General features: G+C 43.2%; 1 protein-coding gene across 1 annotated transcript; it reads right to left on the reverse strand.

The window, feature by feature from the left end:
• Positions 1 to 695: 695 nt before the first annotated feature.
• LOC118077036 (guanine nucleotide-binding protein G(q) subunit alpha) lies at positions 696 to 90,747 on the reverse strand. The gene is made up of 7 exons (XM_035100329.2): positions 90,358 to 90,747; positions 58,297 to 58,481; positions 30,734 to 30,888; positions 18,838 to 18,966; positions 16,189 to 16,318; positions 6,760 to 6,913; positions 696 to 6,122 (listed from the first exon to the last, which is right to left on the reverse strand). The coding sequence occupies exons 1-7, from the start codon at positions 90,491 to 90,493 to the stop codon at positions 5,932 to 5,934; spliced, it is 1,080 nt and encodes a 359-aa protein (XP_034956220.1). The 5' UTR covers positions 90,494 to 90,747; the 3' UTR covers positions 696 to 5,931.
• Positions 90,748 to 119,591: the final 28,844 nt, after the last annotated feature.

Genomic DNA, 119,591 nt, shown 5'->3' on the forward strand with positions numbered 1-119,591 from the left:
TTCTAGCTACTCTGAAGACTGGAGAAGACACCAGGAGAAAGACCAGACCATGTGAAAAATGAGCATGTTTTAGCTGCAGTTCATTCATTTTCAGCAGGGTCCCCAAACTACGGCCCCCGGGCCGGATGCGGCCCAATCGGCCTTCCAATCCGGCCCGCGACGACCCCCGCCGCCCGCTGCCGCCGCCCGCTCTCACGGCGCGCGGCGCAGCGACGATCTAAAAAATCGCCAAAAAATCGCCAAAAATCCTTTGTGCGCATGCGTATGGGCCTCTCCTGACCCGGAAGAGGTCATTTCTGGTGCACTTCCGGGTCAGGGGAGGCCCATACGCATGCGCACAAGCGATTTTCGGCGATTTTTTTCCCGCACGGGCGCGTGTGCGCATGCGCACGGGCGCACACTCCCCTGCCCTCCGGCCCGCTGCGTGCGCACTCCCCTGCCCTCCGGCCCACCGCGCGGTCGGCGCGGCGGGCACCGGCCCGCCGCACGGTAAGTCTGGGGACCCCTGATTTTCAGCTTAGTATTCTAGTTATAAAAAAGTGCGCCTAGACATTCCATTGTTACGCTCATAACCTAGGTTTAAAGTGCCATTTAGCTCCTAGCTTTCATATCTCGGTTACTAACACTGCACATCATTATTTAAGGAAAAATACTTGTGGTTGGCATGAATATATATCAAGAAGAGCAACACATCATTATAACTGAAAATATATATATATATTTTTCAAGAAGAGCAACACATCATTATAATTTATTTGGGTACATTTTATTTTTTTCATGTGTGTTAACATTTGATTTTCTATCATTTCAGGCTTTTGTGAGAAATGCAAAACCAATGGGAAAAGTCAATCATTAAGTTAAAAGTAATTTGCATCTTACAACCAAAGGCTGGGAGATCCTAGAAGTCACTTAATATGCAACCCTTTCCCTCCCTGTGCGATTTTTGTTTGCAAATCATGCACTCAGTTCCAACTTGATATTCCCACATTTTGGTTTTTTTTTTAAAAAAAAGTCTGCTCCACTTTCAAACTTGGGGTTGGGGGAAAAACTATACTAATGTGATGGCATAACTAAAAACAAACAATTCCTATAATCTTGGCAAAGTAGTTTTGAAAAATAAAAAATGAAATGACCTTGTTCATGTGCTTATCCTTCATATATCTGGAGAGCACCAGCCATCTTGTGAGAAAAGCAAGTTTTACATGTTGGTGTTTTTAAGCTACCCATGAACATCTCATATATTAATACGTTTTATGTGCTAGGACACAATTCTGTTTCTTCTGCACAAGCCCCATTGAGTTGAATGGGAGCTGCACTTGCTCATCTTCTATGATCTCTAAAAGGGATTGTGCACAACTTTATAGCTAGAGGACAGTACTCCTAATGAGCATCAAGGACACACCCTTCCAAGCAGCTTCCTTTTGGTCCATTTATGATATGCCATGTTACAATGCTTTGGCAAATATACACATCTTTTGTTAGCTTTCTTCCAGCTCCCTGCTAAGAGGCACAAATGTCAGGGCTCAAAACCTGTAAGGCATAGCAGAAAATAACCAACCATTTATGAAAGAAAAATACATCTGAGCAGTATAACTTACAAGTGGGAAGAGCAGTGTCATTTCAAAAGGAAAAATAGTGGCTGTGAGGAACTGGCACATGGCAATGTTGTAATGGCAATTCAAGGGAAGCCTGCCTCAGCACACCCAAGTCTCCCTTCTTTCAACCAACAAGATGATCCAATGCTCTAAACATTTGTCACAAGTCTTAACTTTTCCTAGAAGATGCTAGTGGTACATCAATGAGGAGTACGTCAATGTAATACAATGAGGAGACATAAGTAAACTTTGATTCCTTGTTATACAAGTTTTAAAACTCCCCCCCACCAGACCCATAATAATAATTATAATAATAAAATACTGTCACCCCAAATAATCTTTTAGACTCCTCCATTCTTTCCTTTCTGTAGCTTATTTAAAGAAATTTATTCCCTGTTAAAGAGAAGGAATGTTGTCATGCGTTCTCACATTTAGTGGGAAGAGAAATCCAGGACTGAGCAGAAGCCACCAAAATTAATGCATCACAAACCCCAGTGAAGATCACAAGTGCCTGGTCAACCACATAAAGATCTGGTAGACCTAGCTTCAGATCCAACATTGCTATATGCAGATTTGTCACGTAGCAAGTCACTACTTCAAGGTGGCTTCAGATGAGACAGATAAGCACAGCTAGCCCAACGTGGGTCACTTCTGGGTCTGGCTGTCACGGCTTGTTCATCTTCTCCAAAAAGAATCTTGCGCAGCAAAGTTTCACAGTCTGGCTGAGCTTTTTTGTCTAATCCAATGCTATTTGGAGATTCAGTTCCCATGAACATCTTACTTTATTTAAATATTCTGAGGAGACCACAGTACAAACTGAAAATAAAATGCTATTATAAATGATAAATAATAGTGTGGGGACATACTTTAGCTTGATAGAAATGAATGGCAGTTGCATAAGCAACAGTTCCTGCTGTATTATATCCATTGTTTTATAGAAAAATTAGGACAAATTTCACAATGTTGTTAGTAAAGTCTTAAGTATCATTTCCTTCCCATTCCACCAATTTTTAGTGTCTTTTCACATTCTATGCCTCTCATTTATAGTTCTGTAACATAAATACTTTTTAGAGCTGTATAAGTGGTAATTTTGCTATATATTTAAAGAAAGGCAAAACCTTTCAAATGTTACACTGTTGGGTCTGACAAACTAAATTCTGGAATATGGCATATTTAGGGAAGTAGTAATGTATGCACAATAATTTTATTTGCATAATGAACTGAGGTGGGTATTAAAACCATCTCATAAGGGCCCCCTTACATACAACCATATCTGTATCTCAGCTTCTCATCATATGCACACAATGATATAGGCACACATTGCTCACCACACATGAAAGTATAATAGTAGTATATATATGTTTGTCCCTACACTGAAGAGATGTTCATGTAGGAAGGCTGGCATGTGTGAAGCAGCACAAGAGTGGAACCAAAACAGTCCTTCCTACTCACTTTGTTGCATTTGGAGATCTATGAGATCCACGCTTGTGAATGGGTTCAATATACTGTACTCCAAGTTGTCTCATCACCACACACACAAAAGACAAGGCCAAGAAAATAGCAAGTTTGCCAGTCACACAGTTTCTGAACAGCCAGAAGTGTGTTGAACTCACACAAGATTGGTACCATATAGATCTCAACTATATGGTGACTGTAGAGCAGGCATCCCCAAACTGCAGCCCTCCAGATGTTTTGGCCTATAACTCTCATGATCCCTAGCTAACAGGACCAGTGGTCGGGGAAGATGGGAATTGTAGTCCAAAACATCTGGAGGGCCAAAGTTTGGGTATGCCTGCTGTAGAGCATAACCTGGTGGTTAAAAGAAGAAGAAAAAAGTTTGCAAAGTCAGGGAGGTAAACCAACCTTCTTTTCATTTACCAAAGATCAATGCAGCCCAGCAGCACATTTTCTTCTAAGAAAGCTACCTCAAGAGTGAAACCTTCTGAAAACTTGTATAGAAACATCAATGACTTTGTGTGTGCGTGTGTGTTTTCAGTCCACTTCTTTTCAGGCTGTGCAAGTGATTTGACACAGCACGATGCTAGTACCGCTCTGCACTATAATCATTATTTTTGTAAATAAAAATAAAAAACCCTAGTCAGAAATAAACTGACAAAAATTACATTCTTCTCTCTTAAAAAAGTAAATAAAATAACATTATTTAAAATGTGAATTATCTATAAGACATACATTACAATTACATAGATACATATCAATACAGCACATTCAATCTGCCAAAAATTAATGATTACAAAGCCAATATGGATGCTGCCATATATATATATATATATGTATATGTTTTTTGTGTGTATGTATGTGTGTGTGTACAATGATTATAGCATTCATAATTGCACTATACCTACAACCATTTTTAAATTACAAGATGTTTCATTATGAGGGAACAAAAGCAGCTCAACTTTTCATTAATTTTAATGGGAAAAAGTTAAGTGTGAACAGCATCTCATTAAAAATCATTGAGAAGTATCCACCAAGCACGGGTGCACTAACACTCACACTCATTGTAAATGGGAATCTTGCACCAGTGCCACTGAAAATAATGCTTGGTAGATTGCAGCCACAGTTAAACCTTGGTACTAAATCAGTACACCATTCTCACTGCCCCTCTGCCACAAATGCTGCTGCTGAGCTACAGTTTCTACTAAAGGGCTGCAACATGGCATTTTAGAAAAAGTTAGTCAATTTCACATATGCTCTTTCTAACCTTCATACACAATTTTGCAATCTGACAGTAATCTTATTTACACAAAGCCTAACAATTATCTTTCAATCCATGATGTGAAAGAGATACTCATCAAGGCATATGCAGTCTTATCTCTCCACCCTTTATATTGTTAAAAATAGGTATACTTACAATCCCATACTTGTCTACTCAGAATAAATTGCGCTCAATGGGACATGCGCATAGGGCTGCAGCCTTCACCTTCCGACATGTTTTCCCCCAGTCATTTCACATACAGTAACAATTCTAAGGCCAGGTCCTATTTAGAAATCCCCAAATAAACCAATTAAGCAACCATATCAAGGATGTTTTACTTCCAATTTTGTGTTTTTCAATTAAGAAGAAGAAGAAAGAAATACTGTGGAATGCTATGTCACCTACACAAGAGTAAAACTGACTTTGAATTAGCAGGCCGTATGTATGTAGCACCAAATAAAATTTTCACTCACACTGCAGCAGTTTTTGGCATTGACAAAGGAATGCTTCCCAATACAAACAGGGAACAGAGAAGCTGAACTCTAGCTGCTTCAACATTTGGCTGTCATCTGGAACAGACAGATTCCCAATCAGTTAACTTGACCTTTAAAATCAGTAACTTACACTTTCATATATATTTTTAAAGCCAGATCTGGCAATGTAAAACCTGGTAGACAGTAAAAATAGGCTTGAAATGGTGAGAGAAATCGAGAAGGTCTGATTAATTAAAATAAAAAAACAAAAACTTCCAGGCTACTGTAGTGTCCATGACATCTGTTTGGCATCTGTGATTAGGAAGCAATAAAAATAAAAAAGTGGGAGGATAAATTTTGTTATGGCACATGGAAATTAAAAAAGCTATCCTATTTCCTTATTTGCTTTTGTGTCTTAGTTGTTTGTTATTGTGTTCTGCACAGTTTGCCAAGTTTCCATGAGAAAATTAAAGGCAAATTCTGTAACACTGCTACAATTCATGTTGCCACTGAACAACACTCCCTAGCCTTCAGTGCAAAGACAGTACCAAGAAGCAGATGTATTTGACATCTCTGCCAAAAAGTAAATGAAATACAAAAGAAAGTTAAGCGCATCAATACTTTTGATCCTTCCAAAAATAGTTACTGAAAAATCAGAACAACTGATGGCTTAAATTCTAGAGAGAGCTTTTCGCTGACCATATCGCTATAGAGGAAATGAAAGAATGAAACTTGGGTAAAAGGCCACTGTACCTCTTAAGACAAGAGGGGAGAGACACCAACTTAAGACATAGACCAAGAGGGAGGAGAGACCAACTTGATTTTGCTTCAGTAACAAACAAACAAAGATCATCCAAGTCCTATCCTTTGTGTGTGCACGACTGAGAATTTAACACACATCGAGTCACAAAGTTTTGACTTAAAAAATGAGGAAATGTGCTGTGAATGTAGTTCAGCATCTTTTGTTTTTCCTCCGCAATGTTTAAATAAAATCATATTTACTATAAACCCTGTGAACATTCACAGAGTCCAGGCCAGTAATAAATTAGTATTATGCAGATTGTTTTCACAGATAATACAGTCCCTCTTGAATATCTTCCATTGCCCAAAGGGGGAATAAGGGGTGGTAGAGACTTTAGAGGCACAGTTAGACCAAGTTGTACTCCTTCAGGTTCAACTGTAGGATAGTGTCTTTGACAGCAGCAAAGACAAACCGGATGTTCTCCGTGTCTGTGGCACACGTGAAGTGGGAGTAGATAATTTTTTCACTCTCTGGATTCAGGTCAACAAACATCTTCAGGATGAACTCCCTTGCCGCTTGTGCATCCCGCTGAGGTCCTGTTATAATAGAAACAACATCAACAGATGTTCAAATCAGAAAGTGATAAACATTGAAAATGTAAAGTGACAGTAGGAACATTCTACCATATGTGGTGGTCTTGTAGTGTTATTTAAGACTATTGGGAATTAATCCATAATGAATTGGGGGGAAATGTTTAAAAGATCCTTTCCTAAAAACCCAGGTATATCTTCCAGGTATAATAATGACAGCAATCCCCCCCCACCAAACAAGTGAGTCTACTGATGTATGCAACCACGAATGTGCGAATTTTATTTGCACAAAAGTGGAGAACAGATGCATTTCCAACAAAAGAGGAGTGGCATCATAAACTGTTGGAATGTGCAGAACTAGCGGGTATGACTAGTAGAATAAGAAACACAGATTTAAAGAAACATAAAGAGGATTTGATGCTATATATAGAATACATGAAAGATTATTATAACAGGACAATCAACTTGGCAGGGTGATATAATTCAGCAAATAAGTTATTACATGAGATAAGGAGAAGGAAAGAGAAAAATTTAGAACAAGATGAAGGGATAGGTTGGGAATAGAGAGGAAACCATGGAAGGAGTGGAACGGAAGTATATGAAAAGAGGTTTACTTGTCTTAGGAAGCTAGGTTCTCTCTTACCATCATACTCGGGGAAATAGTCAACTAGATGTGAGTACATTATTTTCTCTTCTAGAAGATCTTTCTTATTTAAGAACAGAATGACTGAAGAGTTCTGAAACCAGGGATATGTGATAATTGTCCTAAACAATGCTTTGCTTTCCTCCATTCGATTCTGAGAGGGAAAATATAGAATTAAATGAGAGAGTAACACAATTCACACATACACGTTAACTATAATAAATGTTCCAAGGGCATAATCTGTAAATTAAACATATTGTATTAGGTAAGTTTCTCAAAAAATGTAGCTCTGATTACATTATTAGACTCAATGCAATGAAAGAGCCTTTTTGGTGGTAGCACAGCAGCTGTGGAATGACCCCCCCCCCCTACTGAAGTGCATCTTGCCTAAACCTTTTGTCAGGCTTTCAAAGGGTTAAGATTATTATGCTTTTTAAAAATGTGTGTGTGTGTGTGTGTGTGTGTGTGATTTTTGTTGTAAATTGGACTTTGACAGTTTTTTGTGAAGAGCTGTATAGAAATATCTTAATAAATCAATCAATTCATAATCAATTAGAAACGAGCTGGGAGCTTGCATGCTCCCTCTTCCTCTCTTCTTGCACAGGGCTTCATTTTCTTGCTTAGGAGTATGTGAGGTTCTTGGTGCCTCAGCATATACTTTATCAATACAGTGAATTTGCTGAGTCCGGCTCACTTATTTCCCTCTGCCCCCTCCCTCGCTGGGATCCTGGAGGTAGGCCACTAGCCCAAACCAAAGAGATGATCAATACAACAGAGGTGCATGATCTGGCCCTATGTAGAGAAAGTATGAGCTTTTCTCCTGGATATTTTAAGTATAACTCCTTACACTAGCCAGTGGAGACTGCTAATTCTAGGGATGCCAAACTTAAGCAGATGTGAGATAAGTTGTTTTGATTCAACCACAGAACAATGAAGATAAAGAAACTGTCTTAAGATGAAAATGAAATATTCTCTTGGCTACAAACTACTGTATGCACACTATGCATGCCAAAGAACACTGAATTGTTCATCAGAGTAAACATTATACTTATTCTTCCATTTACTTATATACTGCCACATCTACATCCAAGGGCTTTTAGAATGGCATTCTGGAGTAAATGTTGCATTCAAATAATAGTCACCTAAAGTCTTAGAGCTCATCTCGACTAGGTCCTTGATTTCACATTTATAAAAAAATAAATCCCACAAGTGTTACGCTGCTTACGCACAGTGATATCACTGCTACTCATTATTCCAGGTATGGATGCTCGTCCTTGATAAATAAAGTAATTGTGATGCATAAGGAAATCATAGAAACAGTATTTTAAACTGTTTCACTTATACTCACATGTGCTATTACTAAGATGTCACAAAACTAAACTGGATCTGAAACATGGGCAACTTGAGAAGTGGTCTTGTATCAGAAACCATCAATTTCTGTATGCATATTTGTAATAAAAAAATGGTTTGCCCAGAATACTAACAGGTGGCTTTACGTGAGGAGGGCAGGATCTTAAAATCTTACCAACTCCTGGGGGGCTTGAAAGATAACACTGAAAGCAGCTGTGGAAAAAATGTCTGGTGTAGAAACAGATTTATTTCTTGTATCTAACTGTGAAAAATTTAACAGCTAAAAGAAATGTAGCAGACTCAGGCAGGGAGCCGACCAATAAAGAGGATGTCATTGCAAATTCAGAAAATCCACAGCAAAAATTATGAACAGCTGGCTGATGATCATGCAAAAAATGTGGAATGTGCACCCAGACCTGTCAACACACAGTCATCATCTTGATGGTTAGTCAACTGAATAAAGAAAAAGCCAGCCTGTTTTAAGTTGGGCTTATCTACACTGAATGAAATTTAGCTTGCCGTATCTAAATCAGAGGTTTTGTTCAATAGCTCCATCAGTAATGATTTTTACTAAAAAGTAACAATTAAAAGGGACGCGGGTGGCGCTGTGGTCTAAACCACTGAGCCTTGGGCTTGCTGATTGGAAGGTTGGCAGTTTGAATCCCCACAACGGGGTGAGCTCCCGTTGTTCGGTCCCAGCTCCTGCCTGCCAACCTAGCAGTTTGAAAGCACATCCAAGTGCAATGAGATTAATAGGTACCACTCTGGAGGGAAGGTAAATGGCGTTTTCGTGAGCTGCTCTGGTTTCGCCAGAAGCGGCTTAGTCATGCTGGCCACAGTACCTGGAAAAACTGCCTGTGGAGAAACGTTGGCTCCCTCGGCCAGTAAGGCGGGATGAGCGCCGGAACCCCAGAGTCGTTCGCGACTGGACTTAACTTTCAGGGGTCCTTTACCTTTACCTAACTTACTAGTACAAACACAGAACAAATTCTATATGTTCAAAAGTGCCAGTGGTATGGGGCGTGCACCCATTTTAAAATTTCTTATAAAGTTGAGTTTTATCCCCAGATAAAAATGCTAGTATTTACTACATGTGTCAGGACAACAGGCCTGAACCAAAGTCCTTTGAAGCAGTTACTCAACTAGAAAAAAAATTCTGAACAGGAAATGCTACAGCATGTGGGGAGTAGAGGAATCAGTCAATTTCACTTTCCAGGTCCAACAGTGCCCTTCTTTACCACCTCAACAGCAGATTCACACATTCAGGTGCATCACTAGTATCAAACAACTGAAATGCTTCTAGTGTTGTACTTGGGGTGGGGTGGAATGATCTGAAAGCTCCGTTTTTACACATGCAAATTACAGCTGGATTTTACAGTCACCATGGGAGAGGTTCACACGGGCTGGCAGCCCTCAAGCAGCGTGTGGTGCTGCAGGCAGACTGCTCTCCTGGCTATGTGCACGTGAACCTTCCTTTTGTCTGAAGCAGTACAAAAGCAGAGTAGGGTACACTGGAATGGCAGAGGCCTTAGAGGAATTCCAAGCTAGGACCTTATGGAATTTTCAAGAATGCAGACGCCTAGGAAGGCTACAGAGTGTGGGGGCCCCAGGCTATCCCAAGGGGGCCCCAGGTGAAAATTGCATGAATGGGGGGCCACGGCACAAGACTCAGAGGCCACAGAGGGAAGTGAAGAAAACAGAGAAGTGACCATGAAAAAAAGGAAAGGAAACAGAAAACAGAGAATTAGAGTAAACAGAGAAGTGACGCTGCTTCCCAGTGGATGGAGTGCCATGTGTGCTCTGCAGCAACTTGCTGCCACTTCCTTCTGCCTCCCACTTCCGCACTCCAACCCTCCCTGCACCAAGCTGCCCGCATCTCGATTGTCACAGGTAAGGTGTGTGACTGCAGCAGTATTAGCGTGGGGGACGCGGTTTCTTTGTGCAAGAATTACTGCGAAAGTATGTTACTGCATGCAAGAGGTACTCAGCCAAACCTGGAATCACCTTAACATACTGACAGAGGGGACCTTCGGTTATCCCTCACAGCAACAGAACCAGATATAAAAAAGATTGTTTCTGGTCATCAAGCACAAGGGTCACATTGATCGAGAAATACTTAAAGTATAAATTTTGAATTGTATTTTGTAAAAACTATAAAAATATAAGTAAAACATGTTCTATTTACAAACAAAACATTTAAATACAGTGGTAACTTGGGTTAAGAACTCAATTTGTTCTGGAGGTCTGTTCTCTCTATGATTCTATGATTCTATGATTCTTAACCTGAGATACCACTTTAGCTTTACCTCCTGCTGCCGCTGCATGATTTCTGTTCTCATCCTGAAGCAAAGTTCTTAACCCGAGGTACTATTTATGGGTTAGCGGAGTCTGTAACCTAAAGCGTCTATAACCCGAGGTACCTTTTTATCACTAGGACCGGGGAGGAGGGGCACAGGAAGGAAACAAGGTCGGAAGAGGGCCATAGTTGGGAAAAGGTTGAGAAATACTGCTGAGATGATTTGTAGAAAGAAAGAAAGAAAGAAAGAAAGAAAGAAAGAAAGAAAGAAAGAAAGAAAGAAAGAAAGAAAGAAAGAAAACTTACAAATAGCTTTTGGGTGCCTTGAAAGGAAAGAATGCACAACCATATCTGTTGCATCCTAAAGTTTCAATAAGAAAGCGCAACTAGCACGCAGCATTTCAGCTGTGAGACTGTCACAGAATTATTTGTCCCCTTGGATAATTTCTGAATGCATTTTCTTTTTTTGTTAACTGATGAGAGACTGATAAATCTTTTAATACAACACTAACCTGAATGGAGGTTAATCCAGAGATTTATACTACAATCCAGAGGATTATAGCACCATCTAGTGTTCAATTAACATAAATTAAATGCCACCCTTATTTGTAATCCACTATTAGGTGGATTACACAGAGCCTAGGGCTTGCTGATCAGAAGGTCGGTGGTTCAAATCCCCACGACAGGGTGAGCTCCCGTTGCTCGGTCCCAGCTCCTGCCAACCTAGCAGTTCGAAAGCACGTCAAAGTGCAAGCAGATAAATAGGTACCACTACAGCGGGAAGGTAAACAGCATTTCCGTGTGCTGCTCTGGTTCGCCAGAAGCGGCTTAGTCATGCTGGCCGCAGTACCTGGAAGCCATCGCAACCCCAGAGTCGGTCATGACTGGACCCAATGGTCAGGGGCCCCTTTACCTTTACTAGGTGGATACCTGCCCATCTGGTATCTGTTGCATACCAAAACTTCACTCAATACTGAAAGAAGAATTTGGGTTGTTTCGGGACCCATTTAGACAGACATTTACACATCAACATTTTCATACTACTGTTTTAGCTTTAGCTTGTCACGTTCATCACAACATAATGGTGTAAGCAAACACATTTATACCCAAACACTACACATTCTCCTGCCAACCTAGCAGTTCCAAAGCACGTCAAAGTGCAAGTAGATAAATAGGTACCACTACAGTGGGAAGGTAAACGGCATTTCCGTGTGCTGCTCTGGTTTGCCAGAAGCGGCTTTGTCATGCTGGCCACATGACCTGGAAGCTGTACGCCGGCTCCCTCGGCCAATAACGCAAGATGAGCGCCGCAACCCCAGAGTCAGTCATGACTAGACCTAATGGTCAGGGGTCCCTTTACCTTTTACACTACTCATTAGCTATAATATTTTGTTACAACTTATATCTGCCATGTGTTTATGTATCCTATATTATCCTAAAGGATATAAACTGAATCCTTGAGGAAATAAAAATAATTACTGTAAACTACTTTGTACAGTAGGTATTCACATGAATTCAGTTATTCTAACAGCTAAATTGCTTCTTGTACCTCGCATAAATATGTGAAATCTGAAATTTATGAACGAAAATGTCAAATTTCATTTGCACGCACACATACACACACAGAATTCTGCACCCACAAACATGCAAACCACACAATAGTTACATACACTTCTCACTACACTCCAATATTTCAGTTATCTTGCCTTTTCTGATCAGGGAAATTTTGGATTTGAATAAGCTTTAAATCACTCAGTGCAAAATGTCTGAATCCTTTACGTTTCTCTCTATTGTGAGGAATAATATACTATAAAATTGATGTAATTTTAGCTATTCCAAGTACCAGCAAAATTAATGAACTAAACACGCCTGGTATTCTGTCACTTAAGAATCATTCAGTTGTTCAAAATATGCCAAACATAAACCAGTAAAACCTTACTACTTTCATTCTTTGGCATTAAGCATTTTCACTGTACATATACATTGAACAAAAGTCTGCCCCATTAAGATTTGTGGAACTTACAACTAAGTTAATAGAGAACTGAATATTTCACCAAGAGTCATAGAGCAAAGAAAATTTTGGAGTGCATTATCAGGTTACAGGCAACAAGCAACGCGAAGTAATAACACAGTCTTGAGCCAGGAGGTAAAGCAGCTGATGCAGATTCTCAAAAAGTCAAAAATTCACTGATGGTCTTCCTTTATTAACAACTTTGAGATCCAAAGGACCAGGTGCACAGCCTGGGGGTCATTTTGGACTCACAGGTGTCCATGGAGACACAGGCTAATTCTGTGTCCAGTGAAGCTGTCTTCCAGCTCCACAAGGTACACCAGCTGAACCCTATCTGCTTGCACACTGTCTCACTAGAGTAGAGTGGTGCATGCTCTGGTTATCTCCCACTTAGATTACTTACTTCAATGGGCTCTCTGTGGGGCTACCTTTCAAGGTGACTCGGAAACTACAACTAATCCAGAATACAGCAGCTAGACTGGTGACTGTGAGCGCCCAGTGGGACCATATAACACCGGTCCTGAAGGATCAACGTTGGCTCCCGGTATGTTTCTGAGCACAATTCAAAGTGTTGGTGCTGAACTTTAAAGCCCTAAACGACCCAGGCCCTGAAGGAGCGTCTCCACCCTCATCATTCAGCCTGGACACTGAGGTCCAGTTCCGAGGGCCTTTTGACATGTGAAAAGTGAAGTTACAGCGAATCAGGCAGAGGGCCTTCTTGGTAGGAGGACTGGGCAATACCAGCTTTGCAACATCGTGGTGGGGTATCATCAGTCAAACATCACGGTTTGGTGATATACCATGATGTTGAAAAAACAAGATGCATTGGCCTCAGCCCGCGAGGCGCCAGGTGAAACTGCTTCAGCTCTCACTGCGGGACCTGAGGTGGTTTCACCCCAGTGCCTCACAGGCTGGGACAAAGCAGCTTGTTTGCACGGCACAACTGGGGCACGGAAGGGCTCCCAATCCCCAACTGAGCCAGCCCTGGTGCTCCTCCTGCTCACGTGCAAGCCTGTGCTGGGCTGGGGGCTCCTTTAATTGCTTGGTGTGCTCCCCTCAGCTGAGCAGTTTCACAGACCCTCAAGCTCTCCGCTGGCTTACGGGAGCCAGCGCTGGGCTGGGGTATCCTTTAACTCAAGGTTTCCCAAACTTGGGTTTCCAGCTGTTTTGGGACTACAACTCCCATCATCTCTTGCTAGCAGGACCAGTGGTCAGGGATAATGGGAACTGTTGTCCAAGAACAGCTGGAGCTCCAAGTTTGGGAACCCCGGCTTTAACTGCTCGGCTAAGGGAAGTGGCAACCGCGTACCCCACAGCCGAGCAGTTTAAATATGCAGAGGGAGGAACAAGCTATATCGGCACCTCAACGGTGTAGCTTGTTTTTCCCTCTGCGCCATATGAGGGCAGAGCAGGGTGGCAGTTTCACTCAACGGTGAAACTGCTGCCACTCCCGAGTCCCTCTGCGAGCAGCACCCACTAGAGGAAGTCAAGATTCCGGAGTCCCTCCAGCAGGAGCTGCTAGCAGAGGGACTCCAGAGCGGGGGCAGTTTCACCAGCGATACACCGCTGAGAGAAGCCGACATCGTGGTCTGCTCCTGGGTGAGATATTGATATATGATGGATAGGGCAATATAGCTAAGAGGTCCTCTTTTTATAAAGTATTTAAAATAAAGTATTGAAGAAGGAATGCAGCAGAGCAACAACGTATTGTTTAATCTAATAATTTAATTATGAGATTAAAAGATGAAACAGATGCAGAGTAGGATTATACTATATCATATGTTTCTCTTAGTGGTGATAAAGGATAAAGTGTCATCAATTTTCCTTTTGTGTTGAGATTTTCATAAAGGCTCTTGACTCAAAACTGATTCATGAGTATGGAAAATGAAGTCCACCCAGCCTTAAACAAATACTGTATGAAAAAACTGCCCTGAGACCTTTGAGTATAGGGTGGTATATAAATTCAATAAAGGAGGAGGAGGAAATGTTTTTTTTAAGCCAACCTTTGTTGTATTATACATGCCTCAAACTTGAAGTATGACTAATGTGTTTAAAATCATATCATAAATTAACAAGTTCCCTTACACATAATGACTTCCTTGGTAAGTGCTTTCCAGGCTATATTATCTCTGTGCACATTTGCATTTAAATGTGATTCAATCTTGCAGAAAGAAAAACTACATAGAAGAAAAAGGAAACACCCAGCTAATCAGAGATACATGTGTGCCTAAATGAGATGGTTCATTGCAGAAGTCCCTAGTTCAAAAAACATTGTGAGTTGGATACAGATTTCTTCCTGCTATCAGGAAGTTCCCCTCACCGTAGCTCTACTCAAGGAATGTGGCCCTGCTAGTGGAGACAAATGACCTTTACCTAATTTTCCGCTCTAGCTCCTCAACCCTGCGCCCCAAAAGCAGGGTCCTATGTAGTAAAATACAACCATCAGAAAACAGTAATTAATACATATAGAACTACATTACCTAAATCCCCCCAAAACACAGTCCAGCAGGAAGTGATACAAAAAAAATTGGGTTCCAAATCTATTTCCCCCCCCCCAAAGCCCAGATAAACAGATGTGTCTTTAGCCAATGGTGAAAAGGTTGTCAACATAGAGGACTAATACACTTTCCCAGCAAAGGAGCTCCACAATTGGAGCACTTCCACCAAGAAGGCTCTGTTTTGCGTTACTGTGCCACAAGCCACAATTCTTGATGAGACCACAAGGAGGGCCTCAAAACATCGGCTGGCAGCTATTGGCTGAGAAAGTGACTAGGATTACAAGCCCCAGCATCCCCTGGGCTACAGTAGGAATACAGAAGGAATAGTCTGGGAAGGGAGGCAGAAGTGTAGAAAGTGTGCACTGTGTGATGAACACACATGGGTCAAATTGCCCTAATGTGATATACATAAAATATTATTACCGGTATTTTCATCTTGTACTTCTGTGTTACTCCTCTTTACAGTTTGATAAACAAGAGTAATCTGAGCAAAGCTTGTTATAATATGCTGCTATAAAAGTATCAATTACATGAAACGAATAGACATTTATTTGAACAGAGCTATGCAAAGGACACGGGTGGCGCTGTGGGTTAAACCACAGAGCCAAGGGCTTGCCGATCAGAAGGTCGGCGGTTCGAATCTCTGCGACGGGTTGAGCTCCCGTTGCTCAGTCCCTGCTCCTGCCCACCTAGCAGTTTGAAAGCACGTCAAAGTGCAAGTAGATAAATAGGTACCGCTCTGGTGGGAAGGTAAACGGCGTTTCCGTGTGCTCCTCTTTTTCACCAGAAGTGGCTTAGTCATGCTGGCGACATGACCTGGAAGCTGTATGCCAGCTCCCTCGGCCAATAACGCGAGATGAGCGCTGCAACCCCAGAGTTGGTCACGACTGGACCTAATAATGGTCAGGGGTCCCTTTACCTTTATGCAAAGGATAAGATAGATATCCATCCTCTTCCTTGACTGAGGGAATTGTGAACAGGGATTTCATAAAGCCATAAAACGTCAAACAAAAACAACAAGAGACTCAACAACTCCTCAAAAGTCCAATGTAATAAAATGTCTCAGCCAATTTGCAAAAGACCATGGAAGAACCATCTTGACAAACTTCTTTGAGCAGGGTCTTCCACAATAGGGGTGATACCACAGAAAAGCCCCTGCTCGTAACTATCTGCATAGCCTCAGAATGCCATGGGAAAATGTCAGCACCTGGGCAAATTCATATGGGAGCCTTAAATTACTTCTCAAGTAATGGTGCATTTTAAAAATTACTTACCTCATTGTCTGATTCCACAAGTACTTGATCATATTCACTAAGGGCTACTAGAAACATGATAGAGGTGACATTTTCAAAGCAGTGTATCCATTTTCTTCGCTCTGATCGCTGCCCCCCCACATCCACCATTCTGTAATAATAGCAAAATACATGGGTCAAAAGGCAATATATAAAAAGCATGGTATTATTTACATAATTGCAATCAATTAGAAAGGCATTGGATCCAACCAAATATACACTGGCATTCCATCCACATTTAAATGGAAACAGGTGTGTGTTCTATATCATGAGTAAACTACAAGAGGAGGACCAGCTTGAGGAGTCAGCCAGTCTGTACCAGCCCAGTAATAACCAAACATACCTAAATAGAAGTTCAGTGAGATTATTCCACAATAAATTGAGTAAAGGTGCAGCCTTAAGAATTCTGATCATTAATGCCTCAAAGTACACCTTGAATAAAGTTATGGAAAATATCTGGCTTACAGGAAATGTTGCATCAAATCATAGCTGCCAAGTTATCCCTTTTTTAAGGGATTTTCCCTTATGCTGAATAGGCTTCCTCGCGAGAAAAGGGAAAACTTGGCAGCTATGTCAAATATTGACACCTGCTTTGCTTGAGCATGAGGTGTCCTTTAGAAGTAAAACTGGGATATAAAAGATTCTGACAACTACTGTGAATGTGTAAATCCTGGAAATGTGTGTGGAACAAAAGCCAGCATGTGGTCTATCTACTTCACTGTTGCATTTGTTTTATTTGAAGAGGATGACCCTGTGTGAGTCTGAAGCTTGTACCCCACCCCCACCCCCACCCCATTCTCATTCTGGTGCGGCTGCAGGAAAGAGATGGAACTTTCTCTTCATTTTTGATTAAAGTTTAGGATAACATCCAAACCCTAAACTGTGGTTAATCTTGGTTATGGTTCGTTTGGAACAAACTGGTTTAATAAACCACAATTTGAAGATGTCTTATTTTAGTAAACAATCATAGCTCTGTTCTTGCAATATGAAAGTTCAGTTTACTATTGTGTGAGAATGCAGCCTATATTTTACATTAAAGGTAAAGGTAAAGGACCCCTGACAGTTAAGTCCAGTCACGAACGACTCTGGGGTTGCGGCACTCATCTCACTTTACTGGCCGAGGGAGCCGACGTTTGTCCATAGACAGTTTTTCCGGGTCATGTGGCCAGCATGACTAAGCTGCTTTTGGCGCAACGAGACCAGAGCAGCACACTGAAACGCCGTTTACCTTCCCACCAGAGCGGTACCTATTTATCTACTTGCACTTTGACGTACTTTCGAACTGCTAGGTTGGCAGGAGCTGGGACTCAAAAACAGGAGCTCACCCCGTCGCGGGGATTTGAACTGCCAACCTTCCGACCGGTAAGCCCTAGGCTCAGTGGTTTACACCACAGCGCCACCCGTGTCCCATATTTTACATTAGTCTTTAACAAAATAGTATGCATATTATGAAATACTCTCTTTTTTTCAAGAGAAAGCTAGCATTCAAACACTTTATATAATTATATGGGGGGATCTAAAGCAGGAAAACTGAATAATGGAATAGAGATGATGGGGAATACTGCACAGATCTGACAAATAACCTTTGTTAGCTAGACTATAATTCCTAAAGATATTTAAGAATAAATTTAACAAAAAGTTATAATGTTTAGAATGCATAATGCACCCAAATCAGGATTTCAGCTTTTGTTGAGAGGCACTGGTACCCCAGACATCACGGTGCAGGAGACTATTCATTACTTTTAGTTCAAGTAAAAAAGTTTCTGTGCAAGTTGTTATAAACACATTATAGCTAATTATAATTGGCATTTTAAAAGATTCAAAATGAAACTTTCTGCTTGATATGGTAAACAGTCTGCTCCTTTAAAACAGATTATGATAATATTCTGAAATCTTTTAAACATGCACAGCTAATGTCAGCATAATAAGGTTGTAAAACGCATAAAATGTGGAAATTTCTGTTCACTAACAAGTTATTATTTTTAAAGTTTGTTTTTAAAAAACTAAAGATGAGGCAGAATTTGTAGTGAGGATTTTATACCAGCAACTGGTTAGTGGATGTAATATAATGATATAAATTTTCAGGTGCAGGGGCACTTCTTTTCATTTTAAAAAATGGGTGTTTGTTTGAAACTTATATTTAAATTGTACATTCAAGTGTATGTACCGTATACGACTGGGCGTATAAGACCACCCCCAACTTTTCCAGTTAAAATATAGAGTTTGAGATATACTCGCCATATAAGAAATACGACCCAGCGTATAAGACGACCCCCCGACTTTTGAGAAGATTATCCTGGGTTAAAAAGTAGTCTTATACGCAGGAATATACTGTATGTTACGTTAATGCAGTACGTTGATGCAAGTAAATCCCTTCTCTACCCCACATTCTTGAACAATGTAAAGTAAGACAATATTTATACTGTCCTGAGGTGGTGAAGATTGCAGGTTGACAATAGTTTCCCTGAATGTGTATCCAAATGAAAATTGGTGTTACCATTTTTAAAAAAACGAAAGGGAAGAAATTCTTCAAAATTAATATTTTCTCACAGTTGATTATACATGCTTTAAAAAAAACACCCAAAAATTAACGTATCAAGTAATAACAATTTTAAAAGCCTTTTTCTCTACCTGAAAATGACACTTTGCAAGTCAAATGGGTATTCAATGATTCCTGTAGTTGGAACTCGGACTCTAAGCACATCTTGTTGGGTAGGTAGATAGCCAGAATCAGCTATACGGTCCATATCATTAAGATAACTATAGACAGGAAAGAAACAACAGCAATGAAATATAGTGATACTGTAGTCCTTTTGAAGAAAGGCACAGTATGAATTTAAAGGACAAAGAAATGTTTGAGTGCATGTGGTAAAGTTTGTGTCATGGAAAATACCAGCTCTCGCCATGTGGAGGGGTATTTGAACACAAGATGCTCCATGTGGAACAGGCATAGCAGAATTAGCCTTCTAGGGCAGTAAATCAGAATTTGGACAGGGTACTTGACTGCAATCTATGGAGAGGGAGATAACCTTGTCTTGCAATCACTCTTCTCCCTTATTACACAAAGGTTTGATCTGCTACGTTTTAATAGGTGCATAAGTAGCAGTGAATTAAGAAACAATATCCAGCCATCTTCCTTTGAAAAATTATCTTAAAAACATAGAACTTAAATTTAAAAGCACCATAATTACTCCGCCCCCTGCAGATCCAGACAAAATGAAAGCCTTTCAGAAGAAACTGATGAAAGAAGAGGATACTTAAATTCCCCCCAAATGAACCGGTCATAATTTACAAAACTCAAAAGGACACACTAAATTACTCAGGGTAGAGGGTGAGAGTATATAGGTGTGTAACTCCAGTGATGTATTGCTTGGCATTTTCTAAATAAATAAAAAAAGAATCAAGAAAAAAGATATCATCTTCCCATTTTTACAAATAAAAATAGAACACTCTTATGATCAATTATGGAACCATTTTTCCCTCCCTGAATTTTAAGCCAACTAAAAATATGAAGATAACAGATAGCTTGTTGTAGAACAATATTTACTGCCCTTCCAAAATTACTTTCCCCTGACAGCTTAAAATAGAAATATAAGCTACAGTAATTCAAAACAACAACAACAAAAGAAATGCACGGAATAAATTTGTAAACACACATTTTGGGGATGGCTGACCACCCCTTTGGTGTCCCTAATCAAGTTGGCAAAAATACCATGGTTGGAAGATTAAGCAACATTCTTGTTACACTGAGACACAGAGAGTCTAAAATAAATTTCCTAGAAAACATTTAATCCTATACAGTATATCCTGCTGGTACAAGGGTGTAGCATGGGGAGGGTCAGAGAGCCAGTGGCCCTGGGCGCAGATTTTTGAAGGGGCATGAGGGGACACAACCAGGCACCCCCGATAGGCTCCCTTCCTCACCAAGTTGTGCCCAGACTGGGCCTTCAGGGCTGGGGCAGCGGCAGCACCTCCTTATTGTGGCCAGTGAAGGGACGCCCACCCCTGCACTGTCCGAGAGGGGGGAGGGGGGGAGGGTGCCACTGCCGCTACCCACCAAGGAGAGCCAAAAGGCTCTGGGCAGCCACCTCCTCCTTTGCGAATGGGGCACTACAGCCCTCTGGTCTGCCCTTTTCACGGGACAGCTTTGAGCCTCTTTCCCCCTCCTCTTGCCTTACTCGCCACTGGCTCAGATTGCCACAGCTTGCACAGCGGTGAGAGCTTGGGCTGGCGCAGCCACTCTCTGTGCCCCACCCCACCCTCAAGGTGCCCGGGCACTGAGAACCCATGCTATGCCCCTTCTGCCTGCAATTCAGGAACCCCTTTGCCACCACCCTCTTTGACACTACAGTATGAAATGTGATTCCTGCTCTGCCTACAATTGAATTCTTATGTGTCTCAAAAGAAGATTGTGTTATTCTTTTAGCTGATGTTTCAAAGTTTCATACAGTGGAAGCTCGGTTGTCGAATGCTTCGGAAGCCGAACAATTCGGAACCCAAATGCCGACAACCCAGAAGTGAATGCTTCCGTTTTCGAACGCGCCTCAGAAGTTGAATGGCTTCTGAGGCACCTTTCTCAATTTCCTCCATTCACTTTGCTGACAGCCCTTTGATCCTCAGTTGTCGAACATTTTGCAAGTTGAACGGTCTTCCAGAATGGATTACATTCGACAACCAAGGTTTCACTGTATAAGGCTTAAAGGTTAGTTTTGTCCCTACTTTCCAGTCACTTAGCTAATGCAGGTTCAAGGAACCTTTTTCAGTCCAAAGGCTGGCCAACCTGGAGCAAAAGGTAGGTGGAGAAATATATGTGTCTCTCAGCCTCTCTGCCATGCTAAAGTCAGATGTTTCTACACATATGCACGTTGTCTTTTCATCCAGGCAAGCAAGAGGCAAAAGCACATTCCAGCCAGGCAAGAGTATTAAAAGAGGCCAGAGAGAAGGGTGTGGAAAGAAGAGAGGGGTTGGTCTAGAGAAGACTAGGTAAATTTGGGCCCTGGGTCTGAGCTTCCCCACACCTGAGTTAGTGGCTGAAAACTTGAACGCTACTGTGCAAGGCTACACATGTTTGCTCGGAAGTAAGGCCCATGGATTCGATGGAACTTGCTCCTATGTAAATGAGTAACGGATTAAAGCAGGCACCCCCAACCTGATGTTTTGGCCTACAACTCTCATGTGTTGAAATGTTTTGCAGCTGTGGCGCAGTACAGCAGGTGATGTTAAGTTTATGTGAATTAAGCTGTGTCAGCAATTGGGTATAGTATGTAAAAGAGCATTGTGTACCTCTCTCAGTACCCTGGTGGGTGGGTCACTCTATGGGTCATGTTTTGTAGTGTTAATGTAACTTCTGCTATTTTCTATAATTAAAACCAAGCTGGAGATTTATTTTGCATTCTCTTAATTATGCGCAGAACCTGCAGTTTCCTCAGCATGCTTTCTGCAGCGCAGTTACTCAGTTTAAATTTCTTAACACCGTGATCCCTAGCTAACAGGACCAGTGGTCAGGGATGATGGGAATTGTAGTCCAAAACATCTGGAGGGCTGAAGGTTGGGGGTGCCTGGATTAAAGCCTTCAACAAATTTTAGAACCTACTAATGCAATCCCATACGTATTTACACACAATCCTACTTGCTTTCCTGGGAGTGTGCAGACTAACTCAACAGTTTGATGAGATGAGGTACACTGACATGTACACAAAAAAGATTAGGGTTTTAGGATGCAGTCCACAATTGTTTTTGGTACATAAGCATTTGAATATGGATGGCAAACATACATCACTAGACATGAACAGCTTGGCCTGCAAAGGAAGTATTTTGGGTTAGGAAACAACTGCCTGCCCAAGAAGACAGTATGTCTTAAGCCCATTAGATGCTGCCAGTCTATGCCCCTTCCCTTTTTGCACTGCACCCCCTGGGAAGCAGGCCCTCCACTTCAGAAACTCTTGATGTGACTCACTATGTTCACAGGTTAACATTCCTTTCCTGCATTTCACATCAACCTGTCTTGACTAATCAGAAGTTTTCATACAAGATCAAAGACGAGTTAGCAAGGCCTAATCAGGGGCTACTGCACAATGAGGAAGAAATAACAGTATATGACTTGCTTTGGGGGTTACATTCATGTTTCATTTCTACAGCGGAGCGCAATGTCAGGCACACATTTCTCATATTGGTGAGTCTACCATGAAAGGGCAGGTGTAGAACCCACCACATGATTTGGCACCCTGAAAAATAACAGCTTGCATTCTGATTTTTCACTCTTACCAAGGGGGGGGGGAACAGTAGAAGATGAAAACCAAGAACCAAAGCAGTTTTTCTCACCTTACCTAAGTATTATCAAAACTTCTCTGTTAGGAAAGTAGCAAGGTACGTATGTATTCTGTATGTGTATATATTCACCTGTTGTCTTAAACTGATCAATAACATATTTGTGCCTAGTTACAGGTAGGTAGCCATGTTGGTCTGGCGTAGTCAAAACAAAATAAAAAAATTCCTTCCAGTAGCACCTTAGAGACCAACTAAGTTTGTCATTGGTATGAGCTTTCGTGTGCATGCACACTTCTTCAGATACACTGAAAGAGAAGTCACCAGGTCCTTATACATAGTGAGAGCGTGCGGAGGGGTATTACTCAGAAGGGTGGTGGGAAAGGATGATTGACTGATAGGTGTGGAAACCTGACTGTTTACGACTGCAATTGGTCTTACAGGAAAAATTACGACTGTTTACGACTACAGGAAAAAGCATGGGGTGAGATGGCTAAAGATAGCTTTATCATGTATAATGAGATAAGAATCCAATGTCTTTATTCAGACATTTATTCAGATATTTGTGCCTGTTGAAAGTCATTCAAGTCAGGAAAGCTCACACAATTATTTTCGGAAAAAACACTACAAGACACCACTGTCCTTTGTCTCTCTGCTGTTGAACTGGTTTGTTAATCAATTGTATTATCTCAGAACAAGTGGAATCTATCCAGCTGTGCTATAAGGCTGCCCAGACAAAGTGAATTCTGTCGAGAATGTAAAAAAAGATGCTAACTGCCCCACCAAATTCTGTTTCTTCCCCGTATGCAAGAAGAGAAGAGATGGACTCTCCCACAGTGGTAATGCGCGCAACCACGCGGGGTGATTTGTGCTATGGGGGAGAAGTGGAGATCAGCCTATTTAAGCCCCCTCCACCCCATACTCTCCCCTCTTTTCATTGAGGCTCCCTTTGGCAGTGTGGGCTCTGCTAGTTGCTTTCATTGAAGTGACCAAGTAGGAAGTTTTTGGGTGACACTAATTGGCCCATGTCACATCTTTTTTGCCTGCTTCACACTGTTGGGTGTGGTCTGTGTGACTGGAGTGGTGTTTTGTTTGAATCTGGCTAATTGGCATTTGGTCCGGGTGGGTGAATAGATTTTGGGAAATATCTGACAGAGTGGTGCTTGGGCCTGTCTGGCGCACTGGGGTGAACAATGATCAACGGGGTCACGGTGTGCATGTCAGGTTCATATATCCAAGGACTATGCAGTGAGGGGGAAGAAATATCATTGGACCTCTATGGGGGAATCACAGTGTGCAGCTGGATCAGGAGATGGGAGATAAATGTACCTCACCACCCAGATCTCATTGGTTTTGGCTACTTTTGGCTGAATTATTCCGATTGCCAGATTCTATAGTTGTTATATTTTAATATACGGTAACTTGCTGCCCATCTTTCTTGTCTCGAGTCTTCTTGAGTGTGTTGGCAATTTCTTATTGTCAGGCAGCCTTTGAATCTCCTCTTTGAAATTTACATTTCTTTCCCACCTCATCCAAAGAACTGTAATGTAATATTATCTAGACTCTCCATGAAATGGTTATCTGCCTGATAACTGTGACCAATATTCCTATCTCCGAAACTACACTGCAAATCCATGCTATACTAGGATCCTGTAGATGCATCAGAAAGTGTTGTGGCCAATTGCTTGTTATACACATATTACCTTGGTAATGCACCTCAGGCCTATCTCTATGGCAACCCAGCAGAATTGCCTTAGCAGCCCGTTAATATTATTTTTATAAGATGAATTACAACTATAATTAACTTGTAAAATATGGCCTGTACTAGACATATATTAAGATTCGTAAAAATGTGTGTGTGTACACGTGCTCCATTTTTTCTTGGTTAAATAGTTAACTGAATGTATCTATCAAAAATATAAAAAGCCAGTAACTGAAATAGCCTTCCAGAAACATCCATGTGTGTTTTTGTTGGGAGGGGAGAGGGGAGAGGGGAGAGGGGAGAGGGAGGGGAGAGGGAGAGAGAGAGAGAGAGAGAGAGAGAGAGAGAGAGAGAGAGAGAGAGAGAGAGAGAATGTGTGCCGCACAGCTTTCAAAGGTGCCTGAATTATTCTAAGTCTAATGAGAATTTCCAGGAAAAACATTAGAGAGCATTACTGCAAGTATAAATTATGCAAACGAAGAATGTCAGTTCTTAACCACAACAGTCAATGAGATTTCTTGTCTCCAAGTTGAAGGTCATGATTTTTGAGTATGTCTCCTTTAGTGCTACACCCAAACATAAATTTCAGCATTCACAAAGGATTAAAAATCGTATTACAGGTTTTGTAGCATGCATATTATTAGTTATGCGGCGCTATCATAATAAAAGGTGCCTTATAGCATTACACAGGCAAAATGCAAGGGCAAGCCATCACCTAAGCAGTTTTCAGAATAGGTTCCTTGTAAGCCTACCCTTGTAAGCCTCCCTCCAAGATAATGTAGTACAGCTTACCCATCACAACCAAACTTCATCTGCAACATGCAGGGAAGAACAGGTTACGTTCAAGAATGCACTTCCAAGTAATAAAGGCAAGGGTGAGGCCAAACTGGCCTGGTCAGTGCCCTGGGTGAACGGAATGTGCTAAGAGAAACACATGGGGAACCAGATGTTATTGGACTACAGCTTCCATCAACCCCAGCTAGCACTGCCAATGGTCACAGACAAGGCAAGATGTAGTCCATTAGCATCTACTGTACAAGCCCATCAGTTTGCCATCCTTGTCCCAGTCCATACCTCAAGAACCCTCTGGAATGTGCTGGGATTCCATAGCTGACACAAAAGATTTCCTCATAGACAAGCTGATATAAAATGGGTTCTGTGAATGTAGATAGTTAGCAAGCAGACTTCCATGTGCATTTTCTGTGGCCTACACTACATAAATGTTCCTAACTAAGCTCGGTTCAACTGGAACTCTGCAAATGTACAGGGGCTGTGTGTCTCCTTTGGCTTTGATCTGAACAATGAGCACAGCACCAATACAAGGAATCAGAGGGAGGAAGTGCAGTTCATGTGATGTCCACCCATCAAAGGAAGCACCAGTGGTTTCTACCAAAGACCTTTTCATAGTAGACATGATAATTGGAATTTCTCAATCATAGCATAACATGCCTGTCAAACTGATCCACTGAAGCTCTAGCCATCTCTAATGCAAGTATCTGTTAAGGATAATGATATACGTTCCTGAAATGCGGATGTTTACTTATGCTAAATTACTGTTACTTTTAACATGTGTTTTTTCCTCTGGCGATTGCTCTCATGTTTTTGGCTGGCTGTGAGTCACATGAGAGAGGTATTTCATTCTGTTGTGACTGTTATTCCAGTAACTGTTATTTTTTAACTGTTTTCTGCTCTCTCTGTGTGCGTGTGTGTGTGAGGGACAATGGCTGCTAAGAGAGGATTTTCAGGATACTGTGTCAGCGTGATCTGTCAGAAGTGAAACAGACAGACAAAGATCCCTAAACCTGTGCAGGAGCTCTCTGTAAGGAACAAAGAAAATACTGCTGAGGTGAAAATAAAAACCTTTCAAAATTGTAAGGCCTGGGAGAGGTAAAACCCTGGTGCAAGTCTCAACAGTTTTGTTTATAAGTCTAAGAAGACTTCAATCGAATGGGAACATACCCATGTTTGAATAAGCATGTGATTGTTTATGTTTATGAAAGTAAAGTTAAGTAAAGCTCAACATAGAGCAGACTAGAAACCTGAACAAGTGGGGAAACCAGCTCTAAGAAAAGGAGTAAAGTCCGGTGGGAAAATGATATTGTGACAGCTCATTATAATGTACGCAGACCCCTTTTAGTAGAGCTGGTTTCCCCACTTGTTCAGGTTTCTAGTCCTTCAGGAGGCTGCTCTATGTTGAGCTTTCCCAAGATGTTTCAAGCCCTTGGATCACTGCAGGAACTACATTTCTTCAGTATAGCCTGGTTCCTTTCTTGCCTTTCTTTCCTGTTCACCTGCACCTAAGTAATGCTTTCTTTGGGACTAGTTAGGACCCTTGTAGGAAGTGCAAGCCAGTGGTATCCTGAAGAGGGGAGTGGATCCCTGTTCTAGTTTATTTTAAAGCATATTAAGGCCCTTCTCTGTGAGCCGCCTCCGAGAGGGGTGGGGCGGGAAAACAGGTCTTCTCAGTGGTCGCTCCTCATTCATGGAATGCTTCAACCAGGGAGGCACGTTGGTACCATCACTATCTGTTTTTAGGCACTAGTCAAAAACAATTTTATTGTTTTCATTATGTTTTAAGTTTCAACATGTTTAACAAATACAGTCAAAACAGTTTTCTCTTTCCTCTTATTCTTGTCAACTTCCCACCCCTTTTTCCATGGAGTTGTTTCTCTGCTTCTGCTGCACCCGATTTTATATCTATCAAATCATAACCACAGTATTATGATCTAATTACTTCTGATGCTCATAGCTCAAGTCCTGCTAGCAAGTTCATCATACTATAATCTTTCTTTAAATAGTCCGAAAAAGGCATCCATTCTTCCATACAACACTCATCATTAGATTCCCTTAATTTTGCTTTAAGTTTTGCCAGTTATGACTGCATAGCCCGTTATCTTACTTAACTCTTTTGTTGGAACTTCCTCTTCCTTCCATTTCTGTGCATACAGAATCCCAGCTGCTGTTGTTACATACATAAACAACTTTAGCATGGGGGGCGGAGGCGGATTTCTACCCCTATAATCCCTAACAAGTCAAAAACATTTTTATTCGTGAAAGCTTTGGGGCTTTCACCTGGAGGCTAAAGTACCGGTATGTTTGTGGCCTCTTCTTCTGCTCATCTTTTTAGCAGGGTCGCTTGAGTTAGATCTGCCCTTTTTATGTACTGTATGTTACAGCTGAACATTTTTGGTTGCCTTTTATTCTTGAGTCACTTTTGTGGCCAAATGGAGCCTGCATGGTCAGTGGATCCCCACAGCAGGAAGCAGACAGAGAATAATCTACCAGTAGATCCCTGATCTGCCTTCTGATCTCCCAATTTAGCATACCTACTCTGGAACAAATTAAGTTTGTAATCGGAGGTACCACTGTACTTAAATCTTTTCCTATTGAAGATTACAGCTTCCTTTCCTACTCTGCTCTGTATCAGAAATGATGGTAAATCTATGTATGTATAGAACTTTGAATAGGAAAGCCACTAAAAATTTGCACCACAATGAGATAGTCTTTTTTAACATTCAGTAATCAGGTAGTTTAAATGGCTTTATAAATTTATACAGTTTTTACCACATTTGTCACAACAATGATGCAAGCTGATGTTATATAATTGTATGTTAAAATAGGTACATCATTTGACTACAACACATTACCAGGAAAATCTAATTAGGGTGTGGGAGGACATGCTCCAATCCATCATTTCTGGTCATTTTCAACACTGCAGATTCTATAGTTTACTATAGATCCCCAAGCCAAACTGAGGACACAGATGAAGCCTTTAGTAAATATACTAAATTATATTGTTTCCTTACTGTGTTTTGCATTGCAATAGATGTATAGTCTATAGCATCCCGAACACTTTGTGACTTGAACGTTTTGGATCCCGAACGCCACAAATCCGGAAGTGTGTTCTGGTTTGTGAACGTTCTTTGGAAGCCAAACGTTCAACGCAGTTTCCATGGCTTCTGATTGAGTGCTGGAAGCTCCTGCAGCCAATTGGAAGCGTCACCTTGGTTGTCGAACATTTTGGGAAGTCGAACGGACTTCCAGAACAGATTCAGTTCAACAACCAAGGTACAACTGTATATTGGAAACATGAGGTCAGACAAAATTTATTTTATCTCCTTCCCTCCCGCATCACTAATATATTAAGATTTTTCACCATCCATAACAACTAAAATGAACAATAGAATTATCAACTACATTTAGAATAAACACTTGAACACAATTTGAAAAACAGAAATATACGGTCTTTGGGCAGCTCAAAAAATGCTCCTAGTGATTAAATTATTTTAAATTTAATTTTAGTCTTCACGGTTGTGTTTTGGTTTTCTTTTTATAATTCAGTCTTTCAATTTCAATGAGATATGATGGAATATTAGTACAAGACACTCAAAGATAGAACTGATAAGGAAAGGATGAGTAGGTATGGGAAAGATGTTTATGTGCGGCAGCTGGGCAAGGAAACTAATTTTCAAGTAATATTATTATTGTCAAAAGTACTCGAGAAAAGTGGGTGGCATGCCTACCTTGCTACAACACGGTGAAAATTCACAAAGGATTTACTAATCACATAGTAAGGAATGCTCTATATAAGGTGTGGACTAGATATCAACAATTACTAGAACCAAAAGCGCCATGGCGGCTATCCTTGCTAGAGGCATTTGTAGTTAAAAAACTAAATATGGAAAGTAATTGGGCAAACTATAGTCAAGTATTAAAAGAAGATCAGGGACAATTAAAGCTCAAAACATTTGAGGAGGTAAGACATCACCTCACTGTTTGGCTTCAATATCATCAATTCAATAATGTATTTAATTCAGATAAAAAAATAGGGTTTGGGAGAGAAAAATTTAAATTACAAAAAACATTACTAAAAAATAGTAAGAAATTGTTGTCCAAAACTCATGACCAATTATTGGAATGGGACTTAAAAGCCAAGGAATTAAAAGATGTTATACTTAAATGGGCACAAGGAGAGATGTGAAGGCCCGGAAAACCCCCGAAAAAAATTGGGAAAAACCCGTCCCCCCCCCATTTTTTCCTGAAGCCATTCTGTTTTTTCCTGAAAAACTGGAAAAATTGAAAAATAAAATAAAAAATTAAATACTGTGGAGAGGAAATATGAATAATTGTTACTTCTGGATTTTTAAAAATCGTTTTGTGGAGGTTTTTTTGTTCCACATAAATTAGTAAACAGTTCATGAGATTGTTGCTCCATTTGTTACAAATACAAATAAATATTATATTAAAGGTAAATTCTGTTTGTAATAATTGTTTGGATACACTATATTTTTAATATGCTAGTTGTGATAATTTTACGCCCATTAAAATTGTCCATAGTTATATTTTATGTTTCTAAAGTAACAGAATTACTTTCAATCTGGAAAAGAAAAAGAAGTGCTAATGTAGCTTTTTTTTCAATTTTTCTGAAAATTTTCGTTTTTTCTGAAAAAAAAACAACGGCTTTTTTCTGAGCTTCAATATTTCCGGAAATTTTACATCTCTAGGTGCAAGATATCGGCCACACAATATATACGGAACAGTGGGAAAGGCTTTGTAGGTTGGATATACACTTTACTGCCTGTTACACTATTAAAGAGAATTTAATGAAAATGTGCTACAGGTGGTATTTGACACCTTCCAAACTCGCTAAGATATATAAATTAAAAAACAATTTATGTTGCAAATGTAATAAAGCTGCGGGTACAATGATGCATGCATGGTGGGGCTGTGAAAAAATTAAAAATTTCAGGGGCATACCTATTAGGCATTAGGGGCATACCTATTAGGCATTAGGAAAGACACCCCACAGGATAAGAAAAGGCTAATTCTATATGCCACTGGTTACAGGTAGGTAGCCGTGTTGGTCTGGGTCGAAGTAAAATAAAAAAATTCCTTCAGTAGCACCTTAAAGAAGTAGCACCTTCAGTAGCACCTTCTGAAGAAGTGTGCATGCACACGAAAGCTCATACCAAAATAAAAACTTAGTTGGTCTTTAAGGTGCTACTGAAGGAATTTTTTTATTCTATATGCCACTGCCACAGCCAGATTATTACTTGCAAAAAAATGGAAAGGAGTTATTATCCCAACAAAAGAGAAACGGATAAGTAAATTATGTGAATTTATAGAACTGGCGAAGTTAACAGCAGCCAGAAGACATCAGACAAATCAGAAGTTAAGGAAGGAATGGCAATGCATTGAGGATTATATGAAAAAACACTGCTCTAAAGTTAATATGTTGATATGCTTAGACTAAGTTTGTAAAGTAGATATTCAGACAGAATAGAAAACACACACACACACAGCTTACAATTTCAGGATGCCAGTTTTCAAAGTTTTCATCAAACTCAATGCAGTAAGACAGTGAAGTGAACACATGTGTACATTTATAAACTAAGTATTTTATCAGTAGTTGTATACATTATCCTAAAATAAAACAAGGTAGGAAGTTTGAACAACTAAGATTCCCAGTGACTGGACACCTCAAATAATTCTTGAAAAACAGCTGTCCATGAGATATGTCTAAAGCATTACTATCCAAAACATCTTCCCATTTATACTTACTATTTAGTAGAATCTGACAATTGATACTCTCGCCGCCTGTCATAGCATTCTTGGATTCCAGGGTCATTCCATAAATACCTTATTGCATCTACATAAGGGTTCTCAAATGAGGACACTTTCTCTATGTCAACGTCTCGAACTAGCTGTGCATTAGCCTATAATAATAAAAACAAAATCCAATTACATTTACGTGCATTAGACACATGGAACAAAATATATATTAGGTTACACACACACACACACACACACACACACACACACACACACACACACAGCATAATGTGTTGATAAGAACATTTGGAAATGTTGTTTCCTAGACATGTGGTCAGACTTTTTTCTTCTAAAATATGTGATAAGTATGTTTTTAAAAAAAGCACTTTCTGGAAGGTAAAAAGGGTAAAGGTAAAGGACCCCTGGATGGTTAAGTGCAGTTGAATTTGACTTTGGGGTGTGACACTCATCAAAAGGCAATGACAGCACTCAGGATATTGAGATGCAAGTGTGAGCCACAAAAGTAAGTAGAATAGAAAAGGAGAAGTGATTCTTGGCTGACAATCAGAGTAATTTGGACAGAGCAAAGGTGCGTGGACATTCTAACTAGGTGGAAGCTGGGGTACAAGCTGACAACATGCTAATATTAAACTGTATCTGAAAATACTTATTCATTAGCAATGCTACATTAGCATATATGAAAGCTATAATAAACACATGCTAACAAATCAAAAGTTGTTAACAAATATAAAATACACTACAAAAATAGTGTTATGTTGGATATAAAGCTCCAGTAGATTATTGGGAGCATGAGGGAATTGTATTATTTTATTAACTTCATAGAACTGGTAAAATGTCAACATCAATTAATCTACGGTAGTATAAAAGTAAAACATTTTAACTGGCAAAGATATTGGCTTCAAAATCAAGAATCCCACAGTTGGCTACTGTAAGAACAGGATGCTGGACTATATGGACATTGGCCTGATCACACACGTTCGTCTTATGTTCACCCAAGATAATATGAAGAAGCAGCTCTTCTGCTCTCTGTGCCAACCAAATGAACTTTCTCAAAATGATGTACATGACCTTCATTTGCTCGTGCAGAAAGTGGAATATCCTTGACTTAATTAACTATACTCAATACTTGCTTGTAGGGAACTGTCTGGAACTGACAACAAACACCAACAGAAACTTATTTTCATAATGTGGAAAATCCCCTTCTTTGTTTGCTTAGCTATCAGACATTGCTAAACAAACAATTCACAGGCTTAAATTTAAATTTTCAGTTCCTGTTTGAAGTAGCCAAAGAAACAGCAGTGGTACCCCGCAGGATGAACAGTTGTGGTACCCCGCAACGAAAAAAATTGCAAAACGAAAGTGTTTTGCAATTTTTTTGACGAGTCGCAAAATGAAGCAGTCTATGGCCGTGCTTCGCAAGACGAAGCAGCCTCGCAATGGGAAGGGAAGCCACTGCCACCACTACTTACCTTTAGGACTCCGCCAGTGACGTCCACGGCTGCCACTTCTGCCTCCTGCGGCAGCGCAGCACTCATGGTGGCCTCCGTGGCTCCGGCAGGAGCAGCAGCGGAGCTCGCCAGGTGGCCCTTGGCGGGAACAGCAGCAGCTTCTGAAGGAGCGAAGGCTGCGGCGGGAGGAGACCCCGCGGCTCCAGCCTTGCTTTCTCCCAACTCTGTAAATGGCTTCCGGACTCCTTCCAGACCCCTGGCCCTCCTGCTGCTTCCCCCTCCCCAGAGTCTTGAAGACTTCCAGCCGTGGCGGGTGAGTCGGCGCCTTTTTCTTGTGCTTCTTTTTTTCTCATAGGAACGCATTAATTAAATTTCAATGCATTCCTATGGGAAACCGCGCTTCGCAAGACGAAATTATTGCAACATGAAACGACTCATGGAACGAATTAATTTCGTCTCGCGAGGTACCACTGTAGTTTCAAGCTAAGGAAGTTATCTTTTCTTTAAGCAAGCAGACTGCATTACTGAAAAACCTTTTCAGTAAGCAGGTCTACCAGGTGTTAAAACTTAGGTCAGACATGGGGAAGCTGGGGGAATCAGCAGTTACTTGTGAAGTCTAATGAATGTCCACTCAAGGCAAAAACATTTAACCAAAAGATTACAAAACATCTTGCAATTACAGCCAAATAGCACCATGCCTTGTGCTTATATAACACTAGCTTTGTGCAACCGACCTCCAGTAGTTATATTCATTGGTGCTACCTGGAACTATAATCCTCCTCTGCATCACTATAAAATAAGGGGAAGTTACTGGTGCAAGAATTAAAAAGTTCATTCCTATGTGTAGCTATTAGTTACATTAGAACCAGCTAGCACTGTACTGATCTTCATTATTATTTCAATTTCAATTTATTTATTATTACGGTCGAGGACCAGCTTACTGATCTTCATTATTACAGTAAGAGTAATACAGTCAAAGTGGCTCACTTGTCTAGAAATATTGATGCACTATTTGGTACAAACGGCTCAACCCCTTATTCAGCAGTGTAATTTGAATACATGCCTAACAATATGCACACACTGGAGGAAGGAATGGCAATAAGTATGAAACTTGAGACACTTTTTTTAATCTGTTACCTTTTGCTGTTCAATCACAAGATGCACAATACAAGTTACTATGATTTTTGTATTTATTTCAATGTACAACATACCTTTTCCTAACTGTAATTAAACTGTTTTATGGTAGAATTTGGTCATTAGCCAATTAGCTACTATCATGAGTAGTTAATATCACAGCAAGCATATATTAGCTGTACGTTAATAATGAACATAGTTCTAGTTACAGGTAGGTAGACGTGTTGGTCTGAGTTGAAACAATATTTAAAAATTCCTTCAGTAGCACCTTAAAGACAAACTAAGTTTTTAGTATGAGCTTTTGTGTGCATGCACACTTCTTCAGGTACACTGAAACAGAAGTAACCAGACCCTTATGTATATTCAGAGGGGTGTGTGTGTGATGGGCTGATAGGAGTGGTAAACCTGTAGATGACTGTTAACGACTGTTAATGACTGCAATTGGTCTTGCGGGGGAAAAGCAAGGGCTGAGGTGCTAAAGAAAGCTTGATCATGTATAATGAGATAAGAATCCTATGTCTCTGTTCATACCAGGTGTCTCCATGGTTTTAAGCTTGCTAATGAGTTGCAATTCAGCAACTTCTCTTTCCAGTCTGTTTCTGAATTTTTCTGTAATAAAACAGCTGCTTTGAGATCTTGTATAGACTATCCTGGGAGATTGAAGTGTTCTCCTACTGGTTTCTCTGTCTTGTGATTCCTGATGTCAGATTTATGTCCATTTATCCTTTGGCGTAGGGTTTGGCCTGTTTGTCCAATATAGAGAGCTGAAGGGCACAGTTGGCATTAGATGGCATACACAATGTTAGAAGATGAGCAATTAAATAGTCCTGAGATGGTATGTTGGATGTTGTTGGGGCCAGTAATGGTGTTGTCCGGGTGTATGTGGCAGCAAAGTTGGCATCTGGGTTTATAGCAGGCTCTGGTACCAGTGTCTATGTTAAGTCTGGTGGTTGTATTATTGTGGGTGAGGAGTTGTTTAAGATTGGGTGGCTGTCTGTAGGCAATGAAAGGTCTTCCTCCCAGAGCTTGAGAAAGAGAGCTGTCATTGTCCAGGAGTGGTTGTAGATCTCTGATGATGCGTTGTACTGTTTTAACTTGGGAGCTGTATGTGATAACTAGTGGTGTTCTGTTATTTTCTTATTTGGGTCTGTCTTGCAGTAGGTTCTCTCTAGGTATCAGTCTGGTTCTGTTGATCTGTTGTTTAACTTCATCAGGTGGATATTTTAGTTCTAAAAAGGTTTGCTGTAGATCTCTTAGGTGAGATTCTCTGTCTGTAGAGTTGGAACAGATGCGGTTGTAACGTAGGGCCTGGCTGTATACGATGGATTGTTTGGTATGTTTGGGATGTTTGTCGGTCAGTTGGTTTTTGGTATAAGGTGGTGTCTATACGTCCATCCTGTATTTTTATAGTAGTGTCCAAAAAATGTATTTCTTGCATAGATTGGTTCATTGTTAGGTTGATGGTGGGGTGAAAGTCATTGAATGTCTGGTGGAAGGTTTCCAGGGTCTGTTGACCATGTGTCCAGATAATAAAAATATTGTCAATGTATCGTAGGTACAAGAGAGGTTTGAGTGGGTAGGAGTTTAGGAAATGTTGTTCTAAATCTGCCATGAAGACGTTGGCATACTGTGGGGCCATGCGGGTGCCCATGGCTGTGCCGCTGATCTGGAGGAACAGGTCATCACCAAATTTGAAGTGGTTGTGTGTAAGGACAAAGTGGCAGAGTTTAGTAGCAAAGTCCGCTGTGGTTTTATCTGAAATGGTGTTCCTTATGGCTTCACACCTGGTATGAACAGGGACATAGGATTCTTATCTCATTATACATGATCAAACTTTCTTTAGCACCTCAGCCCTGGCTTTTTCCCGCAAGACCAATTGCAGTCATTAACAGTCGTTAACAGTCATCTACAGGTTTACTACTCCTATCAGCCCATCACCCATTCCCATCACACACCCCACAGACACTCTGAATATACATAAGGGTCTGGTTACTTCTGTTTCAGTGTATCTGAAGAAGTGTGCATGCACACGAAAGCTCATACCAAAATAAAAACTTAGTTGGTCTTTAAGGTGCTACTGAAGGAATTTTTTAATAATGAACATCGTGTCAGTCAGATAATGCATGTTCCCCTGAAAAGTACACAGACTAATTTATTCAAATATTGCCAAGGATCATTAGTGAAATTTGCAACACACAAAAAAGGTGACTGCTTAAAAGAGAAATGTCAATAAATAGACAATAAAGTATCCTTGGCAGTTGTTCTTCTTTTTAAAAAGGAAAAGTTATAAACATAAAGTTCGATTGTGATGCATATAACAAAAATGGGCAGACTATAGGCAATATCCCATTTGCAAATGGGTTGCATTCTGGGTCATTGCATGCTTGTGTGAAATTGCGTGCAACCATAACAAAAAGCCTGCAAACACCCCATTCTGCCCCCTAACCCCCCCTCCCCACTGGGATGCTTTTGTAATGTGTTTAGGTCACTTCCAGGTTCGGTGCAATGAGCACATGCGTGGTTACGCAAATATTGAATGGACCTAGAACGGCTGCTGCCTGTATATCCATCAGTATCTTTCCACAATATCTGCAAACAGATCTTATGAACTGGAGACTTGTTAATGCACTCACTGTAATATTAAATGATATCAGCAAATGCTCAGCACAGAGGAATATTTCTAGCAAGATCTAGCTGTTACAATTGTAGATCAAAGATCTGCAGCAAACGAAATCTACAATCCTGTAGTTGTGAAATGAAAGACAGATTAAATGTTCAAGTGAGAACAGAACAGATACAGAGCCAGTCATAGAAAGAAAATGCTGGCAAGTTCCTCACTATGGGAAGCCATGCTTTCCAGTAATTAAACATCTGACGTTATAAAAATGATGGCACATCCATTTTTGTAAGCCACAGGAATGGAAGTTAAGTCCTTTATTTTAATCAAAGGTCTCTTGTGAACACAGGAATCGGTTCATTTGCACACTGCTGTCTTCAATGTTTGGCAGCGATTCTCCAAAGTTCCAGACGGGAGTCTTTCCTACTCATACCTGAGATGCCAAAGATTGAACCTGGGACCTTTCGCACGCAACACATGTGCTTTCCTACTGAGCTGCTGCGCACTCGTGTCATGATGCCAGACGTTCATTAAGTGCAAAAATTCCAGGACTTACAGTATTATCAGCAACTGAAATGCAGTCTGTTAAGAGGGTTTGGAATACAGCTAAGATGGGCACTAGAGCGAGGAAATATGCCAGATCGGTAATAAGAATATAAAATAGTCACAACGGCCAACATAAAGGACAAAATATCTTTTTGTTAACACAGGCCTATTCCACATATATATAACATGGGGAGAAAGGAAAGCACGTGTAACCGGGTTGGATGAAAATCAATTTTAAAAATATATATAAAAAAAATCAGATTTAAAAAAATTTAAATTGGATTTTTAAAAAATAAAATGCTTTTGGAATAAAATGCTTTCTAAAGATACAATAGTTTTCTATTCAAGTTACATTATAGTCCAGGAAATAAAGATTTGCTTTTAATTATGAAGCATTAGGCTTTATATGGAATGTTTAAATGTTTTGGTAAATGAATTCCATTAATCCATTCACAATGTCATACACTTCCAGAGATTTCTGAAAGATTATTTGGGGCAGTTTTTCTAACGAGAAGATATTATCACAGGTGCTTGTTTTTGCAGTTCTAAAAAGTGTAAAAAGTGTCTGCAGAGATAACATGCCTTTTCTTCACAGGAAAAATGTTATAAAATAAACATACAGAGTTGAGGAAAAAACTTTAATCCCATTGTTCCTTTGCAAATTTATATACACAGAATCAACCCCTTATCTCTTAAATGCTAAGTTCCAAGAGGTTTAGTAAAGAAAATCTCTTTGGTGAGATACACAAGTTCTCCAACTTTTAGAAACACTGAATGGGAAAAATCAGCAGTTCAAATCTGTGACTGGGCGAGCAGGTTTTTTTTTTGGGGGGGGGGGGGAGAGGTCATATTAACCAGTGAGGTGTTTAACTTGAATAGCTGATATGAAAAACTGAAAGGTAGACATCTGGGGCATGCCTTTAATTTGAAGAAGAGACATTGTGCCATTTTTATTATGTTTAAAAGTAGCTTATTTTAGAGCAGCCTGGAGATGCTTTGTACTACAACTTCCATTAACTAAACGGCCTCGGTCCAGTATATCTGAAGGAGCGTCTCCACCCCCATTGTTCTGCCCGGGCACTGAGGTCCAGCACCGAGGGTCTTCTGGCGGTTCCCTTGCTGCGAGAAGCCACGTTACAGGGAACCAGGCAGAGGGCCTTCTTGGTAGTGGCACCCGCCCTGTGGAACGCCCTCCCACCAGATGCCAAAGAGAAAAACAACTACGGTATCAAACTTTTAGAAGACATCTGAAGGCAGCCCTGTTTAGGGAAGCTTTTAATGTTTAATAAATTATTGTATTTTAATATTTCTGTTGGAAGCCGTCCAGAGTGGCTGGGGAAACCACCAGGGTATAAATAATAAATTATTATTATTATTATTACTATTATTATTACTACTACTACTTCCCAAGCTGGTTGGGGCGAATGGAAGCTGAAGCCCAACAAGGCTGGGGAAGGCTCTTGGAGAGCAAAGGCGGACAACTTATCCACAATTTGTTGTGGGTGAAAAGTCCACCATCCCCTGTGAAGTATCAGTTACTTATCCCTCATTTGGTTGCATTTAAACACTTGTTCGCTTCAAATCCTGACTAGCTTAAAACTGGAAATGCTTGCTAATTTATTTTTGCATACACCTTTCAGTGAAGCTGTTAGCTCAACCAGCAGAAGTGTTGATTTAATTATTCTTTAAACAATTATAGTTGAAAATCATAGGCTCTGTTTCTCCATCATCCTCTCCTGAGGGTGCCCACAGAAAACGAAATCCCGGACAAATATAAATAGTTATAGGCATGAAGATAAAGGTTAAAAAAGGACAAGACACCAGGGCCAGAAAATCCCTCCGCTACAAGGCAGTGATGGTTCAAGGCACTTCACAAAGCATCTGCAACCCACTTTCCTAAGCCTTGCTGCCCACAGAACACAGCACCAGCTCCATCTCTCACACAGCAGCTTCTTTCCTCTCCAGTGCTAAAGGACAGCCTGTCCCTAAACTCTGAGCAACCATTTGTAAGCAAGTCTTGAAAAGCCTGAAGAAAAAGCAGGGCAGTCCAACACAGACACAGGCAGCCTGATCTTATTCAGGCCAAGGCATAATGAAATCCAACGGGAGATGTTAAGTAACAGTTGCAGAAAGGCTGCTCTGTGACTGACAGCACTGCAAGCCTGCTAAAACATAAAGCCAACTTTCAACTCCCACCAGGCAGCCTCCCTTCTTCGGAAGTGTTACATAAGCAGAACTTGAGTATAGCACCCACATAGTCCCTTCACAGCAAAAATCACTCTCTTAAGTTTCTTGCTTAACCAGACTTGCCACTGTTGGGAGAAAGGGTTTGTGTCAATTAACTTTTATATCAAATTTATCGTACTTTTTAAAAAAACATTGCATTGGGTTATAATACATTGCACCAGCACAGGCTTTTATTTTCTGCTGAAAACTGTTTAAAAACTTTAAAAACAAACAAACAAACAAACAAACATTAGTGTGCAGATCTTATCCTATATAATAAAGTGCAAGTGTCTCTGCGTCCAGTATTCCCTGTGTCCCTGTGTTTGCGCTACTGCGCATGTGCCCCACAGACACAGGGACTGGCTGAAGAGACTGCACGCGCGTGCGCTCCCCCCCTGCCTCCTCCAACCGCCGCTCCCGGCCGGACACCGCCTCACTGCAGGGCACATCGGGTAAGGGAGGGTGGAGGTGAATGGGGGGAGGAAGGGCGCCTTTGAGGAGCCCAGTCCGGCTCCCGCCACCGCTGCGGCCCCGGAGCCCGATGCCACCATCTTGGTCCTCCTCCGCCTCCTCCTCACAACCCTCCCTGGCCTGTGAGAGGTGCCGCCTCCAGCCAAGCCAGGCCAGGCCAGGGAAGGAGCCTCTCCTCCCCGGCGTAGGTCCCAGGTTTCGGAGAAGCGCTGCGCAAGCACTTCTCCCAACCCTGGGATGTCTCCTTCCTGTCGGCGGCTGGGGGAGAGGAAGGAAGAAGGAGAAAGGGCTGCTTTCTCCTCCTTCGTTCCTGTCCCCCTGCCGCTGACAGCAAGGACAGGTCCCGGGGTTCGGAGAAGCGCTGCGCAAGCAATTCTCCGAACCCCGGGATGTTCTAGCGCCCGTTTACTCAACGGGCTGAATTACACTAGTCTATTTATATGTTGGTTACAGTTACATAGGCACCATGGTGAGAACCTGTGACCTGCCAGATGTTGTTGGGCAACAACTCACATCAGCCCCAGCCAGCATAAAATTAAGATAAAAAAATACCTCATTTAAAAACTGTTTAAAATATCTAAAAACAATTAAACATAATTGTAAGGGTGACTCCCTACAGGGAGCCAGTCCCCATCATCCTGACGTCCACCTCGTCAAGTACAGAGAGCACCAGTGGTTCTGAAGCAGCCAGAGGGGGAGGGAGAGACTCGGAGGAGGAGAGAAATCAGAGGGAGAAACAATGGGAAAGCTTGGGGGTGGAGGGATGCAGGCAGATGCTTAGGGATCTTGCAGAGCCAGGGCACCAACCACTTAGGGAGGAAGCTGAAAGGGCATGACTCCTTCCGGCGCAAGAAGTAAGGAGAGCGCCGCAACGCAGGTCAAGGGGGCGGCGTTTTGGTGTGCCCAGACTACTTTGCTGGCGTTGGAACAGACGTACGCCATTGCCGGATTCTGATTCAGGATGAGAGGTCATGTTTTAAGTCAGGCATCCCCAAACTGCAGCCCTCCAGATGTTTTGGCCTACAACTCCCATGATCCCTAGTTAACAGGACCAGTGGTCAGGGATGATGGGAATTGTAATCCAAAACATCTGGAGGGCCGCAGTTTGGGGATGCCTGTTTTAAGCTGTCTCTGCACTGTAAATAAATAGCACAAAAAACGTCTTTGAAGACAAACTGGACTCAGGCGGAGTTACTCTAGAGTAGCCACGACGACCCTCTGACAATAATAAACAATTTAAAGCAAACATAAGAACAGATGTACCCAAATCAAGTGTCTGGATATGCCCAGTACAGTGGTACATCCAGCTACGAACTAAATTCATTCCGGAGGTGTGTTCTTAACATGTGTGCTTTTGCTAATGGGGCTCCCGCTGCCACCGGCGTGCGACTTCCGCTCGCATCCCAAGGCAAAGTTCACTACCAGGAGCATCTACTTCCGGGATAGCGGGATTTGTTACCCGAAGTGTTCATAAGGAGGATACGTAACCAGAGGTTCCACTGTAAAACAAAAAAAAGTTTTCAGTGGGCAGCTAAAAGAGTAAAGTGATGGTGGCTGCCTAATATCAACAGGCAGGGAGTCCCAAAGCACAGGGGCTGACCAAAATTTCATCTTGCAGTTATTATTAAGTTCTAGTCTGTCATTTCGTTCTGTATATTAGTAAACACCAAAGAACAGTATATACACTTGAAATTTTACAATATAAAGGAAACTGTTTATTTAATTACAAATAGTGATAAATTTTTGAGATTTATTTTTCAGTGTACAGTATTAGTAAAAGTTTATCAAATAATAGGGTTTTTTTTGTAAAACTGAATTTGTAATAAAAACTCATTGTTGTAAAGAGTGCACTTTTTGCCAATGTGTATTATATTCGCCAGCAAATCCTTTTTTGTTGTTGTTGTTTCAAGGTTCTGACAATTGAGGTGTGCATTAGACTTGATGGTGCATTGGACTTGAGTAAATATGGTAATACATACAGTGGTGCCTCGCTTAACGAATGCCCTGCTTAACGAAATTTCCGCTTAACAAAAGGATTTTTCGAGCGGAGGTTGCCTCGCTAGATGAATTCGTTTTATGAAAAATTCGTCTAGCGAATCGCGGTTTCCCATAGGAATGCATTGAAATTCAATTAATGCGTTCCTATGGGCAAAAAAAAATTCAAAAAAAATTCAATGCATTCCTATGGGATTCGCTAAACGAATTTTTCATTATAAGAAAAGACCCGTGGAACGAATTAAATTCGTCTAGCGAGGCACCACTGTACTGTACTTGGGAGAAAGCTCAGTGAGTGTTACACTGCATAGGATCAGGTTGTTAATCTATATTGCACAAGGTTTCCACAAGGTGAAGTGGCCAATCTTTCAACTGGAATTAGTTGAAGTAGTGTTGGGACACAATTTTGCTTTGTGAGAGACAGAAACTATAAACACACACTTGTAGAAAGCACACTCATAGAAGTGCTTGACAATATTGGATTAGTGAACCACAGCCCTCAAAAAAGTGAATCAATTCTAAATGTGACAAGATTAGTAAACAGACTGAAATATATTCCATCCAATCCAAATAACTTTATCGGACTAGCCACCGGCCATGACAAATCTAAATAGACTCTAAATCTAAATAAAAAATAAATACAAACAAAAGTGGTGTGGCGCCACAAATAAGTGTCTCTATTTAGATCTCCATGTCTCCCTTACACTTCACTGCTATATTGTCCAGGGTCTTCTTTTTGGCCGCCAAAAAGGGCAATTTTATGAGTCACTGAAGCTTTTACGTCACTAAGAAGTTATAGGACCTTCTCTGCCGGGAGAGACATTTTCCCTATACAGATGGTAAGGTGAGAAATCACCTCCTGGGTGGGCAATATAGTAAATGGTGCAAGATGTCTTCCACCTGCAGATGCCATATACAGAGTCTGTCTAGGATGCTGGAGGGCACAGTCTGAAAACACAGCCCAGAAAAAGCGAATCTTAGTGTGCCAGAGATTCGACTCTAAAATGGACCGTTTTTAGAAGGGGGAACCAAACAGAGCATTTAGAGGATTTAATCGCTTGCAGATCATGTAAACTTCAGTTAGGGTGTGGAGGGTGGGAGAAGCTCTGGAACCAACTGGTGCTTAGAGGTAAGATTCAAATTCTATTGTCTGAGCTGGAAAGACCCTCCCCTTACCTGGCCACCCCCTGGCAACAACTACCAGGGAGTCGCCCTATGGGATCAGGGGGCTGCGTGCAACCACACAAAGGTCACCCCACGTTTGATGTGTGGAGCGGTCATTGCGCCTCAACACGTTGACAATTCTTTTGTCACACCCTACACCCAACAATTCCCCATCCCTAGATCCTCCTATCCTGTAACTCTAGAATAGCTATGAACAGGCAGCAGTTAGGTAGGAGGGTGCCACTCTGCACATGTTCAGAGGCATCAACATTCACCGCGCTCTTCTACCGTGTTTCCCACATTTTAAGACACCGTCTTATAATTTTTTTACTCAAGAAAATAAGCCTATGGCTTATTTTCGGGGGGTGTCTTAGTATGGTTCCTGCCTCCTCCTGCCGCGACCGGCGTTGCTGCTGCTGGGCTGGCAGCACTCTGCGAAGGCAGGAGAAGCCGGCCAGACCGCTGGGGGGGTGGGGTAGAAAAAAGTTCGGAGCGCGTCCCAATGGCAGCACTCCTCATGCGCCACAAAAGCTACCAAACAACTGGGGGGGGGAGGTTAAAAAGGTGGCCGGAGCGCAGCCTTATGGCAGCGCTCCTCACACACCACAAAAAAGACGCAGAAAACTGGCAAACAGCTGGAGGGGGCTAAAAAGCAGCAGCGGCCACAGCTTTAAATGGCTGGATCGCGCCTTCCGTCCCGCGCTTGCGCTGCGCGCCAGGTTTTGCCCGATCCGTCGGGGAGCAGGGAGCGCTCAGAATCTGGTGAGGGGGGTCTTTCTTCCCATTTGGGCGCCCGAGCATCGCCGCTCGAGAGGCCGGAGGCTCTCGGCGGAGTGGTCTGGAGGAGCGAACGCAAGCTCTTGGCTGGCTGGCTCGCTTTCTTTTTGTTGCTCACGGAAGGCGGAAGGGGCCAGCAGGGCTCCCGCCACCGTCAGTCGCCCCGCCGCCCCTCTGCCTTGGGCCATGCAGCCCACAACGTTCCGGCAGCGCGGCTCCCGCTGCCGTCAGTCGCCCCAGCGGCGCGGAAGGGCCAGCGGACCCGGCCGCCGCTCTGCCGTGGACCATGCCGCCGCTCTGCCGGCCGCCGCTCTGCCGTGGACCATGCAGCCCACAATGTTCTGGCGGCGCGGAAGGGGCCAGCAGGGCTCCCGCCGCCGTCAGTCACCTCCGGCCGCTGCTCTGCCTTGGGCCATGCGGCCCCAGAACGTTTCGGCGGCGCGGCTCCTGCCGCCGCCTGTCACCCGCCGCCGCTCTGCCTTGGGCCATGCGGCCCCAGAACGTTTCGGCGGCGCGGCTCCTGCCGCCGCTTGTCACCCGCTGCTGCTCTGCTTCGGGCCATGCGGCCCCACAACATTCCGGCAGCGCGGAAGGGGCCAGCAGGGCTCCCGTCACCGAGGGGTTTCCCGTCACCGAGGGGTTTCCCGCCACCGAGTGGGGAGGCTCCCAGCGCGGCTCGCCTGGCGACGCCGAAAGAGGGCCGAGCGCGCGGTGCTTGTGCCTCCTCCTGCTTCTCCCCCCCCCCCGCCCGTGTGAGAAATTAGCAGTTGAGGGCGAGGACGGATAGAGAGCTGCACGGCGCTTCAGCAGCAGCAACAGCAGCAACCAGTTCCAGGTGGCTCGGGGTATGGCTTATTTTCGGGGTATGGCTTAATTCCGCAAAAGTGTAAAAATCCTGCTACGTCTTATAAAATGACTACGCCTTAAAATAGGGGAAACACGGTACTGAAAATGGTAGAATGGCAGTTTAAGTAGCAGGACTCAGCTTGTTATGAGCAGAACTCTACTGATAAAACAAATTACTAAATATAACAGCCAGCCTCTGCAAGTCATTGCAAGTCATTTTGTTATTCCAGTAGTCCTAATGGTCACTAGCAATTGCATACTTTGGGTATAAAGCTTCTTTTTCTTCTGCAGAATTAATGGATCTGAGTGTCACCAATTTTAGATATATATACCTACCTCACAACCACCTGGGGCAAGACAAAGCGGACCAGCCTCACAACGTGGTATCAAAGTCCATCAATTAGCTTCATGGCTCAGTGAGGGTTTCCTCTAGTTCCCAGGACAATAATAATAAATTTTATTATTTATACCCCACTCATCTGGCTGGGTTTCCCCAGCCACTCTGGGCGGCTCCCAACAGAATATTAGAAACACGGTAAAACATCAAACATTACAAACTTCGCTACACAACTTTTAACCGCCACAGCACACCATAATAAATAGCATGTTCCCCCTTTGCAGGAATGACACTCAACTTTGTGAAGTGTACCACGTTTGGGGGCAGGGAATAACGCTTGGCATATAGCAAGCAGTGAAAGCGCTCTTTCAAAAACTGAAAGTTTCCAGTTAATTCTCCCTGAAGCCATTTGAAACGTAAAGCTACTAGGATTGGAAAATGAGGGTGGCATATGAAATGTCCTAAAATTCGATTCTTAATTTCTGCATAAAATGCTAGACACACAGTACCTAATCAAATGCATGCATTAAGTTCCTTCCAAGTTTGTGTGCATCTCTGTGCAAGGAAATAAAACAAAAATGAGATTAACATTCTTACTACATTACAACTTTCCTGCCCACCTTAAGTGTGGGGAGTGGTGCAATTAACACCTGTGAGCCATGTACTTGCAGCTCAGTGGTTAGAGCATCTGCCTTCAATGCAGGAAGATTCCAGGGTTCAATCCCCAATGGCATATCCAGGCAGGGATGGAAGAGACCCTGGAGAGCTGCTGTATGTTAGTGTAGACAGTACTGAGCTGTAGGAACCACTGGTCAGCTTCATATAAGCATAGAGTTGTCGAGTTGGAAGGTATCCCCAGGGTCACCTAGTCCACCCTGGCACCCCCTGCAATGCAGGAATCTCAACTAAAGCCGCCATGACGGATGGCTCTCCAATCTTCCTGCGCACTGTGCTTCCTCCAGGCTAAGTTGAGATTTATAAGTGGCTGCAAGCCCACAGCCGGACAAGGAAGCACAGCACACCTCCCCTCTCCCTCAAACTCATACAGATGCCCCGAAGGGGTTCTCTCTCCATCATAGTGGCCTAAGCCCCGAGATCCACCGCACGCTGGCCAGCCTGCCTCCTGCTTTCCCCTCACTTCAATCTATTATTTATTTATTTGAATTTCTATACCGGCTTTCCTAAGAGGATCACAGGGTGGCTTGCAGTATAAAAACAAAAACACATAATGTGGCAACAAACAAAACTTTAATTCCCCTCCGCCTTTTGATGGACTAGCCCCTTAAGTACCTCTCTTCCGTTCTGGCAGAGTGTGAGGAGGAGCAACAGGGCAGGGGGGGGGGGCATGCCTGTTGCGTCCTCCTCAGCCATCCTGGCAACCCCGTACAGCATCACAAAGCCGATTCCCCCTTTGCCACGCAATCCCCTCACATCACTCCTTACGGGGTCCCGGCCGCGGGATCACATTCATCCAGTGCTTTACCAGCTGCACTGGCTCCCGGTGGAGTACAGGATGAGGTTTAAGGTGCTGGTTTTGACCTTTAAAGCCCTATGCGGCTTGGGACCCTCATACCTACGGGACCGCCTCTCCTGGTATGCCCCGCGGAGGACCTTAAGGTCCACAAACAATAATATTCTGGAGATCCCGAGCCATAAGGTGGCTAGATTGGCCTCTACTAGGGCCAGGGCCTTTTCAGTATTGGCCCCAACTTGGTGGAACACTCTTTCACAGGAGACCAGGGCCCTGCGGGATTTGTCCTCTTTCCGCAGGGCCTGCAAGACAGAGCTGTTCCGCCTGGCCTTTGGGTTGAACTTAGTCTGACCCCTGTGTTTTCCTCCCTCATGGCTTGGATTTATGGACTACTTAAAATTAGACTGCATTTTAAATTTTAATACTGTATTTTAATCAATTGCTTTTTATGTTTTATTGTAATTTTATTGGTGTGAGCCGCCCTGAGCCCGGTTTTGACTGGGGAGGGCGGGGTATAAATAAAAATTTATTATTATTATTATTATTATTATTATTATTATTATTATCACCAGCAGCAGCCCAGCCACCCTCTTTCTCTCCCCACCTCACTTGCCCACCAGCTCCCTTTCTCCGAGCCTCCTACATACGGCACTCTGGGCAGCGCACGAGTGCTCCTTTTGTCCCTCCCCCACCCATAAAGCAGACATTTTGGCAATTAAAAAAAATGCCCCAGATGGTAATTTCACCCTTGAAATCTCAGACATGTTGGGGGGGGGAATGGACTTATGGCAACTCTACATTAGAGACACCTATATAGGCCACTGTCCATTTCCTAGTATTTTGAAAGAGAAATTGAAGGGGAGGGGGAGAATTCTTGCTCAGTGTGAATTGGACTGTGTGGGATAATGATAAAAACAGATATCTTAATTTATTATTGAGCTACTTAATTCCTCTGTGAGAAGCTGACTGTGTTGGTTCTGCAGACCCTGCCCTGGTACAACCATACAAGGAGGGCTTGCAGTCTGAATTTAGCCAAGTCACATAAAACAGCACGGTTGACAGCATTACAAATCTGGAGGAACAACATTCTTCATGTGTGTCAACGGGAACTAGTTTTAGGCGTGTGCTCTTCACAATGCTGGAGGAATTTATACATGTATTTTTAATAATTTCAGTTCACTGTGTGTGATAGAAGTTCTTCAGCTGTTCCTTGCATTACATTCAAAGAAGGTGAGGAGAGGAAAAGGGGAAGGTTCCTTTTTTAAGTTCCTGCAGTCTAGGCTGTGTTGGATAACTTCAGTTTAGAACACTAGCTTTTTGTTTCCTTATAAAGAATAGAGCTCATCTAGATTCTAGGAGACCTTACATAAAAAGAGAACAAGGGTATTGGGAGGTGTAGAGAAAGGGGGGCACTGACCCCAATCGAGCTGCATATGCAATAGCACTGACAAAACAGCAAATGCAGCAATCAGCTATTTGGTGGGAGACACATACAGAAACATGCTTCCAAGCACATACAGGCTTCTAGCTTCTTGTCCCTTAAGTAGTAGCAGTTGCCAGGACATTGTCCTGTTTGCTTCTGCATAGTTCCTTCCTTATTTTGGATATCGTGACACTTTTATATATCACAGTGTTTAGCTGGTGATATATCACTAAAACCAGATACGCCCCGCCCTATCTGCAACCAAGCACAGATAAGTGAAAATGCACTTCTATCATTCTCATTTGCAAATTCCAGCTCACTTATTTCCCTCACTGAAGCTCTAGTGTAGTTAAAAGGAAAGCAGTGCAGCTGTAGCCTCCCTCCCTAGCAACACCTAAAGGCAGCCCTGTTTAGGGAAGTTTTTAATCTGTGATATTTTAATGTATTTTGGTATTTGTTGGAAGCCGCCCAGAGTGGCGGGGGAAACCCAGCCAGATGGGCGGGGTATAAGTAATAAATAATAATAACCATATTGCATGATCCCAAAGCATATAGTCAAATCACTAAAATTAATGGTACCTATGGGGAGCTTGGGGTGTTAGGGGAAGGTTAGTATCTCGTGGGGAGGTACAGCATGCTCCTTCTGGGGTAGATAATCCACCTTTGGTCCCCACCCTGCACTCAGCTCTCACTTGTGAACCCTAGAAGCTGTCAGCACGCGATAGCGGCCACACCTTGGGAAATGGTTTTGACTGGCTGGCAGCCGCTGGCTAAATCAGGTGAGGGTAGCCGATAGGTCTCAAACCCTCAGAACCCAGCACAAATCCAAAGCAGAGTCCCCAAGATGGTTGGATGGCGTCGTGTGTACCTCCTTCCGGCAACTCCTGCTGCCAAGCTGGTGCCAAATTTATTGCTCTGGTTTCCTTTGAACTACATCAACAAGGCAGAGGGGAGGGGTCTTCTGGGCAGCCCAGGACCTCCATACACAATGCCTAGGCTTGAGCCCCTGAGAGGTCATTTGGTACCAGTCTATGCAGCTACAGGTTGGCGCTGTGATTCTCCAGTAATTTGACTTTGAACCCAGAGGCACACTCCATTGTCTTTCAAGACAGACGGATGCCAACAAAATGGTACTGCTTTAAATTACTTTATTTTGGCTGGACATATGCAATAGTTATCGCATACAGATAAGAATAATAGGTCTAAAGTATTTCCAAGCCAGAATGTTTTACTGCCCCCTGCCTCTCATTTTATAGAGGTATAAATTACTGTATCAAGGAACAGGATCTACTTTCCAAACTCTCAAGTTATTTCTTGCTTAACTTGGCAAATGCCTGTTGCGTATGGATATAAATTTATACCCCTTTGCCATATATTCATATTATATTTGGCAGGAAAGGCATGTGAGATCTCTTAACACGGCTGTCCTGTCTGACCTAAAAGCTACCGTAGTACAAGCCTTTCAGAAATGCTGGAGTTTTTGACAAACACACAAACTCTTATTTTGTCTAAAAGACATGATTCTGTCTGTTTTCGCAGGGGCTATTGTTGTGTGAAGGGACGTGGGTGGCGCTGTGGTCTATACCACTGAGCCTAGGGCTTGCCAATTGGAAGGTTTGACTCCCCGTGATGGGGTAAGCTCCCGTTGTTCGGTCCCAGCTCCTGCCAACCTAGCAGTTCAAAAACACGCCCAAAATTGCAAGTAGATAAATAGGTACCGCTTCGGCAGGAAGGTAAACGGTGTTTCCATGTGCTGCTCTGGTTTCGCCAGAAGTGGCTTAGTCATGCTGGCCACATGACCCGGAAAAACTGTCTGCGAACAAATGTCGGCTCCCTCGGCCAGTAAAGCGAGATGACTGCCGCAACCCCAGAGTCATTCGCGACTGGACTTAACAGTCAGAGAAGAAACTAAAAGTTATCCTTAGGTCATGTACTGTTCAAAGGCATATTTGCTGAAAACAGAATGTGAAATAGCATTATTTCCCTAAAGCTAATCTTCCAGAAAGAGTTGAGGACCCTTTCATTACATCTTCAAGGTAATATAGGAAAATACAGGTAAGGAGAACTGTTCAGTCTTTCTGCTCAATAATGTTATTCTTATTTGTGAATTACTGTTATTTAAGTCCATTTGTTTGTCTACAGCAAGATCTATTTTAACATGTAACCTGGAGAGGCAACATGTAGTCTTGTGCACATATCTCTGTAAGAAATGGCCAATGGTGAAGGGGCCGAAGCTTATCGAACACATTTTGCAAACAGAAGGTTCCAGCTTCAACCCGTAGCATCTCCAGGTAGGACTGGGAAAAGAACCTGGAGAGCCACTGCCAGTCAGTGCAGACAGTACTGAGGTAGATGGACGCACAGCACTGAGAGCTAAGCTATGGATTTGCAAAACCACAGAAAGATGTGGGCTCCCAGAGAGGAGCTCACAGCTACTTCACTCTTCCCCAGTCCTTATTACTGCTGCCTGTGCAAGCCAAAGTACTGAACCGAGGCCGTTTAGGGCTCTAAAGGTCAGCACCAACACTTTGAATTGTGCTTGGAAACGTACTGGGAGCCAGTGTATGGGAGTCTCGGCGGCTACTCCCAGTCACCAGTCTAGCTGCCGCATTCTGGATTAATTATGGTTTCCGGGTCACCTTCAAAGGTAGCCCCACGTAGAGCGCATTGCAGTAGTCCAACACACAACAATACTGCTACGCAGCAGACTCAAGTAGAACTAGACTCAATGAAGGAAATATGGGATGGGCAACCATATATTTCCCTGACAATGTGGTCATATTACGTTTAATCTTGTGACTACTTGCTGATTTCCCCTGCAAATGACACTTAGGAGTCCCCAGAGTTTATTTTTCCTCAGCTGGTCTCCAAAACCAAAAGTAAAGTGTGGGTGGGGCTGGGGTAGGGGGCTGAGAGGAGAGCATGTGGCCATGGGAGAAAGAATAATACCTCATTCCGTACTCACATGATTATCTGGATCTCCTAGAATTTTCTTAGGAAGTGAACTCTCCTTACATTTAATTTTTACCCTCATACTTTACGGAATGTTTGACAAATCCCATTTATGTATTATGCCGAATATGAATAAGAAGTACAACAGACAGAGGAAGCTGCCTTGCACTGAATAAGACCCAATAGACCACCTGTCTCAGTTACTGTCTACACTGACCAGCAGTGGCTCCAGTTTTCAGACAAGGGTCTATTCCAGCCCTACCTGGAGATGCCAGAGATTGAACCTGGGACCTTCTGCATGCAAAGCATGTGTTTTACCACTGAGCTATGATCTTTTCCCTAAACATGAAGAGGAAGAACACGTGAAGAGTTCTGCTGGATCGGACCAACTACAGTGGATGCTCGGGTTGCGAACGTGATCCGTGCGGGAGGCATGCTCGCAACCCGCACCGCTGTGTCTGCGCACGTGCAGGTTGTGATTTGGTGCTTCTGCGCATGCGCAAAGCGCGATTTGGCGCTTCTGCACATACTCAAGCGCCGAAACCCAGAAGCAATTCTTTCTGGTACTTCCGGGTTCGGCACAGAGCGCAACCCAAAAAAACGCAACCTGAAGCGGCTGTAACCCAAGGTATGACTGTATCTGGTCCAGTAGCCTGTTACCACAGTGACCAACCAGATGCCGATGGGAAGTCCAGAAACAGGACATGAGTGCAATACTAATTCAGGAGTTAATGGACAAATAGCTATGATGACTAGTTGCCATTGATAGACTTGGGCTGACCTAATAATAATAATAATAATAATAATAATAATAATAATAATAATAATTTTTTATTTGTACCCTGCCCATCTGGCTGAGTCTCCCCAGCCACTCTGGACGGCTCCCAATTGAATATTAAAACAATACAGCATTAGCACAATTACAAAAGTCACAAACAATACATAAACCACATCAAAAAATACACAACCAAATGGAAAACAATTTCCACATAAACCAAAACCTAAAACTAAGAATACAGCCTTAATACAGTTTAAAATGACGTAGGTAAAAAATAACAGGAATTTAAACAAAAAACAAAACAAAACGGAGCCCCCTCTGCCCAGCAGCAGCAGCGGCGGCAGCAGCAGCAGCAGTCCTTTATAGAGCCCATCAGGCCCCGCCCTGGGCCAGGTGGTGAGTGGCAGGACTGGGGCCCTCAGGCGCCGAGCAGAGGAGTCCTCCTAATCGCATGTCATGACTTTATGGGAGTAAAACACAACATAGGACTTTAGATTTCTGGGCTAAACGAGCACGTCTTCCGGTAACCCTAGCTGACTGAACAGACGGTAAAATGGGGACCAGCCAGCAAACTTGGAGTGGCATCTCCCTAGTGCATGCACCCGGTCAAGCAACTGTAACAGTACACAAATCAGAGGGACAAAATTATCCACAGAACTTCAACAAGAGTGATAAGCAAGGTCTCTTTTCTTGTTGAAGGCAGTGCTGAAAGCCAACAACGTTCCTCCAAAATAGCAGGTTGCGTGACTGATTGAGGTATATTCTAAACACTGTTCCTTTACAGTTTGCAAAGAGGCAGGAAATACCCCCCCCACACACACACACAGCCACACACAACTTGATTAAAGTCATACATATCCTGTGATATTTATGGCGTATACATACTGGGTTATTTAGTCTAAATAGTATGAAACAAATTGGTTTCAGTAAAGGACCCTTATAAATACTGTTCTTTTAGCTTTGTCTATTGTCTAATGGGCAAGTCACCACACACATTGCTGAATCACACAGTATCATCAATGTTCAAGTAAAATAGGAAGCTCTACAGGAAGACTGCAAGAGGATGTGTCTCTAAATTTGGCTGAATACAAGGAGTATCCTATGTATTTATTTCTGGGAAGGGACAGAAGAAAACACAAATATGGCAAAGCTGTTTGCTTTCTTAAAATGACTTATTTAAGGAGCCTCTGGATGGAGGGAAACAATATTGCTTCAAGAGACAGTCAATGTTGCATTTGCTGATTATAATTTAAACCACACTGTGGACAGGACAGAAACAGTTACCGGTATCACACAAGCGGAACTGTCAGCTCCTTAATTTCCAATGTGCTTCTCTTTCAATAACCATTTCACTTGCCAACTAACAAGATGCTTTTCCTTGACAAAATTAATTCCAAAGCACATGTATAAGAGTGTGTACACATGAAACTATTTTGTCAAAATCAGCTATCAATAGACTTTTACTGGCAGTGATCCTACAATTAAAATTCCTTGGAGTTTCTTTTCACTGTATGAAGAAACAAAACTGCTATTTTTTATTTAACAGGATACGGTACTTAATTCACATCATTGTTAGAAGTGTCTTTAATCATACTGCCATCCTGATTTCCTTGAAGTTATTTTATTTAATATATAGTGGGTGTCTATATATTTTAGAGGGCACAAAATTGTGTAATTAAAAAGAGGAACATTTCATTGATTAGCTGAAACTTCTGAGAATCATTTCTTTTAAAGTGTGTGTTTTTGCTTCTCAGTGTCATTGACAATGGCTTGCAAACATGGGGAAGAATCTGGTAGACTAAGAGAGGGATGATGGCCAAAGAAGCAGTCCTCTATAAAACTAGTTTTGCTTCAATACCTTTTGAAATAAATTGTTTTCATTTGCACATATTTAAATAATTATATGCAAGGTAACTGACTAATGGCTTCTCTATCACAGAACATGTTCAAAGTTTGAATTACATACATGAAAATTGATTCGATTTATAGGGATGTAGCTGCATACATTTTCTGAAAATAGAATCCATGTTTTCTTGATGAAAGGTGTAGATAAGAGTAGGCACCTGTGTGGCAGAAGGCAGAGTCCTGAATATTTTAGGCATCTAAACACCTACTGCTTCTACAAGTTACTTCTGGTGGCTTGTACATACTTCCTTCCCTAAATGGTAGGTTATCGAGACATATTTCCTTAAGATGTATGCACAAAAAAATGTGCCTCTATTTTGTTTTCTTTATCAAAAGACCTGCACAAGGTGGTCTGGAAACCAGCTTTGCTTCTGCATAGCTATGAGCTGTCCAGAGTGCAGGTTGAGAGATTACAAAATGAGCCCTGCAGGTGTGAAAAGCTGTTAAAAGCCTTATTTAGTATTCCACAGGCTCCTGTTCCAAGTGGACCTTGAAGGAGTCTTGTATAATTTCTGCTACCGTATTTCTCCAAGTGAACATGCCTAATTTAACCAGAAACAGAGAGTGCAGCATAATTAATGCACCGCTTGAAAAGCAGCAAAGTGAAAAGAGCCTAGTCCAAATCTGAACTACACTTTTGTTAAAAATGGAAGAGTTTGTGATATAATTTGTCCAAAAACAGTTGTCCCCTCTCCCGCTGGCAGAAGGGATCCTAAGCTCTTCCTGTCCAGAAAGGCAGTGCTGCCTATTAATTACTGGTGTCAGACGACAACTTCAATGGGACTCCCTCCTGGGACTTATCAGCTAATCAATGCTGAGAGCGAGATCCCCTAAAGGTGTGCTTTCAGTTATTGCACTGATTGGTCTATTTAGTTGGATACCATCCTACTTCTTCCACCTGGCATAACATAAGGGACACATATACCAATTTCCTGTGAAGTGCAGTGATCATGCAGCACCATGAACAGGAATAGATTCCTGATCACAGATGGAAACCAAACTACAGCCTTTGCAGAATTCTGGCTCCATCCTTATCCATTTATGAACAAACATCTCACAAGACAATGAAGATATCCATAAAATAAGCCATTTCCAGTCCCACAAGAAATAACACGAGTACATGGAACAGATACTACGGGGCAACACACTGGGGACTGTGGCTGTCAGTGAGAAGGCAAAGGTAGCTGTACGCTTCAATATCACATCAGACTCTGGCAATGAGGATTACTAAGCAGATCAGAACAGTCACATCTTTCTACTAAAAGGCATGTATCACTAAGCTCTCCCAGCATCACACTAACACAATAGCAGTGTTCAGTTAACTCAGAGGAGGTTAATCCATGGTGCTCCAGGCGTTGGACTCCACATTCTGTCAGTCCCAACCAAAATGGACAATAGTCAGGGATGTAGTCCGGCAACATTTCAAGAGCCAAAGGTTAGACACCTCCTAGTTAACTAGTCACATTCTACCTCTTTCTTCATCAGGGATAATGGACCTGTGGTCCATTGCTGACCATTTCTGATACTGGCTGCACAGCGGAAAGGAGCTGGAATACAGCAACATCTGGAGGACCACAGGTTTCCTATTCCTTCCTCATACAAACACAAGCTTGATTCACACTTCACTTTAAACAAGCATTGGATTAATCTAATGGGTGTACTCTAAGAATGACTAATGTTGGATACAACCCTAAGATTGCAATCCTAAACCTACTTACTCGGGAGAAAGCCCCATGGAACACAACAAGACTTACTGCAGAGGAAGCATACATAGGACTCTGCTGCAAATATGACTCATGAAAACTTTACTTTTAAAATAAAGTAGCAACAGCAACAACATACAGTGGTACCTCGACTTACGAACGACTCGACAACCATATTTTTCGACTTACAAATGGGGGTAATGGCCGCACGCTTACGAATGTCTCGACATCCGGAAAAAACCCGCGGCGGTTTTAGATAGGGATTTTTCGACTTATGAATTTTTAGATAGGGTTGCTTCGACTTATGATTTTTTCTGTTTCCAATGCATTCCTATGGGAAATCACGTTTCCAATGGCGTTTTTCGACTTACGAATTTTTCGACTTATGAAGGTGCCTTTGGAACGGATTAAATTCGTATGTCGGGGCACCACTGTACTTTGGAGTTCTAGCTGTAAGCTGCAATTAATAGAAGAGTGTATTTATTGTAGTAATTAAAGTTCACAATTAATTTAAGACTACACCAATACATTCCTGGTTTTATTGGAAATGTTAAATAATCCAAGCCACTTTTTCAAGCCTATCAGTACCAGGAAGTATCCTGGCAGAATCTTAAAAAAGGAGCTGTAGTTTTTTTTGAAACTGATGAGAAAAACCAGTGGCTTACTAAAAATACCCTGCTGCTTTAAAAGCAAAATCTAAACTCTGCATGGATAGAACTTCCTGATATGAGATTCAAGTGATTAGGTAGTGCCTTTCCTGTATTTTCCAGGTTATGAGTTTCTTTTCAGGAGATTCAGAACCATGGATGCAGAAAGGAAACGGTTTTAAGATAACTTTGCCTCTGATTATCCAATAGACTAGGATGTTCAGTCAACTTTTTGTGTAAAATTTACATTTTTATATCACCTGGAACATATTTAGCAAAAGCACATTTCCTGGTGAATTCAGGTCCTGCTTTTGATTAATGTGATCACAGGAGACCCTAACAGCATTCTTCGTGGTAGTTATTCTATGGACAAAAAGTATCAGAATACAGAACTTAAGGTGGTATCGAAAGTCTAGTTCACACATCCTCAGGTGACCTCAGGAGCGGAGTCTATGAGCATGATGGACAGGCTGGTCATGCCTGCACCACAGCAGCATTTGTGTGAACTGATGCCTCCATATCAGTACTGTACACATACTTCCCACAATTCCCATGACAGTGGTGACACTTTTTAGAGAAGCTGGTTCATACAAGTTAGACAAGTCTGAGACAGCCCCATATGCACCCAAGAAAAATGATTTAAACCGAGTTCCACATGGCAAATGTGTTCACTGACTCATAGTTCCACTAAAGCCAACGATGGCAGAGCATCGTAATTCCAAGTATCATAACCACACCCACACAGCTGTGTTCTCGCTTTTGTCCAGATGCATCACCTCACTAGTATATATATTTTTAGTCTGATAGCAGGAGAATGTTATGATTATTTCTGATTATTTTTTACTTGCTCAAATCACACAGCCATTAAAATAGTTCAACTGTCCCTTACCTACCCCAAGACTGATGCGTTGAATAACCAGATGTCCTCTAAAAAGGTAAAGGTAAAGGACCCCTAACAGTTAAGTCCAGTCACAGATGACTCTGGGGTTGCGGAGCTCATCTCGCTTTACTGGCCGAGGGAGCCGATGTTTGTCCGCAGACAGTTTTTCCAGATCATGTGACCAGCATGACTAAGGCGCTTCTGGCGCAATGGAACACCAAAACCACAGCAGTGCACGGAAACGGCGTTTACCTTCCTGCCGGAGCGGTACCTATTTATCTACTTGCACTTTGACATGCTTTCAAACTGCTAGGTTGGCAGGAGCTGGGACCAAACAATGGGAGCTCACCTCGTCGCGGGGATTCAAACTGCCAACTTTCTGGTTGACAAGCCCAAGAGGCTCAGTGGTTTAGACCACAGCGTCCCCTACTAGATGTCCTCTAGTACAAAATAAACTGAAATATTTGAAAACACAAGTTGTCACGGGACAGCCAGGGAACGCCCTTGGGTCAGGGGAAGGAGGAGAGTCAGAGCAGGAACAGTCAGAAGGTGAAAACAGGGAAATGATGGAAGAGGCAGAGGGGGAGAGGGCAGAGAGCGGTCAAGCGGTGTCAGGACTCTGCGATGCTGAAGAAGAGCCCTGCCATCAACCAGTCAGCTCAGGGACAGAAGGGGAAGCTGTGCCTTCTGCACAGGCAAGGAGAGGGTTAAAACGCAGGGATCAGAGGCGTCTCGCGAGATTCCCTCGCCTACTGTGTTGGAGAAGAAGTCAGAAGAAGCCACTCCCCAAATCTGACTCGTCGGACTCAGACACATGATTTGGAACTGTGCTGTTTGTACATATGTAAATAAAGAACTGTAAATATCTCTCTGAGTGAGCAGAGGGTGTTTATTGCGAAGAGCAGACACCACCTTGGCACAAGTACACAAGGTGGGCTCATAACAGTATTGACTATAATCACAAAAAATACTATTTTTAAAGTTTTACATGATCCTTGTGAACTGTATAACAACAGACATTCTGAATTTAAATAACCATTTAACTTCAATATATTGATAATTGGAGAAAAACCAAATGTTCTTATTGGATTTTTCTCCCACATTTCATTTTGATGTAATAAAAAACTCTATAGATACCTGAACGTGTGCTAAGGGTTGTGATACAGTCATATTAATGTCAGTCACATTAATTCTTGCACAAAATTGGTTAGCAAATTCAGACCTTTTCACATGGATAAGAGAATTTAATTTCCCGTTTATTATATGTACACAAAGCTCCAGTACCTTTTGACATTAGGATTCCACTACCTCTCTCAGAAAAAAAATGCTGAAGAAGTATAAATACTGTGCTGTGAACCAAGGGAGAAGGTTCATGTCTGCAAGTCTCCAGTGTGCATCATACAAAAAGTAAAAAACAACAACAACACACATTTCCAAGCGTACCCTAGCACAGCTGGAGCTGACAGGAGTTGTAGTCCAACAACATCTGGGGGCCCAAGGTTAAAGAGGCTGCATAATTTCACAGTGCATAAATACAATCAAGTCAAAGTTTTCCCTCCATGCATCTATTCCAATCAATTTCTATGTCCAGCTTTATATCAACCCAAGTTAAGTTATCAATGAGCGCACTCTGCACAAAAGCAGGATCCATCCATGGCTCAGGAAAGGCAGAACAGGCAACATCATGTTCCTACATCACAACATCAAGAAAGGCTGCACTTTGAAGGGCCATTTCTGTGTTTGGCTATACCAATTCAGGCATCAGTGAGATCACAGCACTGAAAATTCTTCCATGCAAGGATATTCCTTCCACACAGAACAACAAGCATATCAGTGAGAACTAGGCTAGAACCCTAGTCGCTAATAATATTAGGAGAGAGGAATAATATTAGGAGAGAGGAATACTTGTCATAGTTCCTACTTGCAATGTGGTGGTGGTTCAGCATAAGTAGGTTTATCATCTCTTACAGTCAAACTAGGCTAAAGAAACATCCACAGTAGTCATCTCTACCTATACTGGATATCAGCTGTAGATACCTTTCTACCACCTTCTGTGACAAAATGGAGAAACACCAGTGCTGAGTAGTTTTCTGTTGTGCTGTCTTTAAAAATGGCACTCTTTTCCCTCTCCAGAAATGGCTAAAGCAGATCCACAAAGTCAAAGCCATCTGATGTGATTCCAAAAGTAAAGCTGGACAAAGTTCTGATGCATATTTAAACTGACAGCTTACCTTATTATGTTCATAGCTGTATGGGATTCTGAGTGTATCCATAGCTCTGATCATAGACTGCATTGCTGTGAATATATTCTGATACACAAGCTTTGTGAAGCCCCTTTTGTCCTCATCAGAGTATCCAGAACCATGGATGATTCTCATTTGTTTGATAAATGTGCTCTTGCCACTTTCTCCTGTACCTGAAAAATAATCAAATACAGATACATCATTAGACTACAATATCTGAAGAAAATGCAGCAGTTGCACAACTTCATTTGTCCAGTTAAAGCAATATTATATATTCCGTACTACAACTGTTTTGGGTTCATGTATTAATTCAACTCTAACACTGTTATTGTTATTGTTATTCCTCAATCGCTGCTTGAAAATGCATAGACACAATAAATTTATGATTAAACACTTTTACACACAATGTAAGAACTAGTTTTCAAATATATTTCCTTGCCACTGGGCAACATTACCATCCATCAATATTCAAGCAATTAGCTACATCAGCTAGGTAGTATTTTGATACTTACTTGTGAAACCCAGTTTCATATCCAAAATCATTTTAAAAAATATTTTATTCATTATCCTCTCCTAGCAATTTTCAAACTTCTCAAATTTGGTTTTGAAGTTTTGCTAAATTGAAATTCCTAAATTATTTAGAAAATAAGGTCACTTATGAAGTTTTGCATCTCCTCCACGACAAACAACACACATTGTACGTGGTACAGTATTCCCTTGAAAGCTGAGAAAAGATGCAAAGTTTCTATTTTATAAAATACTGAACAACTTCAGGAAGTAGGGAGGATGAGACACTTGAACCTCCAGATTCTGACATCATCCTAGGGTTTTCAAAGGTGCAACAGTTTTTAAAAAATCATTATCAAACATTTCTTTAAAAAAGAAACAGCAGAACATCATACAATCCCTGGCCCCCCAAAAACCCAGCATAAATAAGTCTTAAGATTTATACCACTCAGCCCAGTGAACAGACTGATAGAAGTGGAAGCCAAAGAAGGGCCTCTGATGCAGAGCTTAGCACAGGGATGGCAAACTAAGGCCTGGGGACCAGGTGCGGCCCACTGGGCTCCTTAATCCAGCCCGTGAATCTTGCGGATCCTGCCGCCCGCTTGGTCAGTCCCTGTGCTAAACGACGTGGCAGCCGTGGCAGGTCCTTTGGGGGGTGCTTTCGGGAAAGGGTGGGTCCGGCCCCCACAAAGTCTGAGGGACAGTGGACCGGCACCCTCCTGAAAAAGTTTGCTGACCCCTGGCTTAGCATATGGGGAATTTCATGTGGAAGTTACTGGTTAAATCTTACCTCCTGCATAGTTTTTAACATCATGAGACTTAGCACTACCTATAAGAGCAAGTGTTAACTGAACCCTGGGTTGCCAGATGCTGTTGGAATACAACTCCCATCATTTCCAGCCAGTTTCGCCAATGGTCAGGGATGATGGGAATTGTAGTCCAATAATCCGCGGGGGATCCAAGGTTGAGGAACAGTGGAAAATAATATATTTGAGTTTCCATGTATGGAATAATAGCCAAAATATGAGGTGGATGGGAGGAGAAAGCACGCGTAAAAATGTGTACATACAAACTTGCAAGACATCTTAAAAGAATTGTTTTTTAAAAAAATTGGCAGGAACCCCTGAATGTGACCAAATTTGGAACTCTTCAAATACTTTCTCTGACTCTCTAAAAGATGTACGGTATGTACACCAGAAAATGGCAGCTCAGCCGCATGGGTCTCCGCAGTAATTGATGGGCTTCACTCCAAATAAGAGATGGCATCCTGTTCCCTCCTCTGAACTGTACTTATTTCTGGAATTAATAATTTATCATCTTTCCCCCATCTACTGGTATATGTCCTGCCCCTTTTGAGATGACAGTTCCTGGAAGAAGGTGATGACAATCCTTTCTGCATCTTCCTCTCCAGGGGTAATATGAACTTCCAAATATTGACTCAACAGGAAGGCCCCTTTCCTTCCTTTACCTAACTGTTCCTTTTGATATCAACCCCCTTGCTGCACAAAGGAATCACTCTGGCTATTTCCTGTTAAGGTTATACAGTATAAGCAGAGCGTCTTATATAAAGAGAATTTTCTTTTCCTTAATTAATAGCATAATCTTCTGAATATTAGGATCACTTCTGGGTGTCTCTCTCCCCAATACCAGAAGGGCAAGAGGAAAGACCAGTAACCTGCATCTTTGTGACTTCTTTCTGGGTGCTCTTTTATATTTACTAGCTTCTATACTTCTGTTTTACCAAGGGAATCCCCAAGTATACAGAAAGCATATTCTTATTTTGGGGTGCACCCATTTCATTTCCAAACCCCAAGTTTGCAATTAGAAGGAATGATCAGTGACCTAAAAACAAAGCTCATGAACTTCTTAGACATATCCAGCAACCTCCCCCTAACACTCTGTTATGCATAGTTCTGAAATCCTTCTGCGTTTCTTTAGCAGTTTAGAGGAACTGGTAAGAGTCTTTCAGAGGAGAAAATTGAAGAGTGTCACTGAGGAATAAATATCAATTTTTGAAAAATGTACAGTCATACCTCGACATCCGAACGCTTCTACTTCCGAAGGTTTTGACTTCCGAAGTCGACAACCCTGGAAGTCTGCGCCTGCGCAGAGCGGTGTGTGCAGTCGGCGCATGCGCAGAAGCACAAAATCGCGCTTCGCGCATGCGCACAATTATCGCTTCAACATCCGAAAACCTTGACTTACAAAGATGGCTGCGGAACGTATTGTCTTCGTAAGTCGAGTTACCACTGTAGTCAATATGACCCTGAGGTACACACTAAATTCCTATTTATAAGGTCCCCAGAATTTGTGCAATAAAAACAGAAAAGGAGATCTGTGCTTCACTTTGGGGAGAGGGAAGAGAAGAGGCAACACTTATTCCTAAATAGCTTTCGGTACAATATATTTTTATAGTGAGATCAATCTCTTCTGAAAGTGTCTCTGTTTATGAGCAAAGTGGGGCATATAAGAGCTATAACCTCAAAAGAAACAGATTTCCTAAGAGTTCACTTGGCTATTTTCCAGTACTTAATAAAACATAGAAGCAGGTGCAGCAAAAATAATAAGCATAGGTTTAAAAAGAGGGAGCATGAATCACAAACTGTGGTCAATTGCAGCAGCAATTCTAAACTAACTTCAAGAAGGCATTTTAAGCAGTCAACGAGCAGTTTTCTACAATACTGTATGTTCAGAATTCCACATACAGACAAAGAGTATAAAATACACATACAGTGTGTATCAGATATATGTGGAAATCCTTATAAAATACACATGAATGGGTTTTTTTGGTCCTTCCTTGCTCATGTCTACTTGAAGTGTAAATATGCAAAGTTTAAATTCAAGTCTGTCTAATATTTGATGTATTATATATGTATCTTGCACTCTGGCATTTACCTAAATACATAAAGATTTTCTAAGAAATGGCTCTGAGGTTTGAAATGGCTTGAAATTCGCATTTGTGAACACATCTGCTCATGCTAGGCTTAGTCAGTATGCCAATATGCCATGTATGTATCGTTTTGGGGGGGAAATTGGGGTGCAAACATATTGTCAGGGGGACTCCCTACAGGGAGCCTCCCCCCCCATGACCCTGACCAGCACTTCGCCCAGCGACAGCACGAGCAGCGAGTCAGGAGGAGGGAATGAGGAATGGAGCGGTTTGGAGAGTGGGCTGATGTGAGATACAATCCTATTTGACATTTGCGGGATGATACAGAGGACTAGAGCTGGGTGATACCTGGTTTTCAACATCACCATATATCACCAGCTAAACATCACAATATTTCGATACATCACGATATATATCTGCGGCGGTGGAAGACCTTGCTGGGCCCCAACAGCAACAGAGGATCCCGTCACGTATCTCCCCGTGGCGATGGAGGATACGCTGCGCTTCCTCGCAGCAATAGAGGGTCTTGCCGATCCTCCCCAGGGTGGCAGAGTGTGTGCAGCACTTCCCCCAGAAGCAGAAGCCCTTGCTGTGCCTCCCCACAGTGGCGGAGAGTGTGCCGCACTTCACTGCAGCAGCAGAGAGCCTTGCAGCACCTCCCTGTGGCAGCAAGGGGTCCTGCCATACCACCCCACAGCGGAAAAGAGCCTAGTCGCACTTCCCCGCAGCAGCAGAGGGCCTTGACATGCCTCCCCATGGCGGCAGAGGCTGCACCACGCTTCCCCGCAGCAGCAGAGGGCTTTGCCGTGCTCCCCACAGTGACAGAGAATCGCACCATACATCCCCACAGCAAAAATCCCTTCTAATGCAATTTGGGAATTTTTTTAACATGGAATTTTGTGAAGCACTTACCTAGATTTGGGAAAGTTTAAAATGGCAGCCCTCATGTGACCACACCACCCATAGGTGCCAACTCCCTATAGCTGAGGACACTTCAGCCCCAAAATTGGGATGGAGCTAAGCCTTGCCGGGCCTTCCCACACCTGTGACGAGTCCCATTGGGCTTTCGCCATGAGAATGCCCAATAGCGCTTGCCGTAGGTGCGGGGGAGGGGGCGCCTATGGCACCACCTAAATCCACCGCACTTGAGCAGAAACAGCATGCACATATGAGAGATTATATTCTCTCTTGTTGCTCCTGCTTTGCACTACTTTTGGGTGCTTTAGTGTGGCAGGAATAGGTGTTTGAGCTCTGTTTGTGTTTGAAGCAAGAGGAACAAATAACATGATGGGGCATTAAGTAAAGTGAAGAAGAGATCGAGTCTGAGGTGACAGGAACTGAGTTCCTTCCCACCCCTTGGGAAGTGGGGGGCATGCCTGCCAAGTTCCTGTCAGAGAAATAAGGGACCGGACCGGAAGTAGCAGACCGGAAGTAGCACTGCCGCAATTTTGGAACTGGACGGAGCATGCTCAGAAGCGACTGTTGATGCTGCTTTGCCCAGTTCCAAAATGGCTGCTGCGCCAGAAGTCGCACTGCAGCCATTTTGGAACTGGGCAGAGCTGCATCAAAAGTCGCTTCTGAGCATGCTCCGCCCAGTTCCAAAATGGCCGCCACGCCAGAATAAACCAGGAAAAAAAAAACATTTTTTCAGCTGGGAACAGCTGGAAAAACGGGGGGTTTCCCGGGGAATACGGGAGACTTGGCAGCTATGGGGGGGGGAGAGAAGGGAAGGACAGGGGAGTACCATGGCAAGACTCCTGGATGAGAAACAGCAAGAGGGACAGCAAGCTCAATGAGTGCCCCAGGCGGCAAAAGTCCTAGCTACGCCTCTGTCCAAAGATCATCAGAAATTAGTTTCTAGCAGGCTGCGGCTCAGATACTTAAAGATGAATGATAGATACCGTAAATGAGTTGTTGATTAACTTATTTACTCGTTCAAGTTCATAATTAGGAATGCAAAGTACAAACTGCATTGCAAATGCAAAACTGGATAAAACTATGCACCAAACCATAGATCTGAAGATTACATGCTAGGTGACATATGCCACACTACTTTCTTTAAAGTCAGTGTTTTGTTTCTTCAGTTAAAGCACAACTAATCTCTGTTGTGTGATCCTGGGCATGCACTGCTACATCAGACCAAGTTGCACTATTCTTTGCAAGGCTCCAGTAACTGACCAGAAAGGAAACTTAGCATCATGAAAGGCAAGAAAAAGAATCTTTCCTGTGAAGATTTAATATCATTCCCATGCTCTGTGTAAAGTAACTTCAGGTAATCACCAAAGGTCATTCCTATTCCCTTGGGAAGGTTCGATTTAATACTTGGTGGGACACTGAAATTGCGCAACATATCACTGTCACAGGTTCTCTCATAAGGCTCAGCTTACCTTCAGTAGTAACTTTATTCCCCAAAGTGTGCCTTTTTCCACAATTCAGTTTCCATTTAGTTTGTGTGATTTGAAGCAATTACTGAGGAACTACATCCACAGCAATGCAATTTTAGACAAAACTTCAGAGTTGTTCTAACATTTAAGCCTTTTCTTGTTCTCAGGACCTGCTTCCCCTAGAAGGCCTCACATTTTCCCATCATGTCTCCAAGTTTTACATTGCTATCTCTAATGTTATATTCTTGTAAAAAAAAACTAATCCATTGAGTTACCTGTTCAAATAACCCAGGTTTACCTCTGACCCTTTGGGTCAGGGGTCCCCAGACTACGGCCCGCGGGCCAGATGTGGCCCAATTGGCCTCCCAATCCGGCTCGCGACGACCTCCGCCGCCCGCTGCCGCCACCCGCTCTTACAGCACGCTCTTCCAGGTCGGAAAAAAGCGCCGAAAATCGTTTGTGCGCATGCGTATGGGCCTCTCCCAACCCAGAAGAGATCATTTCCTCGGGGGAGGCCCATACACATGCGCACAAACGATTTCCGGTGCTTTTTCTGACCTGGAAGCGCGCCACCGCGCAAGTAAGTGTGTGTGTGCATGCGCACAGGCGCGCACTCCCCCGCCCTCCGTGCGATCAGCGCAGCGGGCACCGGCCCAAAGCCAGGTAAGTCTGGGGACCCCTGCTTTGGATGGTATTCAACTAACTTTTTACTCAATCAACTCACTGAAATAAATTAACCTGAGTTACGTACTAATGTTCATTAATTTCAATGGGTTTACTTTGAGTAAAAGTTAGCTGAATACCACCCTATAAAATCATAGATCCAAAATGTTAACATCAACATTCTAATGATTAATAAACAAACAAACAAACAAACAAATAAACAAGATACAGTTGTGTCTTGAGCTCTAGATACTCCAGAGCAAAAACGTCCCAGCAAACCTCTGTCAGGCAGCATTTACACAAAGAATGTAAAACTTTTTGTGGCTATGAAAAGACACAAAATGAGAGAGGCTGCATTTTTAATATCTTTAGTATTCAAAAAAAAAGCACACAGCTAAACAGAGCTGGGATATTTGTCAGGACTTGAGCCCTTAAGTGGTGATCTGAGTAATGAGGATTAGTCCTGGATGTTACTCACTTTATATTTACTGTATTACATTTATATTCTACCCTTCCTCCTAAAGAACCCCAGAGTTACACACACATATCCTGCCCCAAAGGAGGAAATTGAAGAGGCTACTTATACTACTTGAAGGAAGTCTCCTTCAGCTACAGGTCAGTAACTCAGGCAATACTCCCAGACCTGATACAAACTTACTGCCAATAGGAGCCACTGCAAGACACTGGCTTAGTGCCTTAGTCCTCAACATTGCAGGAGCTGCATCTGATACGGCAATGTTAGGTGAACAACCCAACTTGCAAGCTTGATCTCATACATTCTATGCTAGTGGTTCTGAATTAGGGGTCCGTGGCCCCATCCCTTGCCCCCCCAACTAAATTTTTGCTTATCACACCCGCTGCCTCTTTCTACCCATGGAATGCCAATTGCTGCTTTTTATTGGCTAAGAATGGCAAGGCAAATAAATACACTGAACATGCATGTTTACTGAACAGGGAAAGCACAAATGGTAATGCAAGTGCCGAATTTAAAATAGCCACCTCTCGGCCTTGAAGCCTCCAGTCCCTGTGAGCAGCAGGTGAGTAACTAACCTAGTTGCCAGAGATCTCATACATTTCCACCCACTCTGTCCTGCTGTGGAAACGGAATGGTGGCAAACGGCAATAACAGAAAGAAGAGTAAGAAAGGCATTAGAATATCTTGGGACTTGTAGTGATACAAAGGGCTTAGGGGCAGCCTCATGCCAGCTACTCAGCAGGCAAGGTACTTGGGATTTCCCCTTGGAGTCTCTCTCTAGTTCATTTGTCTGCTCTCCTTGAGACCGGAGCGGTCCAGCACAGAGCAGCAGCACCGGATCAGACTCATCCTGATGACGACAAATTCCCAGTTTCTCATCCCTGGTGCATCAGTCTGGTGCCTCCTCCTGTCTGTCTGCTCTTGACTGGCTTTCTGCTTTGCCATGGATTTTCCTGGATGGACTCTGGCTATAGTAAACCAAACCAAAGGACAGTGGGTTGGGGTGGGACTTAGCACTAGCGTTTGAGTGACGTTGGTCAATTAAATCACAGTGTCCTGGTATCCCCATTTGTAGAATGGACAGGTGTTTTCAGGATGCTTAATTCCTTGACCTGTAATCTGCTCACTTTCTTGAATCGTCTGTCCTGCATGCAGGTTATTTTCTGCTATGTGAGCTTGTGGCAAATTTCTAAAAGGAAGAAGTCCTTTTGTGAAAAATATTGCCTCCAGTGTTAAGTTTCAACCTGGAAACAAGCTTTGTGACTGCACAATGAAGCCCCTTTTCCCCCTCTCTTTATTGCATGAGCAATCAAATTGAAACCCTCTAAGTCACAAACCCATGGGCACAAATCTGTCTTCAGTGGCCTTTCCTGATGCTCAGAGTGTCACCTGCCTGCCCTCGAAACTAGACTTGAAAATAGGTTGTCCATGTGTGTTATGCCCATGGCAGTTTCTCCAGTTTGCAAGTGTGTCCACGGGCCCAAAAAGTTTGCCAACCACTGCTCAAATTAACCAAAGTTCACCATTTTGTGTGAACAAGGAAACCATGGTTACCAGTTTCAGGCTAGGATATTTTTTAAAGCAGAGTTTGGATGGTCATCTGTCCTGGATGCTTCAGCTGAGATTCCTGCATTGCACAGGGTTGGACTAGATGACCATTAAGGTACAGTAGATAGATAAAATTATAGCAGTTAAGAAAATATGAACTGTGTGAAACAAGTGGATACAGGTAGTATTTTCATTTTCTTTTTTATTAGACCTCAGGGCATGACCAATGAAAATGATTTTGTGGACAAAGTGCCAACTTTTTCAGTAACACAATTATTTTATGGAATCCACCACCATAATTAACCACAGAATGTGGTGTCTGTCAAAATTATTTATTTAAAACATTTTTAACTTTCTTCAGAGTCCAACACTATCAATAAATAAGAATTAATATCGTACAAAAATGCAAATGCAAAACTACCATCAAAAGTTAACACAATCAAATAAAAACTTTACTTGAATCAGCCCCTAAAACCAAAGCAATTTTATCAGAACGTAATACATTTAAAGGCACAAAAGTCTTCCTAAAAAGGAATGTTTTCACTAAGCAGAGAGCAGCAGCAAGTGAGGAGTGCAAGGCTTTGAGAGGGAGCTACAAAGCCAAGGTGTGCCCACTGAGAAGGCCTATATGTCTTTTAAAAAAGAGTTCAAGGAGGACAAATTCCCAATGGATATTAGCCATAATTGGTAGCTGGAACTTTCTTGTACAGAACCTTTTGGCCATGAACAGCAGGTGCTGGGGAAAACTTATCTCTTCCATATCACACACGATTCCAGATTACCTTACCACACATGTGCCCACTCGACCGCTTTGATCAACAGAATTAGCACTACTACAGGTGCCACATAATACCCATTTGTAAGAACTTGGTTGTTTCGTCTGGCAGTGCCTAATCTTTGGAACTCCCTGCCTTTTGAGATCAAGCTGGCACCTTCACTATACTCTTTTCGGCATTTGCTAAATACATTCCAGGTTAGACAAGCCTAACCAGATGCTTAGAAAGTTGTGGTAATTTTAATCTCTTTTTGTATTTTAACTTTTGTATGTTTTAAAGTAAAGCTGTATTTTTTCCTTAAATTTACTGTTTTATTTTTGGGAAACCAATTTGAGGGGGTTTTTTTTACTATCAAGTGGTGCATTAATTTTATGAAATAAATAATGAATCTATTTGGGAAAATAACAGTCTCATCAAGGCAAGCAATTGATATGATTTTAATATACTGTAAACAGAAACAGAATATGACAGCAGTGATCTTTGTGCCACAATAGCGGGACCAAATGGTCTCCGGACAATTTGTTAGCACCTGCACACTAGTCTCAATTTCTGGTAAATCCCCAACAGCTTAAACCTAGCATGCACAAGCCAACTATAGTGTAGCAGCGGTGGTGTTTGTTTGAAAAGTAGCAAAGAAGTGAATAAAGACCACAGACTCTTGCTTGGCTGCCAAGTATCCACTTTGGAAGTCCACACATGGAGCCAAGATTGCCATTACGTATATGAATAAGAAGCAGACTTTACTTGCCAACTGCTTTACCAATATTCTAGCTAAATACTAGATGCCATAATTTATGGAGTTCAACCTCAAATGTAGTTTCTTTATGGAGTTCAACCTCAAATGTAGGAAACATTCCAAGGATACAGTATGATGTGGCTGCTGTCAGTAGATCACTCCTTTAGGTTTGCCATTTTAAAATTATGAAGTTATATTATAAGTATGTTAGAAAAAGAAAACTGTCCCAACAGATTAAAGCAGATTAAAAAGTTTCCGTTGAGTATGCAAAACAAGGTCTACATGAAGCCCAACTAAAAAGCCCAAAGAATATACAAATTGCTCAGCACATGTATATTCTCAAATGCATACTTGGACTCCACACATTAACACTTATTTTTCAAAGCAACAATGAAGTTTATTTCTTTATCAGTTACAAGTGGGAAATCCACTATGCTCTATCTTGTATAATAAAGATCTAGCCTTCAGCCTGTTTTTGTAACTTCAAGGATGGATTACTGTGGTGCATTAACTTGACAATTCAAAGACTGCTGCTGGTGCAGAAAGAATGCCGCTGTTCCATGTTATACTATTAGTGAAAGTATATTCAACCAGCACTAGAGAAACTGCACAGGCAATTCAAGGCCAAAGTAAGTGTTGGATTTTATTTTTAAAACACTTAAGGGCCTGCCTTCTGAGGAGATCACCTCTCCTTTTACAATCCACTCACTACTGCCAGTGAAGATTAGCAGATAATGAGGAGCCGGTCCTTTTCCACAATAACCTCAAGGCTATGGAATGGGTTGCTGGAGGAGGCTTGCCAATGTACTTAGGAAGCTGTGCAGATCTTATCCAGGGAAACGTCTGGAGTCCGAGCTGCTAAGTAATCAAACAGTGCTTCTTGCTAACAGGCACCGGATTTTATTGCTACAGGCGGTAATAAAAATACACATGTTTATGTTTGTTATGTATGCCATCTAGTCCAGTAGAGAAAGATGTGGTATCTGCAAAATAACTCTATATTTTATCATATACTAGCTGGCCCCGCCACCCGTTGCTGTGGCTAATCCCTGTGACTGTCACCGCCCTGTGTTGATCCATGACATATCCCAACCCCTCCTCCCCCCACCGCCGGCTTTCCCCTGTGATTTCCCCCAACCTGTCCCGTCCCATGACGTATCACACCCCCTCTTCCCACCACCTCGCTTTTTGAGATTGGTATTATGACAACTTTCCCCTGCAATATAAAGTTTTGCTGTATCAGGAAAACGTGATCTATTTTGTGGTTATTTTTAGGACATATGTTGGGGTTTCTATTAAGCCAACCTGTAACCGGATTTTTGCACTGCTCCTGTTGCTATTAGAAGCTAAGTCATGGTTTGACTTACCATTATATGTGCAAACCCAGACTTATGGTTTGTCTTGTTGCAAACAATCCACAAACAGTAACCAAGTTTTGTTTCCTTCTGTTGGTTTGCTTGGTCCAGGTTGCCATGTAAAACGTTTTTAGTAGTGCTGCACCAGCAGGACCAAGGAAGGAACAAAGTGGTCGCAATTTTCTAAATGTGGCCTGTCAGGCTTGCTAAATAATTGTTTGGCTTGGTGTGAAATTGTGAAGAAAGCAAGAAGTTAGTTAACATTTTGAAGTGAGGTATTTATTTATTTTTCTCTTTTGGAGAGGCCCAGGGCTGTTGTGGAGGCGGCCTGGTCCATGGGGATGGCGTTATTGGCGGCAGCGGGATCCGTGGGGTGGATCTGTGTGGTCTCTGGTGTGGGGGTGGGTCCCGGGAGGCGGCGGGATCAGCGGGGGTGCGATCCGTGGGGTGGGGGTGTGTGGAGTGGGCTTGCTCAGGGGGGAGAAGGTCGCGGGAGGTTAAGGGATTGGGGGGACGAGATCCGTAGTGTGTGTGTGTGTGTGTGTGTGTGGAGTGGCCTTGCTCAGGGCAGGAGGGGGGTCGCGGGAGGCGGCGGGATTGGCGGGGTGTGTGTGTGTGTGGAGTGGGTTTGGGAGGGAGGGAGTCGTTGGAGGGGTGGTCAGGGAGGCAGCCTGGTCCCCGGGAGATGTCGGGATCGGCGGGGGCGGAATCCGTGGGGTGGTGTGTGTGTGTGTGTGTGTGTGTGTGTGGAGTGGGCTTGTTCGGGGTGGGAGGAGGTAGTGGGAGGCGACGGAATCAGCGGGGGCGCGATCCATGGGGTGGGGCTGTGTGTGGAGTGGCCGTGGTTGGGGGGAGGGGCTCGCTGGTACGTGATCTCCTGGGCGGGCGCGGGTCCCTGAGGAGCGGCTTGGTCTCGGGGCGGTTTGTTCTCTGTTGGAGGCGTGGTCTCTGGGGAGTGAGGGATTGTGGGAGTATGTTTGTCCGTTGTTCACTGAATGTCCACTGGAGGGCACAAATTTTTTGACCACAAATCCAGGTTTATACCTGTCTTAGGTGTGTCAGCTGGTCAGTGTGAGTGCATGATTACCTGCTCACATGTGACTCTGAGGTTGTGGCCAAATTTCAGGACGATCGGGTAAGTGCTTGTGGGAGAAAAGTGGGGAATAACACACATGCACCTTCACCATTTACATAGATAGATAGATAGATAGATAGATAGATAGATAGATAGATAGATAGATAGATAGATACTTGGCTGGAATTATTTTTGAGGTATTATATTGAAATACTTTTCATCTACTTGGAATCATGTGCCAGTGAAAAATTGGGATTTATTTCTAAGTAGATATGCATAGAAATGGGTGTTAGATTCAGAGTATTATTTATTTTTTGTACAATTTCTAAGCTGCTCTGTTGATTGATAGTGCAACCAGGAAGTGGCACCCAGTTCCACTGTTGATGCGTAATCCAGAACTTCAGTTCAGTAAAGGGACACTCAGCCCTTGAAACATGAGGAAGGAACTTTTATTGCTTCATAAATATAAAAAAGGTAATCCAACACCCTTTTTTTATTCCACATAACACAGAAACAAAAAAAATAAGCAAATACGGTTAGAAATCTGAGCTGTTAAAGAGAACGTCCAATTCAAAATCATTGTTTGGGAGTGGGGAGCCTGCACTTTTAAAAAGAATTCCAAAGGGTACCAGAGTTAAAGTTGGGGGTAATTTTCAATCATAAGATACTCAAAATGAAGAGAAAAACGTTAACATGTTGTGCAGCAAATGTATTTAACAAAAAATAAAAATAAAAGAATGTCTAACCACCAGGAGGGTGCTTCAAAACTTAACAGAAAACTATTAAGAGAAACCACAGAAAGCTCTTGAAATCAGTTGAATACAGCCATCTCTAGAGCATCAGACAAAATAAATAAATATATTGCAAGTTGGACTGCTTTATGGTCCTGATCTGGTGAACTTATTAAGATGGCTCACAGAAAACAAAAGATTCCACACAAGTATCAAGTCTAACGGCAGCTTCAGACATTAGTCAGTGCAGCCATCTCAATATTCAAATGTCTTGCACTTCCAGTCTGTGGCAAAAGGAACGTGGACAGGTAAGACTTGTAAGCTTTGGTTAAGCACATTAGGGTGAGAGCTTGTGCGTTTAGGAACATCAAAAGTCATGCTAACTAGAAACAAATTGATCTATCATTTTTTCCTAAAGCATTCCTAGACAATACTCTGGACAATATTCTTTGCCATCCTAACATACTTAATACAGTACTGGGTGCAAATTTGTGTCACTTGTTTCTTCAGGGCTGAAGGCCTATTTTAAATTGAAAGACAATGACATCACTTTTTTGTTTTGTTTGTTTTTACAAGCCAGAGACCTGGAATTTTTCCAAGGTTGCTTTTGGCACTCTCCTCGGTGCCAGTTCCTGGCAAATTGTATACAAAGTGCCTATGTTTAGGAAAGCATCCATGGGATTACACTGAATGAAGTCAAGGCCAGCCCACCCATGAGGTGAAGTGAGTGCCTCTGCTGCCAGTGGGGAAATGACACTAGTATCAATGCCAATGTTCTGCAAGATCATCTCAGAGTACAAGAGATCTTGCAAGATTTTGGTAAAATCTCACCAGAAATCAGCGCCAATCAGTGTTAGAAACCCAGATACATAAGCTAGGCCCCAAATGGGTCCTTAAACCAAGGTTACAGCTGCCAAAACAGAATGTCTAGTTGCCATTTCGGGGTAAGAGGGCTCTAAAGTCTTATTTTCCAAATGGCGGGCTGACTGTGATTGATTATCAGTTAAAAATCAGGCTAGTTCAGATGACAACCTTGAACTAGGTTAAGAACTTTGAGAATTTAAAGAAGAAAAGTCATTTGATCCATGGACACTCTACATATATTTTGGCCTATTCCTACTTTTTTTTCTTAATGCTGTTGCTCAGGCTGCACAGAAAAAGCATTTTGGTTCCTGAAATTCATTCCAATTGTGCAGATAAAATATAACTGATCGAATTCTGCAGGATGTGTTGCTAGTCTGTGAAGAGAGTCCAGATCCAATGACCCCCAGGCATGCACCTCCAGGTGGTGGAAATGTCAGGAGCCATCCTGGCACCCAGGCATCTTCACTTGGTTGCAAATTTTGAACACTGGTGCCAATGCCAGCACCATGTTTCTGGAGTTGCAGCAGAGCAGGGGGGTAGTTCCTAGGTAAAGATAAAAGGCAAAGACCCCTGGACAGTTAGGTATGGGGTATGGCACTGAACAGCGTGATGAGTGCCAGAACGCATGGAAACGCCATTTACCTTCCCACCACAGTGGTGCCTATTTATTTACTCACAGTGGTTTGCTTTCAAACTGCTAGGTTGGCAGGAACTGCAACAAAGCAACGGGAGCTCACCCTGCCACGCAGATTCAAACTGCCGACCTTACATCCGGGAAGCGCAAGAGGCTCAGTGGTTTAGATCACAGCACCACCCGCATCCCAGTACTTACATGCCATCGCTGACTGAAGTGTAAATGGCGAAGTTGACTCATACCACTGAAGGAAATTAATTTTGACATTGTTGGAAACAAGAATAATCTGATCTAAGTAAATCTTAGGTGGCAACTAGGCCACTCATCTTACTCCCATCTTGCAATCAGCAATTCCACTCATCTTCCTGTACCACATCTGGCAACAGTGTAACAGGGCTTAGCTATTATGTTGCCAATGCCCTGGTCACAGCTGTTGACCACTTTTTTGATGACCCACAGAAGCAAGTCTGTAAATATCCTCTTAACCATTCTGAACTATATCCCTCCTAATCTTAGAACTGGTGCTTACAAACACACTGTTTGTGGTATTGTATTTTACTCATTCTGTGTCCATAGCAACTGTCAACTTGTGGTGACTCATTTGCTACGAACAAAAGCTGAAACTTTGCAGGCTATCTCTCAGTCCGCAGAAGCTTGTGTCAGAGTACATTTTAGTTTCTACTTGCAAAATGTAAGATAGATAACTTGCTCAGCAGGAACACACAACCAATATGGGTTTTCAAGGGAAGGGGGGGAGCTGTTGCCACAACTGCATATTACACAGACGGACACTTGGGTTTTTAAACAAAATCAAAGTGCTTAAGAGCCTTCTGAATCTACCTGTTAAGTTTCCAACATGACTTTTATGTAAAACTGATCTACATATCTATATAGTCCCTCCTGTGACTGTCGCTCTCCTGCACATCAATTTTTTTCTGAAACTGGCCTGTGGTAATAGTACTTTTTGTCTCAACCACTTGGTTATCTGATGATTTCCCCAAATCAATGGCTTATAACCAGGGCTTTTTTTCTGCCGGAACTCACCAGAACTCGGTTCCGGCACCTCTCAAGTGGGCACTATTGCGATTATAAGAAGTGTTCATGGTCTTTTTCTAGACAAATAGCACTGCTTGTTTTCAAACTAGCACTAAGTCTCATGTTCCGTTAGCACAATGATTGATGCTTGGTGCAAGGGAACTTCAATCCCTTTCCCACCCCCACTCTCTCCCTGCAATCTGTTCCAGGGGCTCTCCCAACCCTCTAGAGTGGACTTGGGGAGGCTGCAACAGGTCGAGGGGCAAGTTCCATTATACAAGCATTCCACTGTGCTAATGGAACAAGGGTCTTTGGTACCGCTAAAGGCAATCTATCCCCCTACCACTAAGTTAACGCTGATCTCACACAGAACACACACAACTCCTACAGCAAAGGGGCAGAACACAGCTACATATCCCATGTTAATATTTATGGGCTAAATATTGTGCTGCTGCATGTGAAACTTGTCAGGGACTAATTTTAGCAAAATTATAATTCTGCTTTATAAGCCTGGCATTCGATAATACAATACAGATGTTGGCCATTTTACTGTTATGCTTCTATATTTTGTTTTGTTTGTACAAAGTATACTGGCCATTAACAATAAAGAGATTGATGTAATCCTATTCATATTTACTCAGAAGTTGCACAGTGTGCATATGATTACAACCTTAATATAAAAAAATGCAAATACGGAAATTGGATCAGAACAGATGAACTACTTTACTTGCTGGGAAATTATTCTTCTTAACCCCTACCTAGTTTTGCAAGGCTCCTTCAACAGTCATCCTCCCTCAATTTCCTAGTCACAAGAACCCAAATGAATATGGATACTACAGCTTTTATGTCCCATAATCTCATACACAAGATCAATCACTGTTTGTGATTTCTTGGCTAAAAAAAAAATTACCACACTGGATTTCGGTGGAAGGGGAAACCACTACTACACAGGAATTAGAGCTCTCTGCTTTTGAAGTTTGAAAAATTGAACTTCCGTGATTGTTAGCCAAATAAACTACTATGGGCAGCACATTAAAAAGTTACGCTGCCTCATTAGATGTTCAAAACCACTGAAAAATCTTATTGTGTATCAGAGATGCATAAATTTAGGCTGGGTTGAGTAGCTAATCATTCTTTCCAGTATCCTGTGGGGCTGTCTGCGCTCTATACCTTTACAGAACATTATTTTCCTCAAAGCTTTTGTTTACCCCTCACAGAGTTACAATTCCAAGCATCTCTTAACAAACTATAGTGCCCAGAGTTCTTTGAGGAAAAGGAGGTGTCTCAAATCTGCTTTAAAGCAATAGTGTATACAGCATCTCAGCTATCTTGCTTCTTATTGCACAGAAGTCCATTTCTGTAGTATGTACTGCCAAGTGAGGGAATTATTCAAGGCAAGGGAGTAGTGGAAAGCACTTCTCTGAACCAATATATTGATTCCGCATTACTGTACAATACACATATTGGCGCCATTTTGAAAGAGGCACTCTTTGGCTTCTTGTGCTGCTAGCAGTCTTTTGTTTTTTTAAAGATTACTCCTGTAGCTGAGTACACAGAAGATTTTCAATGCTTGTCATGAATGCTAAATTTCTGACCAACACTAACAGTCACTATTTTGAGTTAATAGACATGATAAATAGAGGTTGAATGCAAATCAACAAGTCAAGCTAAACAAACAAATAAAGATACCGTGTTTCTCATATTATAAGACATGTCTTATATTTATTTTTTCCTCAAAAAAACACACTATGGCTTATTTTCAAGGGATGTCTTATTTTTTCCTCCTCCTCCTGCCGCGGCCGGCATTGCTGCTGCGCCTATCACTATGTCTTATTTTCGGGGTATGGCTTATATTCCTTGAATGCTTAAAAATCCTGCTATGGCTTATTTTATGGGTATGTCTTAAAATATGAGAAACAGGGTACATGAATGAAAACCTGAAAGGCAGAAACCAAAGCCCAATAATCTATCTATATATATAAAAATGTAGGCATTGCGTGCACAGAGGTCACAGCCTTTCTCCGTAACCGCTGAACTGTAATGTAACAAATCTGGCCACAACGTTCCATGCCCATCAGTGAGGGATGGCATGGAAAAAAGCAAACCTTTCATACCTAAAATAATGATTAAACACAAAAAGTGGTGCCCAAATTAGACGTCACCAGCAGAAGCTCTGAAGACTCCAGCAGTATCCAATAGAAAGGCAGATCGCCCACTGCTGCCTCGAAAGCCACGCCACCAGATGACATCACAAAATTCCACAGCAACCAGCTGAAAACAGGCCTTGTTGCAGCAACAAGGCCCAACCAACAGAAAACAGGCCTTTTGCAGCAACAAGGCCCAACCAACTGAAAACAGGCCTTTCGCAGCAACAAGGCCCAACATTGCCAAGTGGAGGTAGGGGCCTGCCTGGGGGGGGGGCAAATAGGGGGCAGGGATAGGTAATGGGTCAGAACGGGGGGGGGGGAGAAAGAGAGGGATGAAACCTGCCCTCTCCACAGTATCTTGCCTCGGCTTTGCAGACTAGGCTGAGTGGATTTAGGGGCCTGCCGGGGGGGGGGGGGAATAGGCTGCAGCATAGAATCAACTGAATATGGGCCTTTTACAGGGCTGTGCCTTTGGGTAGAATAAATGTTATTTCACATAGCACACGTGGGTAGGGGAGTCAGGGTTGGGAAAGGGCAAAATTTTACAGAACACACACCTTGGGGAAATGATTGTGTGCAAAATGAACGGGCCACAGGGATAACCGGGGGGGGGGGGTTGGACGGAGTAGAGGGGGGAAATCACAGGGGTAAGTGGGGGGGTTAGGGGGAGATGGGGCGGAAATCACAGGGATAAGCCGGGGTGGGGGAAAGAGGGGGCATAATAGGTCATGGATCAGGACAGAGTTGGGGGATTCACAGGGATGAGGGAGGGGGATGAGGGGGGAATCACAGGGATACGTCATGGATCGGCACAGGGTAGGGGAAATCACACAAATAACCCACAGCAACGCGTGGCAGGGCCAGCTAGTATATATAGATAAATGTAAACTGGCCATGTCCGTTAGTATCCACGTTTCACCAAAACCGCTTGACCGAGTGCGTTCAAATTTTGACACAATGCCGCATGTTTATATGAGAGCAACCCCGTACCGTTTTCAAAGAAAGATGTCACACCTGTGCCTGGTAAAAAAAAACCAAACCCCAGTGTTTCAAAACACACCACTCAGACGAAAATGCATTCTGGGAAAAGAACCAGGTTGCAAACCAGCGCCCTCTAGCAGCAGCTACACTGGTACTGCACCTATAAAACCTTCCTTCTCAATAGCACCTCGGCTCCCGTTTACTAGGCCGAAGCCTTTACAGACTAGGCCAAATGGAGGTACTGACTCGCCTGGGTGGGGGTGGGGGTAGGGGGGATGGGATAGGTCAGGACATGGTGGGACCAGTCCAAGGCATGAACTGGGGGTGGGGGGAAGAGGGGGCGTGATACTTCATGGATCGGCACAGGGTGGGGGGACTCACAGGGATGCGTAAACAGAACACGCATAAAACAAGGGGACTCTGGAGGTGAGGGGAGTCTGAAGGGGGACTCTGAATCTCCATTTAACAGACTGAGCCACAGCAACGCGTGGCAGGGCCAGCTAGTTTATTTATAAAAACTTGAGTCACTGTATCTACCCCTAAATGGGAAATGTAGCATACAACACAAAACAATATATCAACTTCAAAGGGGAGGTTAAAGAAATATTTCAAAGTTTCCCCATTTGTTCCCACATCTCATAAAGACACTGCAAAAGCCAAACATTACCGCAGATCTCTCTAAAAACAAACACATAATATTTTCCCCATCATGTGGAACCTCTAAAACATTTTTACCAAAAGAATTTGTTTTCTAACTCAGCTGTAATGATTACAGGTAGGTAGCCGTGTTGGTCTGGATCGAAGTAAAATAAAAAAAATTCCTTCAGTAGCACCTTAAAGACCAACTAAGTTTTTATTTTGGTATGAGCTTTCGTGTGCATGCACACTTCTTCACTAGATTTCCAATTACAACAAAACAATTATCTGAATAATGTGAGGTTCTTGAATATTCCATTATCAGCACCACCAGAAGATCTCCATTTCCACTACTTGACTTTATCATCTCCACATTAGCACCACTTCCAGTTCTCATGAAACAATTCCACTGAAACCAGCTTTTCATTTTTCAACAAACAAACCTAAATCTAAAGCTGCACATGGAAGTCTCTGCCAAAGGGAAATGTGGTTGAGTTAGAAGGAGTTGCGTATTTTGGGCATTTTTCAACCCCCACCCCAAGTTGGAGAGGTTAGAACAAAAACAAATTGAGGTATTATGGCATCCTTCCAACTTTTTGTGCTCAAATTCATTTTGGCCTTGTAAGTCAGTAGTCACCCTAAGGAAACCTTTGTTTGACTTCCTGGCTGACACCCATTTACCCAGAAATGTGGGAATAGCTTTAAGTGTTCTATTCTTCTATTCTCACTGCATAAAAAAGAAAATTGTTGCTGAGATTGCAAACTGGAGGCCTTAAGAGGTTCCCCCATCGCCATGACAGAAATACCAACAGAGTAGATGGGGGGAAAGAGGAAAGAGCAGTTCCTAACTCATGTGCATATTTCTCACCCAATGTCCAGGCTACCCCCACCCCAGTCTGCCCCCTTTGCTGATTAGGTAAAATATACACACTATTTCTTTATGCAATACTACAGTAAAATAGCTTGCTTCATACTAAGCTCCTGGCAAGGAGCGCAGACATACTGCAAAGCATGAGAATGAGGCATCTCAGCCACTGAAATGATGACCCATAGCCTACTAATGTACCCTATAGAGCAGTGTTTTTCAACCTTGGGTCCCCAGCTGTTGTTGGACCTACATCTCCCATCACTCTTGACTACTGGTCTTGCCAGCTAGGGATGATGGGAATTGTAGTCCAGCAACAGCTGGGGACCCAAGGTTGAGAAACACTGCTATAGAGCATTCTGATGCTGTACTATATTTATTTGAAATTTAACATTGTTGAGTGCACAGAAAAATGCCTGCATTTTTACAATGCATCTTAAAACAGACGTTGAAGTACAGAATATCAATGAAAAAGCATTCAGATAAAAATCATCACAGGGCACAAATTTCAAATCCATTCAGACTGAAGCTTCATTTCTGTTCAAACTAACTAAAGATGTAGGGATTAACTGAGGAGGGGGTGAGCCATGTACTTCTTGGAGGAAAAGGTGGTATCTAAATGCAATAAATGAGCTCTTCTGCAGTCACCAACCTGGCATCCAGAGATCTCCATGTGGTTGCAACTGGACCTGCACCAGTCACAAAATGCACCTGGCACCTGTAATTTCTAACATTACTTATATATCTGAACTATAACACTGTGCGCTATGCTTATAGACAACAATGCATATGCACAAATCATAACTGTTCCATTTTTCATGTCCCAATGAAATATGAAGGGCATGAACGGTAAGGGCAGGTAGTAGAGGCAAGTATGTGGTAGTGCACTGCAGAAATAACCTTTCCCCTGTGCAACTGAGGTTTCATTTCTGCCACTTTTCAGGCAGACCTCAGAAAGCAGTTTGTTCCCTAGTTCCCTCCATAGCTACAAGGTCTAGAAAATTCTCACAGAGATGAAAGCCTGGCCATACTGAATCGTGTACCAGGTTAAATTCCACCAAGGTAGACAGGAGACAGCATAGGAGCCTGCTAGATCAGGCCAATGGCCCATATAGTACAGCATCCTGTTCACACATCCTGTTCTTTCCCAGCCGCAAAGCTCCCGTCCAGCCGCCACAGCCCAGAGCTTTGCCTACATATCTCCACCTCAATGAGACTTGGCTTGACCCAGCCCCCTCGACGGGGCAGGCCAGACGGGGCGGGATGGAGCGGCCCTGAACCAATCGCAGAAAAGACAGCGAGGAAGGCCAGAGTTTCAGGCGGCTGAGGAGGAGGCAAGCCTGCCTTCTCCAGCAGCTTTGCCTTCGCCCAGAAGGCTCGCAGGAGATTCCCTGACGGGACTAATCATGAGCCAGGTGTTGTCCGGAGAGAGCAGCTTGCTCCCAGTCAGGATGCCCACGCATTCCTCCTCGCCTGGCCGCCGCGAGAGAAAGGAGCCCACGAGTGGGCTGTGGCCACAGATTGCGCACACTTTCTCTCCTCGTGGAGTGTAGCTCGCGCCCTGCCGCATTGCCGAGGGAGCTTCAGCCTCTGCCCGCGCTTCCGTCCTCGCAGCTGGAGAGGGCAGGTGCGCAAATGGCCAGGCGGCAGCCGCTCCTGCAGAGCACAGCCGGCTCATTCTGTGCCCAGCTGGTTCAGCAATGTGGATTGGGCGCAGACAGCCCAGGCTTCCCCATTGCGCCGCCTGGAGGGCAACCAAATGCACAGAGGTGATGGGTGTTTCTGCGCCTGTCATTTGCCTGCACTTTCTCTTGGGGTGGCATGGGGTGGGGGTGGCGATTAGGTCCACATCTCCCTCTCCTGCTTACACTCAGGGAGACTGCAGGAGCCCCCCGCTAACCCTGTTCGATGGATAGCCCCCGTTGCAGTATGGTAGGAAGTGACAGTTGCTGTTGTGTTTTGTTTTGTTTATAAAAGTGTGTGTTTTATTGGTTAAAGTACCATCAAAAATTTACATTAGAGAGTGAACAACAACAAAACAACCCCAGGCATCTTGTGGTTCATTTGACACAGAACAGGGCATTAGAGAGAGCACAGGGCAAGTTTTAAGAGCAGCCACCCCTACTTCTGATCACTCCAGGGACGCTGAGGATTGAACCTGCAACATTGTTTGTTTGTTTGTCCAGCCCCAGACAATTATACATTTTTGTTATTTAAACTATAAATATCATGAAATTATGTTTTTTTCTTTCTTGAAGTGACACACCACCCGAGTTATGCTTGGTTTTTTGGTGAATTTTGACACACCAAGCTCAAAAGGTTGCCCATCACTGGCATATTCCAAAAGGTGTTTTTAAGGCGCCAAAGAATTGCCTCTTTAAAAAGGAAGATGGGTGTAAGATGAAACCAGATAGAGGACCTTCTCAGCGGTAGCACCCTCTCTGTGGAACGCCCTCCTTTCAGATGTCAAGGAGATAAAGAATGACACAACTTTTAGAAGACTTCTGAAGGCAGCCCTGTATCGGGAAGTTTTTAACATTTGGTGTTTTCTTATCGTTTTATATTCTGCTGGAAGCCCCCCAGAATGGCTGGGGCAACCCAGTCAGATGGGTGGGGTACAAATAAGTTGTTGTTGTTGTTGTTGTTGTTGTTGTTGTTTACATGTGTATACTCAAGCACATGCTGCAAAAAACAACATGGGAATTTAGTATCAAATGCAGAGGAACCATGAAGGTATGTGTGTATTTATTTATTACATTTATATTCCAACCTTCCTCCCAAAGGAGCCCAGAGAGGCAGTAAACAGCTATCCCATAAAACGGTTTACTAAACCTGCAAAGACTAACCTCCAAACTACTGACTTTTCCAGATATTAAGCATGTAATTGCCGGAAAACCTAAGGTTTATCTGATTTAAATTTAATGTTCAGTGGATATTTGCCATTCACTTTTTTCACAATGAAAGCACCTTAATGTAATACTTAAATAGCTCCTGCCTTTAATAGGAAATTATAAATGCTATGTTTATAGCAAGAATACCAAGGTGATAGAGCCTAGAATATAAAAAATAAAATCTTTGTTATGTTAAAAGTATTTGTTTAAAGTGTACTCTTTTTCAAAATAAAACTGAGCGGCATGATTAAATTCTTATTAAAATGAAATAAATCTCAGTGGAAAATATTAGGTGATGCTTGCTCACCGCCATGGCATCAAAGTATATAGTTTCTGTCACTTTTTCATGTCTGTCTGTTCTTTTAAATCAGAACTCTGTTAATCTGAATATAACAGGGATTTCTCTCTCTCTGGTTCAGAGTCCTAAAGCCTAATATAGTCAGCCTCTAATCCACATGCACTGCTATACAGGAGTGAAATTTGGCCCTGAAGGCAGATTCTGAGCTAGAAACAAAATCTGATTTGTATTTTTGAAATCTCTGGTTGTTTTAAGTGACAGTAGCTTTCTAACATTTATTACAGAAAAGAGAGTATCTGCATACAGAATTTTCAACACAAACACTATACAGACACCATTTTAAGACACTTAGTGAGGCCTGACACACATATTGCTTGAAAGTTCAGAGCTCACAGAAATTTTATGATCACAGATTACACCATGGCCAATGCCCATATTCCAACAAACAGCAAGTTTCCCCCAATTCATAAATTACCATCATAGGAGAAAGGTTTTTTTTGGGGGGGGGGCTTTTCTTATTCTTAATTTAATTTCTGCTGCTTCATGTTCTGTTCACATTCCCTAATGCGCCTTTTAACTTCACAACAATTCCTTCACAACTTTTAATGTGAAAACTTCCTATTTTCTTTCTTCTGGTGATGAGGTCAAGAAGGATGGATGAATTAATACTGTGATAACATTGCTTTCATTCATTCATATTATAAACCATGTCTGCAGTGTTCGAAATTAGCCAGGCACCACGAGCATGTTGCACCTGGCTATTGACCATTTGCAACCAAGTGAAGATGCCTGGGTGCCAGGATGGCTCCTGACATTTCCACCACCTGGAGGTACATGCCTGGGGGTCATTGGATCTGGACTCTCTTCACAGACTAGCAACACATCCTGCAGAATTTGATCAGTTATATTTTATCTGCACAATTGGAATGAATTTCAGGAACCAAAATGCTTTTTCTGTGCAGCCTGAGCAACAGCATTAAGGAAAAAAAAAGTAGGAATAGGCCAATATATATGTAGAGTGTCCATGGATCAAATGACTTTTCTTCTTAAAATTCTCAAAGTTCTTAACCTAGTTCAAGGTTGTCATCTGAACTAGCCTGATTTTTAACTGATAATCAATCACAGTCAGCCCGCCATTTGGAAAATAAGACTTTAGAGCCCTCTTACCCCCAAATGGCAACTAGACATTCTGTTTTGGCAGCTGTAACCTTGGTTTAAGGAGCCATTTGGGGCCTAGCTTATGTATCTGGGTTTCTAACACTGCTTATCTGTTCCCAACAGTCAGCAAGAAGGGAAAATTGCGAGGAAGAGAGATGAGAGCACTATCCATGAAGGATCTCACAATTGCTACACAATGTTGGGGTATTCAATTGTGAAGATATAATGGCGGTTTTCTGTGCAGAAACCCAAAATGAAAGAAGTTATTACCAAATCTATTATATTCCCCACATATAAACTGCTATACAATTTCGCAGCTCCCAGTTAGTCACCCCAAATGATTTCATACTTCTAAAGTGTGCCACTATTTTCTGTATACAGTGGTACCCCCAGTTACGAACTGAATCTGTTCCGGAGGTCCGTTTGTAACCTGAAACTGCTCATAACATGAGGCACGCTTCTGCTAATGGCGCCTCCCGCTGCTACCGCACCGCGATTTCCGCTCGCATCCCGGGGCAAAGTTCGCAAAAAGAGGCACCTACTTCCGGGTTAGCAGAGCTCATAACCCAAGGAATTTGTAAGGGGGGTGGTTCACAACACGAGGTACCCCTGTATAAAGCGATGCAATGATTAGGGCCAGAGAGGTGCGGCTTATGTAAAAAGTGTTAATCTACCAATCAACTGTGCCTTGACATTTACTACATACCGTGGTTCTCCGTAAATAAGACACCGTCTTATATTTATTTTTCCTCAAAAAAACAACAACCCACTATGGCTTATTTTCAGGGGATGTCTTAATTTCTGCTGCGGCTGGCATTGCTGCTGCGCCTATCACTATGTCTTATTTTGGGGGTATGGTTTATATTCCTTGAATGCTTAAAAATCCTGCTATGGCTTGTTTTATGACTACGTCTTAAAATAGGGGAAACAGGGTACATTCATATCCTAGGCAAATTGTGAAGAATGACCCAGTTCAGGTCATGCCTGACATGGTGATCCAGGTGCCAAATGAGTTTTTCACCCAGAGGCAAAATGTCTAACAACAACTCCTTCTGCCCAAACACCATGAAACCTATGGGCAATTCCCATATATTTCCACATGGGTTGCATGTAAATTCCTTGCATACTGTGCTTCCCAACTTGTATCTCTGGCTACCAAAAGCTCAGCAGCACCTATTCAAATCACAAAATGAAAAGGTAAACCAAACAGCAGTTTGGTTGAAATGTTGTAGAATTGAAACTGCCAAGTTATGACACTTACCATAATTATTGTCCATTTTTTTTCTAACTTTTCCCCTCTTAAACTAAGTTTTACTTAGAGCAGACCTACTGCAATTGTTGGGCCTAATTTATGGCCATATTCATTAATTTCAGTGGGTCTATACCAGGCATCCCCAAACTTCGGCCCTCCAGATGTTTTGGACTACAATTCCCAACATCTACTGTTCCTGTTAGCTACGGATCATGGGAGTTGTAGGCCAAAACATCTGGAGGGCCGCAGTTTGGGGATGCCTGGTCTATACTCTGAGTAAAACCTTAACTGAATGCCACCCTATGCAACTATAACTGCTGGTTTAAAAGACCAAATTCCACACATACTATAGGAACAGGCAAGAAATCTAGTTTCTACATAGGAATAGAATATATACCCTTCAGTCGGATAAATATCCAAAGAGAAATAGAAATTAGGACTAAGTGGCAAAGACATTCCTATTTCACTACCACAATAATTTACGAAGTATTTTGTACATGAGAGGAGCTGCACTGGATCAGACCAAAGGTCCCTGCAGTCCAGCATCCTGTTTCCCCCAGTGACCAACCAGACGCCTAAGGGAAGCTTACAAGCAGAACACAAAGGCAATTGGTGGAAATACAGCTAATTTGACATAGTATGGTGCTATTTAGTTCAAAGAGGTCATTCAAAACCAGAAGTTTCTAGCTCAAACAGTGATAAAGGAAATTAAATAGTGTATCCCAATGATACTAGTGTTTTCAACTGAAGAATTCTGTTCTGCAAATTCTCAGTAACGGAACTATGACCCCCTACTCCTATTTTAATCTTAACATTTATTGGGGGGGGGGACTCCTGCTGAGGATGTTATTGTTCAAAATTTACCAGCTATTAACAACTCTGGAAGATACAGAAGACAAATTGTTTAAGGAAATATGGGAGTAAATGTAGACAACAACAATTACATAATTGTGTTTGACCATCAATATGCACTAAATATCTTCCTTTTAGATCAGGTAAGAGAGAACCATTACAAGATGATGTTTCAGTACATTCTAGCACTTGACAGAAGCATTACCCATTGGAAATATACACAAATTAAGGCTGACATTTTGTTGTAATTCTCTTCTCTTCTAGTCACTGATTTTACTTAGTTATTCAGATAAAATTATTTAGAAGGTTTACCGCAAACTAACTTTGAACAGCAGCATGTACCATATTTTTCTGTGTATTAGATAAGGTTTTTTGGCTCAAAAATAGTGTCAAAAAACTGGGGTCGTCCAATACAGGGATAGTGGCATGGGGGGGGGGGACAAGTGGCACACCCACCAGCCAGCTGGCTGGCGGGAGCGCAACTTCCTCCGATGCCGCTGCAGGCAAGAAACACTCCCTAGGTCAGGTATAGGCAACCTTGGCTCTCCAGATGTTTTGGAAATACAACTCCCATGATCCCTGACCACTGGCCCTGTTAGCTAGGGATCATGGGAGTTGCAGTTCCAAAACATCTGGAGAGCCAAGGTTGTCTATACCTGATCTAGGAAGTGTTTCCTGCCTGCAGCTGGGGGGGGGACCTCAACTTTGGGCCATCGCCCCTCATTTTCTTATAATTGAGTCCCCAAAGATAGGGGGGTCTTATATGGGGGCATCTTAAAGACAGAAAATTACGGTAAATTAGCTACCAAGAAATGGTGGGATGAACTGGCCCTTTGTAAAGAGAATGGCTGGTTCTGCTTGAATCAGAGGACCACATTCCCTTTTATTTTGTGATAACCCCTTAGTTATTATTTTTGAATGGTTATGTCATTATTTGCCTAGAATTTGGGTGGGGGTGGGGCTGAGGTTTATGCATTCATTCTTACCCTTTTCCTTATAATTTGAGAATATATGGAGACTGGAAGAAAATTTTTTAAATGACAATATATGAGAGACTATGAGAAAGTGATCCATTTTATTATTTTCATGAAGGAAAATTACAATTTGAATATAACATGCACAAGACTTGCTATGCAATATGAAAAACTGTAGAGCCTTTTTTATTTGCAGAATGATAATCCAGAGAGAGAGAGAGAGAAATGTCATTGCAGTGAAAATTGAGCCCTGTCAACATCTAATGTTAGTCATTAGATGCAGAATTCAGTGGCCAAATTGCTCACTGGGACAAGACACTTTGAGCATGTCATGACTATCTTGGCCCGATTGCACTGGCTGCCAATTAGTTTCTGGTTTTGACCTATAAAGCCTTAAACGACTCAGGACCACAATAGTTCAAGGATCACCTCTACCCACATAAACCAACCCCAAACCTGTGACCATCATGATAGCCATGTTCAAATATATAAAAGGATGCCATATAGAGGAGGGAGAAAGGTTGTTTTCTGCTGCTCCAGAGAAGCGGACACGGAGCAATGGATTCAAGCTACAAGAAAGAAGATTCCACCTAAACATTAGGAAGAACTTCCTGACAGTAAGAGCTATTTGACAGTGGAATTTGCTGCCAAGGAGTGTGGTGGAGTCTCCTTCTTTGGAGGTCTTTAAGCGGAGGCTTGACAGCCATCTGTCAGGAATGCTTTGATGGTGTTTCCTGCTTGGCAGGGGATTGGACTGGATGGCCCTTGGGGTCTCTTCCAACTCTATGATTCTATGATCATCTGCCAGGGACTAATAGGGCCCTGAAGTGTGTGTGGAGGAGACAAGGGGCCAGGAGAGTGACTCAGAGGGTAGGCAATTTATGGGGTTTGGTGCCACCTGCAAAGCCAGGGCAGGAGATGGAGGGTGGCATATGGGTGCAGCCAAGGGGGAGCAGGGAGTGGCAGCTGCCCCCCAATCAATAAAAATGCATAGCAAACTGAGGTTCTGCCCCCCCCCCAACAAAAATCCTGGCTATGCCCATGGGGCGGCATACAGGATGTGGCGGAGAAAGAGTGTGCTGTGTGCCAGCCAGACGGTGGAGATGTCAGCTGCCATCCTGGCACCCAAGCATCTTCACTTGGTCGCAAGTAGCTGGTAGTCGGGTGCAAAATGTGCCTGCCTAAGTTCCAACGCTGCTCCTTCGCAAAAGGTCCGGAGGGCAGCAACACAAGGATGGGCCTTTTCTGCAGTGGCTCCTCACTTGTGGAATGCTCTCCCCAGGGAGGGTTTCCTGGCACCTTTGTTACATACCTTGAGGTGCCAGGCAAAAAGATTCCTCTTGTCCCAGGACTTCTATGGCCTTTTAAACTGTGAAAGGGGTGTTGGCGTGTTGTTATTGTTTATTACTATGACATGTATTTTTTGTGTTTTATATTGTAAACTGCCTGTGGTCCTCAGATGAAGGGAACCATAGAAATTTAATAAATAAACCATAACAGAAAATATTAGAAGCATTTAAAGATATACCACTGATATAGATATATTTTTTAAAAAGGTGGAACTGGCAATAAAACAGCTATAGAAGCCAAAGGTTTCGGACAAAATGCAGTAAACAAAAGACATCACTGTATTTTGAGCTAACTCTTCAATACCAAACAAATTTACTTGGAGCTGGAGGTATGAATGCTTCTGATCAGTCTGACACCTCAATCCTAAAAATATTTACTTAAATGTAAGCAAGTCTCATTGTTTCTGAATAGCAAATTCAGTTTTATCAAAATATTACTGAAAGTTTGCAGATGCTGCAAAAATAAATCCAGCAAGAAAAAGTTATTTATCACATCTTTGATGGCTTATTGTCTTAACTTTCACAGAAAGGGCGATCAATCTCAGAGAGGTCCATTTGTCTTTGAATGAATGCATTGCTCAATGCTAAATCTACTTGCTAGTCATAGATAAACATCATAGTCATAGATTTCAACTACATTTGTGAAACCACCAGTTTGCTAACAATGGTCTAAATATACCAAGTCCTGCAGTAGATCAATTCATTTCAGGAAAGCTTGTTTAGAGAGTGCAGTGCTCAGTAGGAGCATCCAGTGAACAGTGCATCTGTTAGTTAGACATAAGTAAGAAAGAGGAAAACTAATGTTTTCAAAGAATTATGCAGTATATTCTCACTGTAGGACATCTATTTTTCATATTTAATAAACTTACACTGGGCAAACCATGCAAATTTTCAGATAAGCCATACTACTACTACAAATTCCCATTTTAAACTAGTACTGCACTGCTATATAGATAATATGGGAACAAAAAAATCCTAAAGTTCACCAACACTGAAATACAATACAAATAACAGTATTTATATATTGAACCACCTATCATCATTAATTGTGTAAGCAAATTATTACAAAGATCTAATCGTGCTTTCTCTCACAAATAGCATGTCCATGGGTTAATTTATTTGCATATGTAAACCACATGTTTGTAGTGTCCTCGATCACACTTTTCAAAATCTACATTTCCTCCAATTTCAGGTCATGCCTAACTTCATCTAGGATTGCAGTCTCGATAATCCATGATATGGGAAATAAACATATCCCTAAACCAGACTATATGATATGTAAGTCAAATATAGCAGCAATGTGCTATAAATGTTTTCAAATTATAACTCAGTCTCCTTACAACAGCACACCCACCCACATTATTTTCTAACCCACCTCCCATGAAGCACTGAATAATAACCCAAATACATGGAGGTAAAAAAGTAAGGGTCCTTTTCTTTTCAGAACTATGTTCTTCTTCACATTCACTACCACACAACAGAAATTAGATAAGAACAAAATGGATATGTGTACATGGCTATGCAATCACTGACTATAAAGTTTATTGTTTTCCTAACTGCGAATCAATTTTACTGAATCTTGAAACAAGCTGTATCCTAGATTTAATTGCTACTTCTACGTATAAAGCAGAGAAGGGCTTCAATAAAGCAATAATCCATTCATGCTTTTCACACATGGTAGCCAGTTTTATAACGCCACGCCTTCTCAACTAACAGTGCTGCTACGGTTCCACAAAACAAGAACAGTCCAGATTTTCACAGTCATGAAGCAGGACAGATATTGCTTGAATAGTTTCAATTATACTTCTATATACTGCCCTGGAATCTTCTGACGAAGAGCGCTGTGACAAGAGGGTGCAAGCCCTCCCCATACCTGCCAAATTGGACAACTTGGAAGGCAAAGGCTGTTAAGAGATATTTTAAATCAAACATCCCCGTTCAAACTTTGCCTCCTAAATCATTCTAATTCATCTGGCTTTAAGCGCATTTTGTGTCAAGCCAGAAGCTCCACAGGGAAAGCCAGCCATTCACAGGCACACAAGATGTGGGTGGATGCAGAGCCAGGCAATTAAAGCCAACCTACCATCCAAGTGTGGCCACCCTTTCTTTAGGAGCAAAAGGCAAAACTACGGGGCAGGCAGGGAGTGGAGTCACTCCATGCCCCCAAGGCGGAGGACGCTCCCAACAATGCAGATGTTAAGCGCTGTCAACATCAATCCTGGAAGGCAACTCCTCCCGCTCCCCTCCTCATTTTCCTTCAGCTTTGTTGACAGGTTCTTTCCCTCGCCCCCTCCCTCCCAAAAAACACGCATTTGCCACCCATCTCAGTCGCCGTCTCTCTCCTGCTCCCCCCGCCCCATTCTTCAACCACCCGCACCCCCGGCTTCCCTTTCGCCCACTCCACACGAAGCAGCCACCCCCAGGAACCCAGAAGTAGCCATTCGCCCCGCTACACGCGTCTGATTTGCACAGGGAGAGAGGGACAGGCATGCATGTGGAAGGTAGCCAAGGGGTGCCGCACGCCTTTTCTCCATGATCACCCCCAATGAGCATCATCGATGGACGCTCGCAAAGCGCCCGTTGGGAAAGGGAAGGGGGAGGGAACTTTGGCTTGTCTCCTTCTCTCTCCCTCCCCCCCCGTCTCTTGCACACACCTTCCCCACCACCAGGATCTGATTTCCCACAGCAGCAGCAGAAGCAGCAGGCCGGTTTACCACACAACGGTACAGAACAATAAATCCAAATATATGCAGCAGCACCGCGTCTCAGGCACACACCCCAAAGTGGGGGGCATTTCCTCTGGCTCCGCGTAGATCGCCGATCTGCAGGCACAGAGACGCCGTCATCCGCTGCTGTGTGGGAGGAAAAAGCAATGGAGGAGGAGGAGGAGGAGCGGCGAGGGGGGAGGCATTGGGGGCAGCTGCAGCCGCCCAGGGATGGGGCTGACTGAGGGCCCCGACGGGCCAGACTTACCCAGCAGCAGTAGCTTGAGCTCCCGGCGGGCGTCCCGCTTGTCCCGCTTGAGCTGCCTCTCGATCTCGTCGTTGATCCGGCGCGCTTCCTTGGCTTCCTCGCTCAGGCAGCACGCCATGATGGACTCCAGAGTCATTCTTCCTAACTGGTTGAGGCACAGCCCCCACCCCCACCCCGAAAACACGCACACCCCGCCGCGACACGAAGCCACGAACGCAAGAAGAAGAAAGCCCAGCTGCTGCTGCTGCTCCTGCTCCCGAGCTGCGCCGCCTCTCCGCCTCCGCCTCCCCGCCTCACTCCCGGGAACAGCGCAGCAGCAAGGCGAGCCCAGCCAGAGACCTCGCCGCCGCCGCCGCTAACACGCGGAGACGCGCGCTCACAAACATCCACCACGCGCCCCCCACCCCTCCCCTCCCTCCCTCCCTCCGGCCGCCGGCGAGCGCAGCCTTCCTCGCCGCCGCCTCTGGATACACGCGCGGCTCCCCACCCCTCCTCCGCCTCCTCTCCCAATCATGCACCAAACAGGGGGAACATCCAGCCGGGGAAGCAGCGGCAGCAAGAGCGAGCGCTGCCCACAGAAAGGAAAAGACTGTCGTGGGGAAGCAGCAGCACCCTCTTTGTCCACCCCTCTTCCTCCTCCCAATGGCACCCCCTCTCAGCTGCCTCACCCCGACCGACGTGCCCTTCCCGCCTGCGGCTGGCAAAGCGAAGGGCTACAGAGCCTCCCCCGGGCGCCCACCGCGCCCGCCCCTCGCCCCAGCCTCAGCCGAGAAGCCGCCCGAGAGGTTGTCCACGCGGGGCGGGGTCGGCAAGGGCCGGAACCCGCTGGAGCCTCCGGGGGGCTCTCCGAAGCTCCTCGGCAGTGAGGCGCCCTCCCCGCTCCCTGCGCTTCGATTGAGGGGGGGGGCGGGTCCCAGCAGGACGGCTTTGGCCGCTGTCTAGCCAGGGAGGAGCAGCTCTTCCTTTCTCGGTGTCGCTTTTGGGCACGAGGAGGGAGGCCGCCGCCTGCCTGCCTGCCTGTGGTGCCTGCCTGCACGATGTGTGTGTGTCGCCAGCCTGACTTGGGCGGCTCGGCTGCCCGGGCGTGGTAAGGCAGAAATATGGCGGACCTTTTCTCTCGCTTGCTGCTCGGCGCGTACCACGCTCCCCTCCGCCCCGAAATGAAATCCCAGGAAAGTAATAAAAAAATACCCTTCGGATCCACTGCGCTGCCTTTATACTGCAACGCAGCAGCAATAACAGAGTGAGGAACAAGCCGTTTCCCCCACCGCACCCCGCTACTGAAATGGCCGCGAGGAACACGGTCTGGGTTTATCGGTCCTCTAGGGCAGGGCTGCTGCTATTGTTTTTAATTGGCTCCCCACCACCACCTTCGTCTGTTTCTTTCGCCGCCAGCTCCACCAGATGACATTTTATGGCGAACCTCTTTATTTTTAGAAGGATCATTGGATCAACGACACTGTTGGGGAAAAGCGGGGCCATGAGAGGCTGAGATGAAGGGGTGGCGACCTCACTCTCTAAGAAATAAAATAATTCCTTCCACTAGCACCTTGGAGACTAAGTTTGTCATTGGTATGAGCTTTCGTGTGCATGCACACTTCTTCATGTCTGGGGCTTATGCCTGAGGCTTAGCCCCAGCTCCCAGATACCCAACAGGAATTAAGATACTTCTATTGGCATACTTCCTGGGACTAAGGAAATAGCATATTTTATCATATTTCAGGGCAGGAATTGGGCTTATTTTGTGTGCATCCCTCCACTTGCCAAATGGCAGAGTTGAACCAGACAATTTGAGTGTGTGCCATTTCCCCCCATCAGGACCATCTGTCAGAGCTTCAGATTACTGTCAGGGAGTTAGGGTTGCCAAGTTCTCAGTTGGGATAGGGCTTACCTGCTCTCTTTTACCACCAGCCGCCTCTGGACTTGAGCCCAAAGAAATCAAAGGCGTTGGGCAGAGACTGGACCGCTTGTTTGCCAAAACACCATCCTTTGAAAATAGGGTTGCAGCCCAGCCTGCCCTTTTAGCTTTAACAACAGCTTGAACTGTTTTCACAACATGGAGAATAAATGTACAGTACGTGGGTGGCGCTGTGGGTTAAACCACTGAGCCTAGGGCTTGCTGATCAGAAGTTCGGCGGTTCGAATCCCTGCGACGGGGTGAGCTCCCGTTGCTCGGTCCCAGCTCCTGTCAACCTAGCAGTTCGAAAGCACGTCAAAGTGCAAGTAGATAAATAGGTACCACTACAGTGGGAAGGTAAACGGCGTTTCCGTGCGCTGCTCTGGTTCGCCAGAAGCAGCTTAGTCATGCTGGCCACATGACCTGGAAGCTGTGTGCCGGCTCCCTCGGCCAATAACGTGAGATGAGCGCCGCAACCCCAGAGTCCTCATGACTGGACCTAATGGTCAGGGGTCCATTTACATTTAAAGGCACAGTTACTGGTTGAAGGGCTGGCAACCCTATGAGAGAAACCAATTGATGATATTGCTATTATCGAAATTGTGCTACCTAGTCCAATGCACATTCACACATAAATCCTGAGGATTTCATTGAGACTTATACCTAAGTAAATAAGTACAGAAAACCAGTCTTGGGGGCGGGGGGGGGGGCAGGGAGAGGTTCCTACCACTTGGCAATTGGCAGTGCCATTTAAAAAAATACATAGTGGTTGGTTGAAATATGTAACTTGAGCAATGTGAGACTAGTGCTCATGGAGTAGCCAAATGTGCTTGGCATTATAGACAAATATATAACGGTTATGCCTGGGTGTTGCAGAGACGAATGTGTCAAATATTTAAATAACCATACCTATTATTTTTGTTGGCTTATTTATTCTGGTATATATCAGTCTGGGTATCTCAAAGGTATAAGTAAGATGAGAAGTAAACTCATTCATTTATACTGTTTTTTTCCATCTACCATAAATATAACGTTAGGGTTCCAGCCTTTGACCCTGTCTCTTTGAACCTTCAACAGCAGTTTAATGTGCAGATATTATGAATTGATAGTTTATCTTCATGCTGTGATGCCTCTCACACTGATCTCTGTAGCTGCTATTCAAAACAGAAGAGCAAGCAAAGGCTTCTACTTCCTCTGGTCAGTTGGCAACCCTAGCCATAGTTAAGCTTGGTCCCCCAAAATAAAGTAATATCTACAACTAGCTTTCTGGAATGAGAACAAGAAGAAAGTGTTTCCCTATGCACGCAACTCCCATTGTGAACATGTACGTGATCTTTCCTTCTCAAAAGCTACCTTTTGCCCTAAATCCTCATCAGAATCCATTGCATTGCCCACATTCTTCCCTTCCCTTCCCTTCCCCTGTCATTTTTCTCATTGTCTATTTTAGAAAGCAAGTTCCATGTCTTTGTAACTTAGCCACTATGTACACTAATGTTTCTGTATAAATTGTTGTCGTCATCAATATAATTTATTTTAAAAACATCCAGCTCTTTTGTGTGATTCACATGAGTGTATAATGATGGCAACTATCCTGTAAGAGCTTGTTAAGAAACAACCTCACCATTTCTGCCAAGACTGACTCTTTAAGGTCAGCTTGGGACTTCATGGCCTCCATGACAACCATGGAGATATCTCCAATAATAACTAGCCATATATGTGAAACAAGCCACACACTGGATTTGTTTTTTTCCACTCCCCTAGAAGTGCTGGAAGACATTCTCTTTGGACTGAATTTCATACCATTAATCTGCAGTATGAATAAACTAGTCTCCCTTTGGGCAAGCTACCTATGGGAGACTATAGTGGAAAATAATGTTATCCTGTATTTTATATTGCTATCTTTACTGAATCCTCTGTACATCATTGGATCCTAGAATTGTAGAGTTGGAAGGGATCCCAAGTATCATCTAGTCCAATCCCCTGCAATGCAGGAATCTCAACTAGATCATACGTGATAGATGGCAATCCAACCTCTGCTTAAACCTTCCAAGGAAGGAAAGTCCACTACCTCTTGTAGGTGTCTGATCAACTGTCAAACAGCTCTTACTGTCAGAAAGTTTTTCCTGATATTTAGTCAGAATCTCCTTTATTGTAACTTGAATCCATTGTTTCAGGTCCTACCCTCCGGAGCAGAAGAAAACAAGCTTTCTCCATCCTCGATGTGCCAGCCCTTAAGATATTTGAAGATGGCTATCATATCTCTACTCAGTCTCCTCATTTCCAGACTAAGCATACCCAGCTCTGTCAACTGCTCCTCGTAGGGTTGCTTTCCAGACTCTTAATCATCTTGGTCACCAGGACCCAGGTGTGGTCTGACCAAGCAGAATAGAGGCTAACCTTAGCACCAGGGCCACTCGGGATTGGCGAAGCTGGGCAAGGTGAAGCAGGCAGGAGACGATTGGGCTGGGATGGGGGAGGCCGTCTCGCTGCCACTAGCCCAATAGGGGGGAATGCGGGGGCCGGGAAAGGGGGTCCTCCTCAGTGCTCATGAAGCTTTCCTCCATGGGCGTAGCCAGGATTTTTTTGGGGGGGGGGCAGGACTTTTGTTGGGGAAGGAGAACAGATGTGATTGGTCAGTTAAGTATTTCTATTGTTTTACTTTATCTGGGGGGGAGCTGCCCCCCTTGGCTATGCCCATGGGCTCCTCCCAGGCCTTTTGGGGGCTCCATTCATGTTGACTTGGAGTAAGGAAGAAGCAGCAACTTAGCCCAAAACAATGCCTCTGGTTTCCTGCTCTCCAGCTCCCAGCTCGGAGCCCAGCGGGAGAGGGCTATATAACGAGCTCACTGGGTAACTTCCTAGTGAAATCAGAGACGCAGAGTCAGAGAGCTTCTTCCAGTTCTTTTATTTAAATCAACAGAAATACAGAGACCATGAAATATGGTCACTCAATCTTGAGACTTTGTTCAGAGTGCCCACTCCACCACATTTGCAGTACTTGCTAGCTTCCAAATCCCTCCTGCTGCCTGTGGTGGCCAGCAAAGGAATCTTTCTGTCTCTGTTTGGTTTTCTTCTCTAAGGTACAAAGGGAACATCTGGTTGTAGGAGAAGGAGGAGGCTCTACCAGGCTTTCATGTGACATGGTGTCAACTGTGTGCTGTACTGTTTCTACTACTTCTGACTCCTGTCTCTGTTCAGGCCTAGAGCATCTGCTAGCTTGTGCCTGTTCCTCATCCTCCATTATTTTGCAGCTTTCTTCTTCTTCTGGGGTGTGTCCTGTTTGCCACCACTACAAATCTGGGTCCATACTATCTTCATCTGCCTCCTGCCCAGTAGCCTCCTTGGGTGGTGGTCTCCACCACTCCTCCTTATCTGGCCAGTCCCTGACAGGCTGTAAGTTGGACCATCTTTGAAGGTGCCAGTACTGCTGCCAGAAAACAAGCACTTACTAAAACCCCTAGATCCTTTTCACATGTACTACTGGCAAACCAGATGTTTCCCATCATATATTTGTCCATCTGATTCTTCCTAAGAGCAGAACCTTACATTTGTCCCTATTGACATTCATTTTGCTAGTTTGGGCCCAGTTGTCCAATCTGTTAAGGTCATATTGAATCCTGATTCTGTCTTCAGTGGCATTGGTGTCATCTGCAAATTTGATGAGCATCCCCTCAATACCTTCATCTAAGTCGTTTATAAAGATGATGAAGAATAATGGGCCAAAGATAGAAGCCTGTGGTACCACACTTTCCAGATTTTGCCAGGATAACAGAACTGTTACTGAGCACTCTTCATGTTTGGTCAGTCAATGAGCTACAAATTCACCTAACAGTTATCTTGTCCAGTCCACATTTTACCAGCTTCTTTGCAAGAATATCATTCTGCAGCAATTGCAATTGGATTCAAATGAGTTGTTAATTAACCCACATATATGGTGATAACCTTATCACTGAGCCTCCTAACTCTGGTGGGGCACTACTCTGTTTTCAGTTTTCCAATTTTCTAGGCAGTTAGGGTTTATTATTGTGCTTCCCTTATTATTTATTTTAAAACACATTAGCCTTTTCTCATCTAGCATATTTTGTCATACCAACTGAATGACTGGATCAAAATCTGCTAAATAAATACAACATAATAGTCACTGTGATTTCCTTGTCTTAGACTCTAAATCACTGCCATTTCATGAGAGCTTACTCTAAACATACTTTACAAGTTAACACTTCTCACTAACACTTCTACTGGTATGTTATCCAAACTAAATTGCATTCACATTCTGTTTTTGATTGTCATATATCTATCTGTATCAAATTCAGTATGGAGACATATATAATAACTTCCTCTTGGTGTCATGTCTGCTTTACTATTTTCTGAACATATTGGAGTCAGCAGCAATGGTGCCCATGGGCCATGAGCACAGATAGAGGCTTTCCCTGTCACCCACAGGGTCACCTTCCTTACTGAAAATAGGCTTGAAAGAAACATTATGCTGAAGCCAATATACTAGGTTGCATTGTGTCCTTGGTTAAAGCAGGGTGCATGTAGTTTGCAAATGTGCCTGTAGTTCCCAAAAGCCCTTACTTTAGAAATAATTGCACTATGACTAATATTGCAAAGATTAAATAGTACAGTATCAGAATCGTCTGGCAGGAAATGGCAATACTTTATGACAAGTATCTACTGATATCAAAGGCTGACCCTGCAATGCAGCAGGATAAAAGAGACCTCCTTTAGGTGGCACCATGAGGGAGGGATAGATGAAGGCAGGAATTCGATTTTGAATGGCAATGTATGATTAGGTGCCACTGTATTAGTCCTAAAAGAGGGGGCACCATTTGAGCTTTGCTTCTGATTGAAAAAATGTCTACTTATATTGACCACCCCAGACTTGAAGGGCTGTGTAAGCTAGGCCAGAGTCTGGTGATACAGTGCCTTAGAATTCCACCAGAGGGCTAGAGCCTCTTTCTGATTGGCTACCAAGACAGCTAACCAGAGAGGGGTGGAGCCAGCACTTTGTGGGGGAGGGGGTAAAAAGGAGCCATTTCTGGGAGAGTGTTCTCCCTCTTCCTGCGATTCATATATATATATACACACATATACATATACATATACATATACATATACATATACATATACATATACACACACTAGCTGGCCCTGCCATGCTTTGCTGTGGATCGGTCTGTTAAATGGAGACTCAGGGTCCCCCTTCAGACTCCTCTCACCTTCAGAATCCCCCTGTTTTACGTGTGTTCTGTTTACGCAGGCACATCCCTGTGACTGGTCCCCCCTACCCCCACCGGGCAAGTCAGTACCTCCATTTAGCCTAGTCTGTAAAGGCTTTGGCCTAGTATGTAAACGGGAGCCGAGGTGCTGTTGAGAGGGAAGCTTTTATAGGTGCAGTACCAGTGTAGACGCCGCTAGAGGGCGCTGGTTTGCAACCTGGTTCTTTTCCCAGAATGCATTTTCGTCTGAGTGGTGTATTTTGAAACATGGGGTTTTGGGGGTTTTACCATGCACAGGTGTGACATCTGTCTTTGAAAACCCTAAGGGGTTGCTCTCATATTCGCATGCGGCATTGTGTCAAAATTTGAACGCAGTCGGTCAAGCAGTTTTGGTGAAACGTGGATACTAACGGACATGGCCAGTTTACATTTAGATAGATAGATAGATAGATAGATAGATAACACATTTTTACAGTTATTCTTCTTCATTGTCCTTTTTGTTATTAACTTTTAATTCATGATGAAGTAATGTAAGAGCTAACTGTATATTTAGAAGTAAGTTCTATTGAATTAAGTGGGGTTTGCTCTCAGTTAAGTGGAGTTAGGATTGCAGTCAAAATATTTAAGTAGGCTGATGGATAGTGTGAATACGCAGCAGATCCATGTGAAGACATGGGGCTGAAATAGATAATTCTTAGGGAAAATTCAGTTGTTTTGCACTATGTTTATGTGACTCTTGTTGTGTAGTGGGTATTCAGTGATTTCAGCCCGGTGCAGATAAGAAGCTGGAGGCGAGGATCTGGTACAACATCTCTTTACTTCAAAGAACAGGTAAGAGGCAGAACACAGGAATGGGGAAAACTGGGGCTTATATAATAACAGAGGACTAGCAGGGAAAAGATACATTTTGGCGGGAACCAATGGCACGGATTCCCTCCCGCGGAAACCAATCCGGCAGAGGATCCAAATCCTGCACCCTAAACCAGCAAATGATAGACATTCCCGCTGGAACTTGTACATTCAAATAAACTCTGTAATACAATACAATAAGCTCTATATTACAATACATACTTGGCTGTGCTATTACTTTAATACACAACAACTCTTTAATAAAAAGTAGTTTTATTCTTGTGCATGAATGACACGGCATACGAAAGGTTGTGCCCAGATTCAGGACACAGACTTAAAATCATACAATGCACTAGAAACCCAGATGTGCAGTTAAGTGCTTTAGTAAGGATGGATTTCTGCAAAAGCCTGAGAGAATCTCTTTAAGGTGCACACAATGGTGTCTCACATTTCTCTGCTAAAAGCAAATCTTTGCAGTCTGTCAGAAGCTACTTTAAAAGATTTGAGTTTAGAGGTTTTGTTAGACAGTCTGTGGTGGCACATCGTGCTTTTGGAAGGAGGAAATATCAGAAGACTACAGAATGCATGGAGCTTGCCCACTGATTGCAATCTAAGAATTGATTCACACCTTCATTAAGCCAACATATTTAGGGTGCAACTTAAACACACTAACTAAAGAACAAGCTCCATTGAATATAGTGGGGTTTTCTCCTGAATAAACATACATTAGGAGTGAACTGCCAGGAGCGCTGCAAATTGTTTAAATGGATGCAAAATCTTCATGTTGTCTCTGTATAGAGGGTTTTAGAGGATAGGGCATAGAGCATCCAAGAGGAAGAGGAATGGCCCTGTGTCATTTGAGGGTTGCAAGTGTGATGCAGCAGTTTGGTGCTTGGGGAAGCTCTTTGTGTCCCCAGAAATCTGCATCAAAAATTACTGATGGCAACATCAGTTGATGCTGGTTACAGAAAATGCCAAAAGTCAGATAATCCATATTATTCCATTAGGTAAAGGTGAAGGACCCCTGGACGACTGAGTCCAGTCAAAGGTGACTATGGGGTGTGCAGCTCATCTCGCTTCAGGCCGAGGGAGCAAGTGTTTGTCCACAGAAAGCTTTCCAGGTCATGTGGCCAGCATGACTAAACTGCTACTGGTGCAACAGGACACCGTGACGAGTGCCAGAGCACACATAAATGCCATTTACCATCCCACCACAGTGGTACCTATTCATATACTTGCAGTGGTATGCTTTCTGCTAGGTTGGCAGCCCAAGGGGGTTCCAGATCAGGGGTCTGGAAACCAAGCCTTATGAGGAACGCTTGAAGTCTGGCCCTGGGTATGTTTAGTCTCGAAAAGAGGAGATTGAGATTGAGATGAGATATGATAGCCATCTTCAAATATCTTAAGGGTTAGAATCATAGAATCATAGAGTTGGAAGAGACCACAAGGGTCATCCAGTCCTTCTTTTCTCCTGCTTTGGAGGGTAGGACTCAATTCAATAGCTTCCAGCTCCAAGAAAGGAGATTCTGACAAAACATCAGAAAGAACCTTCTGATAATAAGAGCTGTTTGACAGTGGAACAGACTCCCACAAGAGATGGTGGACTCTCCTTCCTTGGAGGTTGTTAAGCAGAGGTTGGATGGCCGTCTGTCATGGATGCTTTGGCTGAGATTCCTGCATTGCAAGTGGTTGGGCTAGATGACCAGTGGGGTCCTTCAGACTCTAGGATGCTATTATTCTATTAACTGATTTTCAAACTTCAGTTTATTTTAATGGGACTAACCATTATTGGATGTGGAAGCGAGCTCAAGATCTTTGTCTATTATTGAGACAACACATAGGAGTAGTTATTTATTTTAAATTGACACAGGAAGATAAAATACAGCTTTCTCAATGGGCTTAGTGACTGGAGATCAGAAGCTGAACCTTATGATACTAGATGAGAACTGTCTTTCTAAAGCCAACAGACTAGAACAAGCTGAAAAGCTTTGCCCTTCCCATGTAATTGGAACTGTCATGATAATGATTGTTTTAGTCACCACTTGACAATGGATTGTAGCTGAAGAACAAATTCTACTGCCTCTGTTCTTTAAATTAATTCTATTCTCATGTTCAGTAATTTTAATTGGTTAATTGCAAAAAAAGAGAGGACTCCCCTCTGCCTTCTCCTGGTTCCTAAAAGAGTTTAGAGCTCCACTGTATGGATATACTTCCATATATATATAGTTTGTGCATGCAGATGTGTATACATACAGATGGATGTGTTTGTGTAAAACTGTTTAAATAGTAAGGTTGCAGGAAAATGTTCTGTAAATGGACTCGTGTTTATCTTGAAACTTTCCCAATGGAGAACATGTTAGGATTATTCATTTCACCTTTCATAGAATCATAGAGTTGGAAGAGACCACAAGGGCCATCCAGTCCAACCCCCTGCCAAGCAGGAAACACCATCAAAGCATTCCTGACAGATGGCTGTCAAGCCTCCGCTTAAAGACCTCCAAAGGAGGAGACTCCACCACACTCCTTGGCAGCAAATTCCACTGTCAAACAGCTCTTACTGTCAGGAAGTTCTTCCTAATGTTTAGGTGGAATCTTCTTTCTTGTAGTTTGAATCCATTGCTCCGTGTCCGCTTCTCTGGAGCAGCAGAAAACAACCTTTCACCCTCTTCTATATGACATCCTTTTATATATTTGAACATGGCTATCATATCACCCCTTAATCTTCTCTTCTCCAGGCTAAACATACCCAGCTCCCTAAGCCGTTCCTCATAAGGCATTGTTTCCAGGCCTTTGACCATTTTGGTTGCCCTCCTCTAGACACGTTCCAGCTTGTCAGTATCCTTCTCGAACTGTGGTGCCCAGAACTGGACACGGTACTCCAGGTGAGGTCTGACCAGAGCAGAATACAGTGGTACTATTACTTCCCTTGATCTAGAGGCTATACTCCTATTGATGCAGCCCAGAATTGCATTGGCTTTTTTAGCTGCTGCATCACACTGTTGACTCATGTCAAGTTTGTGGTCTACCAGGACTCCTAGATCCTTTTCACATGTACTGCTCTCAAGCCAGACGTCTCCCATACTGTATTTGTGCCTTTCTCCAGGCTAAACATACCCAGATCCCTAAGCCGTTCTTCATAAGGCATTGTTTCCAGGCCTTTGATCATTTTGGTTGCCCTCCTCTGGACACAGGGCCGTCTCAAGCACCCCTGGCGCCGTGGTGCGACGGATCCCTCCGGTGCCCCCCCGCCCCGTTTCCCAGCGCGGTGGGCGGGCGCAACATGCAGCACGGCTGCCACAGGCACTGCTGCGTGGCGGGCGGGCAGGCACAGTGCGGTTGCCGTGGGCGCAGCTGCACGGTGGACCGGCCGACCAGCGGGCCGGCGCCGTGGTGCCCTGCGCCACCCAGTCTGGCCGTAGGGCCGGCCCTTTCTGGACACGTTCTAGCTTGTCAGTATCCTTCTTGAACTGTGGTGTCCAGAACTGGACACATTCCAGGTGAGGTCTGACCAGAGCGGAATACAGTGGTACTATTACTTCCCTTCATCTAGAATCTATACTCCTATTGATGCAGCCCAGAATTGCATTGGCTTTTTTAGTATCCTGCATCACACTGTTGACTCATGTCAAGTTTGTGGTCTACCAAGACTCCTAGATCCTTTTCACATGTACTGCTCTCAAGCCAGGTGTCCCGCATCCTGTATTTGTGCCTTTCATTTTTTTTGCTCATGTGTAGTATTTTACATTTCTCCCAGTTAAAATTCATATTGTTTGCTTTGGCCCAGTTGTCTAATCTGTTAAGGTCATTTTGAAGTGTGATCCTGTCCTCTGGGGTATTAGCCACACCTCCCAATTTGGTGTCATCTGCAAACTTGCTTAGGATGCCCTCAAGCCCATCATCCAAGTCATTGATAAAGATGTTGAATAAGACTGGGCCCAAGACAGAACCCTGTGGCATCCCACTAGTCACTTCTCTCCAGGATGAGTCAGCCAGCCAGTTACAAATCTACTGAATGGTAGCATTGTCTAGCCCAGGGGCATAGGAAGATTGGGGCGGTGGGGGCAGGCCGCCCTGAGTGGCAGGCTCCAAGGGGTGCCATCGTGGGCGCCCGCCCTGCCCCCAAAACACGTGTCCTGCCCCCGGAACGTGTGTTACGCCCCTCCGGGAGGCGCACCACGCCCCCAGAACGGGGACCAGCCCCACCCCCGGCCCTGGTGCCGGAGCATGAAGCTCCGCCACTGGTCTAGCCCACATTTTACCAGCTTCTTTACAAGAATATCATGGGGCACTTTGTCAAAGGCCTTGCTGAAATCAAGATAGGCTTGCTGAAATCAGCTGGATTTGAAAGTCTTCTTGTTTTGTCAGACTAAAATGAGCTTATCGGGCTTGGCAGATCTGTGTAACAGAAACTCTCTTATCCCTTCCAGTAGCATCTTAGAGACCAACTATGTTTGTTATTGGTATGAGCTTTCGTGTGCATGCACACTTCTTCATATACTGCACACATACCAATAACAAACTTAGTTGGTCTCTAAGGTGCTACTGGAAGGAACTTTTTAATTTTGTTTCAACTATGGCAGACCAACATGGCTACCTACCTGTAACTCTCTTATCCCTAAACATCAGTTACCTGCAACGCTTGCTTTCAAACAGTAGTCTAAGCAGGGTGTCACTAGGTATTTAAAAGATTCAGGGCACAAACACATGGCTGTGACACAGATTTGTATAACATTTGCCCATGGTAATTTCTGGGAAATTAAGATGGCGGGTGGCTGGACTGTCACCAGCACTGTGCTTTGCAACATTCACAACGCCGTATAAGCCACACATGGGGGACCTTCAGCCTTTGTGTCAATCTTGGCCCACCAGGTGGTTGAGGTTGGCCCAAGAGTCCATTTTCCCCAAAACATGCCCACCCACCCATCAGCTGATGTCACTTGTGAGGTCCTCTGATAGGTGCAAGAGTAAGGTTAAATCCTCCATTGGCTGTGTGTGCCTGTTTCCATTGGGAAACAGAGGCATGCTGCCAAACTGAGCATAGAAACCCCCTCCTAAACCAAGGAGGAGTTTGGATTATGAACCTCTGCTGAAATGGAAGCCTTCCTCATTTAGCAGAGGTTTCCATGCAAACCTGCACAGGATCCCTTGCTAAAGCAATGGGAGAAAACCCTCCCATTTAGCAGGCTCTCTGAATCAGGAAAGGGTGTGCACCAGAATTTCCTGCGGAAATGAAAGGTTGTTCATCATCATTTTGGCAGAGGATCCATGAAAATCCCCTGCTAAAATGAGGGCAGAAACCATCACTTTTTGCAAAGTGGCAAAATTGATGTACATTAGGCTCTACTGCAGCCACAGTAAAGTCGGAGGTTTCTAGTCACGCACACACACACGCACACACACACACACACAGAGAGACCTCATTCCAGGCAAGCAAGAGACTTGCTTTAGTTCCCATTTGCAGAGTATGCAGAAGGCAGCCCCAGGTGGTTTGACCCTTTAGTTCTCTTTTCCCTCCTATAAAAACTATGCAAGACACTCTTATTTAAAGAGTATATAACGTTTACTTTGTGTACTTGCAGGGGAATGTTTCTTTTAGTTGCTAAAACACCTTACATAGATTTTAATTAGGTTGGCTCTGTTGTTGATTTAAATTATAATTTGTATTAAGACGTTAACAATACAATAAAGAAAATCAGATAAAAATACAGTGTAAAATATTGTCTAAACAAATAAGATAAAATAAACATTGGAGACATGATTAATTTCAGCACATATAACATTTCATAAGCAAACAGGGGACAATTTAGGATATAAAAGCTTAGAAACATTTTATAAGCTTTTATAGTCTTAATTGTCTTAGTCTGAGAAAACTAATATTTTCTCCTTTCTCTTCCAGGGAGGATAAAGAAAAGAAATTATGATTGGGATAATAGCATGACAGAGAAGGTGCAAAACTAAAAAATGAAGAAAAATATATGTACTTGTGGGGGGGGGAGTGGGGCTTTGTTTTTAATAATTGGAGCGATATCCAAATACTTACTTCATTGAAATGAGACCCGTTGAAATAATATAATATAATAATTTTCAATAATTTTCAAAAATCAATAGATTTACTAAGTCTTTTGATTCAATAGGTCTACTCTGAATACAACTCATGTTGGATATGACCCTTGGGTTTTATTATAGGGTGGGGATCCTCTAGTCCACAAATCAAAAGCAGACCACTGGATTCTGCTTTAGATTATCCCCCTCACCAGTTGCACCCCATTATTTCCTTGTACTTTTATTATACTTCTTATTTAGTGAATTGAAAGATGGGCAGGGAGACGATAGAAGCCTCTCAATTTGCACAGCTGGAATGGAGCCTACACTACAAAGGTATGAGCCACCTGGCTGCTCCACTCCCACCTGCCTCTGACCCCCACCAGTCACTGGCATGCAGCCCCGAAGAAAGGGGAGGTTCCCTACATGGAAATGTGCCCCTTGTGCCGAAAAAGGTCCCCAGTAACAGTTTTATAATATGCCCCTCCCTAGTATCAGTACAGATGAAGGTTGGTCTCCAAAGATTTTTAACAATAAACAAGCACACAAGTAAGTCACAGCTGAGGTGTACCCACAATTGTGAGGCCTGGGTGAGGCCAATGATGATGGTATTGATGCATCTCCAGCTGTTGCCATTGGCTACAGCCTACCTGTGACATCACAAAAGTACATGGCAGCTGAGTGGATATAAAGGTGGGCCTTTTCCTCTTCCCCAACAGAACACAGCAAGCAACAGCTGTGATGTTCAGTCTTTCTTCCACCTGGAGGAGGTGAACAGGCAGATGGACGGAGATGATCATATGACTGTAGGATGCTATGGAGCAATAATAAGGCAAGTTCATTTACAGTGTGGAATTGTGACTTGAAGGCAGCAGATATCCATGGTCCAAGACAGTGGTGAATGTCCAGTGCTGGACCTAGCAGAAGCTGGCAGATGTTGGTGGGTGGAAGCCAATAGAGTTCTCATTTGGATGTTGTGAGGCTGAAACAGGGCAATGATGTTTGTTGATGTGAACTGGCTGAAATTTACCTTCGGAAGCTGATTGACAGAAGCCTGCGGATATTTGTGGGTCGAAGCCAGGGCACCTCCGTGAATGAACGAATAGTAAAAGGTGAGTGAATGTGCCGTCTTCGTGAATATTGGCTGGCTTACGCTTGTGTCTGTGGATAGGAGGTTTCGAAAGTGGGCAAGGCGAAGGGTAAAAGTTGGGAGGCGGAAGTAGATTAAGCTATTACTGTACAGACTAACTGATACTCTGAGGCAGACAGCAGCACAACATAACACACCTGCTGCTGTTAAGACTCACAAGACTGTTAATAACTGAACCAACTGAAATAACTTCCACAGAGTGTATGACATCACAGGTTTCTACAGCCCTTTCAAACATTAACCCTTTACATATGCATTTTGGATGCTAACATCCCACATGATTGTAGTTAAAGGAAACATTTCAGGCAGGCAAAATTATTCAAGGAGGGCATGGAACAAGGCTGACGAGGGATTTGATCTGAGGAGGGGCCTAAGGGCTACATTTGGCTTCCAAGTCCCCCACCCTCATGGGTTTTCAAATAAATAAATAAATCCAAGTGGAATAACTGTGTTCTCACTTTCACTTCAGTGACTTCTGAAGAAAGTTCGCTAAGATTTGCCTTTAATCAGTCCATTGAGTTGAATTAGCCAGAGCAAAAGTGGCCTCACTAATGCTTATTATTAGAGAGACTGATGGAACCTGGCCCATTATTATTATTATTATTATTATTATTATTATTATTATTATTATTATTTTTAAAGCTGAACAATCATGAAAGGCAAACAGTAAGATGTTATGAATGTGAAGCACTAACGCAGTTCATGTTCTGGATAGACCATGGTTTAGAAATAATGAGGCATATAATATTTCACACCTTGATTCTTTCATTGACAAGTGTCAGTATGTTTGCCAAACCTGCATAAAGCTGAAGACTGGTGAGATTTGCAATTAAAATGATGTATGTTTTAGTTAGTTAAGTATTTTTATTGTTTTACTGTACTTGATCTAGGGGGCAGCTGCCTCCCCTGTCCCCTCTTGGGTTGCACTAGAAAGATGGCCCTTGGGGTCCCTTCCAGCTCTATGGTCCTATGATTGAAGTTGAATCCCAACAAGACAGAAGTATTGTTTTGGGGGGACAGGGGGTGGGAAGGTGTGGGGTCCTGAATGGGGTAACTGTGCCCCTGAAGGAGCAGGTGTGCAGCTTGGGGGTCATGGGTTAATTCTGTGTCCAGGGCAGCTGTCTACCAGCTCCATCTGGTATGGCGGCTGAGACCCTACCTGCCCGCAGACTGTCTTGCCAGAGTGGTACATGCAATGCGTTCCATGTGGGGCTATCTTTGAAGGTGACTCAGAAACTACAGCCAATCCAGAATGTGGCAGCTAGACTGGTGACTGGGAGCAGCCGCCAAGACTACGTAACATGGGTCCTGAAATACCTACATTGGCTCCCAGTATGTTTCCAAGGGACCCAGGTGGCGCTGTGGGTTAAACCACAGAGTCTAGGGCTTGCTGATCAGAAGGTCGGCGGTTCGAATCCCTGCAACAGGGTTAGCTCCCGTTGCTCGGTCCCAGCTCCTGCCCACCTAGCAGCTCGAAAGAACATCAAAGTGCAAGTAGATAAATAGGGACCGCTCCGGCGGGAAGGTAAATGGCGTTTCCGTGCGCTGATCTGGTTCGCCAGAAGCAGCTTTGTCATGCTGGCCACATGACCCGGAAGCTGTCTGTGGACAAACGCCGGCTCCCTCGGCCTATAGAGCGAGATGAGCGCCACAACCCCAGAGTCGGACATGACTGGACCTGATGGTCAGGGGCCCCTTTACCTTTACCTTTATGTTTCCAAGCACAATTCAAAGTGTTGGTGCTGACCTTTAAAGGCCTAAACAGTCTCGGTTCTGTATACCTGAAGGACCGTCTCCACCCCCATAATTCAGCCTGGCTACTGAGATCCAGTGCTGAGGGCCTTCTGGTGGTTCCCACACTGCGAGAAGTGAAGCTAGAGGGAACCAGGCAGAGGGCCTTCTCAATAGTGGCACCCACCCTGTGGAATGCCCTCCCATCAGATGTCAAGAGTAATTATATAACATTTAGGAAACATCTGAAGGCAGCCCAGTATAGGGAAGCGTTTTAAGGTTTCGCTATGTTTTTATATACAGTATGCTCAAAGCCACCCAGAGTGGCTGGGGCAACTTAGTCAGATGCGGGCGATTACAGATTTTAATTATTATTAATAACGGTTTTCTGCTTCAACAACATTTCATGATGTTCCTATCATTTTACTTAATTGTAATATGTATAAATCATAAAAATTATAAATAAAACATGTTCTATTTACAAATAAAACATTTAAGTAACTACCTTTCTACATGTAGGATGGTGTGTGTGCGCACAGGAAGGAAATAAGGTTGGAAGGGGGCCGCGGTTGGAAAAAGGTTGGAAAACACTGGTTTAGACCACAGCACCACCCGCTCCCTTCTAACTGGCTATGTGTGCTTTGTAGTATGTCTTGAGAACCTGGTTTTCAGTGTGGAAGTGGCAGCCATGGAGGCTGGCAACAGTCAGGCTGCATCAGGAGCTGAATTCAATGTAGTTGCATCCCATCAGGCAATATAAAGACTGGGAGCCAGGCAGCCATGTGCCATCCGAAGCTTCTGCAGGGTTCTTTTATCTCATTTTGCATTTTTATGTTGTGAACTGCCCTGTGATCTTTGGATGAAGGGTGGTATACACATTTAATACTAATAAAATAAATAATGCAGCAACAAACGGAGCTGATGTAGCGGTTTGTTCATTTTCTCTGCCTCTCCCTGCCCCAGACCAGAAAACAGTTATCAATAGCTCAGCACTGAGGTAACAATATGGCACCATCTACTGGTGGAGGTGCTGCTTTTCAGTACCGTACAGTCTTTTTCTATTTTGCTGCTTCCTCAGATAAACAGTGGCATCCCGTCTGTTTTACCCAGTGGTCTTCTGAAAACACATTTAGGGAAGTAGATGATAAAATGACAGAAGACACACATCTTTAAAATGTGCACTGCTGCAGTTAGATACCGTACTGTAATTTTAAATTTAATTTAACAGGTGAAATCCAACACTACTTTTGAGTAGGACTAACATTTCATGACACCCAATGGTTCTATGGTGAGTGCCCTCCCTATATGGTGATGTGCTGCGGGTGGGTTATTTTGTACTTGTTGGTGCAGCACTTTGGTTTTTTTGGATGTTGAGTGATAGGCCAAGCTTTTCGTAAGCTTCTGCAAAGATATTTAGGATGGTTTGGAGGTCATCCTCTGAGCATGTGCACACTAAGTTGTCATCAGCATACTGAAGCTCTATGACGGAAGTTACAGTAATCTTACTTTTTGCTTTCAGCCTGTTCAGATTGAAGAGCTTTCCATCTGTTCAATATATGATTTCTACTCCAGTGGGGAGTTTCCCGTCAACCAAGTGTAGGATCATGGCAATGAAAATAATGAATAGAGTTGGCGCAATAAAACAACCCTGTTTAACACCTGATCCCGCTGTGAATGGTTCACTTTGAGAGCCATTGTTATCTGTGATTGTTGTCATATTATCATGGAGGAGCCAAATGATGTTTACAAATTTATCTGGGCAGCCAACTTTCAGAAGGACAGTCCACAGGGCATTACGATTTACAGTGTCGAAAGCCTTAGTCAAGTCAATAAACACCATATACAGGGGTTGGTTTTGCTCTCTGCATTTTTCTTGAAGCTGTTGAGTGGTGAAAATCATGTCCACTGTCCCCCTAGAAGGCTGAAAACCATTTTGGGATTCAGGAAGGGTCACCTCAGATATTGTTACCAGATGGTTTGCTAAGAACCTTGCAAGAAATTTGCCAGCCACAGCTAATAGAGAGATGCCTCAATAGTTTCCACAATCAGTTCTGTCACCTTTTTTTAAATAGATCGATAATTTTGGCATCTCTAAAGACTGGGATTTCTTCTTTCCCAAATTTTTTCGATGAGCTTGTGAAGTTGTTGTGTAAGTTCAATTCCACCCACTTTGAAGATTTCGGCAGGTATCCCATCAGGTCCACTGGCTTTGTTGTTTTTCATTTGGTTAATAGCTGTACACAACTCTCCCAGATTTGTTCTTTGATAATGTTCTTTCCAGTGCAGTGCAATAGCTTCATCTTTTAGAAGTGTGTTACCGTCTGCTGAGCGTAGGGGGCATATGCAATGATTTATTGTCCCATAGATGGTCTTTGTGGCTTTAAAGAAACTCTGTGCATCATGAGTGTCGGCTAAGAGCTGGATATCTTGAGCTTTTTTTTTTATCCACCAGGTGTTTTTAGTTCTTTGGTTCTTCTTTGAACCTCAGCCTTAGCGCTGGCATAGGTTTTTTTCTTAGTGGTACAGTTTCTGTCTCTTTGCCAGATCTGAAAGGCCTTCCTTTTCTTGTCAATCATGCGTTCAATCTCACTGCCATTCTCATCAAACCAGTCCTGGTGTTTCTTGGTTTGGTATCCAAAAGTTTGTTCACAGGCTGCAATAATGGATGTTTTTAGCTTGGTCCAGTGTTCCTTGATGTTATCAGGGAATTCTGAAAGCAGATGGTCCTTAAGAGTCATTTGGAAGCAATCCCGCTTAATGGGGTCTTGAAGGGCTTGAGTGTTCATTTCCTTCCTTAAAGCATACCTGCCAAGTTCCTGCCTGAAAAATAAGGGACCGGACTGGAAGTAGCTGTCACGGTCCGGTCGGCGGGCGGTTGAAGCCCTGACTGAGGACGTCAGGACCAGAGGCAAGATGGTGATGTAGAAGCAGGAACAGGTGCAGGGCTGAGGGTCCAGCAGCAGGCAGTCGCAGGGTCAAGGAGCAAGGCAGAGGCGAAGGTCTGGGAGTCGAGGATCAAGGCGTTGGCAAGGCAAGGGTCCAAGGCGTCGGCAAGGCAAGGGTCCAAGGGTCGAGGATCAAGGCATTGGCAAGGCAAGGGTCCAAGGAGCAAGAGGCCAGAGGCAACCAGGCAGGGATAGCGTTGCTGTGGCAAAGAGCTGGAGGGAAATGCTGAGCTTTTATCCCTCCCAGCTCCTGCCACCAGGTGCAGTGAGGTATCAAGTGGCCTCACCTGAGTGGCCACTCCTTGCTTCTTCAGCACAAGCTGAGGCAGGCCCCAGTCCTGCAAAGCACTACAGGCCCCAGAGCCTGATTCCTGCCCATACTCCTGACAGTAGCAGACCAGAAGTAGCGTTGCCGCCATTTTGGAACTGGGCGGAGCATGCTCAGAAGTTACTTTTGCTGCTGTGCCCAGTTCCAAAATGGCTGCCACACCAGAAGTCGCACTGCAGCCATTTTGGAACTGGGCAGAGCAGCATCAAAAGTCGCTTCTGAGCATGCTCCGCCGAGTTCCAAAATGGCCGCCGCGCCAGAATAAACCGGGGGAAAACAAAAAAATCCGTTTTTTCGGCTGGGGACAGCTGGAAAAATGGGGTTTCCCAGGGAATACGGGAGACTTGGCAGCTATGCCTTAAAGCCTGTGTGGAGGTATAATCTTGATAGCCATCGTGGAGCGTATTAGTCGGTGATCTGTCCAGCAGTCGTCAGTGCTCGTCATAGCTCTGGTAAGGAGCACATCTCAGCGGTCTTTAGCACGGACAATAACATCGTCTAAGACGTGCCAGTGGTTTGACCGAGGATGCCTCCATGAAGTTTTAAATTTATTTTTCTGTCAAAAGAGTGTGTTGGTAATAACCAGGTTGTGTGCTGCACACAAGGTTATCCCCCCCAACAACATCCAACATACCATCTCAGGACTATTTAATTGCTCATCTTCTAACATTGTGTATGCCATCAAATGCCAACAGTGCCCTTCAGCTCTCTATATTGGACAAACAGGCCAAACCCTACGCCAAAGGATAAATGGACATAAATCTGACATCAGGAACCAGAAGACAGAAAAACCAGTAGGAGAACACTTCAATCTCCCAGGACATTCTATACAAGATCTCAAAGTAGCTGTCTTACTACAAAAGAATTTCAGAAATAGACTGGAAAGAGAAGTTGCTGAATTACAACTTATCACCAAGCTCAAAACCATGGAGGGACCTGGTTTGAACAGAGATATCGGATTCTTATCTCATTATACATGATAAGCGATCTTCAGCCATCTCAACCCTTGCTTTTTCATGCAAAACCATTTGCAGTCGTTTTCGGTCATCAACAGCTATCAGTCAGTCAATCACCCACTTCCACCACCCTTCTGAGTGATCCCCCCTCCCCTCCCCATCCCCATCCCCACCCCTCCCCACCCCTTCTCTACATAAGTGCCTGGGGACTTCTATTTCACTGTATCTGAAGAAGTGTGCATGCACACGAAAGCTCATACCAAAATAAAAACTTAGTTGGTCTTTAAGGTGCTACTGAATGAATTTTTTTATTTTACTTCGACCCAGACCAACACGGCTACCTACCTGTAACCAAGGTTGTATATTGTCTCCCTGCTTATTTAACTTATATGCAGAATTCATCATGTGAAAGGCTGGACTAGATGAATCCCAAACCGGAATTAATATTGCTGGAAGAAATATCAACAACCTCAGATATGCTGACACAACCTTGATGGCAGAAAGTGAGGAGGAATTAAAGAACCTTTTAATGAGGGTGAAAGAGGAGAGCACAAAATATGGTCTGAAGCTCAACATCAAAAAAACCAAGATCATGGCCACTGGTCCCATCACCTCCTGGCAAATAGAAGGGGAAGAAATGGAGGCAGTGAGAGATTTTACTTTCTTGGGCTCCTTGATCACTGCAGATGGTGACAGAGGTCACGAAATTAAAAGACATCAGCTTCTTGGGAGAAAAGCAATGACAAACCTAGACAGCATCTTAAAAAGCAGAGACATCACCTTGCCTACAAAGGTCCGTATAGTTAAAGCTATGGTTTTCCCAGTAGTGATGTATGGAAGTGAGAGCTGGACCATAAAGAAGGCTGATCCCCGAAGAATTGATGCTTTTGAATTATGGTGCTGGAGGAGACTCTTGAGAGTCCCATGGACTGCAAGAAGATCAAACCTATCAATTTTTAAGGAAATCGGCCCTGAGTGCTCACTGGAAGGACAGATCGTGAAGCTGAGGTTCCAATACTTTGGCCACCTCATGAGAAGAGAAGAATCCTTGGAAAAGACCCTGATGTTGGGAAAGATTGAGGGCACTAGGAGAAGGGGATGACAGAGGACGAGATGGTTGGACAGTGTTCTCGAAGCTGCGAACATGAGTTTGACCAAACTGCGGGAGGCAGTGCAAGACAGGAGTGCCTGGCGTGCTCTGGTCCATGGGGTCACGAAGAGTCAGACACGACTAAACAACAACAACAACAACAACAAAATAATAATAATTATTATTATTTATACCCCACCCATCTGGCTGGGCTTCCCTAGCCACTCTGGGCAACTTCCAACAAAATATTAAAATACAGTAATCCATCAAACATTAAAAGCTTCCCTAAACAGGGCTGCCTTCAGATGTCTTCTAGAAGTCTGGTAGTTGTTTTTCTCTTTGACATCTGGTGGAGGGCGTTCCACAGGGCAGGTGCCACCACTGAGAAGGCCCTCTGACTGGTTCCCTGTAACTTGGCTTCTCGCAGCGAGGGAACCGCCAGAAGGCCCCTCGGTGCTGGACCTCAGTGTCCGGGAAGAACGATGGGGGTGGAGATGCTCCTTCAGATATACTGGACCGAGGCCGTTTAGGGCTTTAAAGGTCAGCACCAACACTTTGAATTGAATCTTTCATTTGGGTTGATCAGTGGAGAGGAAGGGATGCTTCTATCTTTAGTCTTGAAAAAACACACCAGAATCATTAATGAAACTGTTGGAAACAATAATATAAAAACAATGCTTTTCTTTTGCTGCTAAATAATGCGTTCTCATGGTGATTTCCCTGTGCCCTTACCCCTTCTCATTCAGTTGTGTATTGTTCTATTCACAATTGCTCAGCTGTCCAGTTTTCTCAACTAAACAGGAGCCTATCAGGGGATATTCTCCTGAATGTATAACCGATCTGAGCCCATTTGTTGGAAAGCTTAAATCTTCTTATTTTTAATTTTCTTGTTATTACATACATAATATGTTCTAGAGCCTATTATGCAAGACTATGTAATTATACCAATCACAAATGAAATAATTCACTACAGATACTACAGAGTCCCGAAATGTATAAATCTAATGGATGAATACAATAAGTGAGTAGTTTGGCTAATAAATGGAAACATGTTTCCTGTTCCAAAAATGATTTTGAAGGAAACTATTCTAAAACTCTAATCCTTTAACTATAGAAGGAACCCCTATCTTTAATGGATTTAATTGTTGAACCTGGCTTTTAATACTATAGTTTATATACCATGAACTACATAGGGAGCCCCTACAAAGCAGAAATATTATATATAAATTTCAAAAATAAAAAATGAATATATTCAGGTGCTGAAAAATACTAAATGTATCTCCATATTAATTAAATGCACATCTGTTAAATACCTATCTGTTAATTTTCAAATAACAAGGCCTAGCTGGGTAGAAAAGGTTGTTACATCATCCTTGTTTTCTTTACTGAAACCTTGTGAAACCTTTTGGCTAGCTTGTTTTAACTGAGAGAATAGTTACTTTTGCTACTCGCAGATCTGTATCTCATTTTATGAGTTGTTTGCTTTAAAGTGTGTTTGAGAGAAAAGGAGGTGAGATTGAGAGCCCCGTCTTTTCCTACTGGCCTGTTTACAAAGCCTGAGATTAACTAGCAATGTAGTTAAAATAAGGCAAACTATTTTGGGGTGTTTCTGTGCTATGCAATGCTAGTCATACTCAGAGTAGACCTTTTTGAAATCAATGGACTCAAGTAATTTGTCCATTGATTTTAATGACCCATTAATTTTTTAAAAAAGCAGCAGGACTGCAGTATCATCGGCTGCTTTGCTTGTTTACAATGATTTGGGGTGTTATCATATGCCTTTTATGTACATCTCCTTGCCACATTCCAATTAGGACACTATATAAATGATAGAGTATAATACAACTATGTGGCTGGGCAATTGTAGGTTAAGCCAAATGCTACTGCTAATGGACTTAAATAATTATTTGGGCAGGCGTTAAAAATAAAGATCTGCAGGCTTTCTGAGAATCTTTTTCATGAAGGACATGACCATCTAGCAACAGCCAACAGGCCTCCGGATAAAAAGCTATAAAGAACAGCTTCAGCAGCTCCCAGAACATTTCCAAATACTTTTGGAAGTTGTGCCTTTGTTCCTTTGCCATTTAGCATTCAGCGCCAGCTGGCTTTTGGAAGAACACTGGATGAAATAGCAAACAAATTTCTCTTTGAAAGCAGACTTAAAAAGGAAAGGTGCTGTGAAAGAGCCTAGAGGAAAACCATACTATTGAGTTGTGCTTCTAGGCAGAGCACTAAAGGAACTTTCTAGAAATGCCCCAAGGGCATCAGGCGCTGTAGAACTGTTACATCCACCAGCTCTTTTTTGTAGGGTAGGGAACTCTTCCTCCCTTATAGGTCTTATTTCAAACAGTCAGTTTGAAATCTGCCCCACATAGCTCATTGAGAGTATTTCTGGACAACAACAAAATACCGTATTTTCCCGTGTATAAGACGTCCCCATATATAAGTCGCCCCCTATTTTGGGGGACTCCAGATTAAGTAAACACCCCTCAGCACTACCCGTGTATAAGACGAGCCCCAATTTGAAACCTAATTTTTTGGTTAAAAAAACCTAGTCTTATACACAGGAAAATACAGTAAGTAGTGAATGAAGGATACAATGGTGGCATTCAACGCATTCATGATTTTTCTGTATTTTAAATGCATTCTTCAAATTGATTTCAGCCTCTGGTTATATATGACCATATCTCTCTTGCCCATGGGGCAAATAAAGGACCTCAGTTTTACTCCAATATATGATGATAGATAGATAGATTGATACCCTGCCCATCTGGCTGGGTTTCCCCAGCCACTCTGGATGGTGGCAATAGTGTTGTTGCTCATTATTATTCCCTTCCCATATCTAAAGAGAGAGAAAATGGGAGGGGGGGTTGGTGGGTGCCCCCAGGGAGAGATCTTTGCAGGCACAGAAGCAGCACCTTCATGCATCACTCTGGGGAGGATACTTGATTCTACAGTAAAATCAGGAGCCTATAGTATTGGGGTGGTGGAGGGAATTTCTTATTTTCACCAATAGATGGGGGCAGGGTGCTCTGCTTTTTGCCACAATAGGGATGCCTAATTGAATAAAATAGGGAGGGGGGGCAGGTAAGCCCTGCCCTACATAATTGATCACATGATGTGGTGTACGCACACCATTTGAGTGGCAATGGCCATCAACTTGGGGGGCGGCCCCCTCAAATATTTTATTGGGGGGGGAGACAAAGACCCCTTGGCCCCTAGGAGTTGGCTTCTATGTACCACAATGGTTTTACTAGAAGACAGCAAGAGCAATCCACAACTACCCCAATGAACAGCAGCAAACTTGTGTCCTTCTCTCAAGACCACCCCACCTCCCAACAAAGGCAGGATAGCTGCCCCACTCTCTATGATATGCAGAGGTGAAAACTCACTACTCCCCTGAGTAGAAACAGGTCAACAAAAGAGGTTTAAAGACTGTCTCAAGGCAAATCTTAAAAAGTGTAGTATAAACACTGACAATTGGGAAACACTGGCCTGCGAGCGCTCCAGTTGGAGAACAGCCTTTACCAAAGGTGTCCTGGGCTTTGAAGAAACTCGATCTCAGGATGCAAGGGAGAAACGTGCTAAGAGGAAGGCACGCTTGGCAAATCCACACCGTGATCAACTCCCGCCTGGAAACCAATGTTCCCACTGTAGAAGGACGTGTGGATCCAGAATTGGCCTCCACAGTCACTTACGGACTCATTGTTAAAACCGTGTTTATGGAAGACAATCTTACTCGGCTACGAGTGATCACCAAAGATATTTTTATAGATCTATAGGCTGGGACAGTAGATACTAAGTAATTAAACATGGCAAGTGGTCACCACAGCTGGATGTTAACCCTTTTGGGGGGAGAATGCCTTCTTTCCTCCGATACTTGCTTGTTAGCTAGACTGCCATCTTCTTGGCTCTGGTGGGACATCCCTTGATCTGAAGTATACAGTCTAGGGCTCCTGCGTCAGAGGACTGTGTGCAAGAGTACCAGAGACTCCCATTTTGGTGGCACGTAGCTGTCAACAGTCCTGTAACAGGTAAAGGACTGAAGCTCAGTAGAGCACATGCTTTGCATTCAGAAGGTCTCAGGTTCAATCCCTGGCATCGCCTGAAACGTTACAGGGGCATTACCAGCCTTTGTAGACAATACTGAGCTCAAAGCTAATGGTCTAACTCCAGAGAAGCGATGTATTATGTGTCAGTAGCTCATTATCCTCATCTGAAGGAAAGGCTACCATCAGAGTCCTGAAATAGATGCATTTCATGGCACTTTGACACTGCAACACAATTGAGTTTGTTTTTTGCCCCTTGCTGTGTTTTTTAATTTTAAAAAAATGATTTTAATTTAGAATGGCTTACAATATGCTGAATCAACAAACTCGCTAAGTGTATACAAAAACAAATAAATAGAAAAACAAGGTAAAATCAGTATGAAGTCGACAACCTTGTTTCCATGCCCCACATTCTTGTATTGTGACAGGCTAAATAGTTAAATACTGCATCATTATTGAAAATCCACTGCTTTTGTGTTCTAAAAATGCAGCAGTTAGCAGAGAAGTCAAACAGCTAGGGTTGGAAAAACTCATTACGATGTATGTATAATTAGAGTTGTTCATTTGTAAATAATTTGGAAAAAAGCTATTGCTGCCCACTTGATTCAAAAAGCATGGTGCCTATTCGTGCTCTGTAGAAACTAATGGGAATAGTTAAGTAAAGTTGCTTTGATTGTCTGACACATTTCCATTCTGACCACTCTTTGTTTTTCCATCATAAGGTGTTCTCACTCTGACCCTTCAATTTATCCCCCCCCCCAACAATGACAAGTATAATATAAAAGCAGTTGATATAAAAGCAAACAAAGAGCTCTTCTCATCATTTGCATGCCAACAGCAATGCTGCTGAGATTTATAATATATCTGAACAATTCCAGTTCACTTCAGTTGACAGGAAACTTGACAGCAAGATGCCTTCCTACCTGAAAACAACCACGATCTAACGTTTGCAATTATCCAGAATCTGATCTTCTCCTACGCAAGACGAACTCATATTTCTGAATTTTATTGAACAACAATATGGAAGAGGGAGTGCTTTTTTTATCCATTGTTTATCCAAATCATCTTCACTGCCTAAATGGAAATGGAAAAAATAGCAAGTTTTTTTACAAGTCTATAGTAACCTCTCAAGAAAGAAAACAGGACAAATTGACTTGCTTCTTTTATTGACAAAGGTAAATAACTGGGGATAATTTTATACATACATTATTTCAATAGGGGTTTATGGGGCATGGATGGAGCAGAATTCTTCCTCCAGCTCTGCTGGCCTCCACAACATGACACCAGTGTCACTCTTCTGTTGTGGAGGTCTTCATTCTGTCTGAAGTGCAGGTAGGCAAAAGATCTACCACTGGGATTCCTGGGGAAAAACCCAAAATGAGCCATTTTCGGGTCATAGAGGGGCTGATTCAGTCTGGGATTGACTGGATCTTGGGCTGGCTTCACTGGCATCATATGATGCGATTGGCTCTGATGTGGAACGGATTGCTATGTCAGCATCAGGTCTTTAGCTGTGCCAGTCAGTGGGAGCAATGGGGCTGTGGGTATGACTGTGGCTACAGCACTGTGTTACAATCCGCTGTTGCCAAGCTGGGTTTGGGACTGCTATCCCCCCCGGGAGTAAGAGCCATTGAACACAGTGGGACATACTCCCGAGTAAGTGTAGTATTGCACTGTTATTGTGCTGGTCACTGGACTTTGAGGGAAACTATTTTACACATACTTTTAGACAACATAAAGGCTGTAAACAAAAGCAAAGCTGGGGAACCACCTGAGGCTTGAGGGCTGGTGGATTGTTCGTGAGAGACAGCCAGCTTGCTTGCACGCGCGTTGAAGCCAGTGACTGTAAAGACCCCACCTCATTTTATGGTGACTGGTGGGATCTCGTTGTCCAGTTTATGCTGGTCTACGACCGTAATAAAGATTTTGTTGTTATTGTTGTTGGTGCCCAATAGTATGAGAAATAGTGACTATATATACTGTACAGTATTTGAAAAGTTGGTTGCAGAAGGGGCATGTCGTCAGCAGCAACCACTCCTGGAGGGGCAGCCAATAAGGGAAGCTGTTTCCGATCATGCGGCGGATGTGGCTTGCTGCGTCGGCGTGGGGGAACCTAGGGAAGGGGCGAGGCTCCTGCAGGCGCTGGAGGGAGGCAGGAAGGAGCGGGCGCTGGTGGGGCGAAGCTTCCTCCTCCTCCTCCTCGCTCTGCGCAGTTCTTGCGCTCTTCCTGCTCCTCCTAGATTCAGTCCGGTCAGTTCCGCGTTAGAGCGCGGCTGACGTTTTCTTCTAGGCGTTGGGTAGGTAGGAATTTTGCAGGAGAAGCAGAGCAGTTGATTCTCTGGACTTTTATTAGCCCTCCTCTTCAGATACACACTCGAGGGAAGAAGGATCGGTGCGCATCCAAGGCAGTGCGTGCATGAGTGCGGAAACAGTATACTGTATTATTACAAAGAAGGTTGTGAGAAGAGCGCCCTGCATCCCCTAAAGCAGGCATGGCCAAACAGGACCAGTGGTCAGGGATGGTGGGAATTGTAGTCCCCAAACAGCTGGAGGGCCGAAGGAGTTGCTGGGAAACCAGAAACACTCTTTTCATTTCCAAGCTTTGCACGTAAATAAAACACTAGTGAAAATCCTGTCTAAGCATACGATGGATGGGAAGTATTCACGTGTGCAGGGATGATCAAGATGATTTGCGTAAACGGTACGGAAAGTGGGGCAAAGAGAATAGAATTGGGGCGTTGTGACTTTGCAAATGACGTGCATTTGCGTTTAGGTGTTTGCAACTGGTCAGAAATATTCATTATGTTTACATTCCGTCTTTCCTCTGCTCTAGGTGGTCGTGTACGTGCTTCTCCCACTCCCTAGTTTTATACTCACTACAGCCTTGCAAGGTGGATTAGGCTGCTTATAGGCGAGCAGTCAGAAGTCACCCGCCGCACATTCAGGGCTTTAAGTTTTGCAGGCAGCCTCCAAGA

This window comes from Zootoca vivipara, chromosome 11 (assembly GCF_963506605.1).
Source record: "Zootoca vivipara chromosome 11, rZooViv1.1, whole genome shotgun sequence".
NCBI classification, from domain to species: Eukaryota; Metazoa; Chordata; class Lepidosauria; order Squamata; family Lacertidae; genus Zootoca; species Zootoca vivipara.

Excerpts from the sequence above, each read along its gene's own strand:
- LOC118077036 (XM_035100329.2), bottom strand. The coding sequence starts at position 90,493 with ATGACTCTGGAGTCCATCATGGCGTGCTGCCTGAGCGAGGAAGCCAAG. Across the intron at positions 30,889-58,296 it reads ACAGCTATGAACATAATAAG|GCTAATGCACAGCTAGTTCG; the intron begins GTAAGCTGTCAG and ends TTATTATTATAG. Across the intron at positions 6,914-16,188 it reads TTGTGGAATCAGACAATGAG|AATCGAATGGAGGAAAGCAA; the intron begins GTAAGTAATTTT and ends TTTCCCTCTCAG.